Source organism: Podarcis vaucheri (genome assembly GCF_965113315.1).
Source record: "Podarcis vaucheri genome assembly, chromosome: 2".
In the NCBI taxonomy this organism is placed as follows: domain Eukaryota; kingdom Metazoa; phylum Chordata; class Lepidosauria; order Squamata; family Lacertidae; genus Podarcis; species Podarcis vaucheri.
In genome coordinates, this window is record NC_138760.1 from 124,854,542 (window position 1) to 124,983,238 (window position 128,697).

The following is a 128,697-nucleotide window of genomic DNA, read 5'->3' on the forward strand; positions in this document are numbered from 1 at the left end:
ACATTGTTGGCAAGAAGCGGAAGGAGCTGGAACGAGACTGCAGGTCCTGTCTGAGGCAGACTTTGGAAGCTGGGATGTTCTGGACCACAAATCCCACCAGGAATTGTGGTCCAGAAGATCTGGAAGGGGCCAGGGTTGGCAACGAGAAGCCCCCTTCTCCAGTTCTGCCCCAGAGAGATTTAACCCAGCAACGCTCCCACCCCTGTTCCTAATTCCCTCCCGCCAAGTCGCAGGCCGCTCACAGCTTCGCCTTGCTCTTGGTGTGGATCTGCTCATGCTTCTCTCGCTGCCACTTGCGGTCGAAGCCCTCCCCGCAGAAGGGGCACTCGTGGGGCTTCTTCCCGGTGTGCTGGCACTCGTGCCGGACCAGATCCGAGCGCCAGCAGAAGCCCTTGCCGCAGAAGCAGCACTCGTAGCGCTTCTCCCCAGTGTGGAGCATATGGTGGCGGTTGAAGGTCGCCAAGCCGTTGAAGCCCCGGCCGCATTCGGGGCACATCTTGATCTGGCTCTTGGGGGCGGCGTCTGGAGGGGGGGAGGGCTTCTTGAGCTTGGGCTTGATATCCCGAGGAGGAGGAGGAGATGGAGGAGGAGGAGGAGGCGGTGAGGGAGGCGCCTCGGCCACGTTCGGCAACTGGGCTCGCTTCAGCCTATCCGAGCGGCGCTGCTCCTGCGTGCCTCCGGCCTGCTTCCAGCGGGAAGGGAGGACTGCATTTGCTCTTCCGGGAAACCGGGCTCGCAGCTTCACTTCCCCGTAGCGGCCCCACTGGAAGGTCTTCTTCTTCCTTGCCACGCCGGCCTGCCCATAACCTACCAGAAAGACAAAGTGTAGAATCATACAGTTGTGGAGTTGGAAGGGAACCCGCGAGTCATCTAGTCTTACCCCTGCAATGCAGGAACCTCAGCAAGCAATAAAGAAATTAAAACAATTTATTGCTTATACCAAGCATCCCCAAACACGGCCCTCCAGTTGTTTTGGGACTACAATTCCCATCATCCCTGACCACTGGTCCTGTTAGCTAGGAATGATGGAAGTTGTAAAAAAAAAAAAAAAAGGAATGATGGAAGTTGTAGTCCCAAAACATCTGGAGGGCCGTGTTTGGGGGTGCCTGACGTATACCACTCCCAGTCACCAGTCCAGCTGCCGCATTCTGGATTAATGGTAGTTTCCGGGTCAGCAGCCCCACGTAGAGCGCATTGCAGCATCCATGACAGATGGCCATCCAACCTCTGCTTAAAAACCTCCAAGGAAGGAGAGTCCACCATCTCCTGAGGCGGACCGTTCTACTGTCAAATGGCTCTTCCTGTCAAAAAGATTTTCCGTATGTTTAGTCGGAATCTCCTTTTTTGGAAGGGTGCAGAGTTGGAGAAGAGCGGCAAAAAGGTGAGAGTCCTATTAAGCCTTTCATTCAGAACTAGAGAACTAGGACTTTCTTTTAGGTAGGGATGGGGAGCCCTTTACAGCCCCGGGGGCCGCATTGCCTTATGGGCAACCATTTGAGGGCCAAATATGAGTAGTGGTTAGGGCCGGAGCCAAAAGCTTTTTATTTAGAGCATTTTTAACCCACTCAAAAATACTCCCAGAGTGCCTTGCATACAACCAATTGCGACATGACCATCCCTGCCCACAAGCATACAATCTGAAATGACAGGGCACAAAAGGAAAAAAAGGGATGAGGGGAGAAGAGGGGGGGAAACTAAACACAAGCATCAATAAACAGTAGTTTTTATAAAGATCAGGTGGTTGTCTCTAGCTCATTTCCTGTCAAAAATGTTATGTGTTAACTACACACACCAATCAATATACAGTGGTGCCTCGCAAGACGAATGCCTCGCAAGACGAAAAACTCACCAGACGAAAGAGTTTTTCGTTTTTTGAGTTGCTTCGCAAGACGAATTTCCCTATGGGCTTGCTTCGCAAGATGAAAACGCCTTGCAAGTTTGTTTCCTTTTTCTTAAAACCGTTAATACCCAGGGTGCATTGCTTGAAGAGGTGCAGTTGCGACTTGACTTCGAGGAGCAACTCATAGCACGCGGTGTGGTAGCCTTTTTTGAGGTTTTTGAAGACTTTGGTGATTTTTGAAGCTTTTCCAAAACTTCTTTTGCAGCCATTTGGTAAGTTAAACTTTGAAAACTTTTTGGGGGGTTTTTGGATTTTGGGTTGGGGTGTTTGGAATTCAAGGACTTGGTGTTGGGGAGGGGTTTGCAAGAATCTGGAAGCTTGTGTGTGTGTTTTCTGCATTTTTATGATTTTTTGTGACCATTGGGGCACTCTGCTGTTGTTAAAAAAAAAGATTTCTGGGTTTGGATTTCTGTGTGGTGGGTGGCTGGGGGGGGTCAGGGAATTGTTGAGAAGGGGTTTGCAAGAATCTGGAAGCTTGTGTGTTTTCTGGGAGGTTTGGTGCTTTTGAATTTTTTGGATGTGAAGCACTGTTGTTTTTTTTTGGGGGGGGGTTGCGAAGGTAGGAGCTGTGCTGCCATGGGGCCCAAGAAGACTGCTGCTGCAGAGGCCGGCGAGAGGAAGAAGGAGAAGGTTACGCTGGAAATGAAGAAGGAGATCATCCGGAAGCACGACGGTGGAATGCGTGTGACAGACCTCGCCAGGGAGTACGGGAGGAATCCATCGACCATCGGGACCATCCTGAAGATGAGGGAGAAGATCCTTGCGACTGATGCAGCCAAGGGAGTCACCAGGATCGTGAAGAACCGCCCAGCTGTTCTGGAGGAGGTGGAGAAGTTGCTGCTCATCTGGTTAGAAGAGAAGCAGCGTGCAAGGGACACAGTGACTGAGGCCGTCATTTGTGAGAAGGCCAAGGCCTTGCACGCAGACCTCGTCCGGCAACAGCCAGGAACCTCAGGCGAGCCAGAAGTCTTCAAGGCAAGCAGAGGCTGGTTTGACCGGTTCAAGACGAGATCTGGAATCCACAGCGTGGTCAGGCATGGAGAGGCTGCCAGTTCTGATGTTCCTGCGGCTGAAGACTTTGCAGCGGAGTTCCTGGAGGTTGTGACGACGGAGGGCTACGTTCCACAGCAGGTCTTCAACTGCGACGAGACCGGGCTGTTTTGGAAGAGGATGCCCAAAAGGACTTTCATAACTCAGGAGGAGGCCGAGTTGCCTGGCCACAAGCCCATGAAGGACCGTCTGACCCTGCTCTTCTGTGCCAACGCAAGTGGCGACCTGAAGATCAAGCCCCTGCTGGTGTACCACTCGGAGAACCCACGGGCCTTCAAGAAACACAAGGTCGACAAGGAGCGGCTGAGTGTCATGTGGCGATCCAACAGTAAGGCTTGGGTCACACGTGTGCTGTTTGTGGACTGGGTCAATCTTGCTTTTGGCCCTGCTGTCAAACAGTACCTGCTGGACAACGACCTGCCGCTGAAGGCTTTGCTTCTGATGGACAATGCTCATCCTAAAGGCCTTGAGGAGGACTTGTTGGAGGAGTTCAGCTTCATCAACATCATGTTCCTGCCGCCTAACATGACGCCACTGCTCCAGCCGATGGATCAGCAGCTCATCGGCAATTTCAAAAAACTCTACACCAAGGAGCTTTTCAGGCGATGCTTCGAGGTGACTGATTGCACTAACATCACCCTGCGGGAATTCTGGAAGGACCACTTCGACATCGTCACCTGCTTGAAGATGATCACCACGGCCTGGGACGGGTTCAGCCAGAGAAATTTGAACTGCGTTTGGCGCAGCCTGTGGCCGGACTGTGTGGCACCAAGTGACTCTGATGCACCAGAGTCAACAGTGGTGCAGGACATTGTTGCCTTGGGGAGGACCATGGGCCTGGAGGTCACAGAGGAGGACATCAGTGAGCTGGTGGAGGAGCACGACCACGAGCTGACCACCCAGGAGCTGGTAGAACTGCAGGCAGAGGTTGCGCAGGAGCAGGCCTCGCTGGAAGAGGAGGAAGCAACTGAGGAACGGCTGTCCTCCAAAGAACTGAGGGACATTTGCCAGAAGTGGAAAGATGTGCAGGCTTTTGCACAGCGGCACCACCCTGAGAAGCACGTGGCACGTGACCTTGTGAACACTTTTGATACGAGGGTCATGTCGTCTTTCAGGGAGGTGCTGAAAAGGCAGATGAAGCAGCAGACCATGGACAGGTTCTTCAGCAAGAAGCAAAGAGTGGAAGAGGAACCTTCTTCGAGTTGTCCCCCAGAGTCTTAGAAAATGTATGTACAGTACACTTTGGTGATTTTTAAATGCTTTTCTGTCATGTTTAGAAACTTAAATTATTGTTCCTTCAATTTTTGAAATGCTCTTTACAGTATGTGTGACTTTAAAGAGCACTTAATAAACTCTTTTTGTACCAAATTTGGCTTTGTTTGGACTTTTTTTGACCACAGGAACGCATTAATTGATTTTCAATGCATTCCTATGCGAAACCGTGTTTCGCAAGACGAAAAATTCGCAAGACGAAAAAACTCGCAGAACGAATTAATTTCGTCTTGCGAGGCACCACTGTACTCCTCTTTATTTGAAACTGAAAATTTTAACACAAGCTGGCTGCAACATAAGCCTCACAGCTGGTTGATAGAATTTAAAATTTTGTTTGTGTGCGGGTGTTTCCTCTATCCTTTTTTTTTATTTTGCTCTCTATTGGCTTTGTTTGGCTTTTATTGTAGCGTATGTTGAAAACCTTGAATAAAATTGATTAAAACAACATCAACACTGCTCCACACTGGATCTCCTCTTCCTACCGCTAATTCCAGGCAAAACTAAGAGCCCTGCTTACCTGTGTAAGTCTTGCGTGATGATGAACTGGGCTCCCCTTGGACCTCCCTCGTAGCCAAAGTTTGCAGCGGCACTGTTTCCAGCGGAACTTCCTGCTTCTTGCGAAGATCTGCAGGCTCTTCCTGCTCCTGGGGAAAAATAAAGAGCAGAAAAAAGGGAGACCACTGAGGAGTGGAGGAAAAGGAACAGAAGGCAAAGTGCTCAAGTCACCAGTGTGGTGCAATGGTTAGAGCTCTGGATTATGACCTGAGAGATCAGGGTTCGAATCCCTACTCTGCCATGAAACACACCAGGAGACCTTGGGCGCAGTCACCATTCTCTCTAGCCTGAGCTACCTCACAGGGCTGTTGTCAGGGTAAAGAGGAGAAACATGTAATAATAATAAACTAGAAGCAGCTCTTTAGGTAAGGCACTGAATGTATTCAATTTTGGCTTCTTGTTTCCGGTGCTCCTTGAATGGAGTTTCTCCCAACACTGCGTAAGAGAGACAGATGGAGATAATCAGATAATGATGGGGGAATTTCATTATCTGTTTTCCTCTTTGGTTGGAAGAGGGACCAAGCTCTCACCCGCAGTTTGCCTGGCGGTCTGGCACTTGCTTCCCATTGGAATGCAAGGGCAGGCAAAGGCACTGGGTTTATGGAGTATTCTGGAAGCCACAAAACCCCCTCCCCCATCCCGTTCCTGGAAGCACAGGTTATCCTGTTAATTGGGCTTTAATTGGAGCAAACTACAGGCCAGAGACAATGAGATAAGAAACTGAAAACAACCCAGCTACAAAGATGTAAAAGGTTTGGACTGAGAGCAGATTTCTGAGAGCAAAGGGCCTTCTCGGCAGTGGTGCCTGCCCTGTGGAACTCCCTCCCAGCAGATGTCAAGGCAATAAACAACTATTTTACTTTTAAAAGACAACTGAAGGCAGCCCTGTTTAGGGAAGTTTTTAATGTCTGATGCTGTATTGTTTTTAATATTTGGTTGGAAGCTGCCCAGAGTCAAACCCGGCCAGATGAGCGGGGCATAAATAATAAATTATTATTATTATTATTATTATTATTATTATTATTATTAGGCCCCAGAGGCTCGCTCAGCTTGAACTGGAAATTGGGGGTTGGACAAAAAAATAATCCTGCATTGCACAGGGTTCAGCGAGATGACCCTAGTGCGTCCTTCTATTTCGCCAAAAAAAGCAAAAGCGAAGTTGAAGGCATTGGCTTTGGTTGCTTGCACTGCTGGGATATTTGACTTTTGCAACCATTTGCTGGCTAGGAGCTGCTTGCAAGCCTGGGGGAAAAAAGGAATGCAAGCTTCTTACTGGTTCTTCCCCCCTTTCGGCCGCTTGCAACCTCCTCAGGAAATCTTCCGCCAGTGCCACGGCCTGCAAGCAGCTCTCCGGCACACGCTCCTTGACCCAGTGGTACATTTCCTTCGGCAGGACGTTGAGGAACTGCTCCAGGAGCAAGGCCTCCAAGATCTGCTCCTTGCTGCTCCTCTCCGTGTTCAGCCACTGTTGGCACAGCTCCTGGAGCCGTGCAAGGACTTCCCGGGGCCCGTTGGCCTCCTGGTAGCAAAAGCGGCGGAACTCCTGGTGCTTCTTCTCACGTGCCAGGGCCTCGCGCTTCAAGATGGCCGCCTTGACCTTCTGGAAGTCTCCACGGTCCTGGGGGTCCAGGCTGATGAAGGCCTTCTCCGCTTCCTCGCCCAGGGCCGGCAGCAGCCGGGTCACCCACTCCCTCCTGGGCCAGTGGCAGGCCACGGCCACCTGCTCAAAGGAGGCCAGGAAGCCCCGGGTGTCAGCCCGCAAGGCCAGCTCCTCCGGGGTCTGCTCCTCCCAGACGGAACCTTCCAGAAACTCCTGGAACTCGGTCTCCCACTGATAGTGACCGCTGCTCCCTAGTCTCGGCTGGCTCTCTTGGCGCACCACGTATCCCCCGGCGTCTGCCGAACGGCTTGCCGAGGGGCTTTCGGGGGTTCCTGCCTCGCCGGCCCCCGATTTGAGACCTTTGGGGTCCTCCCGGAGCCGGGTGCGCTCAGCTTCGGCTCTCCAGCGGCGTGTGGCGGCCATTTTAGCTCTGCCGGCTGGAAGTATTGAAGCGCGCAGCAAAAGAATGGCAAAAAATGGCAACTTCCGTGCAGCTGCTCCCAACTCCCCGGGCAAGACTTGAAAAGCCGTGCAAGGGTTTCGCGGCCTGCAGTTTTGTCGCTGAAGAACCGGGACAGCTTGCAAGCAACTTTTTTGTTTTGTTTTCAAAGGCTTCTTTCCTGAAAGAGAACACAAAACAGGGATGTCAGAAGGAACAGAAACCCACATGCCAACAGCCACTTCCCAGGTCTTCTGAGCACTAGGAAATTTCGCACTGCACCTTGCTGACAGATCTGGAAAAGGCAAAACTTGCAAGACACACAGAGAGAGAGACAGATAGAGAATCTCCTCTCGCTCTCTTTGCAAAGTCTTTTGCTACGCTTTTGCTGCTAAACCTCACACTGGGCTGGGCCAGGAGATGCACAACATTCATGCTCAATTGCTACAAATTAAAAACTTCTGCAGGGAATACAAGAAGCTGTCTTTCTTACTCCTTTGCTCTTCCTTGGAGGTTTTATTTTTTTTAAAAAAGATATTTATTAAAGATTTTAAACATTCAATTCACCAAACATATATAAAACCATCACCCAAATACAACAAACAAAGAAAAACAGAAAAAAGCAAAAAGAGTAACATATAATAGAAAACATACAACAAGATCAAATATCCAACAACCATGTTTTCTTAACTTTTTGGACTTCCTCACATCTCCCATTCCTGCGTTCCCAATTATAAAATTATCAACAGCAATTTATCACCTTGCTTCAACTCCTATTCTGTGATTTTCAAATATTATGTCTCCGACTTTAAATATTTTTATCAAATACTTAAATACTTAATTTAGACATAATGTTATTCCAAAATTTATCTTTTTCTCAGATATCACTTATTCTCATATTTCTTTGAACTAAATTGCTGGTGCCGTGTTGTTTCCAGTCCTTGGAGGTTTTAAAGCGGTGGTTGGAAGCCTTAGCCATGGATTCCTTAGCTGAGATTCATGTTGAGTCATGTGCGGATGCCTGATGATTCTGGGTTGGACAAGATGACCTTTGGGTCCCTTCCAACTCTACAATTTTATGACCTAGGTCATAGGCTGTAACCTCAATGGTAGAGCACCTGCTCTGCATCCTGCTGTTCCCAGGTTCAATTCCAGGATGGGCTAGGAAAAGCCCCTGCCTAAAGTACTGCCAACCAGGGTAGACAGAACTGAACTAGACTGACTAAAGCTGATTTGGGATAAGGCAGCTTCTGGAGACGGGACTGAGCTCAGCAACAGAGCAGCTGCTCTGCAGGCCTAAGATCCCGGGTTCAATCCTGGCATCCAGGGCTGGGAATTTCCCCTGCTTGACACTTTGAGGGGCCACTGCCAGTCAGTGTAGGCCAGTGCTTCCAAAATTTAGGTCTCCCGCTGTTTTTGGACTACAGTTCCCATCATCCATGACTTCTGGTCTTGCTAGCTAGGGATGATAGGAGCTGTAGTCCCCCTCCAAAAAACAGCAGGAGCCCCAAGTTTGGAAAACCCTGGTGTAGACAAGAATGTGGTGTCTCAGTATGAGGCAACTTCCTATATTGCTCAGCCTAGGGACCAAATGTGGCCCTCCAAGCCCCTCTACACGGCCCTTGGGAAACTTTCCCCAAGCCTGCATACCCTCTAACATTTCTCTGATGAAAACTGGGACCCTGTTAAAGCATCTTTGCTGGAATTAACCTGCTATACTGAGGGGGAAAACGGACACACCAGTGACTTTGTCAGCTGTGGCCCCTGGCCCCGTCTATGTGGCCCCCAGCAGGTTGCAGTTCAGCCAACAAGGTGCAGAGGGCCAGAGGTGTTCCCACTCCTTGCCCCTAGACCTTGCTTCCAAATCCCCTTCCCAGGATTCTTCCGGCTAAACCTGGTTTTCAAACTTCCACATTTAAACAAATACGCCATCGAGCCTCAAACATTTAGGCCCCATTTGCACCACACTGGGGGGGGGGGCAATATGAATGAAATATTGGGAGGCCGGTTAAGGCTCACCCCACACAATCAATCACATGACATGGTGCACGCACACCATTCTCATGGCAATGCCCATCAACTTTTGGGAGAGGCTGGCCCCCTCAAATATTCCACTGGGGGGAGGCCGGAGCCCCCAAAACTCCTAGGAGTTGGCTCCTAGGCACTGCGCATTCGAAACAGCATCATTCCACTTTAAACAGTCCAGGTTTCCCCGACATAACACTGGGAGTTGTAGTATGTGAAGGGTGCCGAGAGATGTCAGGAGACCCCCGTTCCCCTCAATTCCCAGAGTTCTCTGGGAAGAGGGATTTGTTGTTAAACCACTGTGGGAATTATAGCTCTCCGAGAGGAATGGGTGCATGTGTCTCCTAGCAGCGCTCAGCACTCTTACCAAAATGCAGTTCTCCAGGATTTATTTATTTTTTTGGGGGGGAGAGGGAACTATGAGGGTTTAAAGTGGTATGATACTGCTTTAAATGTTACAGATAGGTAGCCGTGTTGGTATGCCATAGTCAAAATAAAAAAATTCCTTCCGGTAGCACCTTAAAGACCAACTAAGTTAGTTCTTGGAATGAGCTTTCGTGTGCATGCACACGAAAGCTCATTCCAAGAACTAACTTAGTTGGTCTTTAAGGTGCTACTGGAAGGAATTTTTTTATTTTGCTTTAAATGTGTAGGGCAGTGGACCTAATCCAGGAATTTGATTTTATACACACACACACACACACACACACACACACTTGTTTTTTATATATATATATAATTAAATTTCCACAAACTCACATAAAATTCAAATACATATTTTTTTCCTTTTGTTTTATTTACTTCCCACCCCACTTTCCACGGGTACCCCCCCAACTTTAAGAACCATTAAGGCTAGTGCCCCCCCCTTCTCAGACTTCCTGTGTTGTTTTTAAGACAGATGTTGGCTAGCCAAAGATTGAGAAAAGCTGTTCTGAGCCCTTTCAGGAATGGAAGGTGCCTCCAGGGCAGAGATGGGCAAATCCCATTTTATCACTTTGCTTTAAATAGATTTGGGAGGGCAATCTTTTGTCTCAAGTACACTGCCATTGTCCCCGCCAGGACTGACACAAAGCCAGTCTGAATGCTTTTGCAAGAGGTCTCTTCAGGACAGGTGTTGACATGGAAATGGCTGTAGTAGCACAGGTGAGGAATTTTTCTAAAAAGGAAAAAAAATCCCTGCTGCCTTTACATCTTACAACTTAACTGATTTTTAAAAATAAATTTGAAGAGTGAAAAGCTTTAAAAAAGCAACAGCGCTGTTCTAATCATACGGTGAGATCTTTCGATGAAGAGTGGTATATATATTTATTACTGCTTTGAGGGTTGTTTTTTTTACAATGACGCAGTGTGCAATTTATTTACTAAATAAAAAAAAATCTGTATCAGATCCATGTTGCTAAGCACACGTTTATCATGTAAGCATGCTGCTTTTCAAAACACATTACAAAACAACAACAACATCCTATGCCCTTTTAAAATGTGTTTTTTTTGTGGGGGGGGTTTGGGTTGCTGTTTTTATTTTTATTAGATGTTTTCTGGTTTTATATCTTGATTTTATTCAGTGAACCGCCCTGAGACCCCGGGGTATAGGGCGGTATATAAATTCAATTAATCAATAAACAAACGAAACATTTTTGTGACTAATTTTTCCCTGGTTTAATATTTGCTTTGCACACCGCCTTGAGTTCATTGGACGAAAGGTGGGACTCAAGTATAATAATAATAATAATAATAATAATAATAATAATAATAATAATAATAATAATAAATAAAACAAAATAGTTGATACCCCCAGCTCGGCCTAACCTACCAAACAGGGCTGTGGCAAGCAGAATTAGGTTGGAGGGAGACCTCTCTTTAACCCCCACCCCACCCCAAATATCTGTGAGCACAAAGGAAGGATACAAACAGTATATAAATGCAATAAATAATTTTTTAACCCTGTTTTATTTGCTCTTATGTGTTTTTATATCCCCGCTTCTCCAAGCCAGAATTAAGATTGCTGGAAGAAATATCAACAACCACAGATATGCAGATGACACAACCTTGATGGCAGAAAGTGAGGAGGAATTAAAGAACCTTTTAATGAGGGTGAAAGAGGAGAGCGCAAAATATGGTCTGAAGCTCAACATTAAAAAAACGAAGATCATGGCCACTGGGCCCATCACCTCCTGGCAAATAGAAGGGGAAGAAATGGAGGCAGTGAGAGATTTTTCTTTATTGGGCTCCATGATCACTGCAGATGGTGACAGCAGCCACGAAATTAAAAGACGCCTGCTTCTTGGGAGAAAAGGAATGACAAACCTAGACAGCATCTTAAAAAGCAGAGACATCACCTTGCCAACAAAGGTCCGTATAGTTAAAGCTATGATTTTCCCAGTAGAGTGGCTGGGGAAATTAATTATTATTATTATTATTATTATTGTAGTGATGTATGGAAGTGAGAGCTGGACCATAAAGAAGGCTGATTGCCGAAGAATGGATGCTTTTGAATTCTGGTGCTGGAGGAGACTCTTGAGAGTCCCATGGACTGCAAGAAGATCAAACCTCTCCATTCTGAAGGAAATCAGCCCTGAGTGTTCACTGGAAGGACAGACCCTGAAGCTGAGGCTCCAATACTTTGGCCACCTTATGAGAAGAGAAGACTCCCTGGAAAAGACCCTGATGTTGGGAAAGATGGAGGGCACAAGGAGAAGGGGACGACAGAGGACGAGATGGTTGGACAGAGTTCTCGAAGCCACCAGCATGAGTTTGACCAAACTGCGGGAGGCAGTGGAAGATGGGAGGGCCTGGCGTGCTCTGGTCCAGGGGGTCACGAAGAGTTGGACGCAACTAAACAACAATTCTCTAGTTGTAGGCCACCTTTCCATAACTAACAGCTTGCAACATGAAAAAAAATCTACCCAAACATAGCAAAAGTGGTAATAGATAGCAAATAAAAACATCTCAATAGAGTGAAGTCCCAGACTAGGGAGAAAAAGGCTTTTTAATAGGCCTTTTGAGATCTTTCCCAGTCTGCATCTGTATTGGAATCATTTGGGAGATGTTTTTGGTTTTTTATTTTAAAGATGTTTTATTACTGGGCTGCTCTGGGAGGAAGGGCAAAAGATAAACTTAAATATTCACCAACTGTACACCAATTAAGAGATTTTTGAAATATTAAGCAGGACACACATATAGGATTTTAACCTAACAAATTTTAATATAGGATCCACTCTATTTTTGCAATTGTAAGATGTTTTAAATCGTTTTTAATATTGATTTTTAGTTGTAACCCTACCTGGGACTTTACGGTGAAGGTCGGGCAATTATTAATAACGATTCAAGCCATCAAATCATTACTAAATTTACACCCCACTTTTCCATATGGTTTTCACAGCTGCTGTCCAAAGCGTTACTTTAAAAAAAGCATTTAACTATTAATAGAAAACTTTAAAATATATATTTTTTAAAATAAGAAAATGAAAGCAACAGGAATTAAAAATTCAGCTGAAGAGAACAGAGAGGATTACAGGACTGATGGATAAGAATAAGGATTATCATTTGGGGTCGGACTAAAAGGAGGGGAAACCCAGGACAAGATTCAGTGCCAGTCCTACTCAAGAGTAGACCCATTTGAGTGTATAGCCATGTTTCATTCCTTGTCCACTTAATCACCGATCCTTTGGATAACAGCACAGTTATCAACAAGGGCCATTGCACCATTGGTTTCTCTGTTAATGTTTGTTTTTGAAACTCTTCACAGAAATACAAAAAAAAAAAAACCCCACCAAAACCCTCCAACCTAGGTCAATTCATTTCAATAGGCCTACTCTTGAGTAGGACTAGCACTGAAAACAACCCGCAAGCCACCTCATCCAGGAATGCAATTTCTTCTCCGGAGGGAGGAATAAGAGGCAGTAGTTACAGATAGGTAGCCGTGTTGGTCTGCCATAGTCAAAATAAAAAAATACACACGTGTATCTGAAGAAGTGTGCATGCACACGAAAGCTCATACCAAGAACTAACTTAGTTGGTCTTTAAGGTGCTACTGGAAGGAATGTTTTATTTTTTTTTTACCTTTCTTTCTAGAAACTGGTATTTAGAAGGTAGACTGCATCTGGCAATAAGAGGCCCGCTCTATTCAACCATTGCCACCTTGTCTAGGGATCTGACCTCACACACAACACATGCCAAGCTGGTTTTTACTTGTAAAAGGCACAATTTACAACACCTTTCCCCATCTGGCGACTTCCAGTTGCTTTGGGCTGGAGGAATGCGCCATGGCATAGCGACAGAAGAGCTGCTTTGCATGCAGAAGGTCTACGCAACATTGGGCTAGGCAGAGCCATGGTCTGAGTCAGAGCAAAGCACCTTTAGAAATCACAGAATTGCAAAGTTGGGAAAGGGACCCGAGGGTCATCTAGTCCAACCCCCCTGAAAGGCAGGACTCCAGCGTGGGGCCCGAGCCCACAATCCTTCTTTGGGTTCCAAGAGGGGCTGGGGGAAACCTAGCCAGATGGGCGGGGTATAAATAATAAATTGTTATTGTTATATTATTCCTTTGTTACAGTTTAAACTGCCTTTCATTTGGAACCCTGAGGACTAGAAACTTAAAAAGGCAGTCACAGCTCAGTGCTGGAGCGTCTGCTCCGCACGCAAAAGGGTCCCAGCATCTCCAAGGAGGAGAGCTGCTGCCAGCCCGTGTAGGCAAAGCGGAGCTCAAATGGGCCAATGCTCCGACTCAGCATCTTATGGACTCCATCCAACCCCCAGGGCTTGTGTGGCCAGCCCCCTCCACCCAAACCTGGCGAACTTATAAGATGCGTTGGGCTTAGCCAGCACAGTTAAGCATCAAGGAGAGTTGTAGTTGCAGCAACAACAGCAAAAATCCCCATTTGGAAGGAACCAGGTTGGGGAAGGTTGATCTCAAGGATGGAGCCTGTATATAGAGATATATAGATGTATATATATAGTGGCAGGGCGTTCCAATGGCCCAGCTTCCACCCAGTCCCAGATAATGGGTTCAAACTCACCACCGCTTCCAGCCGCCCTCCAACACCCAGTTTGCTGGAATGAATGGAATAGACTGCGACCAGACAGGGAGGGGCTCCTTCAGCAGGTTGGTCCCTCCCACCAGCCCCGCCCGCTTTTCACAATTTTTTTTTTTTTTTAAACCTGGGGAAATTTTGGGGAAGGGCATCTCTCAGATTTAACCCTTTGTAGGACCTCCCAGAGAGGGGGGGGGGAGGATTAAGGAAAGAGGGACTCTTATCTGTTCAACAAGATTTGTATACCGCTTGTTCATAAAGCAAAGGATTTACATTCAGTGGTTTACATACAGCCAATGTGAAATATTCCTATATATCAACCTTGAAAAGCAGCAGCTTTGATAAATAAAAATGCTCTCCAAAAATGCGGCTGGAGTTTTTTAAGGAACCAGAGACCCCGGTGTGTGACCCTGGCAAAGCTGCTGAAAGGAAATGGGAGCTGGCTCGCATGATAATAGGAGAGACAAAGTACTGTAAAGGATTTAGGAAATATTCTGCAGATTTTCCCCCTCTGGCGGGGCTCCTGTGGTTTTAACAGGACAGCATTCAACAGGTTTAATACTCTCCCCACCCCACCCCAACCGCCAATAATTTTTATTTTAACACATTACAAAAATAATCACTATATTTATATCCTGCTTTTCTTCCAAGGGGTTCAAGACTTGTTCCTCCGCTCCCGCCCTGCTGCCTTAATCCTCACAACAGCCCTGGAAAGTAGACTAGGATGAGAGTGAGTGAGTTTCGTGTCAGAGGAAAGATCTGGGTGAAAGCTGGCCCTGTTGAATTTCTGAATGTTAAAGGTAAAGGGACCCCTGACCATTAGGTCCAGTCGTGGCCGACTCTGGGGTTGCGGCGCTCATCTCGCTTTATTGGCCGAGGGAGCCGGCGTACAGCTTCCGGGTTATGTGGCCAGCATGACTAAGCCGCTTCTGGCGAACCAGAGCAGCGCACGGAAACGCCGTTTACCTTCCCGCCGGAGCGGTACCTATTTATCTACTTGCACTTTGATGTGCTTTCGAACTACTAGGTTGGCAGGAGCAGGGACCCAGCAACAGGAGCTCACCCCGTCACAGGGATTCGAACCGCCAACCTTCTGATTGGCAAGTCCTAGGCTCTGTGGTTTAACCCACAGCGCCACTCGTGTGGGCTGCTGTAAAAGGCACCTGATGTGGGGTGATATTAATATACTTCTACACCTGGTGCGTATGCATGTTAATTGTTTTTAGAACAGTTTTTGATGTTGCAGTTTAGTTTGTTTAAAAAAATAATTGCTTTTATGTATGTGCATGCAGTGGTTTTAACTGTTTTTATATTCCTAGAATCATGAAATCCTAGAACTGGAAGGGTTCAAGTTGGGCAAAAGATCCCTGCCTTGCAGGGGGTTGGACTAGATGACCCTGGGATCCCTTCTAACTCTACAATTCTAGGATTGTGTATTCTAGGAACACCACGCAGGTCAAACATCTCAACACAAGCATTCATGACAGGCGGCCATCCAACCTCTGCTTAAAATCCTCCACCTTCTGAGGCACTCTATTCCACAGACGCTTTTATTATACAGTGGTACCTCGGGTTACATATGCTTCAGGTTACAGACTCCGCTAACCCGGAAATAGTGCTTCAGGTTAAGAACTTTGCTTCAGGATGAGAACAGAAATCTTGCTCCGGCAGCACGGCAGCAACAGGAGGCCCCATTAGCTAAAGTGGTGCTTCAGGTTAAGAACAGTTTCAGGTTACGAACAGACCTCCGGAACGAATTAAGTACTTAACCCGAGGTACCACTGTATTGTGGATTGCTTTGGGGCACCTCATGGGAAGAGAGTAATAAATGAAATTTAACACACCTCAAATTGCAATCCTGAGCATTTCTGTTCAGATAACTTGAGTCAGGTCCCTTAACTTCTTTTTTTCCGCCAATTATTTTTATTGATACTCCAGAATTTTTAACAAATTGTCACCAAATTAATACAAATTCAATATGTACAAATTTGAAAGTTGACTTCCCACCCCCCGCCCGCCCGATGTCCCTATTTTTCTCTCTCATTTGCTGCTCCCAATAAAATAATGTTTCACAGCTATCATTTCAAAATACATTCATCCCTTCTCCCTACACATCACCTGCTCAATTACCAATTTCTGCTATGGCTTTTATACATCTTTTATACATCGTTATAACTTGTCCTCCAAATAGTCGAGTAGAGCACCGGTAAATCCTCTTCCGTCTATCTATAAGAGTTGTTCATCGATTTTCAGGTCCCTTAACTTCAGTGGGTCTACTCTGAGTTAGGACTAGCATTTGCTCCAGAGTAGACATAGAGAGGTTTTCCTCTCTCTTTCCTAATACAGTACCAGAAATTTGGTATTAACCCAGTGAGGCTGAACGGTGAAGGACTTCTTCACGCAGCACAGTTAAACTGCAGAACTTTAAAAGAGGATTGGACAAATTCATGGAAGATGAAGGAGTTCTCTTTTAAAGCACATTCAAAGCATTTAAATAAACATTTGCAATTTTATTTACAAAAAACAAGAAACCTAACAGTATGACAATATAGGAGTATATATAAACACCGTTTATGGAATCTTTTGAGGAGTTGGAGATGGCTTTTATAAGTGGTCCATATTTCACAAGCATATAGTAAGGTTGGTAGTACAATAGCTTTGTAAACAAGCATTTTGGTTGCCCTGCGAATGTCCCAAAATTTTTTACACATCATTTGGGAAGACAGGTGAACTAATATCGGTGTACTGGAAGAAGCAAAGATCACCAGAGTCGAAGCAATGATTCTTCAACATCAACTTTGTTGGACCAGTCATGTGCGGATGCCTGATGATCATCTTCCAAAGCAACTACTCTATTCCATACTTAAAAATGGAAAGCATAATGCTGGTGGTCAACGAAAGAGGTTTAAAGACTGTCTCAAGACAAATCTAAAAAAATGTAGTATAAACACTGACAATTGGGAAACACTGGCCTGCGAGAGCTCTAGTTGGAGAATAGCCTTTACCAAAGGTGTCATGGGCTTTGAAGACACTCGAACTCAGGACGCAAGGGAGAAACGTGCTAAGAGGAAGGCACGCTTGGCAAACCCTCACCGGGATCAATTCCCATCCAGAAACCTATGTCCCCGCTGTGGAAGGATGTGTGGATCCAGAATTGGCCTCCACAGTCACTTACAGACTCATTGTTAAAACCGTTTCAATGGAGGACAATCTTACTCGGCTATATATGTAATGTAATGATTATAGATAATGTTACGGGGGGGAAATCAATAAAAAATATTTTTTAAAAAATAAAATAAAGCACATTCTTTCCCTCAAAGAATTCTGGGCGCTGTAGTCTGCGAAGGGATTCTCAGAACTGTCACTCCGCAACAGATAAACTACAGGCCCCAGAATTCTTTGAGGGAAAGAATGTGCTCCAAATGTCTTTTAGATCTATAGTGTGTAACACAGCTTTAAACTACAATCCTGGGAACTGTAGTTTCTTGAGGGGCTGGAACTGTAAACTCTGTTGAGAGGTAAACTACAGAGACCAGAATTCTTTGAGGGAAATCAAGTACTTCATATAGTGTATGTAGGCAGCCAAGGATTGCGGCTTAAGTTATTCAGCACCAAAGCCTTACTCTGTAAAGTCCTGGGTGCCTTTTGTACATGTGTTTTTTGGAAAGCTGATCTAAAAAATGTGCCCGGCAGCAGACAACCAAACATAATTTGTAAGAAGTAAATTTAGAATTGAATTCTTTTTTTATATAAAATTTTTATTGGTTTTTCACAATTTTTATAACCACAAACATTACACAATACAAACAAACAAACACAGAAACAAACATGTATGATTTCAAATCCTTATTTCTTAAACCTTACTTCATCGACTTCCCCATACCTCCCCTTTCTGCATCCCAATTTCCAAATTTGTTTCAGCAAATTCTACCCCTTGGTTTTATCCAATTCTCCCTTATTCTTTTCTTTTACTTAGTCTTTTACAGCTGTAATCCTCTTTTTTCTAAAACTTCAACATTTTATCATTCATTAATTTTACAATGTTTCTTAAGATAAATTCTAAATTTCTTCCAGTCTTCATCCGCCGTCTCTTTCCCCTGGTCGCGGATTCTGCCGGTCATTTCAGCCAGTCCCATATAGTCTATCACCTTCATCTGCCATTCTTCCAGAGTGGGTAGATCTTGAGTCTTCCAATGCTTTGCGATGAGTACTCTTGCTGCTGTTGTAGCATACATAAAAAAGGTTCTATCTTTCTTTGACACCAATTGGCCGACAATGCCCAAGAGAAAGGCCTCTGGTTTCTTAGGGAAAGTACATTTAAGTACCTTTTTCATTTCATTATATATCCTTTCCCAGAAGGCCTTAATCTTCGGGCAGAATTCTTGACTAAGAATTGAATTCTTTTATTGATTCATCACTTCTGTACGTGTCAAGCCAGAAGTAAGCCACAGTGAGTTTAATGGGACTTACTCCCAGGTAAAGGCTGCAGCCTTAAATGACCTTTTTTTTTTTAAAGTGTTCCAGTTCTCCAGGTAAACAGGGTATTTCTGTATGCCTACTGGCAATACAGATTTGATTGATAGATTGATTGTTAAATTTATATACTGAACTTCCTCCAAGGATCACAAGTTTTTGAACGTCTGATGTAGATTTTTTCAATTTTGTTGTTCTGTATGGGACAATAAAGATTATTGTATCGTACGTTACGATCCTAGTCTGTACCTGTGCTCAGTTTGACATTGTTCTGCCAAACAGAATTGTTAGTAATTGTTGTATATATGGCATTGTGTTTACATCAGGAGTTGTTTCTACATTTCTTCATTTATTAATGGCCTTTGACATAAATGCCTCAAAGCGATTTAGACATATAGAAATATTTTTAAAAGCAGTTAAAAAAAAACAAAACACACACACACCTGAAAATAGGTTTCAAAACCATTCAAATAATGAACATCAAAGGCAAGAGACTTTCATCCAGTTGGAGAAGCTTGTGGAAAGAAACAAACAAACAAAAATTGTCTAAGGGGCAGAGCTTGAATGACCTGATGGGATTTTTGCTTTTTGACATATGGCATGATTTTATTTATCCCCCGCCCCCGATTTTATTAAATCTTTTTCATACTACAATAAAATACTGTACAAATATTGAGGCGTATGGTCGAATTTTTACCAACATGCAAATATCTGGCTCATTCAAGACTATACGGAACCTGTGAGGGAACTCACGACTGGAGAATCCTTTTATTTATATAAATCTTTATTATTTGCAAAGGGAACCTCTCCCTTTAGAGGCTATTATTATTCCTTTAGAGCTGTGCTGCATCTTTGCACTTTTTTCCTTCCAGGCTGCGATGCTTTGCGGCTTAAATATTCCGCGCTTCGTTTTCTTTCTTTTTGTTACTTTTCTTGCCTGTAGCGAAGAAAATGAAAATAATGTAGAAAGGGAAAGGAACAAAAAATGTCTTCATTTTTTCTTCTTCTTCTTCTGGAAAACACAGCACTCTGAAAAAGGAATGCAAGTCCGCAGCATGGAATTGCTTTTGATTGTTGATGTTGATATTTTTTTTTCTCTTCCAAAAATGTGGTTATTTATTCCCTTATAATGTGAAACTCTGCTCTTCTTTCTTTTTTCTTTCTTTCTGAAATTTCTTTTTATTTTATTTCTAACATAAAATACATCAAAAAAAGAAAAACCACAAACAGTCCAAAAAGGATAAAAAAGAAGAAGATGTTTTTAGGAGGAAACGGAATTTTTATTTTTTTTAAGCAGCACCTGTTGAATTTCTGCCTGCTTCGTACAAGACCTGCCGGATAGCAGCCTGGTCTACTGGGGCGGCAGCTGCAGGCGTTTCAAGAGCTCCTCCTGCTTCTCTTTGAATTTTGAATTTGAATTTACCCAATAAGGGTTAACCCAATAGATCCGGTGACAGCTGCTAGAGAGGCCGCAGACATCTGGGAGGAGGGAGAAATGCAAAAAAAAGAAAGACCAGGGAGTCCCTTCCTTTCCTGTTCCGCCTTCACCCTCCATTCCTTCCCAACCTTTTGCACAAAGTAGCTTCATCTCCCTCTTTGAATTCCTCCTCCAGTTCTGGGGTGGTTGCATTGAAGGCACCTGAGAGGCTGGGGCTGCTGAAGTGAGTACAAAAATAAATGCAAATATTCCTATTATTATTTTTTTGTTCATCTTTGTGCAATGCAAGGGAGAGGGAAGGGAGCCAAGCAAGGAGGCGAGGGAGGCAGTGCAGCTGCTCTGAATGCAGAAGGCCCCAAGCATCCTCATTTAGGGCTGGGAATGCTCCTTTCCCAAGAGCTGCTGCCGACCAGGGTAGGCGATGCTGAGTTGAGCAGCCTGGAGGGTTGGTCAAATGTGTTGGGTAACAGACTCTCCAACGGACAGATCTCACTCCTCTGTGACTGTAAAAGTGGATCTATAGAATCCTTATATCATATAATCTTCTGTTGTCCATCACATTCGGCTTCACGGTCCAAGTTTCTGGCCCCATATTTATCGAGAATTGCTGACAGACCTCAGGAAGCCCAAATAATATGCTTATTAAACGACGAAGACTCAAGTAGATCCCTTGCAGTCGCTAGATACCTGATTAATGTCTTATTTCCTAAGAGGAGAAATGGATCACTGTATGACTCTGACAGCTTAGCCAAACTTAAGAACCATCAATCAGTGCCAGAACTAAGACGCATATCCCCCAAAATCCGAGGGATTTGAATTGCGGTTGACATAGAGGGAGCTTATTGTATATAGTGTTTACTTAATTGAAGTAAAATTGGTTTTATATGGGTGTTTTAACTTGGAACTGTTTAAATTGTTTGTTTATGGATAAATCTTGATGTATTGTTTTAGATATGGGCCAATGGCCGTAATAAATCAAATCAATCAATCAAGCCTGGAGGGTCAGTCGGTAGAGCACGAGACCCTGCCATCTCAGGGCCGTGAGTTTGAGCCTCACCGTTGGGCAAAAGATTATTGCATTGCAGGGGGCTGGGACCAGATCGCCCCCCGGGATCCGATTCTGCAATGCCGTGATTCTATGACTCTCTTTACGGCAGCTTCCCATTTAAACAGCTCTTCAATTAGGGCCGTGAGGACTGGAATCTTCACTCTGCCTTTAAGGAAAGAGATAGAGCGCCTGCTTGGGTTCAATCCCGGACATCTCCAGGCAGGGACTGGGAGAAACCATGGAGAGCTGCTGCCAGTCAGTGCAGACACTACTGGGTTAGATGGGTACTTTGGCTTTTTATTGCCATAGCTCATGCAGAAGGTCGTGGGTTTGATCCCTACTGGCTTCTCCAGGGATGGGAGAGACCCCCTGCCTGAGCTGCTGCCAGTCAGTGTAGATGTAGAATCATAAAGCTGGAAGGGACCTCGAGGGTCATCTAGACCAACCCTGGAATCTTTTGCTCTGCATGGGCCTCGAACTCACAACCCTGAGATGTGTGAGAGTCTCATGCTCTGCCAACTGAGCCAACTCTATCAGTTCCGTGGTTGGTGGACCTACGGATTGACTTAGAATAAGGCAGCTTCCTAGTCTCAGTCTGGGGTCGCCAACCTGGTGCCCACAGACACACAGGCCGAGTCTTGCATGCCGCTCCTGAGAGGACTTTTCTTTCCCTCCTACCAATCAGACAGGCATGAAGAAGGCTGTGCCTTGTAGCTGATAGAAAGACGGGTGTTTTATTTATATATATATATTTTTGCTCCACCTTTTCCCCCTGACAAGGACTCAAAGCAGTCTACAGATAAAAATTGCAGATGTCCCTGGCCTGGCCTGGCCTTGAAAACAGGAAAAAGTCATGGAAGTAGTGTGACACATTCACACCACCCATTAAAAGCCCTGTCAGTGAGTTTAACCATTCATAGAGTTGGAAGGCACCCCGACAGTCATCTAGTCCAACCCCCTGCGATGGAGGAATCTTTTGCTCAATGTGGGATTCGAACCCATGACCCTGAAATTACTAGTCTCATTCTCTACCAACTGAGCTACCATGCCGCTTTAGACAGGTGTGGCTTCTTCCCTCAAAGAATTCTGGGAATTGCAGTTTGTTAAGGGAGTTGGTAGGAGACCGAGAAGGCCCTCTGCCTGGTTCCCTGTAACTTGGCTTCTCCCAGCAAGGGAACCGCCAAAGGTCCTCAGCTCTGGACCTCAGTGTCCGGGCAGAACGATGGGGGTGGAGACGCTCCTTCAGGTATACTGGACCGAGGCCTACAAAAAAAAATTCTGTTTTTTTTTTTTTTTGCACAAAGGTTATCTTAAACATTTTTTTTCAATTCATTATCTCCTCCATTCTTTCCTTTCTTTCCCCACCGCTACAATTTTGTGCTTTGTGACCTGTACTCAACAGGACCACTTGCAAATGACGGCTGGCTGAAGGATCCCTTAGTCAAACGGCAGCATCTCCATCGTCCCACACGCCTTAGAATCACAGAACGGACGACGGAGCCAAGGAACCTTCCTCTCTCCCTCCCTCTCTCTCCCTCTCTCTCTCTCTCTCTCTCTCTCTCTCTTTCTTTCTCTCTCTCCCACGGCAGTTGGTGTCCAGGCCAACGGCCGCCACTGGAGCTCAGGCAGGCCTGAGATGGGATAAGGCCCCTACCGATGGCCTCCAGGAAAGCCGTTCCGAAAGAAGGGGGTTCGCCGCCAGCCCTGCGCCTCCAGACTGTTCGAGAGCCCCGGGTGAAAATGGAGGAGAAGAGCCTGGCCTGCGGCGCCAAGCCAGCTGAGGGGGCGAGGAAAGGCCCTCGTTCGGCACCCGCCGCTGGCACCCGGGAGTTCCTGCGGCGGGTGACGCCGCAGCAGATCAAACAGGAGCCGGACGAGGGCTTGGCCCAGCGCTGGGAAGCCCAGTGGCAGGAGTTCCTGAAGGTGGTCCAGTCCCCTCACGCCGGGTGGGGCAGCCCGCCGCTGCCGGAGTTGGTGGCCTTCAAGGACCCCAAGGGCTTCCCGGCCTCGGGAGGGGCAGCCCCACAGGGCTTCGTGCGGGGGGGCGGCTGGAAGGTCAAGGAAGAGGTCCTAGAGGAAGATGCGGCGAGCGCTGAAGCCCAGCGCCACCGGTTCCGGCACTTCAGCTACCAGGAGGCCGAGGGGCCGCGGGACGTCTGTGGGCGGCTCCGGGAGCTGTGTCACCAGTGGCTGAAGCCGGAGAGGCACACCAAGGAGCAGATCCTGGAGGCGCTGGTCCTAGAGCAGTTCCTGGCCATCCTGCCGTCGGAGATCCAAGGCTGCGTCAGGGAGCGCGGGCCGGAGACCTGCGCCCAGGCGGTGGCCCTGGCTGAGGGTTTCTTGCTGAGGCAGCAGGAGGCGGAGAGACCCCAACAGCTGGTGAGAGGAAAAGTGGGGAGGAAATGAACAAAAAAATCCCTTCTTGGGTCACATTCATGCCATATTTATTTATTTATTTATTGAATTTATGTACCGCTCTATGGCTCTGTGGGTTAAACCACAGAGCCTAGGACTTGCCATTCAGAAGGTCGGCGGTTTGAATCCCCTTGACGGGGTGAGCTCCCGCTGCTCGGTCCCTCCTTCTGCCAACTTAGCAGTTCGAAAGCACGTTAAAGTGCAAGTAGATAAATAGGTACCGCTCTGGCGGGAAGGTAAATGGCGTTTCCGTGTGCTGCTCTGGTTCGCCAGAAGCGGCTTAGTCATGCTGGCCACAAGACCTGGAAGCTGTACGCCGGCTCCCTTGGCCAGTAAAGCGAGATGAGCGCCGCAACCCCAAAGTTGGCCACGACTGGACCTAACTGTCAGGGGTCCCTTTACCTTTACTGCTCTATACCCAGAGGTCTCAGGGCGGTTCACAGAAAAGATATCAATATATAAAATTCAAATAAAAACAATTAACTCAGTATCACCCCCCCAAAAAAGGGCCACATTTTAAATAGGATGTCAATCAGGTCAACCAAACACCTGGTTAAAAAGGAATGTTTTTGCCTGGCACCTAAAGATGTGTAATGAAGGCGCCAGGCGACCTTCCCTGGGGAGAGCATTCCACAGATGGGGAGCCGCTGCAGAAAAGGCCCTGTTCTTGCGTTGCCACCCTCCAGACCCCTTGAGGAGGAGGCACGCGAAGAAGGGCCTCAGAAGATGACCTCAGGGCCTGGGCAGTTTCTTATGGAAAGAGTCGGTCCATGAGGTATTGCGGTCCTGAGCCGTTTAAGGCTTTATAGGTCAAAACCGGCACTTTGAATTGGGCCCGGAAACTAACTGGTAACCAGTGCAGTCAGACCAGGATTGGTGTAATATGCTCAGACCTTCTTGCTGAGGTGAGCAACTTGGCCGCTGAATTCTGCACTAGCTGAAGTTTCCGAACCGTCTTCAGAGGCAGCCCTACGTATAACACATTGCAGTAATCTAGCCATATGTTTAAAGCACTGTGATACCACTTTAAACAATCATGGCTTCCTTCCCAAAGAATCCTGGGAGATGTAGCTGAGAGAGTGCTGAGAGTTGTTTCTGACAGTAAGCTGTTTGATAGTGGAATGGGAGGTTGTGGACTCTACTTATTAGAGAACTGGGCCAAAACAAACAAGATGAATTTTAACAGGGAGTAATGTAAAGTATTGCACTTGGGCAAAAAAAATGAGAGGCACAAATACAAGATGGGTGACACCTGGCTTGAGAGCAGTACATGTGAAAAGGATCTAGGAGTCTTGGTTGACCACAAACTTGACATGAGCCAACAGTGTGACGCGGCAGCTAAAAAAGCCAATGCAATTCTGGGATGCATCAATAGGAGTATAGCATCTAGATCAAGGGAGTAATAGTGCCACTGTATTCTGCTCTGGTCAGACCTCACATGGAGTACTGTGTCCAGTTCTGGGCACCACAGTTCAAGAAGGACACTGACAAACTGGAACATGTCCAGAGGAGGGCAACCAAAATGGTCAAAGGCCTGGAAACGATGCCTTATGAGGAACGGCTAAGGGAGCTGGGCATGTTTAGCCTGCAGAAGAGGAGGTTAAGGGGTGATATGATAGCCATGTTCAAATATATAAAAGGATGTCACATAGAGGAGGGAGAAAGGTTGTTTTCTGCTGCTCCAGAGAAGCGGACACGGAGCAATGGATCCAAACTACAAGAAAGAAGATTCCTCCTAAACATTAGGAAGAACTTCCTGACAGTAAGAGCTGTTCGACAGTGGAATTTGCTGCCAAGGAGTGTGGTGGAGTCTCCTACTTTGGAGGTCTTTAAGCAGAGGCTTGACAACCATATGTCAGGAGTGCTCTGATGGTGTTTCCTGCTTGGCAGGGGCTTGGACTCGATGGCCCTTGTGGTCTCTTCCAACTCTATGATTCTGTGATTCTATGATCCTTGGAGGTTATTAAGCAGAGGTTGGGTGGTCATACATCTGATCCATCCCAGAAAACATGCGCAACCCCCAGGGATGATGGGAGTTCTACTTCAAGAGCAGCTGGCGCTCCAAAGGTCCCCCAAGCAGTGTTTGAAATTAGCCAGGCGCCAAGCGCATTTTGCACTTCCCCATTGACCATTTGTGACCAATTGCATTCCTGGGAATCATTTCATCTGGAATGTTTTCACCCACTAGAAACACATCCTGGAGAATTCTTATCTGTTCTATTTTATCTGCACCATCAGAGTGAGTTTCAGGAACCAAAATGCTTTTTCTGTGCCGCCTGAGCAGGAGCAGTCACCATTAAGAAAAAGAGGATTAAGTCCATTAGGATATGCAGAGGATATTAGAAATAAATTTAAGGAACCGCAGAAAGAGGAGGAAGGAAGTCAATTTTTGAAATGTCAAAAATGATTGTGAAATCAGTGAAATGTATAAATCTGAAAAGTACAAATAAAAATTTGAAATCAGAAAAAGAGGTCAGAAGAGGCCTATATATATATATATATATATATGCAGGTTTTGGTGTCTTCGGGTGTCTTCCCGTGTAAGAGTCGGGGTGTCTGTGCGACGTTTCGACGAGGTCTCACTCGTCATCTTCAGGCTGGTGCTTTCGGCTTCTTGTTACTGGAACAGAGCAGAGTCTGGTGTTTGAGTTCCTATAAATACTGTTGAGGGGTGTGGTGTATAGCCTCCAACGTTCTGGGCAGAGAGGAAGTTCCTAGATTAGTGTGCCTTTTCTTCTTTTGTTCCTTAATTACTTGAGGGATATCTTGGGTGATTTCATGAGTGATATTCTGAATATCACTGGGTGGGTCATTAAGTGTAGATTAGTTGCTAAAGCTTTCGTGTCTTGACCTCTTGAGCTTGTGAAGAGTTTTTCTGAGAAGATGGCTGTGCTGCATTTAGTTGTGCTCTGGCTTGGCTTCGTGTATAGGGGCGAGCTATGGTTTTGTGCCTTGTGCCAGCCAGATCTGTGTAGGGATTGCAGGGGGGTGCAGCATCCGGAGGTGCCACTATAGTTTGGTTACTGGATGGAGTCTGTAATATGTCTGTGGAGAGGGTCTGGGTTTGGGTCTGGTGTGGTTGATTGGTGACGGCGTTCTGTGTGCCTCTGGTTCTGGTGTCGGTTTTTGTGGGGAGGGCTAATTTCCAGATGTCTGGCAGGCGGGACGTGTCGTCACGCTTGTTCATGTTGTGAGGGTGTTTCTCTATCTCGATGGCTTCCATGATTATTCTCTTGTGGTGATGTTCCATGTTAAAGAGCAATTTGGAATCTGCAAAATTAATTTCGTGTCCTATTTCTTTCATGTGTTGGAAAAGAGAGGAAGTTTTTTCTTCTTTTTTGACGGCATTCTTGTGTTCTGCGATACGTGCATTTATTCGTCTGTTTGTTTGTCCAATGTACGTGGCTGGGCAGACTTTGCAGGGTATTTCATAGACCCCTTGGTTTTCCAGCTGGATTTTGTCTTTTGGGTTTCTGAGGATATTGGCTATTTTTTGGTTGGTGCAGAAGGCTGTTTTGATATTGTGTTTATGGAGGATTTTGCTGATTTTGTCTGTAGTGCCCTTGATATAAGGAAGGAGGGCCATGCCATTGTTTTCTTCTGTGTCTTGGTTTTTGGGGGGTGTTTCTTTTTGGATTAGCTTCGTAACCCTGTTTTTCTGGTATCCATTGGCGATTAACACATTTGAGAGATTCTGTAACTCAGTTGTCAAGTGGTCTTTGTCAGCCAGGCGTTTGGTTCTGGAGATGAGGGTCTTGGCTACGGAGTTTATTTGTGCAGGGTGGTGGTGTGATTGTGCATGTAAGTAGCGGTTGGTATGTGTTTTTTTCCGGTAGATAGTGTGTCCTAGGGAGCCATCAGGTTTTTTGTAGATTAGGACGTCAAGAAAGGGGAGTTGGTTGTTGTCTTCTATTTCCATAGTGAATTGTATTTTGGGGTGTAGGCTGTTGAGATGTGTGAGGAAGCTATCTAGTTTTTCTTTCCCGTGTGGCCAAATTACAAAGGTGTCGTCAACATATCTGAGCCAAAGTTTGGGTTTGTGTTCTGACTTGTCTAAAGCATTGGTTTCAAAGTGTTCCATGTACAAATTTGCGATGACCGGTGAGAGGGGTGATCCCATAGGTGCTCCTTCTATCTGTTTGTATCTTTGTCCATTGTGGATGAAGTACGTGTTGGTTAGGCAGTGGTTGGTCAGGTCCAGGATGTATTTGGGGGGGTTGTATTTGTTTTGAATGGCTGTCAAGGCTTCATTAATGGGCACTTGAGTGAAGAGAGATACAACATCGAAGCTCACAAGTAGGTCATCGGGATGTAGGTATTGTTTCTTTATTGTTTCAATGAACTGGAAGGAGTTAGTAACGTGTGAAGCGATGGATTCTGCATAGGGCTGAAGTTGCTTAGCGAGAAATTTAGCGAGATTTTGTAGAGGTGAGCCTATGGAGCTGACTATTGGTCTGAGTGGTGTTCCTTCTTTGTGTATCTTGGGGAGACCGTAGAGTTTGGGGCATCTGGATGATTTTTCTCTGGGGATGATTCTTAGCTGGATTTCTTCACTGATAGGAGAGGCTTTTATTTTGGATTTGGTGGTTTTTTCCAGATAGGTGGTGGGATCTGTTTTTATAGGTTGGTAGGTAGGGTCTTGGAGTAGATTTGATAGTTTTGCTTGGTAGTCCGATGTGTTCATTACAACAGTGGCGTTGCCTTTGTCTGCTGGGAGAATGATTATGATTACGGAAAACATCATATGCGGAGTCGAAGCTAGCCTGACCAAAATCGACCCAGATGAAGCCAATAAAATCAGACTTGAAGTCACCAACATCCTCTGCTCCAGCAAACCACCCAGAAGCAATTTACACAAAGAAGAACAGAAAGCACTCACCAACCTGAGGAAAGACAACAACATAATCATTCTCCCAGCAGACAAAGGCAACGCCACTGTTGTAATGAACACATCGGACTACCAAGCAAAACTATCAAATCTACTCCAAGACCCTACCTACCAACCTATAAAAACAGATCCCACCACCTATCTGGAAAAAACCACCAAATCCAAAATAAAAGCCTCTCCTATCAGTGAAGAAATCCAGCTAAGAATCATCCCCAGAGAAAAATCATCCAGATGCCCCAAACTCTACGGTCTCCCCAAGATACACAAAGAAGGAACACCACTCAGACCAATAGTCAGCTCCATAGGCTCACCTCTACAAAATCTCGCTAAATTTCTCGCTAAGCAACTTCAGCCCTATGCAGAATCCATCGCTTCACACGTTACTAACTCCTTCCAGTTCATTGAAACAATAAAGAAACAATACCTACATCCCGATGACCTACTTGTGAGCTTCGATGTTGTATCTCTCTTCACTCAAGTGCCCATTAATGAAGCCTTGACAGCCATTCAAAACAAATACAACCCCCCCAAATACATCCTGGACCTGACCAACCACTGCCTAACCAACACGTACTTCATCCACAATGGACAAAGATACAAACAGATAGAAGGAGCACCTATGGGATCACCCCTCTCACCGGTCATCGCAAATTTGTACATGGAACACTTTGAAACCAATGCTTTAGACAAGTCAGAACACAAACCCAAACTTTGGCTCAGATATGTTGACGACACCTTTGTAATTTGGCCACACGGGAAAGAAAAACTAGATAGCTTCCTCACACATCTCAACAGCCTACACCCCAAAATACAATTCACTATGGAAATAGAAGACAACAACCAACTCCCCTTTCTTGACGTCCTAATCTACAAAAAACCTGATGGCTCCCTAGGACACACTATCTACCGGAAAAAAACACATACCAACCGCTACTTACATGCACAATCACACCACCACCCTGCACAAATAAACTCCGTAGCCAAGACCCTCATCTCCAGAACCAAACGCCTGGCTGACAAAGACCACTTGACAACTGAGTTACAGAATCTCTCAAATGTGTTAATCGCCAATGGATACCAGAAAAACAGGGTTACGAAGCTAATCCAAAAAGAAACACCCCCCAAAAACCAAGACACAGAAGAAAACAATGGCATGGCCCTCCTTCCTTATATCAAGGGCACTACAGACAAAATCAGCAAAATCCTCCATAAACACAATATCAAAACAGCCTTCTGCACCAACCAAAAAATAGCCAATATCCTCAGAAACCCAAAAGACAAAATCCAGCTGGAAAACCAAGGGGTCTATGAAATACCCTGCAAAGTCTGCCCAGCCACGTACATTGGACAAACAAACAGACGAATAAATGCACGTATCGCAGAACACAAGAATGCCGTCAAAAAAGAAGAAAAAACTTCCTCTCTTTTCCAACACATGAAAGAAACAGGACACGAAATTAATTTTGCAGATTCCAAATTGCTCTTTAACATGGAACATCACCACAAGAGAATAATCATGGAAGCCATCGAGATAGAGAAACACCCTCACAACATGAACAAGCGTGACGACACGTCCCGCCTGCCAGACATCTGGAAATTAGCCCTCCCCACAAAAACCGACACCAGAACCAGAGGCACACAGAACGCCGTCACCAATCAACCACACCAGACCCAAACCCAGACCCTCTCCACAGACATATTACAGACTCCATCCAGTAACCAAACTATAGTGGCACCTCCGGATGCTGCACCCCCCTGCAATCCCTACACAGATCTGGCTGGCACAAGGCACAAAACCATAGCTCGCCCCTATACACGAAGCCAAGCCAGAGCACAACTAAATGCAGCACAGCCATCTTCTCAGAAAAACTCTTCACAAGCTCAAGAGGTCAAGACACGAAAGCTTTAGCAACTAATCTACACTTAATGACCCACCCAGTGATATTCAGAATATCACTCATGAAATCACCCAAGATATCCCTCAAGTAATTAAGGAACAAAAGAAGAAAAGGCACACTAATCTAGGAACTTCCTCTCTGCCCAGAATGTTGGAGGCTATACACCACACCCCTCAACAGTATTTATAGGAACTCAAACACCAGACTCTGCTCTGTTCCAGTAACAAGAAGCCGAAAGCACCAGCCTGAAGATGACGAGTGAGACCTCGTCGAAACGTCGCACAGACACCCCGACTCTTACACGGGAAGACACCCGAAGACACCAAAACCTGCATTCCTGTACCCGTGAAAATCTACGAAAGCATATATATATATATATATATATATGATAATGATAATAATAAATTTTATTTATACCCCTCCCTCGGGGCGGCTAACCCCAGTAAAATTACAATAAAAACATAATGGGGGGGAACCAATTTAAAATACAGGTTAAAATGCAATTTAAAATGCGGCCTCATTTTAAAAGTAGCCCGTAGACTGAGCGTCAGACTGAGTCCAAGCCAAAGGCCAGGCAGAACAGCTGTGTCTTGCAGGCCCTGCGGAAAGATGTCAAATCCTGAAGGGCCCTAGTCTCTTGTGACAGAGCGTTCCACCAAGTCGGGGCCAGTACTGAAAAGGCCCTGGCCCTAGTTGCACTGTCCTTGGCTCAAGTGACTTTTCTTGTTTTAAGTTCTCAAGTCCTTAACATAGCTCAAAGCTAACCTAGCCTAAACTAGTCAGAAAATCACAGTCAGTCCATCATTTGAAAAATAAGACTTTAGAGCTGTCTTGCCCCCAAATAGTGACTGTAACCTTGGTTGGGCTTGCTGGGAGTTATAGTTCAGTACCCAGAGGGCCTGAGGTCCCCTACAAGCAGATCTGTTGCTCCGGCGAAGGTGGCTGGGTTTGTCCAAATCTCTTTGTGCTTCACTTTTAACCAGCGCCCCTTGTTCGCAGGTTCTAGATTCCTTTGAAGAAGTGACGGTGAATTTCCCGAGGGTGCAGCAAGTTTGCCTGGGAGCTTCTCGGAAACAAGGTAAGAATGGGGGTGCCCGGCTTGTTTCTTCGTTCCAGGTGGGGTGGCCGTGTCAGCGGCAAAAAGGACATAGGGGGATGGACTGGGCAGCAAGGGCATTAAAATACAGAAGGCTAAAGAGGTATAAAAGAGAATTGCTGAACAGCAATTAAACAACAACAACAACAACAATTTATTATTTATACCCCGCCCATCTGGCTGGGTTTCCCCGGCCACTACAATAGAATTAAAGCAAGATAAAAACGGATTTATTTTTTATTTATAGCTAAAAAAACAGCACAGTGCTATTTAAAAAGCCCATTCACTTGAAAAATTTGGTCAATCTGCAAAAGCCTGTTGGGCTACAACAATCTTCTCTTGCCAGTGGAAAGACGACAAGGAGAGCCAGTCTGTTTGATCGTTTCCTTCCTTTCTTAATTAAATTGGTAAGGTTCACAGGCTGGGAAGGACTTGCCCAAAAAATTATTGACAGCTGCACGAGTTGTTATAGCTAGGAAGTGGAAGGGGCAAGGTGAATATCAAATGGAAGAATGGTATAAAGAGGTGTGGGATGTGGCCACTGATGATAATATGCGCGATTAAGGTAAGACGGGGAATACGCAGGAGAAATGATTCTGAGGAGATAGGGAAGGTGTTTGTAGAATTTGTACTGTTAAAATGGAAAGGGGTCAAACCATCGCAAGAGGTGTTGAAATTTTGGGAAGTTGGATGGTTACGATGGAATGGTCTCAGTGGTGGGGTGCACATATTTATTTCATTTCTTATTTATTATTATTACTTTGCCAAAATAATAAATATAATTATTTTTTTAATAATATAAAATAAAATGGCAAATTATTATTATTATTAAGCTGCAGAATATAACTCCAAAGAGAGCCAATGTGGTACCCTCAGCCTATGCACAATTTCTATCAACTGTAGTCTCCATATTCTCCACTCCTAAACCACATTATCCTACACAGCAGTTCTGAAGTTGAGCAGGGGATAGACTAGATGGCATCTAAGGGCCTTCTTCAAACTCTTGTGATTTAATTTTTTAATTCATTTGCATTCCTTTAACCCCCACCACAACCATGCAAGTCCGGGTTAGGCTGAGAGACAGGGATTGTGAGCTTCGTGGCTCAGCGGGGATTTGAACCCTGCTCTCCCAGATCTTACTCCGGCACTCTTAATTGCTGGCTTACCGATTTATAATTTTGCGGTTTCCCTCCACTCTTTTTTTTAAATAAAAAATATATATCGTTATTAATTTAAAATAAATACATTTATGAAAAACAGACGTACAAACAAGTAAACAAACATACAACGAAACAAACAAATAACAGAAAAATCAAACAAACCACCACACTATAAGATAGTAGAGGTAAAGGAACCCCTGACTATTAGGTCCAGTCGTGACCGACTCTGGGGTTGCGGCGCTCATCTCGCTTTATTGGCTGAGGGAGCCAGCATACAGCTTCCGGGTCATGTGGCCAACATGACTAAGCCGCTTCTTGCGAACCAGAGCAGCGCACAGAAACACCGTTTACCTTCCCGCCGGAGTGGTACTTATTTATCTACTTGCACTTTGATGTGCTTTTGAACTGCTAGGTTGGCAGGAGCTGGGACCGAGCAACGGGAGCTCACTACTTTGCTGGGATTCGAACCGCCGACCTTCTAATCGGCAAGTCCTAGGCTCTGTGGTTTAACCCACAGCGCCACCTGCGTCAAACAAACATGCAATCAAACAAACAAATAACAGAAAAATCAAACAAACCACCACACTATAAGAAAAAAGAAGATTAATATAATTATCATAATATATACTTCTGGTATTGAACACAATTACCGTATTTTTCGCTCTATAAGATGCACCAGACCACAAGACGCACCTAATTTTTGGAGGAGGAAAACAAGAAAAAAAATATTCTGAATCTCAGAAGCCAGAACAGCTAGAGGGATCGCTACGCAGTGAAAGCGGCAATCCCTCTTGCTGTTCTGGCTTCTGGGATAGCTGCGCAGCCTGCATTCGCTCCATAAGACGCACACACATTTCCCCTTTTTAGGAGGGAAAAAGTGAGTCTTTTAGAGCAAAAAATACGGTATAAAATTTATAGAAATTTAAAACTGACTTCCAATTAACCTCACTGTACTTTGTCTCTCCATTACTTTATACCTCCACTTTATATCTCCACTCTTTTCTTTGGTTCCAGCGGGGAGCAGGCTGCTCAGCGAACAGGAGAGGGAGGTCCTTCTGCAACAGCGGGAATATCTCGAACGGGAGAACCCTGGCGGGGCGTTGGCGCCAAAGCCACGCGGGAGCCTCTCTCAGCACCGCGAGCTGGAGAAGGCCTCTGAGAACCAGCTGCGGGTGGAGAGGCACCTGGCCAAGCGCCCGCCGGAGGCCGTCCCATGCCGGGTGGGCTACAAGGACCTCGGCGAGATCCTCTTCCAGGAGAACCAGCGGCAGAAGCGGTGCGTGGTCCTGCGCCGGAGAATCCACACCGAGGAGCGCCTGTACAAGTGCCAGGACTGCCGGAAGAGCTTCGACCACCGCTCGCACTTCATCCGCCACAAGAAGATCCACACGGGCGAGAAGCCCTTCCAGTGCGCCGACTGCGGCAAGAGCTTCAACCGCAACTCCAACCTCACCACCCACATGAGGACCCACACGGGGGAGAAGCCCTACAAGTGCGCCGACTGCGGCAAGAGCTTCCGCTGGAGCTCGGACTTCATCGTCCACGAGAGGACCCACACGGGCGAGAAGCCCTACAGCTGCGCCGACTGCGGCAAGGCTTTCCGGCGCAGCTCCAACCTCACCGCTCACGAGAGGACGCACCGGGGAGAGAAACCCTACAAGTGCTTGGACTGCGGGAAGAGCTTCACGCGGGGCCTCTACCTCATTGCGCACAAGAAGACGCACATGGGCGAGTGAGGGGCGTGGTTTCTCCGGGGGTGGGTGGGGTGTTTCGGCATGACCCACATTTTGGGTGGGGTAGGGGGCCGGCTCCGGGCTGCACCCATCTAGCAAGGCAGCGATACAGGAGGGCTGTTTCTTCAATACCCTGCGCGGCAGCTTCCTGGAAGCATCCGATTGGCTGGGAACCCGGATGCCAGACTTGGACCATTTGGTCAGATCCAGTGAGCTCTCCTTGCGTTTTCTTCGTGTGAAGATAAAACCAGGCAGCTGCGTCTTCGAACTGCAAATGGCCGGGCCTGCTTTTGGACAGTTGGCAACCTTCCCCTGCTCTAGGCAGTTGCCTCATACCAGGTCGTGCTATAAGTTGGTCTAGTTCGGTATCTTCCACTCCAGAGAGGGGAAACAGATGAGGCTGGACTCCCAGATCAGCCCCAGGCAGCCTGGTTCAATGGTCAGGGGCGACCAGAGTTGTTATTACAGCGGAACCTCGGTTTTCGAGCATCTCAGAAGCCGAACAATTCGGAACCCGAACGCCGAAAACCCAGGAGTGATTGCTTCCGTTTTCGAACACGCCTTGGAAGTTAAACGGCTTCCAAGGCGCGTCTTTTCATTTCTTCCCATTGACTTTGCAGCCAGCCCATTGATCCTCTGTTTTGGAACGTTTTGGGAGCCCAACGGTCTTCCAGAACGGATTACGTTCAAAAACCGAGGTACCACTGCATTATTATCGTTCCAAATTGTATCGCCTTCCACGCATGCAATGTACGAAATTCAAGGAGAGCAGCAGAGAGGTGGTTTAAAAAGACACAGACCAGAACATGAATTTAAAAACCCCAAACCACACACTTGCTACTTCAGGGAGCGTGCAGCCCCGTTCAGGGCAGGCAACGTAGCAGCTTCCTGGACCGGAGAACCTCTCACTTTATTAACCCTCCTCCTCCCTCCCACCGCATCCAGGCCCCAGTCCTGGGCCTTCCTGGCCATTCCCGATTCAGATGTTTCAGAGAGACAGAGTTAGGCATGCAAGCATGGATGCTTTCGTTTCGATGCCTGTGTTGTGGGGCGGTTGGACTAGATGGGGTCCCTTCCAATTCTGTGATTCTATGACAGCTGTCATAGTCCACGCTGTTGTAGTCCGATGGCGTCAGGAGGGCCATGCGCCCATCAATGCCAGCTCTGACCAGCAGAAGCTCTCCAGGCAGAACATCTTCCCTATCACTGACTCCTGGAGCCGGGAACCTTTGGCCCTCCAGGTGCCACAGAACTACAACTCCCATCAGCCCCAGGTGTCACTGTCCAATGGCCAGGGGTGGTGGGAGCCGTAGTCCGGCGAGACTTTGAGGGCGCCAGGTTGAACGCCGGACCTTCTGTGTGCAAAGGAGTCCAGCTAAAATTCCTTTGCTAGACCGTGGCAAATCTCCTTCACCCGCCATTTTGGGGGAGGCATCAAATTCAGCTTTCATTTTAAAGAGAAAACTTGTGTGACAAAAAGCAAAGTGTGTTAAGGGTTTAAAAGTTTGTGGGCAAAGTCTGGAGAAGCCTCATTAGCTAGAAAAGGGAGTCCGTAGGGTTTCTAGCGGCTGTCTGTCATGTGGCCGAGAAGTGGGATAAATTTCTGCCGTGTATGCGAATATATGCAAAGGAACTTCCACTTTTTGGCTACTGAGGCTTAACGTTAGCTTCTTGCTTTTAAAAAATACGACACTGCCCTGATTTGGCTGAAACGACTGGGCTTACGCAGGAGGAAGCTAATCTGCCCCAAACAATGTGCCGCTAAAAGCCAATTTCAGCCCCCAGATTTATTACTATTTATTTATACAGTGCAATCAAAAGTACACCACGGTTTACAAAACTCAGGCAGGTTTTTGGCAACTGGTTGTAGCTAATGCTCCTGGTGGTTAGGAATAGAAGCTGAACACCAGATTTTTTTTGGGGGGGGGTGGGAATGGAGGAAAGACAAGGTGAGTGGGCTGTTGCCTTTTTTTGTTGCCTCTGGGGTTCTTGGAGATGTCATAACTGGCTACTCTGGGAAACGGATGCTGGACTTAAGGCCTTTGTCCTGATCCAGCCTAAAATTTTGAGAAGTGAAGATGACCAGTTGAGGTGGGTGGGAGCCAGGGAAAGTGATGGAAAACGTGGACACCACAGCGCCCCCTTTCCCCCCTCCACCTGTGAAATGGGTCTAAAAAGCGAAGCAGCCCGAGAGGGTCGGAATTGCATCTCACCCCCAGAACTCGGCACGTGAGAGAATCTCTCTGGACCTTAAAGGACGTGGGCTAGGCCCCTTCCGTTGCATCCCGAGATAGTCCCACTTATATCCAAAACCAATGTAGTCAATATTTATGCCTTGTATTTTCAAACACTTGCTCTTTCTTCTTCTGCCCCCTCCCCCTTTCTCCTTACCTGAGAATTTCCCTCAGGTTTTCAACCTTTGATTCCCAGGCAATGTTAACTTCCCTTAGGTGGTCTTGTAATAAATTCTTCCCTCTTTATGGCGACATATATTTATCTCTGTATATCTATATACTTGAAAAATGATGGCTGAGTGTATCTCCTACCTTCGTTTGTTTGATTTTTTTAAAAAAGACAACTAATAATAACAACAACAGCAAGTCGAGATTAAACATTCTTTTTTCAGTCTGCTTCTGCGCCTGGGGTGTTAACCGCGGGAAAACTGGGTAGTGATAAAGTGGGATATCAAATCCAAACTCTTCTTCTTCATCATCTTCTTCACATCTGAATCTTCTTCATCTTCTTCACATCTGGCTCTGATGTTATCTCAGCTGGAGCAAAGTTGCATCTCTCTCCCAGCGATTTGGCCACGCTCTCCCCATCGGACTTGGGCAGATCCACAAGCACAGCACTGCCTTCCTGTTGCACCCGCCGCTCTGCCATGGAGCCCCACCGGTCAGCAGGCCTACCATTCCCTTCAGGCTCCTCGACGCCGCCGCCATGTTTCTCCCCGGAGGCGCCCCCCCCCACCGCATAGTTAAACTATGGAACTCAGTTTATACTGCTTCACAATTCCTTCGGAGGCTAAGCGTAGGGCCTTTACCTGTGCCCGTCTCAACTGTTTTCCTACAGCAGTTCTCTTGGGTCGTTATTCCAGAGTTCTCATCGCAAATAGAACATGCTCTTGTAATGACACGGCCCCGGAGACTATGGAACATGTAATGCTCTTCTGTCCCAACTGGACAGATGAAAGATCTTGGTTTTTAACTCCCCTCGTGAACAAGTTCCATCTCCCAATCCAGCCTTGGATAGTGTCCCTTTTTTTGCAGGATTCTGATTGCTGGATTACCGAGATGACAGCTAACTTCCTGCTTAGTGTGATGAAGAGGAAAGCGGCACTAACTTCTTCCTTAACACCACAGCTGCAGTCGACACGCCGCACAATCGAACGAAATTCCAAGTAGCCTTATTGTACAAGGACAATCGAGTTAGGACAAATCTGAGGAGCTGAAGGACCCTTTAACGGTCCTCCTCCAGCCTCAGCAGTTTTTTTTTTTTTTTACCTTTACCTCCCCACCCCCATTTTATGTTGTTATTTTAATGTATATCATGCTATGGCCACATGGCTAATGCAATATATAAATAAATACTATTCAAATTAAAAAAACAACTCAGTTCTGCAGGAGGCAGTCACAACCACCAAGGTGCTATTTTCAATTAGAGAAAAAGCTGAGTTAAGGAGACACGATTGAAGTTTTTTAAACCTATGCATGGAGAAAGCAGGTGGATTTTTCTCCCTCATAACACTAGAAATCATGGGCATCCAATGAAGCTGAGGGACACTCTGCCTATCTTCAAGGACCCTTCGCTTTGACAGACTGGCCCCCCGCCATGGCAAAGGTGGGCCAAAGACCAAAAATATAGTGAGGCCAGGTTGAAGTTAAGGCCGACCACAGAGGTGGAGGGACTGCATGCCTAACTGGGGCAGTAGGAATGGAATGGAGTATCCCTGAGGGAGAAGCGGAATGGAGTATCTTGGACGGCATGGCAGGCATACTAAGAAGCACAGCACACACTGCAATGTTTTCTTGCAGGGGAGCCCGTCATTCCACAAAACTGGCATTTCTATTTATAATTCTCCTGACACAGAGGCAGCTAGCTCCACTTAAATGTAGGGGCTGTTACTTTGGGTGCACTGGAGAATGTCTGGACACCATGGCAGCTCAGAGAAAATCTCCCTGTTCAGAGGTAAAGGTAAAGGGACCCCTGACCATTAGGTCTAGTCGTGACCGACTCTGGGGTTGCGGCGCTCATCTTGCTCTATAGGCTGAGGGAGCCGGCGTACAGCTTCCGGGTCATGTGGCCAGCATGACTAAGCCGCTTCTGGCAAATCACGGCAGCGCACGGAAACGCCATTTACCTTCCCGCCAGAGCAGTACCTATTTATCCACCTGCACTTTGACATGCTTTTGAACTGCTAGGTTGGCAGGAGCAGGGACCGAACAACGGGAGCTCACCCCGTCACGGGGATTCGAACTGCCGACCTTCTGATCGGCAAGTCCTAGGCTCTGTGGTTTAACCCACAGTGCCACCCACATACCTCTGTTCAGAGGTACTATACCTTTAAGGGGCAAACATCAAGCATCAACTTGCTGCGTTTGCTAGAGGAATTGTATGGATTGGAGCAGGGGTCAGCAACCTTTTTCACCTGGGGGGCGGTCCACCATCCCTCAGACCATGTGGTGGGACGGACTATATTTTGGGGGGAAAATGAACGGATTCCTATGCCCCACAAATAACCCAGAGATGCATTTTAAATAAAACCACACATTCTACTCATATAAAAACACGCCGATTCCCGGACCATCCGCAGGCCGGATTGAGAAGGTAATTGTCTAGATCAGTGTTTCCCAACCTTTTTTGGGCAAAGGCACACTTGTTTGATGAAAAAAATCTCGAGGCACACCACCATTACAGCCCCGTGACGTCAGCGCGCAGCGTCACGCCGGGAGGGACGCACGAAAGTGTAAGTTTCAATTTTTCCCCCTCCCCCTTGCTGGGGAACCTCCAAGCTTTGGGGGTGGGGGGGGAGGAGGCAGCAAAGCGAGGCAGGAAGGAGAGCGCGGCTTGGCTGGGTGAGCTTTGGCAGGGGCAGGGAATGAGAGCCGCGAGGCGGGCGCTGCGGACGGAGGCGCTGCCCACCGAGCTCGCAGGCAGCCAGGCAGGCAGACGGCGAGAGCCCCGCGCTGGGCGGCCTCTCCTCGCCGCCGCCGCCTCTCGCCGCCCGCCTCCCTCCAGGCAACATCTCGCGGCACACCAGGCAACATCTCGCGGCACACTAGTGCGCCGCGGAACAGTGGTTGAAAAACACTGGTCTAGATGACATCCAGGAAAGTAACCGGACTTGGAACATTGTGTAGAGTTCTGGTCATCTTGCCTTTAAAAAATATATTGTGTAAAAGGCTCAGAAAACGACAACCAAAGTGATCGAGTGAGATGCAACAATTCCCATGTGTGGAAAGGTTACATTTGGGATTTAGGACAAAAGAAAGTACTTCACACAGCAGTGCTAAACTTTGGAACTTGCTGCCACAGGGAACAGCAATAGCCGCTGATGTACGAGGATTAAACAGATTAATGGAGGATTAAGCTCTCCAGTCAGAGGAAGTACGGTATGTGGCTTTGAATAAGAGTTGGTGGGAAATGAAGGCGAGGAGAAGCCATATTACTGCATTATTTCAGAAGTTTATTTGGGATAATTGTCCACCTCGTATATCACACAAGTTGCCTCACCGGCAGAGGTGGCTCTGGGTTCTAGACATGTCAAAGAAAGGAAGGAGCTAGGCCACTTATTTCACAGCCTCATTAGCTGCGAACCCTGAAATTTTGGGTCCTGTTGGGATTTTTGGGTGTTAATTATGAACCCTTGTTGGCTGCTTCAGCTACTCAGGTTTGGGGCAGCCCTACAAAATGCAGGGGTTCAGTTAACGAAGCTCCTGCGAAATTGACTTTATGGGGTCACCCTGATGTGAAGATGTGGTTCGCATGTGGGATTTTGTACACAAGATCAGCTGATGGGAACAGAGGGAGAATTTTTTTACAAATAGCCTTTACTGAGGGCAAGATGCTATTTACCAATGGCCGCCCAATGGCAATATTCTCAATTACAATACCTGTCTGTGTCCATTTATGCTCCCAGGCCACCTGAGAGATCGTATCTCCCTATATGAACCTGCTCATGCACTAAGACAGTGAGCCCCTTCCCAGCTCAGACAGCAGAGCATAAGAATCTCAGGGTCATGGGTTTGAGTCACACGCTGGGCAAAAGATCCGGGCTACTCTCAGGGCAAACTATGTTTTAATTGCAGGTTCTAAATGTGTTCTGCTGTATTTCAGCTTTTGTTCTTAACCAGTTTGCTTTTATTACATTATTGCATTTTATAATGCTTTTAAACGTCGGAAGCTGCCTTGAATTCCACACGGGGAGAAAGGTAGGAGATGAAAACATTTAATGGTAATACTAAATTGCTGGGGGAGCGGGGGAGTAATTGGATCGTAACAAAACACCAGACATAGTTGCTGTTGTTTCTCAATATTTATTGGAAGCTTGTAAAGTAGGAGATCAGCACCTTAAGGAGCAGAACAGACAAATAAAGAGTGCGTCAGAAAATGCATTTTACAAAGAATAAATTGTACTAGGGGAAACATATGCAGCGGCGGCAAAGCAGGTTAACTCCAATCAAAGTCACAGAAACACTAACTCTATGTACGCCAACCTCGTTTGGTGACGGATTTGAACATTTGGAGCACGTATTATCAATGTATGTGTAAATTAAGATGGATGCACTGATGTTTATTGTGCTGTGCATGTGAGCTAATCATTTGGCTCCCTCCCTCCTTCCCTCTCTCTTTTCTTTAAACAAATTTGTATATAAAAAAGGTGTGAGTTTTTGGATCTGAGTTTTTTTTCTACTCTAACAGTTTGATAGCCCATATAAGTATTGGTAACTATGTCCCTTAAGAAACTGGGTTCTTACACTGTGTAATTAGCATTTCCATATTCATTAATTTCCATATTAGCCTGCGTTTCATGACGGGGGGGGGGGTTGTCCCAAAATGAAGAATTTGGTGTATATTATACCAGGAGTGCCTGATATTTTATTTTTTTAATTGTTGGCCGGATTTTAATTATGAAGGTATTTATTATGCTAGATATAGTTCCTTTCTCAATTGACAGATTGATGACACTTATAGAAAGAGAGGATGATAAATGCTTGGGATGAATTAAGTGTCCACACATTCAGTTTTTCAATCCAAAATTTAAAGGTACATTTTAGGAAAGGGTCGTAAATTCTCTAGTGGAGATAAATGAATTTGCTCTAATTTTGTTTAAAGGTATTCAGTTGTTTTTCCATTTCAATCCATTGTTTTTTGTCGTCATCACCGCAACTGATAATTTTGAAAGGCCTTACAAATGCTGTAGATAACTTTGGCTGTAAATCTTGATTCCCTCCCCCCCACCCCCCATATACATGAATTGAATAAATTCTGCCACAAGTTTAGCTTTCGGAATCTCAGTGAGCAGAACTTTAAATTGATATGAATTTGGGTCTAACAATTTTATGGCAGCTACTCTTCCTAGCCGTGCCATACTGAAAAAAAATTCCCACCACCACTCCCAACATTACTTAACATTTATTTAAAAAGGATTTAAAAAATCATTTTGAGACGTTTTTAGGGATAAGCACTCCTATGACACTGTTGTTTACTGAAAGTGGTACCAAATGAGTTACTTTTTTGTTGTTCTCTGGAAAGTCCAAAACATTGCTGATTTTTCAATAATTTGCTTAACCACATTGTTAGCATATAATCACGGCACCACACCTAAGAATTTCCCTCTCATATTTTGATGCTTTGAAAGTTACAAATTTGTTATCAAAAGCTTACTCTAGAGAGAGAGGGAATTTTATGTTACTTTATGTAACAGACTAAATTCAACGTTTATGGATTGGGTCAGAAACCGACCTGTCCTTAATAAAACCTACCAGGTCTAAATGAATACATTTTGGAACTATATTACAGTCTTTTTACCAATAGGCTAGTAAACAAGTTGGCATTTTGTCTGATTAAACTAAACAAATCGAAATGAGCCAGGAGATTTGGAAGTCAGCAGTGGGGGGGGGGAGGCCTTTTCTGTGGTGATCCCCCCCCTGTTAAGTTGCTCAGACTCACTCTCGAAGGCCTACAATTCAGAGTGAGACGTCTTGTGTTTCGCAAGGCTGGCCCTGCAAAAAAAACTCTCCTCACATTCGGAGCATTTGTAAAACTTCTTTCCCATCCAGATTTTCTGGTGTCTTGCGAGGCGTGAGACTCGATCAAAGCCTTTCCCGCAGTCGGGGCATTTGTGCCTCTTCTCTCCCGTGTGGATTCTCTGGTGACTTGCGAGGTGCAACTCTTGACCAAAACATTTCCTGCAGTCGGGGCATTTGTGCTGCTTCTCTGTGTGGATTCTCTGGTGTCTCATGAGGTGCGACGCTCGACCAAAACTTTTCCCGCAGTCGGCGCAGCTGTGGCGGCTCTTCTCTGTGTGGATCTCTTGACGTCTCATTAGGTGGGACGTCTTGCTGAATGTTTGCCCATGCTCAGGTTGTGGGGAGGCCCCCCCTTGCACATCGGGGACCAATTTCATTCCCCCATGACAGTTTCTCCTATGCCAAGCAAGATACGAATTCCATCTGAAACACTTTCCACAATCGGGGCACTTGAAGGGTTTCTCTCCAGTGTGGGTGCGCTGATGTCTTATTAGTTGCGATATCCACCTGCACTCTAGCCCACACTCGGGACACGGGCATGATTTCCCTTGTCCGCTGGATACTTTGTGCGAAAGGGGGACCACTTTCTGTCCCTGGTGAGCCTTCTGCCTATGACGGGAAAGAGAAGAACCCCACATGAAACACTCCCCGCAATCGGCACACTGATAGGGTTTCTCTCCAGTGTGAATCCGCTGATGTGCTTTTAGCACTGATGAGTGGGAGCATATTTTCCCGCACTCCGGGCACGGGTGACCTTTCTCCTGCCCACCAGATATGTTGTTCTGGAGGGGGGAAGATTTCATTTCCTGATGCATCTCCTTTCTGTGACTGGCAAGACAGGAGCTCCGTGAGAAACACTTGCCACAGTCAGCACATTTGTAGATCCCCTCTCCAGTGCGGAGGCAATGTCTTAGGAGGTGCGAAGCCTTGCTGAACCTTCTTCCACACTCACAGCATCGGGAGGGTCGCGTGCTGGGCAGTTTTTTCAGAAGAGGGACCAGTCTCTTTCCCTGGTGAATCCGTTTTCTATGACAGTCAAGAGATGAGCTTTGGGTGAGGCACATCCCACAATCAGCACGTTTATAAGGTTTCTCTCCAGTGTGAACAACTTGGTGTCTTATTAGGCGCGATGGCCTGTCAAACGTTTTCACACTCTCAGGGCACGGGTAGGATCTCCCTTGTCCACTAGATTCTTTTGGCAGGGGGAGGGTCAATTTCTTTCGCTGGCAACACACCTTCCCATGGCGAATATAACTTGACTGCCACATAAAACACTCTCCGCAATCCATACACCGATAGGGTTTCTCTCCAGAGTGGAGACGTTTATGTATTTTCAGCTGTGATGGCTTGAAGAACATTTTCCCGCAGTCGGGGCATGTGTGGTAGCCCTTCTGCCCACCAAATACATTTTTCCGCAGGGTGGCAGATTTCATTTCCTGATGCACCTCCTTTCTGTGGCTGTCAAGAGATGAGCTCTGTGAGAAACTCTCTCCGCAATCTGTGCATTTATAGGGTTCCTCTCCAGTGTGGTCTCTTCCGAGATTTTTAAGGGGCTTCTCAGCCGAATGCACTATCAGGTGTTTTCTCAGGTGCGTTGGGCAACTAAAGGTTTTCTCACAGTGGGAACATTTGTGCAGTTTTCCCCGAGTGCGTGAGGCCTTCCCACTTCTCTTGCCATTGATGGTTCCCTGGTAGATCACAGTTACACTTGCTTCCCTGCCAACCTTCTCACAAAGAACAGATCTTTGCTCATCTTTCCTCAGGTAGATCACCTGCTGCCGTTCCGCTCTGTGACTATTCTCCAAGACGTCTCCCTCCTTCCAATACTGGGGACTGTTGTCCTTTGCTTTCTCTGCCGACACACCCCATGGCCCCATCTCAGGTAGATGGTTCTCTTGCCCATTCTCTTCAGGCAGATAATTCTCGCTTCCATCTTCCTGCACTGTCCCAAGATCTGTTGAAATGACAAAGAGTTCTCCTGTTAAGCGTTTACATGGACCAAGAGAATGATGAAGGACATTTTCTGTCTACCTAAGTGTCAGGGGCTCAGGAGCAGAGGCACAGGAGAGAGAGGAGATGGAGAGCGAAGAGAAAGGATCTGAGGGCAGTGTAGGGGAGTATGGCAGTGAACCGAGAGATTCCATGAGCTTCTCCAGCGAATCAGAAGATTCCCAGAAGGAGGCGCCGATGGTCAGGGCAAGGGGGGTCCCAGGGGGGACACACCAAAAACGGGGGGCCAGCGGGGACTCCCAAAGCAGCAGCTGGAGATCAGGACCAGCTTCCCCACCAGAGCATAGTGGGGGGGCGGTAGAGTCCCAGGCGTCAGGGGCAGCGTCTCCTCCAGCAGGGAGAGATGAGTCGGGACTGACCACGCCTCTGTCGGAGAGTGGGGGAACGGAGGGGAGGTCAGGTCCAGCTAGCCTCCCCAAAGGGGGAAGCAGTGACAGAAGCAGTGTAACGGTCAGGAGGAAGGTTGCCGGCTGGGCGCGCGCGCCAAGTTCAAATGTACAGGCGCGCAGGACAGCAGAAAACCCGGATGGGGAACCAGGTCCTAAAGCCCGCCGGAGGCAGGGGGAGGAATCAGGGGACTCAGCGTCAGAAGAGTCTAGGAAGGGCGAGACCCCAGCTGACAGGCGGACCCAGAGGAGGAAAGAGCAAAGGAAGAGGTGGAGCAAGGCTAGAGTTTTAAACTGGTGTCTGGGGGGAGGAGACTCAGATGGAGCTTCGGCGGTCTAGAGTTTCAGACGTAGAGCTGCACGCTGCTGATGTGAAAGACAAACTGAACTTCAATAAAGACTTTTGTATATAACAACGAACTGGCGTTGGTCCTTTGTGAGCTGGGACCTCGGGCAGCTCTGACACTAAGTCTTGCCAGAAACAACAACAACAACAATAATAATACTAAATTATTATTTATACCCCGCCCATCTGGCTGGGCTTCCCCAGCCACTCTGGGCAGCTTCCCAAAAAAATATTTAAACACTGCAATACATCAAACGTTAAAAGCTTCCCTAAACAGGGCTGCCTTCAGATGTCTTCTAAAAGTCTGGTAGTTGTTTTTCTCTTTGACATCTGGTGGGAGGGCATTCCACAGGGAGGGCACCACTACCGAGAAGGCCCTCTGCCTGGTTCCCTGTAACTTGGCTCGTCGCAGCAAGGGAACTGCCAGAAGGCCCTCGGTGCTGGACCTCAGTGTCTGGGTAGAATGATGGGGGTGGAGACGCTCCTTCAGATATACTGGACCGAGGCCGTTTAGGGCTTTAAAGGTCAGCACCAACACTTTGAATTGTGCTCGGAAACGTACTGGGAGCCAATGTAGGTAACAGTAAATACCGTATTTTTCACTCTATAACACGCACCCGACCATAACACGCACATAGTTTTTAGAGGAGGAAAATCTGTAGGCATGCCACCCATAGGCATTCCCTCCATAACACGCACAGACATTTCCCCTTACTTTTTAGGAGGAAAAAAGTGAGTGTTATGGTGCAAAAAATACGGTAATTACTAACTCTCATCTTTGTAGTTTTATCTACAGTCATACCTCTTGTTACGTTTGCTTCAGGTTAAATCTTTTCAGGTTGCGTTCTGTGGCGACCTGGAAGTACTGGAAAGGGTTACTTCTGTGTTTTGCCACTCGCGCATGCACAGACGCTCAAAATGACATCACGCGCATGCGCAGAAGCGGCAAATCGCGACCCATGCAGACGCAGGTTGCGTTCTGCTCATGTTGCGAATGGGCCTCCGGAACAGATCCCGTTCGCAACCAGAGGTACCACTGTATTTTGACTATTGGCCTTTGACAAATTTCACGGTTACGTTTTGATTCTATAAGGATTTTCTTCAAGCTTTGACCTGAATAGAAAGGTCAGATTGTTATTGTACTTTCTTTGCAACAGGGTAGATTTGATTTAAATCATTAGTCAGTAAGACTTAATGTAAATCTTTTTTTTCCTTCTCTTTTTTTACAGAAAGACTCATTCTTGCTGGTATAATCTTAATATTTACAACCAGATGAAGGTTTCATTTTTGGAATAATAAATTTTCAGAGTAGTTTCTACAGTTATATAAAAAATTACAGATTTGGTTATACTATTAGAAATACATAGACAGATAATTATGAAATTATATTGAGGTTTAATAAGTTAACTGTTTATATTTGGACAACTTTTCTGCTGTGCTTTACAGGAAGGAGAAAAACAATCATTTCCTTAATAACAATTTAAACAATTTATTTAACTATAGCAATAACATTATAGCATATGTATCCATGTTTGTTAACTGATGTGGTTAAACATATTTTTAAAAACAAAACCTTAAGACTGAGTTTTAGCACACATGAAAAATTTAAAACAAACCCTTATTTCCTGAAGAATAGCCTTTGGACTATAATGTAACTTAAATAGAAAACTATCTTTAGAAAGATGTTTCCTCCAAAAGCATTTTATTTTAAAAATCCGATTTAAATTTTAAAAATCCTATTCTTTTATTTTTATGCATGACGCTTTGCAATTTTATCTGTTTTGAATGTATCTTTACACCGGATCAAAACTGTATTTCATCTACTTAAGATATTTAGAAGTGTTTCAGATTTTTTTAAAAAAGATTCTTACCCAACTTAGTTTGATTTTGTTGGCTGGTGGATAGCATTATCCAGGTTGTGCCTGCTAACCTCTGTAACCATTTCCTTCTATTTCTAACGATCAGGCTGAGCGTGCCATTCCGCTGCGTCCAAAACAGCCACATACTAAGAGGAACGTATCCACAGCCTTGTGGGGGAAAGCCCAAACGCTTGCAGAAAGAAACTCTGGTTGAAGGAATTCTTACCAACGTCAGTGTCATCCTCCCATGATTCACTCTCTGTCTCCTGAAGATTCACAGATCCTTCCTCTGGGAGCGCAGCCACCTACAAGAATAATGCAAAACCCATCAACCATTCCCTTTGATCATTTAGCACCTATTAGAGATATTTGCACAGTATGGAAATGTAACATGGTTCATTTTCAGTGGAGGAAACTGAAATGTAAAAGTCGCTTAAATAAACCTGCTAAATCACCAATTTAGGATTTTTTCCTGGGGAATCCAGCGGAAGTTTTCTGGAAAATCTACATGACTTTTCTGTTTTGGCAGGCTGACATGTGATTTGGTTCCATCTTTTTGTTGTTGTTGTTGTACACCAGCTTTACATTTGTGTGTGTGTTGCTGTTTTTAGATGTTTTAAACAGGTATTTTAATCTTGCTGCTTTAACACAGCTGTGTTTGCTACCCTGAGCACTTCTGGGAGGAAGCGCAGGCCGCAGGATATAAACTTTTGTGGAAATTGGGGTAAAAATGTATGAGATTTTTAAAAAGTCATCTCCAGTGATGTGGATTTGCTGGGGAAAAATCTGCTGCCCTGTGGGTTCAATTTAGCAAATTTATTTAAGTTACCTTTAAATTTTAGCTTTGTTCACTAATCAAAAATACATCGGGGAGGTCCACCCTCACCACAATGCACTGATCCAATGTTCTCCCTGTCACAACCCTGTGAGAGAGAACAGGCTACAAGAGAGCAAGACGGCAACGGAGCTAAACGGGAATTTGAACTCAGGTCTTCTCACTCCCACGCTAACCACACTGTCTCTCTGACATTTTTTTAAGCTGACTGAACCAGCACCAGGTGAGATCATTCCATTTTTTTTATAAAATATTTATTGCAAATTTTAAACATAAGAACAACAAACCAACAAACATATAAAATACCATCACCATACACCATAACAAAGAAAACAGAAAGAATTTAGAGAATAAACATAACATGAAAAGAAAAAAGTACAAAAAAATCAATTTATCCTTAAATCTTATTTTCATAATCTTTGGACTTCCTCACATCACCCTTTCCTGCGTTCTCAGTCATATAGTTATAAGCAGCAAATTATTACCTTATTTCAAATCTTATTTTATAGTTCTCAGATATTATGTCCCAAATTTTCAATATTTTATCATGTACTGAACTGCTTAACTTAAACATAATATTACTTCAAATTTCATCCTTCTCTTAATCATCACTTATTCATACATCTTACAACTAAATTACTGATGCCATGTTGTTTCCTATCATGCATTCTCTTAGCATTCATACAGCTTATAATGTTTTTGTAAATTCCAAAGGCAGGTCCCAGCACCAAGGTGCAGCTTCAGGATACATTCGCACCTTGGTTCTCGAGCGGAATCCATTCCGGAAGTCCGTTCGATTTCCAAAATGTTTGAAAACCAAGGTGCAGCTTCCAATAGGCTGCAGGAAGCTCCTGCAGCCAATCATAAGCCGCGGAAGACGTTTGGCTTCCACAAATACAGGCATGCCTCATGTTACGTTTGCTTCAGGTTGAGTGTTTTCAGGTTGCGTCCTGGGGCGACCCGGAAGTATCAGAAAGGGTTACTTCCTGCTTTCGCCGCTCACGCATGTGAAGACCCGCAAAATGATGTCACGTGCATGCGCAGAAGCGGCGAATCGCGACCCACGCGGACACGGGTTGCGTTCCTTTCAGGTGGCGAACGGGCCTCCGGAATGGATCCCGTTCGCAACCAGAGGTACCACTGTAGTTCGCAACCTGCAACACTCACTTCAAGGTTTGCGGCGCTTGGGAGCCAAAATGTTTGAGAACTGAGCTGTTCAAAAACCAAGGTGCGATTGTACAACAAAGGCTGTAGAGCGAAAGTGCCCATTCCCAGACCACCACCCCCCAAATTCTGAGGGTGGTGGAGCTACCAAGAGGGCCTTCTCTCCTTATCTTAACACCTGGGGAGGTCTGTAGGAAAAGAGGTGGTCTTTCAAATATTTGAGACCCGAGTTATTTCTATCCCCTCCATGATATTCTTTATTAGTTTTTTAATTACATACTATATATACACATATTACATTTATACTTGCTCCTAAGAGCTGACTTCCCTCCTTCCTGCTTTTTTATATCGTCTCTAACTTTTTCGCATTGTCTTTACCCATTTTGTATATCGTTCTTCTTCTTCCATCTTTATCCATACAGTGTCTGTATACAAATAAATCTTTCTCTATGTACAAAACTTGTTGCCTGTCTATGTTCATTTACAAATACTGTTAATTACCTTGTTTACATTTTATGTTTTAGTTCATATTATCATTAATGTCCAATAAAATTTCTTTTTATTTTCCCATTATGAGGTTTATTTCCACTCTACTGGCTTCACTATTTCACCTTATCCTATATATGCCATAAATTTTTCCCATTCTTTTTGAAATGTTTCATTGCCCTGCTGTTGAATTTTCCCCATTTGGCTATTTCTGCATATTCCATGACCTTGTATTGCCACTCTTCTACTGTTGACATTTGTTGCTGTTTCCACACCTGAGCCAGCAGTAACCTCGCTGCTGCCGCCGCATATAAGAACAATTTCTGGTCCTTCTTATCAATGTCCTCTCCCACCATCCCCAACAAGAATGCCTCTGGTTTTTCCAAAAATGTATACCAAAATCTCTTCTTTAATTCATTATAGATACTTTCCCAATAAGTTTTCACCTTGTCGCATGACCACCACATGTGAAAGAAGCTACCTTCTTTCACCCCACACTTCCAGCAATTCTTTTCTCCTGTTTTATACATCTTTGTCACTTTAATTGGTGTGTGGTACCATCTATACATCATTTTTAACAGATTTTCTTTTAACAAGATCCGAGTTACCGTATTTTTCGCTCGATAACACGCACCCGGCCATAACACGCATGTAGTTTTTAGAGGAGGAAAACAAGAAAAAAAATATTCTAAACGAAACAGTGGATGTATGATTTTTGTGGTTCATGCTATGGCCACAGACATGTGATCTGACAGTGAGTTTGGGGTAGCCCAATGCAAAAATCCTGAGGATCCATGTTTGTAACCATGTTTTTGCACCACTGCAGCCCCAGGTAACAGTGGGTGCGTGATTTTTTTGGTACAAACTGTAGCCATGGACATGCTATGTGATCTGATAGTGAATTTGGGGTGACCCAGTGCAAAAATCCTGAGGATCCATGTGGATCTGTGCTTTGTAACCATGTTTTAAGTGGGGAGGGAAGGAAAAGCACTCAAGGGACAAGGAGCACGCATGGAGCAGGCTCTGCTCTCCCCCCCCCCCCTTAGCAAGCTGAAAAACTTTGCTGAAGGGACAGAGAGCCTGCTTGCTTTAAAGGAGCCTACCGGACAGGAGCTGCTTACACGAGTGTAAGCGGCTCCTGTCCGGTAGGCTCCTTTAAAGCAAGCAGGTTCTGCTTCTCTCCCTCCCCCTCCCTTAAGAGCTTAAAAGCAAAGCGGGAGGAGACTGAAAATCTTGCCTGCTATTTCCAGCAAAGCGGGAGGAGAGAGATACAGAGAGCCAGCTTGCTTTAAAGGAGCCAACCGGACAGGAGTGTAAGCGGCTCCTCTCCCACTTTGCTCCTTTAAAGCAAGCAGGCTCTGCTTCTCTCTCTCTCTCTCCCCCCCCCTTAGCGAGCTGAAAATCTTTCCTGCTATTTCCAGCAAAGCGGGAGAAGAGCTGCTGAGTGGGGAGGAGGGAGAGAAGCAGAACCTGCTTGCTTTAAAGGAGCCAACCGGACAGGAGCTGCTTACACTCATGTAAGCGGCTCCTCTCCCCTCCCGCTTTGCTCCTTTAAAGAAGCAGGCACTCTGTCCCTCTCTCCTCCCCATTCAGCGGCTCTTCTCCCGCTGGAAACCACGGAGGAGGGAAGCATTCGCTCCGTAACACACACAGACATTTCCCCTTACTTTCTAGGAGGAAAAAAACGCGTGTTATGGAGCGAAAACTACGGTATTTCTAAGCGCTATGGAAATTGTCCACTTGGGAGTTAAGGCCCGTTTTAAAGGCAGAGACCGATTTTGTCCTTGATTCAGCTCTCTCTTACCTGCTCTTCTCTTCTCTCGGGCACCAGGTGCCTGATCAGGAAATCCTCGGCCAGGGACACGGCATGGGTGCTGCTCTCGAGGGAGTGCTCCTTCATCCAGCTCTGCATCTCTGGCGGCAGAACAGCCAGGAACTGCTCCAGGATCAGCAGCTCCAGAATCTCCTCCTTGGAGTGCCTCTCAACTTTCAGCCACCGGTAGCAAAGCTCCTGCAGCCGGGTGTAGGCCCCTCTGGGCCCTTCGGCCTCCTGGTAGCTGAAACACCGGAAGTGCTGGCGGTGCTTCTCCCTGCTCATGGTGTCTCCTTGCAAAATGGCGGCCTTTACCTTCCCATAATCCTCTCTGTCTGGGCCCTCCAGGCTTTTAAAGGCCTGCTCGGCTTCGCCACCCAGCGCAGGCAGGAGCCGGGCTGCCCACTCTTCCTTGGGCCACCGGTAGGCTTCAGCCACTTGCTCGAAGGAGGCCAGGAAGGTCGGAGCATCGTCCCACGGGGTGGGTTCCTGCGGGGCTCCCGAGGGAGGAAGCTCCACTGTATTCAAGTACTGTTGCCACTGTGTTTCCCATAGCTGGGTTGAATTCTCTTGAGGTTCCTCCTTCACATCAAGCCAATCTCCCGAGCTTCCGAGGGAATACAATGCTTCAAAAGACTGACTTCCTCCTCCATCATCCATCATCGGCTTGCAATCCGCGCCCTCTTGTTCAACCATCATTGGATCTAAGAAAATAAACACAGCAGCACCAATGAGATCCATCCACCATCTCAAATCCCAGAGTGGCATTTCAGATGCCACAGGGAGGGCAACACCAGTGCCAGAAACTCAGATATATAAGCTAGGTGTCAAATGGCTCCTCAAACGAAGGTTACAAAAAACTTGAGATTTTTTGGTTTTTTTAAACAGTTAAACATTTTTTCCCCCAATAGATGTACAGTGGTACCTCCGTAACGTAATTTTGGGTTGCGAACGCGGCAAACACTTCCAGGTTTCTCTGCGTGCGCATCTGCAAAAACACTCTGCGCACTGCATGTATGCTCAGAAACGCTCTATTGTGCTATACACGTGCGCAGAAGCGGCGCCTCTGGATACGGACTTTTCAGGGTAAGTATGGACCCCTGGGGCGAATTAAGTTCGTATCCAGATGGTGCACTGTATTTATTTGTAAACAGCAGATCAACAACTCAGCATGGCAGTTAGAACTTGCTATTTGGGTAAAACTAAAGTTTCAACTAGTCGCCACTAAACTTTGTTGTTTTTTAAAAATACAGTGGTACCTCGGGTTAAGAACTTAATTCGTTCTGGAGGTCCATTCTTAACCTGAAACTGTTCTTAACCTGAAGCACCACTTTAACTAATGGGGCCTCATGCTGCCGCCATGCAATTTCTGTTCTCATCCTGAAGCAAAGTTCTTAACCCAAGGTACTATTTCTGGGTTAGCGGAGTCTGTAACCTGAGGCGTCTGTAACCCGAGGTACCACTGTAATTTTTATTGAGTTTTACATTTTTATCAATGACACATTCTTATATAAAAAAGAAAATAATAATAATAATAATACAATGTTTAAACATTTTTGAGTTTGAGTATCATAGGCAAGTAACAAAATTTTAGTGGCGATTAAATGTTTGCTTTCACGGGGACTGAAAATTCTAAACACAGAAAGATTAAATCTAAACCCAACGAGATAAGAAATTGCTTTGTGAGCTATTTCAAAAAACTTTATTCTCAAGGATTACAAAATGAAGAGGACATAGATAAATTCCTTAATAAATTTGGATTACAGAAAATCTCTCATCAAAGCAAGATGGATCTAAACCAGAGAATTACAGAACAAGAGATAGAGGGTGCCATTCAGGACATGCAATTGGGCAAATCTCCAGGGCCAGACGGACTGACTTCCAGATATTACAAATCTTTAAAGGAATGGCTGATACAACCGTTAAAGGACGTCTGCAACGAGATCTTAGAGGGAAAAAGGGCACCCGAATCGTGGAAAGAAGCATATATTTCACTCATACCAAAGACAGAGACTGAAAAGACTCAACTAAAGAACTACCGCCCAATTTCGTTACTCAATGTGGATTACAAAATTTTTGCAGACATTTTAGCAAAAAGATTTAAAAGAGTACTGATGGAGAAGATTCACAGAGACCAAGCAGGCTTTCTCCCAAAGAGACACCTCTCAGACAATGTTAGGAATATAATAGACATTTTGGAAAAGTTAGAGGTGAACATAAATACTAAAGCAGTCTTGATATTTGTGGATGCGGAGAAAGCCTTTGACAATATTTCGTGGAGTTTTATGAAAAAGAATCTTCATGGGATGGGGGTAGGACAAGGATTTGAGAATGGTGTGGGTGCAATATATTCCGAACAAAAAGCTAAGTTGATTGTAAACAATGTAATAACTGAGGAACTTAAGATAGAAAAAGGAACACGACAGGGGTGCCCAATTTCTCCATTGCTTTTTATTTCGGTCCTGGAGGTGCTGCTGAACATGATTAGAGAGGACCAGCAAGTTAAAGGTGTAAAGGTCGGAGCCAAACATTATAAGTTGAGAGCGTTTGCAGATGACCTTGTATTGACCTTGCAAGAGCCAAACACTAGTACAAAAAGAGTGTTGGAAATAATCCAACAATTTGGACAGGTAGCTGGATTTAAATTGAATAAACAAAAAACTAAAGTCTTAGGGAAAAACCTAACAGACATGGACAAGAATAAGTTTCAAGAAGAGACAGGTTTGATGGTAGTTAAAAAGGTGAAATATCTAGGGGTTAATTTAACATCTAAAAACTTGAATTTGTATAAGGACAACTATGAAAAATGTTGGTCAGAAATTAAAAAGGATCTAGAAATATGGTCAAATTTGAGATTGTCAATGTTAGGCCGAATTGCAGTGATTAAGATGAATGTATTGCCTAGAATGTTATTTTTATTTCAAACTTTGCAGATTATTGACAAGATGGACTGTTTCAAGAGGTGGCAGAAAGACATTGCGAAATTTGTCTGGCAGGGCAAAAAGCCCAGAATAAAATATAAAATATTAACAGATGCAAAAGAAAGAGGGGGATTTGCCCTGCCGGACTTAAAATTGTACTATGAAGCAGCAGCATTCTGCTGGCTGAAAGAGTGGATGCTCCTCGAGAATACAGATATCTTGGATTTAGAAGGTTTCAATAATGCATTTGGCTGGCATGCATATCTATGGTATGACAAAATCAAAGTGCATAGTGCCTTTAAAAATCATATTGTAAGGAAAGCGTTGTTTAATGTTTGGATGAGATATAAAGATCTGTTGGAAAACAAAACCCCTAGATGGTTGTCACCCTTAGAGGCTAAGGCCCACAAGAAAGTCAATATGGAGGTCGGATGGCCAAAGTATTGTGAGATTTTAGAACAGGATGGAGAGAAATTGAAATTAAAGAGCCATGAAAAACTAAAACCCAAAGTACAAGATTGGCTCCACTATTATCAAATAATGGAGGTTTTTAAACAAGACAGGAAAATTGGCTTCCAGGTGGAAAAATCAAAACTTGAGACAGAATTGTTAGAACCCAATACTAAGAATTTGTCAAGAATGTATAACCTGCTGTTGAAATGGAATACACAAGACGAAACAGTTAAATCAGCTATGATTAAGTGGGCACAGGACATTGGTCATAATATTATGTCTGCTGACTGGGAAAGGTTGTGGAACACCGGTATTAAATTTACGGCATGTAATGCTTTAAAGGAAAATGTGATGAAAATGATCTATAGGTGGTACATGACCCCAGTTAAGCTAGCAAAAATTTACCATTTGCCTGATAACAAATGTTGGAAATGTAAGGAAACTGAAGGTACTTTTTATCATCTTTGGTGGACATGCCCGAAGATTAAGGCTTTCTGGGAAATGATATATAATGAAATGAAAAAGGTATTTAAATATACCTTCCTTAAGAAACCAGAGGCCTTTCTCTTGGGCATTGTCGGCCAATTGGTGCCAAAAAAGGATAGAACTTTTTTCATGTATGCAACAACAGCAGCAAGAATACTGATCGCAAAGTATTGGAAGACACAAGATTTACCCACCTTGGAAGAATGGCAGATGAAAGTGATTGACTATATGACATTGGCGGAAATGACGAGCAGAATTCGTGACCAGGGAAAGGAGACTGCGGAAGAAGACTGGAAGAAATTTAAGATTTATCTTAAGGACTATTATAAACTTGATGAAGCTTAGAATGTCGAGATTTTATAGAGAGAAAGGGTTGCAGTAATATAAGATTAGATTAAGAAAGGACTATGATGAATTAGGACGGGAAAAAACATTTACAAGTTGCTATAAAATTTGGACATGAGGATGCAGAAAGGGGAGGTATGGGGAAGTCCGAGGAAAGAAGTTTATGAAAGGACATTATGAAATTATATTTGTTTGTTTGTCTGTTTTCTTTATGTTTGTTTGTTATAAAAACTTTTGTAAAACCAATAAAAATTTTATAAAAAAAAAATGAAAATTCTAAACACATAGCCCCACTAAACTCAACAAGATTAATTCAATTAATAATAATATAAATAATAAAAACAAAAACTGCCAAGTATACACTGAATTGTAGATACAGGAATATGCCAAGGAATCTTGTTTTTTTTGGGGGGGTGAATGCGCTTTTAGAACAGCCCCCCACCAACTGAACACCCTCCAGATAGGCAACTTAATAGACATGACTAACTTAATGGGCCCACCCTGAGTAGGACTTACTATGATTTATTATTACCTGCCCTCCACTCCAAGGTCACAGGACAGGTTACAACAATTACAACAGAACGGAAAAAACAGTTTAAAATAAGTTAAAAATCACAGAGAGAGGAGACTTAAAAAATCTACATGCCAGGATGCGAGCTAACATTAACGTGGGACGCTTCCCAGCTCCTTTGGGAAATAGAAAACACGACATCCCAAATCTAGACCCAATCGATTTAGGAAACCAGAAAGGGGGATCCTTTTAGGATCAGTTTAGGAATAGAGATCTCCCCAGTCGATATGGCGGGCGGTAAACACCCCCCCAGTTTCTAAATTTAGAGCCCAATTCTCTACATGTCCGCCCAGAGGCGACCCCCACAAAGTTCAATGGGGGGCTTATTCCCAGAGAAGCGGGTACAGGATTATAACCTGCAACCCTTACTTGGGAAGGATCCTCATTGAATCCCACGGGGCCTTACTTCTGGGTAAACACGTGGCAGCAATCCTAAGCAGCCTCTCTAGGGAGCCAGCCCCGTTGAATTCAGTGGGGCTTTGCTGGCAAACAGGATCAGATACCTGCTCATCTCTCTCTTATTCTTATTATTGCCAGAAATTCTTATTTTTATTGCTGTTATTAATTATTATTATTATTATTATTATTACGGAACTATCCTCTCTGCAACTCACCTACCGGGTCGCAACCGCTCTTCCCGCGCGCTCTGCAACTGGCAATATCGCTCCCGGAAACGGAACTCAACGCTCTGCCCCGGCACGAAACCGGAAACCGGAAAAGTGAGCAACCCCCAACTCTATGACCTTTATGGTTTGGGGCCACTCTAGGACTCTGCTGATTGCAAGTTGCCCGCTTTTTTCCTCCCATCTCTGTCTGTAAAGCAGCAAATCGCCTTTTTTTCCTCTCCTCCTGACTGTTTCTGTTTCCTTTTTCAATCTTACTTATGCATTTCTTTCTAGAGTCTTGTGGAACTGAACAGTCGGAGGATCATTTATTATAGCATGAGCTTTTTTTTGGGGGGGGGGGACAAGTGAGGATAGTGGGGCTGAGAGCTTGTGCCGGGGGAAATAGATGCCACAATATTCTGAATTTGCTGCGAGAGAGAACATGACACCCCTCTGGAAATTGTTTTTATTTTATTTTTGTTTGTTTGTTTGCATATTTATTTATTTATTTATTATCATTACAGTGGTGCCTTGGGTTACATACGCTTCAGGTTACATACACTTCAGGTTACAGACTCTGCTAACCCAGAAATATTACCTCAGGTTAAGAACTTTGCTTCAGGATGAGAACAGAAATCATGCGGTGGCGGCAGCGGGAGGCCCCATTAGCTAAAGTGGTGCTTCAGGTTAAGAACATTTTCAGGTTAAGAATGGACCTCTGGAATGAATTAAGTACTTAACCCGAGGTACCACTGTATTACTATTATTATGAATTTATTTGTTGTTTAGTCGTTTAGTCATGTCCTACTCTTTGTGACCCCGTGGACCAGAAGCACACCGGGCACTCCTGTCTTCCATTGCCTCCTGCAGTTTGGTCAGACTCATGTCCAGGCTGAATGATGGGTGTGGAGACGCTCCTTCAGGTATACAGGGCCGAGGCCGTTGAGGGCTTTTAAGGTCAGCACCAACACTTGGAATTGTGCTTGGAAACATGCTGGGAGCCAATGTAGGTCTTTCAGGACCAGTATCTACAAATAAGTCTACAAATGGCAGCAACTGAGCTTTAATTTACACATTACAAAGCATTGTGTGGGTGATGTTTCAAGGCCCTGCCCTCTTCTAAAAGACAGGTCCTTTTAACGGGTTCCAAGATTTCAGTGGAAAGTTATTGTTCTGTTGAAAACTTCAGCAAATAAAGCTTTTTTTTAAAAAAAAGTCATCTTTATTAAGCACACCAGAAATCTTGATTCAACGTACAAAATTTTGCTAGGAAACAGAGCAAACCACAGACTACTGTGGACCCCTCCTTGAAGAAATATACCCCGCTTGTCACGCAAAAAAGACTGCTCACTGTATAGTCGCATGCCCTTTTCTATGGGCATTTTCCTGGTTTCAGCAATTCCTCCCGGTGCAGAGTCTCTGGTGACTAGCAACCTGCAATCGCCCGCTAAACGTTCTCCCGCAGGCCACGCATTTGTAGGATTTGTCTCCTGTGTGGGTTTTCTGATGCCTAGTAAGGTCTGAACTGGCGCTAAAGCTCCTCCCACAATCAGGGCAAATGTAGGGCTTCTCCCCTGTGTGGATTCTCTGATGTCTTACAAGGTCCGACCGCCAACCAAAGCTCTTCCCGCACGCCAGACACTTGTAGGGCTTCTCTCCTGTGTGGACCCTTTCGTGGGATATAAGGTGCGAGCTCTGATTGAAGCGTTTCCCGCAGTCTGTGCAGGCGAACGGCTTCTCCCCGGTGTGCGTCCTTTCATGCTTGATGAGATCCGAGCCGTACAGAAAGCTTTTCCCGCACTCCGGGCACTTGTACGGCTTCTCTCCTGCGCGGGTTCTCCCTCTGCTTTTGAGGAATTCCCCCGCATGGCTCTGGATCTGCACAGCGTTGATTTGAGCTTCCCACAAAGAGCTCTCAATGGGTTCTGGTTGCCTTAGCTTTTCTGCACAATTCTTCTCTGGCTTTTCTTCGGGGTCAACACCTGCAACGTATTTTTTAAAGGGTGAAATGAGTAACAGACTGGACAGGAGTAGACAAACTGAAACTCAGCCTAGTGAGGATGATGAGGATGATGATAATAATAATAATAATAATAATAATAATAATAATAATAATAATAATTTAAAGGTCAGCACCAACACTTTGTGTGTTTTTTATTGTATTTTTTTATTAAAATAATTCAACATTAATACAGTGGTACCTCGGGTTAAGTACTTAATTCGTTCCGGAGGTCCACTCTTAACCTGAAACTGTTCTTAACCTGAAGCACCACTTTAGCTAATGGGGCCTCCTGCTGCCACCGCACTGCTGCCGTGCGATTTCTGTTCTCATCCTGAGGCAAAGTTCTTAACCCAAGGTACTATTTCTGAGTTAGCGGAGTCTATAACCTGAAGCGTCTGTAACCTGAAGCGTATGTAACCCGAGGTACCACTGTACATACATATTACGAATATACAAACAAACATACATTTCATACAGTCCTTAAAACTATTCATACATACCCACACTCAATTCCACACATTTTCCCACCACCATCCCTCACCCCACCCTTGTGTTAAGACTTCCAATCTACTCAATTGCAATTTCTTTCCACTTCTATTACTTCTTTCCCCACCCAGATAGGCTGGGGCAAGGCAGTCAGATGGGTTGGGTACAAATAAAATTATTAATAATAATAGTGCCTGACCTTGTTGCATGCTGACCTCGGTACACTCCTGCGTGACTTCCCCAAAGAGGCGTCCTTTTTGCTCAAGGCACGGCAGGACCTCCTCCTTCTCGGGGAAGTCCACCACGACTTCCTTGTAGGGCTCCAGTTTCTGAAAGAGCAGAGAGGGTCTCTTTTGCTTATTTAGTTCATAAAATCCATATGCCGCTTACAAAAGCAGCAAAATCAAGAAAAAATTACAACCCTGCTTTAAAACATACTTAAAACACCGAGAAGGCCCTCTGCCTGGGTCGAGGCCATTTAGGGCTTTAAAGGTCAGCACCAACACTTTGAATTGTGCTTGGAAATATATTGGGAGCCAATGTAGATCTTTTAGGAGCAGTGTTATATGGTCTCAGCGGCCGCTCCCAGTCACCAATCTGGCAGCCGCATTCTGGATTAGTTGTCGTTTCTGGGTCACCTTCAAAGGTAGCCCCATGTAGAGCGCATTGCAGTAATCCAAGCGGGAGATAACCAGAGCATACATTCTTTCCCATGGGTGTTGGGGTAAACAGCAAGACAGGCTGTGCAATCTTCGCGGTGCTTATTTGCAGAACAATTTGCTGTAAGCTACGGAACTCAGTCTCACAGGAGACATTAATAGTCACCAACTTGGATGGCTTTAAAAAGGATTAGACAGATTCATGGAGGAGAAAGCTATCAGTGGCCACTAGCCGCAATGGCTATGCTCTGCAATCCCTCCTGCAAAGCAAATTCAAGTAAGTTTTGAGGGGGTTTTAAAAGAGGAAATACTGTCATTTTACACTAAGCGATGTTTCCTGGCAGAATATTACGAACTTCTTTTCTGGAACAGTTTTGCTGATTACTGTTCACAATTGTCAAACGATTAGATACAACATACCGAAGAAAGAAGAAACAGATGTAAAGGTGAATTAGATAACCAAGAGCCGTGTGGTGAATGTGGTGGAAGTCTTTTATAATATTTTAACTAGGATTTATATATTGTAATGTTTGAAGTATGAATTTGGAATTATTATGAAAAGTATTTTTTCTCTTCATTCTTTTTTTCTTTTCTTTCTTTCCTTTATTTTTCATCTTTCTTCTTTTCTAGTCTGCATTCCGGAAAATTATGTATGTTTTTATGTATGGTTATGTATTGTTTCTATTTCCTTTTTTTCTTTTCCATTTTTTGGGTAACATCTAATAAAATTTAGAGGAACGCGGGTGGCGCTGTGTGTTAAACCACAGAGCCTAGGACTTGCCGATGGGAAGGTTGGTGATTCAAATCCCCGCGACGGGGTGAGCTCCCGTTGCTCGATCCCAGCTCCTGCCAACCTAGCAGTTCAAAAGCACACCAAAAGTGCAAGTAGATAAATAGGTACCGCTCCGGCGGGAAGGTAAACAGCGTTTCCGTGTGCTGCACATGACCCGGAAGCTGTACGCCGGCTCCCTCGGCCAATAAAGCGAGATGAGCACCGCAATCCCAGAGTTGACCACAACTGGATCTAATGGTCAGGGGTCCCTTTACCTTTACCTATGTATTGTTTCTATTTCCTTTTTTTCTTTTCCTTTTTTTGGTAACATCTAATAAAAAAATTTAAAAAGAGAGAAAGAAAGAAGAAACAGGACATTAAGCTTATCCTCTGGCTCCTCACCTGTCGCTCCAGCCTCTCAGCGTTGAGCTGCCTCCTCAAGAAATCCTCCGCCAGCCCTGCTGCTTGGGAGCTGCTCACTGGTTCCTCTCTGCAGACCCAGCCCTGCATCTCCTGGGGGAGGATGCTCAGAAACTGCTCCAGGACCACCAGCTCCAGGACCTGCTCCTTGGACCGTCTCTCTGGCTCCAGCCACAGACGGCACAGCTGCCGGAGTCGCCCGCATGCCTCCTGCGGCCCCGCGGCCTCCTCATAGAGGAAGCGCCTGAACCGCTGGCGCTTGGCCTCTGTCCTGGCAAAATCCCCCTCGTCCCGTTGGCCACTGGCCGCCATTTGAACGCAGGCCGGATGGGCTTTTCCGCCGGGCCTTAGCAAGAGCCACCTCCCTCTCTCCTCCAGAAGCCACGGGCTGCGCCCAGCAGTGCCCACCAACACCTTGCCATTGTCCACCTGAAGGGTGGATTCCCCCAGCTGTGGCTCCATCTGTCCACAGCGAGGGAACTGCACAGCCTTCAGGAAGTCCTGCCACTGGGCATCCCAGCAAACCGGCTCCCGCTTCATCTGCTGCGGAGCAGCCCACCAAAGGAACTCCTTCAGACTCTTGGCCTCAACGGCGTGAGGGATTCCTCCTGCTCCTTCTCGTTGGCCAGGGCCTGCCAAGTCCAGCTTCTCCATTTTGATTCCTGGGACCTTGACACTTGGGCAGACGAGCCGCGATCTCCGTTCCTCCATGGCCATTTCTCCTGCTCAAGTCGGAGAGCAATAAAATAGGTTACAGATCAGTAAGAAGTTTCCTGATGAATTGTTTGGGAGTCATTTTGGACTCCCAGCTGTCCATGGAGGAGCAGGTTAATTCTGTGTCCAGGGTGGCTGTCTACCAGCTCCATCTGGTACGCAGGCTGAGACCCTACCTGCCCATGGACTGTCTTGCCAGAATGATGCATATGCTCTAGTTATCTCCCGCTTGGACTACTTGCAATGCGCTCTCCGTGGGGCTACCTTTGAAGGTGACCCGGAAACTGCAACTAATCCAGAATGCGGCAGCTAGACTGGTGACTGGGAGTGGCTGCCGGGACTATATAACACCAGTCCTGAGAGATCTGCATTGGCTCCCAGTACGTTTCTGAGCACAATTCAAACCATTGGTGCTGACCTTTAAAGCTCTAAACAGCCTCGGTCCTGTATACCTGAAGGAGTGTCTCCACCCCCATCGTTCAGCCCAGACACTGAGATCCATTGCCGAGGGCCTTCTGGTGGTTCCCTCATTGCCAGAAGTGAGGTTACAGGGAACCAGGCAGAGGGCCTTCTCGGTAGTGGCGCCCGCCCTGTGGAACGCCCTCCCACCGGATGCGAAGGAAATAAGCAGCTATCTTATCTTTAAAAGACATCTGAAGGCAGCCCTGTTTAGGGAAGTTTTTAATATTTAATGCTGTATTGTTTTTAACACTTGATTGGAAGCCCCCAGAGTGGCTGGGGAAACTCAGCCAGATGGGCAGGGTATAAATAATAAATTATTATAATAAATTATTATCATTTGCCTCCTACGCAGTAGAGGTTACTGACATTTTTAGATCTGTGGCCACTGGGACTTTTTATTTTTATTTTTGTCCTTTAATGATAGTACAGTAACTCAAATTTATTCAAAATCGCCTTGTTTTAATTTGCGCTAATTTTTCAAGTATTTTCAGGTATTGCAATCTCTCTCAAATCACTCTGGGATTTTTGAGCAAGTGCCATTTTGAGTATCCCAGGTCATCTGCCCACAGCCCCTGTCGAGACTCAGAAAAAGAAATGTGCATCCTCACATTTCATTTTTCCAAATGATTCTAGAGAAAGGTTGGCTCTGGTAGAACGAATCTGAGCCCGGCTACTATTTTTAAATGGTTTCCCCTCCCTATTTTGCATTGCATCGCATGAATTAATTCCCTTCCACCACGCCACTATGAATGATTCCAGCTTTCAGCTTATGGCTTCAATCACCCACCTGTCTGTCTTCTGCAGGAGTCTAATGCCAGGAGGAGGGCGGGGCTTAGACCCAGGAAGTTGTCCTCATTGTTTACTTCCCCCATCCAAATTTCCTGGGCCGCTCTAAGAAACGGAGCTCGGTGGATTTAACCCTTTGAAGGAGCAAAGACCGGACCCAGAAGCTAACAGAACAATTTGCAGTAGGGCCAGCAGCCTCCCAAGAAGCGAGCTATTTTTGCAATGGTTTTTATTGCTGCAGGAGAGCAGCAAGGGGCATAGATCAGTCACAGAGCGTCTGCTTTGCATGTAACCCCGGCATCTCTAGGTAGGGCTGCAAAACTACGGAGCTGCTGCCAGTCCGTGCTGGCAATATAGGTAGATGGCTGGTTAATGGTTAAATCAACAGCCGCGGCTCAATTCCGAGCGAGGCAAGAAAAAAATGTGAGGGGAGGAGTGGGGCGGGACAGAGGACAGCCTTCCATGCCTTTCCTTGCCCGGCTTTGCAGCTAAAATGCTGCCTGGCTGAGATTTATTTTTTGCATTCCCAGGAGGTTGGTGCATGGAGTGCAATGAATGAGGTGTGTGTTCAGAAAGTGCTGCCTAGTGGGTAGAACATGTGCAGAAAATTCCCATGTTCAATCGCCAGGGCTGGGAGAGAGACTCCCTGCCTGAAACGCTGGACAGCTGCTGCCAGTCAGAGTTGACAGTAATAAGCCAGTAGCCCGACTCGGTATAAGGCAGCTTCCGAAGTTCCTGAGAGTAGCAGGCACCCCCTCTTTCTGAATTGTATCAGCAAGGAGTCTCCGTCCCCCCTGCATAGAATTCAGAGAATTGTAGAGTTGGAAAGGACCCCGAGGGTCATCTAGTCCAACCCAACTCGAACCCATGACCCTGAGATCAAGAGTCATGCCTTGGAATGTGGGTGACCCCTTTCCAAGTTCACGGTGAGCTCCGGCCCCTCTTTTTCTAGAAAAATAGCTCTGGGTGCAAGGCCAGGGTCAGACCCATCGTCCTCATCTGCCCCCTGCCCCACCGCACACTAGTGAGGGAAAGAGCTGTGTTCGAATCCTCCCTGCAAGCGGAAATGGCTCTAGCAGGAGTCGGCGAACCCTCAGCCTCCTGCCTTCAGTTCCCAGCTGCGTTAGAGCAGTGGCTTCAGATGGGCTTGACCCCTGAGAGCGAGGAAGGCGGCCAAGCGGGCGCCATGGGGCAGTTTCTGAGGTGGACCGTGGAACAGATGAAGCAGGGACCGACCCAGGGGGTGTTGTCTCGGCACTGGGAAGCCCAGTGGCAGGCGTTCCTGAAGGCCTCGCGGTTCCCTGGGTCGGACGGGGGAGACCCACAGACTGTGCTGTGGGGTGGCGGCAAAATCTTCCTTCCCCATCGGTCCATCGGCAGGCAGATTATGGCAGAGGAAGGGGGTGGTTCTGCAACTGCCCTCGGTGCAGAGACCCAGCGCCAGAGCTTCCGCCGGTTCCGCTACCAGGAGGCCGAGGGCCCCCATGAGGTCTGCAGCCGCCTCTGGTACCTGTGCCACCGGTGGCTGAAGCCAGAGAGGCACACCAAGGAGCAGATCCTGGAGCTGGTGATCCTGGAGCAGTTCCTGGCCGTCCTGCCACCGGAGATGCTGAGCTGGGTCCAGGAAGGAGGCCCGGAGACCTGTTCCCAGGCGGTGGCCCTGGCTGAGGAGCTCCTTCTGGGGCAAAGAGAGGCGGAGGAAGAACAGGTGAGGGAGGGTGTGCTCACCTGGGCCCTGTGGACCAGGTGACCTGAACAGCTTGGGATAGCTCTGCTGGTAGAGCACCAGACTGTTGATATCAGGGTTGTGGGTTCGAGTTCCACCGGGGCAACCGATTCTTGCATTGCAGGGGGTTGGACTAGATGACCCTCGGGTTTCCTTCCAACTCTACAATCCTATGAAAAGCTATACATATAGGGTGGAATTCAACTTAGCGCTAAGTGGGATGTGCATGTACGGAACAAAGTCTGTTCACACAGCAGAACTCCCCCCCCCATTCTCCTACAAGTTTAGGGGGTTCCCTCAACCCTCCAGAGCAGATTTGGGGGGTGAAATAGACTCGGAGTCGAGTGTGGATTTCATGCTCTTTATTCAGCTCATAGCAGTGAGGAGGAATGGAAGTTCCTCCGAAATGTCTGCTTTATAGACATTATTTACACAATGGGCTGCACGTGATTGGCTAATTCCAGGATTCTCCTGTGGGCCAATCAGGTTGCGGATTCACTTCCACCTGGAGTTGGATTGGGTGGCTTCTGCGGACCAATCAGACTGCTGCATTCTGGATCCTATTGTTCTTGGACCAATCAGACTGCTGCATTCTGGATCCTATTGTTCTAGGACCAATCAGACTGCTGCATCCTGGATCCTATTGTTCTAGGACCAATCAGACTGCTGCAGTTTGGATCCTATTCAACTCAGTACACAACACCGGGCTTGTGGGGGGCAGGGGCAGGGGCAGCCCTGTTGTGTGAGTGGACCTTGTTCTATATGCACAACTTACTTGAATTTCCTCCCAGACATTTATCGTTGTATTATTTATTTTTTGTATTGTAATATGTACTTCTACAAATCAATTGTTTAACGCAGGCTTCATCAACCTCGGCCCGCCAGATGTTTTTGGCCTACAACTCCCATGATCCCTAGCTAGCAGGACCAGTGGTCAGGGATGATGTCTCAAAACATCTGGAGGGCCAAGGTTGAGGAAGCCTGGTTTAATGGTTTAATTGTCTTTTTCTTAGCTGCCTTGGGTGGTGTTATGTACTGAGTTGAATAGGATCCAAATTGCAGCAGTCTGATTGGTCCTAGAACAATAGGATCAAGAATGCAGCAGTCTTATTGATCCGCAGGAACCACCCAATCCAACTCCATTTGGAAGTGAATCCACAACCTGATTGGCCTACAGGAGAATCCCGGAATTAGCCAATCACGTGGGGCCCATTTTGCAAATAATGTATATAAAGCAGACAGTTCGGGGAAACTGCCATTCCTCACTAAAGGGTAAAGGTAAAGCGACCCCTGACCATTAGGTCCAGTCACGGACGACTCTGGGGTTGCGGCACTCATCTCGCTTTACTGGCCGAGGGAGCTGGCGTACAGCTTCCAGGTCATGTGGCCAGCATGACTAAGCCGCTTCTGGCGAACCAGAGGAGCACACGGAAACGCCATTTTCCTTCCCGCCGGAGCGGTACCTATTTATTTACTTGCACTTTGAGGTGCTTTCAAACTGCTAGGTTGGCAGGAGCTGGGACTGAGCAACGGGAGCTCACCCCGTCGCGGGGATTCGAACCACCGACCTTCTGATCGGCAAGTCCTAGGCTTTGTGGTTTAACCCACAGCCCCACCCGCGTCCCTCACTTCCATCCCTCACTACTATGAGCTGAATAAAGAGCATGAAATCCACACTCGACTCCGAGTATATTTCAGGGAGCCTCTGCCCTGAAAGCTGGCAGAATAAGTTTTTTTAAATTCAGTGAAGAAGCATAGACTGAGTTCTCTTAACCGGCAGAGACCTTTGCAAAACAAACTGAAAACGGTGACTGCTATTTCAGGTGTCGGGCCTGTCCCAAGTCCTGAAATTTCCTGATGATGAAGAGGAACAGGCGTCATCTGAGTCTGGACAGGGGCTCCTCCATGGGGAGATCAAACAGGAGAGCGGGGATTATGCCATTTCTCTGGGTCAGCATCTGTAGTGTGGTATTTCAAATATTTATTTCCTTTACCTGAAGGATGTTTACCTTTCTCTTCAGCAAAAAAGGGTCCCCAGAGTGGCTTACAGAGATCTGTAATGGGAGAATCTGAAAGACAGTGCACAAAAGGAAGAGGGATTGGGAGGGAGGAGGAGATTGAGATTCCTAGTTGAGATTCCTGTATTGCAGGGGTTGGACTAAATGACCCACAAGGTCCCTTCCAACTCTTAAGATTCTACGAATCTATGAAAAAAAAACGATAGGCAGCCAAGCACGCCTGCATGATTACAAAGGTTGCCAGAGTGTCCTACAAAGATCATTAACATTGCAGCCCCTGCCCTCAGGCTTACAGTCTGAAAGACATGGCACAAAAGGAAGAGGGTTTAGGAGGGAAGAGGACAACTTAGTTACAAAGCTGTTTTTAAGACCAGCTGGAAGGGGCCATAAGGTGCTGATGTCGCAGCTGACCCAATGGGATTCCCTTCCCTTCCCTTTTCTTTTTTTAGATTTTTATTTATATTTTTCAAATTTATACATTTCATTAGTTTTACAATCAATTTAACATTCAAAATTTCAAAATTGGATTTCCTTCTACCTCTTTCTTTCTGCATATATTTTTTTCTGCATATCCAAGTTCATTTAACTTTCTCCTTTAATTATCTACTGTAAATATATACTCTTATAAAACTGCAGGTTATTACAATAATCCTGCTAATAGTTTTATCTGTTCACAATTTATCTGGAAATATTCAATAAACCATTTCCATTCTTTCATAAAAAATTTGTCAGCTTGATTTTTTTTATTCTTCCACTAAGTTTCACCATTTTTGCATATTCCATGTTTTTTTTGTTTTTTTATATACATTTTTTATTTTTTAAATATATCAGTTCCAACAGTCATACAACATATCTTCTCATCTTATACAATGTTTTTGACTTCCGTCGACACCTCTGATGATTTTCCATTCTTTATCATTTATTCTGCATTCCTTAATTTTTATATTGCATTTAATTATCCTTAACCAATAACTCTTTTCGTAGTCTTTATTGTAATATTTCGAATACTCCACCTCACAAAACATATTGCAATCCTAATAGCGTAATCTGTTCATCACAATTACTTTTCAAATAGTTCCTATATTTACTCCAGTCCTCTAAGAATCTCTGATTCCTCAGGTTTCGAATCCTTCCTGTTAATTTACCTGATTCTGCATAGTCCATCAGCTTCATCCTCCATTCTTCTTTCGGCATATTCCATAAGTTTAAGTATCCATTCTCCCTTTACTGGGACTTCTACTGTAGGTGGTTGGAATGGCTGTTGCCAGGAGAGACCAGGGGTTCTTTAGCTGTGACTCCTGAATCATAGGGGGTTGGACTAGATGACCATTGGGTCCCTTCCGGCTCTACAATTCTGTGGCTCTGAACATATGCGCACGCACACCTGTACATACTCCTTTTATTCTTATTCCAACAGATGATGCTTGGGGGACTGAGAAGGATTGGGAATCGCATGAGGTGTGGTCGGGAGGAATTAAGAGCGGAGTGGAGGAAGCTGACACTGAGAACCGAGAAGACATCCTCGAGGGGGTGAATCGAATGGAGATGTGGGACCAGAGACCCGTAGGCAGCCAGCTAAGCCAGTTTGGAGCGTTCTACGAGCTCTCGGCCCATCAGAAACCGCGGCTGGAGAGGAAGCAGAGCACCTGCGGTGTTTGCGGAAAAGGCTTCAGCCGCAAGTCAAACCTTCTCCGACATCAGAGAATCCACATGGGAGAGGAGCCCTACAAGTGCCCGGATTGTGGGAAGAGGTTCCGCTGGAGCACAAGCCTCATTGCGCACCAGAAGATCCACACGGGGGGAAAGCCCCACGAGCACGGAAAGAGCTTTGACCACAGCCAGAACTTTGCACGGCACCAGAGGCTCCACCGTGGGAAGAAGCCACACAAGTGTGTCGATTGTGGGAAAAGTTTCAGGCGGAGCTCGAATCTGGCTACTCATCAGACGATCCATGCAGGGAAAGAAGCTTTCAAGTGTGTGGACTGTGGGAAAAGCTTCAGCTACAAGTCAAGTCTCAGCTGGCACCAGAGGGTCCATGCAAGGGACGAAAAATTCAAGTGTCTGCTCTGCTGGGCAAGCTTTGCTTTCGAATCCAGCCTCACTAGACATCAGAAAATCCACTGCGGGAAAAGTTTCAGCGACGGGCAGGACCTTCTTGCACATCAGATCATTCCCGCCAGCACATAAGCAGCCAGACTCCGTTCTAAGAGGCTGGAGTAAAATATAATATTTTTGCCTTAAGGGTGGCGGAAATGTTTTGGGGTTTTTGTTTTTTTAAATTGATGTTCACATTTATCACATAAAAAAAGAAAGAAAAAGGAAGGAAAACATTACAACACACAAAAACAACATAGAAAAGACACACAAAAAAGAATTTTTTACTTCCAAATCCTAATTTCGTTTCATTGATAACTGACTTCCTCGAATCCCCTCTAACTGAATTTCATTATATCTCCTGTTTAGCAGTTCTCCAAATTGATATTTCTAATAATATTATCTTCTTACATTTACTAACTTCTTCTCCTTTATTAAAATTTTAATCCTTAATGTTTATTAACAACATATTCTTATTCTATCCCTAAGCCTAATTCTTACTTCCAAGAAATTTCTCTTAATCTTACGTTAGAATATTTAGCCAAATATTCTTTAAAATTCTTCCAGTCCTCTTGTGTCTCCTCTTCTTTCTGATCACAAATTCTTCCAGTCGGGTTGGCCAGCTCCAAAAAGTCCATCATCTTTATCTGCCAATCTTCTATTGTTGTTATCTCTTGCGATTTCCAATTTTTGGCTAATAAAAGTCTTGCCGCTGTAGTGGCAAACAAAAACAGTCTGACATCTTTTTTGGGCAATTCCAATCCTTGGGTGGTGGAAATGGTTTTGATACGCTAAGCCACATATTCTCCCTTTGTGACCCGAATGCAAAAAGAAGGCAGAACACAAGTGCGCACACAAATTTGTATTGTGAAGTGCGGGATCCTATCCCTCTTTGTTTTCTCCCAGGCAAGCAGCATTGCCTTGCCCTATTAGGGCCACTCTGCTCTCTTTATTTAGGAAAGACAACAAATATTGAGCAGACAAACAAGCAAGCTAACAAGCAAGCAAGCAAACAAACAAACAAACAGTGCAAGGAATCTTCCATTCTACACCTAGAAAAGCTGTAAATTAAAACAACTTGCAAACATTTATACATCAAACTGCCTGTTTCAGATTAAAGGAGATCATGTCTTCACTCTTCCAGTTCATCAATATCAGCCTCTTGACTACCATTAGAGCGCATAAAATCCATTTTTGTTAACTTCCATATAGTAGATATACAGTTCAGAAGAATATTCTCTGCTGAATTTTAAAGTGTCCCCCCCCCCCCCCAACAGTCATAGTCATACAATCCAGCAGTGCACGATCGTTTGTTGAGGGTGCTGGGAACTGTAGCTCTGCGAGGAGCAAACTACAATTCCCGGGATTCCTGGGCAGGCGGAGCTGCGTGGGAATGTGCTTCAAACGCGTGGTGTGTACGAGAGGAAAACACCCGTGCAAAAGAATATTCACGCGTTTCTGAGTGTCAAGGGAATCTTTCGCAATCAACAAGAGAGAGGCACGTGTAAGGATCAACTGAGAGCGGAGGAGTCTCGATCCCCTGGGCACGATCCTTTCATTCAAAACCAAATAAATAAATAAATGCAAAAGAGACCAGGATGTGAACCTAGCATAGCACAGCCCCCTTCCTGGTCTGGCTCCACCCTTGCCCGGAAACTGCCTTTTCAAAATACATGCACGGTCCCCCCCCTAACACCCCCAAAATCCTCCAGCAATATAAAGATTTAGGGTACCCCATCTGCACTGAGGAAGGATCTGGAGCGATCTGGTGAGTTGAAGGAGAGCTGGCTGGGAGGGAGCCACTGATCCAAGGGGAATCGTCGCGTTGTCAAAAACAGGTTAAGAATGAGGCGTAATTATTATAATAACACTGAAAAGCAAGGAGGATGGAACATTAGAAGCCACCTTAGACGGAGTCTGTCTAGCGCAGTGCTGCCGACACTGGCTGGCAGCCGCTCTCCTGGATTTCAGGCTTGGGACCTGGAGATGCTGGGGATCGAACTTGAGACCTCCCGCTGAGGATCCTGACCCCATCGCTTAATAATTTCCCCCCACCCTGCCTGTTGTAGCAATTGTAATGTGCTGGGCTAGATGTCGTATGATTTTCCATCCAGTTTTTAATCCCTCTTATTTCTTACACATTGCATTTTATTGCACTGCCGTTTGGATTCCACAGGATCTCAGTTCTAGCCCTGCAGAAGAAATAAAAAAAGCAATAAAAAATAAAATTGGGGTGGGGAGAAGAGTATTTAATGCAATGCAAAGAATAAGCTGCAGACCACTTGGTTGAGGCTTGTCTCCAGACCGCAGAAAAAGCGCTCGTGTACCAGAGCCCATTTAGTTCAATGGACGTGCTCTGAGCATGGCAAAGATTGCGTGCCACCCAATAGGATTTACTGGGTCCATCCAGTTCCTTAAACTGCATTTAAGCAGCACAGGAGGGATTTTGGCTGCACCTTCTAAGGCCCCATCGGCTCTACATTATAGCTTAGCACAAAGAATCCTAGTTTTTAAAGGGTGCTGCTGACGGTTGTTTGGAGACCCCTATCCCCCCCCAGAACTACAATTCCCAGAGTTTCCTAGGAAGAGGAATTGATTATTAAACCACTCTGGGAATTGTAATTCTGCGAAGGGAATAGGGGTCTCTTCATAGCCCTCAACACCCTTAGCAAACTACAGCTCCCAGGGTTCTTTGGGCCGAAGCCAGGACTGTTTAAAGTTCTGTGATACTGCTTTAAATGTAAACTTGCAGTTGAGGCCAATGGTATTTCAGTAACACCCACCCCAGCCCCAAAATTCCCACCATGGGTCATGGAGACAATGCCCTTGCAGCGGGAGGGAGTTGGACTAGACTTCCTTTGACATGCCTATATAATTCCAAATTTTATTTATGCATTACATTTATTTTATTTCTTAAATGTATATTCTGCCATTATTATTATTATTAGTATTATTATTTATTGAATTTATATGCCAGGGCAGTTCACAGAATAAAATCAAGATATAAAACAAAATACATAATAAAAATAAAAAAACAACACATTAGCCCCCCTGCTCCCAAAGGAGCATATATGGGGGAGAGACGTATTGCTTCAAATTTGCATGTATTACATAATTTACATATTTTCTGCATATATTTAGCATAGGTAAAGGGACCCCTGAATTAGGTCCAGTCGTGGCCGACTCTGGGGTTGCAGCGCTCATCTCCCTTTACTGGCTGAGGGAGCCGGCGTACAGCTTCCGGGTCATGTGGCCAGCATGACTAAGCCACTTCTGGTGAATCAGAGCAGTGCACGGAAATGCCGTTTACCTTCCCGCTAGAGCGGTACCTATTTATCTACTTGCACTTTGACGTGCTTTCGAACTGCTAGGTTGGCAGGAGCAGGGACTGAGCAACAGGAGCTCACCCCGTCGCGGGGATTCGAACCGCCCACCTTCTGATTGGCAAGCCCTAGACTCTGTGGTTTAACCCACAGCGCCACCTGCCTCCCTCGTATTTAGCGTATGTGGCCGTTATTTCTAGGAACAGTGCAGAGGTGGGGAACCTCAGGCCAGGAGGGTAAATGTGGCCCTCCAAACTTCTCTTTCCAGCCCTTTAATGTCTCCCCAGCTCTCACCCCTCATTGCCCTGCCTCATACCCTCCCTGAGTGGTTTTGCCTGACCGGACTGTGCCCTTGAACTCAGGCCTCTCGCCTGTTTGGATGGAGAGGGGTGTGTGTAGATACTAGCTGACCATACGAGGGCAAAATCTACATTTGCCGCTCCAACCCCTGATGCCTCTGGGCCTGCTCAACACTCGCATGCGGCCCTCGGAAAGTTGCCCAGAAAGGAATGCGGTCCCCGACTTGAAACAGTGACTCCTGTGGGATCATTCACTCTCCCATCCTCTTCTTTCCCGCTCCAGGGAGGAAACTCGACGTGACTATTTAGAATCTGCGCTCGCCCTTCTTCCTTCTAGAACTTCCTTCCCTGCGGTGCCCTCTTTGTGAGATCAGCCCGGGATGAAAATGGAGGAGCAAGACCCGGCGGGCGAGGGGGCGAGGAGGAACGACCCCTGGGCACTCCAGCCCGAGACTGTCGGGGAGTTCCTTCCGAGAACACCGGGAGACGAGATTAAGCAGGAACCGGACGAGGGGTCCCTGCAGCAGTGGGAGGCCCAGTGGCAAGAGTTCCTGAAGACGGTGGAATCCCCCCCGTCAGGACGGGCATCCCCAAATTTGCCGGAAGAGGCCTGGGACGACACCAAGGCCTTCCTGGCCTCCTTCGAGCAAGTGGCCAGAGCCTGCCGCTGGCCCAAGGCAGAGTGGGCAGCCCGGCTCCTGCCGGCCCTCAGCGGAGAGGCCGAGCATGCCTTTGGCAACTTGGAGGCTGCAGACAGAGAGGATTATGGGAAAGTGAAGGCGGCCATCTTGCGAGGGGACGCCATGCGGCAGGAGGAGCAGCGCCAGCACTTCCGGCGCTTCCGCTACCAGGAGGCCGGGGGTCCCGGAGGGGCTCACAGCCGCCTCCGGGAGCTCTGCCGGCAGTGGCTGAGAGTCGAGAGCCGCACCAAGGAGGAGATCTTGGAGCTGCTGATCCTGGAGCAGTTCCTGGCCGTCCTGCCGCCCGAGATGCAGAGCTGGGTCAGGCCGCGCGGCCCGGAGACCTGCTCCCAGGCGGTGGCCCTGGCGGACGACTTCCTGCTGAGGCTGCGGGGGGCCAAGAAGCCGTCCAAGCAGGTGAAGCATGCTCGCTGCCGGGCTTGCGGTGCAGCGGCGTAACCGCGGGCCCATTCAGCAAAGCTAAGCAGGGTCTGGTGAGGTTTCGAATTGGATGGGGGACCGCATGTTGAGATGGGGGTTGGACAAGATGACTCTTGAGGTCCCTTCCAACTCCGTGCTGGAGCAGGGGTTGAGAAGGGAAGCTGCTGGCCATGGTATATTATTATTATTATTGTTATTGTTATTGTTATTATGTTTTGCTGTTTGATGAGAGTTTGCCTAAGAACCCCATGAATGCTAACCTCCAGTTCCGTGATGAAGGAAAGGCAGGCTATTGGTGTATGTAGGGGCAGCCATTATTATTAGTAGTAGTATTAGTATTATTGAGGTACAGTGGTGCCTTGCAAGACGAAAAGAATCCGTTCTGTGATTCTCCTCGTCTAGCGGTTTTTTCGTCTTGCGAAGCAAGCCCATTGAAGGATTAGCGGATTAGCGCTATTAGCGCTATTAGTGGCTTTTAGCGGCTTATCTGCTGATCGGATCAGCTGATAAGTGGCTTAGCAGGTTAGAAAAAGGGGGGGGAGGGGAAAAAACCAGCAGGAACTCGCAAGACATTGTCGTCTTGCGAAGCAAGCCCATAGGAAATTTGTTTTGCGAAGAACCTCCAAAACGGAAAACTCTTTCGTCTAGCGAGTTTTCCGTCTTCCGAGGCATTCGTCTTGCGGGGCACCACTGTATTGAGGTCCTGAGCTATGTTAGTGACTGATTTGTTTTTGGGAGGTGCACATATATGTGTACATGCAATTAAGAAGAAAGAAAGAAATTCATCCTTCCTTTTCTTCTCCCCACAAATTATAAAGGAGCAACCATGTACTGGGTGTGAAAGAGGATTAGGACGATGCTTTTATTTCTCCTCTGAATGGGTTTCACTCTGCTGTTACAGGCGGCATTTGAGGAGACGGATACAAGCCGAGCCTTGTCTGATATTGAGCAGAAGCAACTGTGTGTGGAGGCAAAGCAGGAAGATGACAACAGGGAGGCAAGCCTGTTGGGTAAGGAGGGGATGATTTCTGGAACCTTCTGGAATGTTCTGGAACATTCTTAACCTCAGACCCCTAAGACTCTTCCCAGACCACATGCCCCTCTACCTGAGGTCACACCTGTCGTTATCATCATCATCATCATTATTTATTGAATTTATATACCGCCTTATACCCAAAGGTCTCAGGGTGGTTCACAAAGAAGCCATTAGCCTGGCTCCACATCTGCCTTGAATATTTTTGCCTACAATTCCCACAGTTCCCTGAGAGGCGGCATCGGGTTGTTGTTTTGAATACTTAAATGTATTTTATTCCATCATACATATGATACACACACACAAACGTAAAAAATACAGAAATATCAGAAAGAGGCCCATGTGTCCCTTCTCTTAATCTGCCAACAAAATTGGAAGGTGTGAGAAGACGTTTGTGAGCAGAAACATTAAGAGGTCCATTATTTCCCATATTGGTAGTGCCAAAGAATCCTGGAGGTTGTTATTGGTGGAAATGATATTGTACACGCAATATTAAAATGTTCCGTATCTTCTTGGCCTCGGAAACCAATATATTGTGGGTTATATTTTCTGTCATCTCCTGGTTCCATACATTTTTACACACCAGAGATATCTGCAGGCCTTCCAGAATCTTCCGTTTTTGTCCTCCTCTGCCAGCAGCCACGTTGCCAGTTCTTTAGGTTGCAGTCTTTATATGGAAGCTGCAAGGTCATTTGTCCAGTATTTCTTTAAGGTAATAGATACCTCCTGATATGCATTGGACCAGAATTTTTTTTTACCAGTGAGCACTCGCAAAATAAGTGGGGGGAAATATTCCTCATGCTCAACATCCCCACCAGCAAAGATATGTCATTCTTGAAGGAATTCATTGTTCAACCACTCTGGGAATTGTAGCTCTGTGGGGGGAATAGGTGGTCCCCTGGCAACTCTCAGCAGCCTCAACAAACTACGTTTCCCACAATTCTTTGGTATAGTACTGCTTTAAATGTATAATACGGAGTGGGGCCTCTGAGTCAGCCCTAACCAAACCTCAGAGCAGCAGAGCAACATTTATTTGTTTTATGGCATTGCATTTATAGCCCACTTTTTTTGTCCACGGAGCCCAAGATGGCATAATTTAATCCCCACCTGCTGAGAGGCAGTGACTGGCTCAAGGTCTCCCAGTTAGCTTCATGACCCAAGGAGGGATTTGAACTCTGGTCTCCCAGGTCCTAGTCCAGAATTTTCACCACGACACCATGCTGGCTTATGTGGTAGGTCAACATTTTCTCAGCATCTTTGAGGTCCCCACGTTCCTCCCCCTGCCTTAGAAGACCGGTTTGAGAGATTTAGTTTTCTCTGTTGGGCCCTTTATTGAGTTCCTCCTCTTAATTTCAACAGGCGATGAATGGAAAAGCAAGAGCGAAGGGGAGCTGTGTGGGGATTTCTCAGGAAGAGCCAAGTACGAAGAGCTGAAAGAGAATTTCTGGAGCCAAGAGAGACCTGCGTCCATCCCTCGCCAGGGTGGAGAGTTCCACGAAACCCTGGTCCAAAAGGAAAACCAAACAGAAAAAAGAGGGAGCGGTTTTCCCAGTGATCACTGGGGAATCCACACAGAGGAGAAGCAAAATAAGACCGCAATGTTTGGGAGGGACTTTATTGAGAGCAGACAGCTTACCAAATGTGCAACACTCCAGAAGGAGGAAAACACTTATATATATCTGGATGGTGGAGAGAGTTTCAGTCACGGTTCAGATCTTAGATCACATCAGGATGCCCCCAGAGTTGACGAACAGTATAAATGCTCGGACACAAACAAGAGCTTCTGTGATCAGTCTGACCTTCCTAAACATCCGAGAATCCCCAAAGGGGAGAAGCAGTACAAATGCTTGGAGTGCGGGAAGTGCTTCGGTCGGAGCGCGCACCTCACTTCGCACCAGATAATCCACACCGGGGAGAAACCGTACCGGTGCCTGGAGTGCGGGAAGAGCTTCGTACAGAGCGCGCACCTCACTTCGCACCAGATAATCCACACCGGGGAGAAACCGTACCAGTGCCTGGAGTGCGGGAAGAGCTTCAACAAGAGCACAAACTTCCTCAGGCACCAGAAGCTCCACAAAGGAGAGAAACCGCACCGGTGCACGGACTGCAGCAAGAGTTTCTCGGACAAGCCCAGCCTCATCCAACACCAGCGAGTCCACACCGGTGAGAAGCCCTACAAATGCTTGGAGTGCGGGAAGAGTTTCAGCCACAGGGGGAGCCTTAGTGCACACCAGAGAATGCACACAGGGGAGAGGCCATATATCTGCTCCGACTGTGGCAAAAGTTTCCGTGACCAGTCGAGCCTCATTAGGCACAAGAGGATCCACACCGGGGAGAAACCGTATACGTGCTCCGAGTGCGGGAAGAGCTTCAGCCAGAGCACCAACCTCACTTTACATCAGAGAATCCACGCGGAAGGGAAGATGCCCTCCGAACCTGCCCACATGCTTAACGCGGGAATGGCCGTCTTAGTATTTCCCACGAATCCTGCCAACGGCCTGGTGGCATCGTAGAAGTCAACATGGTTATTGCAGCATGTTATTATGCCACGGACTAGAATTCCCTTAATCACATGTACGTTTTGGGACAACAGATGGATCCGTTCCTTTCGGAGTCACACCCATCCTTGCTTTCTGAAGCTAGGAAGGTAGTTAGAAGCAACAGAGTCTTAACAGTAGTTGTTTTTAATGTTCTCCCTGGAACTTTTCCCGTTGTTTTGTTGGTGCGTTTTGGTGGGCAGGCATGAATCACTTCATGGTAATTAATTTTTATGTAAACAGAATAAAATAAGGATAAAACTGTGTAACTATTTGGAGTGAAATGGGTTCCGGACAAAACACGTTTCTAAAATTCACATGAAAGTACCCATGTGGGGAAAATGAGTGAGATCTGCAACAAAGTGTTGCATCACGGAGCGCCTCCTGTTCAGGGTGCCAGCCTGCCAGCCATGCCCTTTTGCAAGATACTCCGTTCTAACCCTCTCCAACAGTCAACATTCTGTGGTCCTTGAGCATTCCCAGTTTCCACTGAGATGTTTTGGGTCATCTCCTCCCCGGCCCCCTCAGGTTTTTTTCTTGTTTTTTTCTGGTTTTACATTTTATTTTCTGCTACATGCTCTTCCAAGTCCTCCTAGTATTCCCACTGGAGAGACCAGGGTGGGTCCCACGCCTGCATATGTTTGCTCCACAGCTGCCTCTCCCATTCCCTTGGGGGTTTGTTTTGGTCTCTGGGCTGCCGCCGCCTTCTTTCCCAGGGCAGAGGAGTTCCTCTCTCACTTAGCTTCTTGTTCTTTCGCCCACTGCTCTGGCGTTAGCGTTCTCTGCTCAAAGGTGTGAATGTGCTTCAACTCCTCCACTAAGACTTCATTGACCAGCCGATGCCGCTGCAACAGGGCTTTTCCTCAGAATCGTGGGGAAACTACCAGGACTTTGAAGCTTGTGGCACAGCGTCCAGGGGTTGTGTCTTCCACTTCCACATGCTCGGCCTCGAGCCCCTGGAGCAGCCACTCCCGCAAGGCCTCCATGCTGAGAGCGCCAGACGCCTCCATCCTGCCCAGGGAGACCCCCCCCCCCGCCCCCTCAGTTAAGAGATTTTTCTCCTCTAAAGATACTTTGCACTTCTGCAGAATTTAGGATTCCCTGAGCTTGCTTGTGCCTCCCTGTTGTGTGGTGAACCTTTGGCCCTCCAGATGTTGCTGTTTGGCTGCGGAACAGACTCCCTCATGATGTGGTGGACCGTGGAGGTTTCTAAGCTGAGGTTGGATGGCCATCTGTCATGAATGATCTAGTTGAGATTCCAGCATTGCAGGGGCTGGACTAGATGACCCTGGGGTCCCTTTCCTTCCAACACTGCAATTCTAGGAGCAGAGCGGGTGACAAATGTTCATAAGTGGCCTTAGTCCAGACCTATTTCTCATTCAAGCCTAGGACTTCCGCCTCTAGAGTGACAATGGAAGCTGGTCCGTGAAAGCCAATGGGGCACTGGCTCACCAACCTCAGTCTGCCCACAACTAGCCCACAAAAACCTGTCATCCTGTCCAGAAGGTGGCCCTGGCAGTCACCTTCCTTTTCCTCACTGAGTGTTGCCCCTTAATGAACTCAACAGGGAAGCAGAAGATGGAGAGAAAACTAGAATTAGGTGCCGTTGCCTCTGGTGCCACCTACTGCAACAGACTTTATGTGGGGCTACCTTTGAAGGTGACCCGGAAACTACAATTAATCCAGTATGCGGCAGCTAGACTGGTGACTGGGAGTACGTTTCCGAGCGCAATTCAAAGTGTTGGTGCTGACCTGTAAAGCCCTAAACAGCCTCAGCCCAGTATACCTGAAGGAGCGTCTTCACCCTCATTGTTCTGCCCAGACACTGAGGTCCAGCTCTGAGGGCCTTCTGGTGGTTCCCTCACTGCGAGAAGAGAAGTTACAGTGGTGCCCCGCAAGACGAATGCCTCGCAAGACGGAAAACTCGCTAGACAAAAGAGTTTTCCGTTTTGGAGGTGCTTCGCAAAACGAATCTCCTATGGGCTTGCTTCGCAAGACGACAATGTCTTGCGATTTCCTGCTGTTTTTTTTCCTCCTCCCCCTTTTTCTAAGCCGCTAAGCCGCTTATCAGCTGATCCGATCAGCAGATAAGCTACTAAAAGCCTCTAATAGCGCTAATCCGCTAATCCTTCAATGGGCTTGCTTCGCAAGACGAAAAAAACCGCTAGACGAAGAGAATCACAGAACGGATTATTTTCGTCTTGCGAGGCACCACTGTACAGGGAACCAGGCAGAGGGCCTTCTCAGTAATGGCACCCGCCCTGTGGAATACCCTCCCATCAGATGTCAAGGAAATAAACAAGTGTCTGACTTTTTGAAGACATCTGAAGGCAGCCCTGTTTAGGGAAATGTTATGGGGAGTTTTTAATTGTTTATGTTTTATCGCTTTATTATTATTATTATTATTATTAGTATTAGTATTAGTATTCTGTTGGGAGCTGCCCAGGGTGGCTGGGGAGGCCCAGCCAGATGGGCGGGGTATAAATAAATTATTATTATTACTACTACTACTGTTGGGCTACCTGTTTTCTACCCTATCAACCCCAAAGGACACCAATCACCAGGGCTGAGAAGGGGCATTCTGCTGCAGAACTTGTGACTCTGGGTGGCCACATTCATCCCATACGCTTAAAGTGCTATCATACCACTTTAAAGAGTGATAGCATCCCCTCCAAGAATTCTGGGAACTGTATGCTAAGGGTGCTGAGAATTGTGAGGAGTCCCCCAAGTGCTTCAATTATTCATTCCTCTTTCCAGGGAACTCTGGGAATTGTAGCTCTGTGTGGGGAACAGGATGTCTTTCCTAACAACTCCCAGCACCCTTAACAAACCACATCTCCCAGAATTCTTTGTGGGCAACTGTGATAATGCGGTATCTTAGCGCTTTAAGGGGCGTATGGGGTGTTGGGGGGGGCATACCTCTGGTGGAGGTCATGTCCTGCTCCTTTTGGGGTTGTTTGTCCATTTTTGGTCCCCACCTGCACTCAGCTCTCACCTGTGGCTCCTAGAAGCCGTCAGCACGCGACAGCGGCCACGATCTCAGGGAACGTGTCCAGAGGAGGGCAACCAAAATGGTCAAAGGCCTGGAAACGATGCCTTATGAGGAACGGCTAAGGGAGCTGGGCATGTTTAGCCTGGAGAAGAGGAGGTTAAGGGGTGATATGATAGCCATGTTCAAATATATAAAAGGATGTCATATAGAGGAGGGAGAAAGGTTGTTTTCTGCTGCTCCAGAGAAGCGGACACGGAGCAATGGATCCAAACTGCAAGAAAGAAGATTCCACCTAAACATTAGGAAGAACTTCCTGACAGTAAGAGCTGTTCGACAGTGGAGTTTGCTGCCAAGGAGTGTGGTGGAGTCTCCTACTTTGGAGGTCTTTAAGCAGAGGCTTGACAACCATATGTCAGGAGTGCTCTGATGGTGTTTCCTGCTTGGCAGGGGGTTGGACTCGATGGCCCTTGTGGTCTCTTCCAATTCTATGATTCTATGAATGGCTTCGAATAGCCATCTAAACCAGGTGAGGGCAGCCGATGGGTCTCAAACCCTCAGTGAGTTAGGGACTTCCCCTGCATGCAAAGACAGACTGTGGCAGATGGAGCAGGTGAGATCAGTAGTGAATCTCACAATCAAGAAGATGGTTTCTGCATGTGCTGCAGGTAGCCCATCTAGGAGAAGGAAAACTCTGATCCTAAACCTCTGCTGCCTCACAGGACGCCTTCAGGAATAGAAAAGGCTAAGGAGAAAACCCTTTCACAAATCCAGAGCGGAGTCCCTAAGGTGGTTGGATGGTGCCTCGTTTGCCTCCTTCCAAGTTGGTGCCAAACATCTCACTCTGCTTTCGGTTGGACCACATCAGTGAGGTGTGTGTGTGTGTGTGTGTGTGTGGTGGTGGGGTCACTGCCCAGGCTTGTGACCCGGGGAGGTCACCTTCGTGCTGTTAACGAAGCAGTTTTGCTTCACCCCCGGAGGCGCACTCCATTGTCCCTGGAGACAAACACAAGCCAACATAGAGCCTTAAACCCATGGTGTAAATGAGGCCCAAGGCTTTCTCTCTTCCCCTTGCTACCCCATCCGTTTACAATGAAGATGGACGTTCGAGAAGTCAGATAGAGAGAACTTTCTCCCACCTTTTTGTAGCACTGGAACTTGCGGACATACCATAATGCTGAAGGTTGGAAGATTCAGGACAGATAAAAGAAAGGACTTCTCACGGTGCACAGTTGAGCTATAACAACAACAACAACAACAACAACAACAACAACAACAACAACAATTATTTATTTATACCCCACCCATCTCGCTGGGTCTCCCCAGCCACTCTGGGCGGCTTCCAACACAATATTAAACTACAGTGGTACATCAGATTACATACACTTCAGGTTACAGACTCTGCTAACCCAGAAATATTACCTCGGGTTAAGAACTTTGCTTCAGGATGAGAACAGAAATCGTGTGGCAGCAGCAGGAGGCCCCATTAGCTAAAGTGGTGCTTCCGGTTAAGAACGGACCTCGGAACGAATTAAGTACTTAATCCGAGGTATAATGCCTCAAATATTAAAAGCTTTCCTAAACAGGGCTGCCTTCAGATGTCATCTTAAAGTCGGGTAGTTGTTGTTCTCTTTGACATCTGGTGGGAGGGCGTTCCACAGGGCGGGTGCCACCACCAAGAAGGCCCTCTGCCTGCTTCCCTGTAACTTGGCTTCTCACAGTTAGGGAACCGCCAGAAGTCCCTCGGCGCTGGACCTCAGTGTCCAGGCAGAACAATGGGGGTGGAGACGCTCCTTCAAATATACTGGACCGAGGGACTCCCACAAGAGTCCTGTTAACGGAAAATCAAGGGTCCTCTTGGGCAAATGAAGACACCGACCAGAGCAAGTCAGAGCAAAACAGCAGCCAGTAGGCTCGGTCTTTATTCAAGAAAGACTGTCGCGACAGGACTCCCACCGCCCACGATGTGAAGCAAGATGGAAGCCCCGAACAAAGGGAGACCCTAACTTTTATTAGTTGCTAATCCCCTTAGCTACGCCCTCAGAATTACATCATATTTACATCATGATTATATTAAAAATAGGAGGGGTTGGGGAGGAGCTGCACAGGTAACTCGAGTGTCCTGACACCTGGCCGGAGCCTCCTTCCCCCTCCCTACATGAGTCATATTCAAGAACAAAGGGAAAAGGGCGAAGTTTCCTGCCCCCTGAGGGGAATCTGGTCACAGTCCTTTGTAAGAGTCCGCGCGGAATACACTATGATATGCAGTTCATTATGTCCCTGATGGCCTTCTGTCTGAGCCCATCACCGATGGCTATCAAGGTTGTCACGTACACTAGGAAAGAACACAGAGTACGTGACCGCTCGGTGAAGGGATTATGGCCGCTTGATATCAGGCCACCCCCCTTTGATAGTCCTTGTAGTATGTAGTAGAATAAAAGTGGTCCGGTGAAAATCCGAAGTACGGTTGATTTTTAGTGGATTTATAAGGAATATTGTCCTTGAAGTTCAAAGCACTTTCGCCTCCAGGAAGTGGCTTGCTACATTTTGATTAAATCAGTCACGGTCAATTGAACCCGGAAACTTTGTATCAAGAGCTGTCAAAGGTAGGGAAGAGAGCGGCAGTAGCCTGCAGTACCTGCGTGGCCGCCGCAAGGGGCGCTGTTCGGTAACACTGATTGGCTGAGGCGGCCGCCGATTGACAGCAGAACTCGGTCGGCCGGTCTACTCGTAATAAAAATAGGGCTATGTGGAGCGCTATGGTGGGAAGCTGTCAAGCCAGCGCTTCCTTATTTACGGAAGGCTTTAGGGGATGGCCCTCTAGAAGAGACATACCCAGGGTCAGGGAGGGGAGTTGCGTGCGTGTGTGAGTGTGGTGCTTGTGTAACACGTGTCAGTGAGTTGGGGGGGGGGGTTTTCCGGCGACAGTTCCCCCCTTCGGAGATAAGATTGCGAAGGTAGGGAAACTGCGCAATCCTTTTCTCCGCATAATCAATAGAGGCTTGACATGTCATACCTAGAGTCCAGGGTCCGGAGGTGGTGCAAGGGTCCCATCTCGATGGGGGTTGACTGGATTTCTGATGTCGGTGGTCGGTAGATGGCGGTCGATCGGGGACGTAGGATAGGGAGACAAGAGCCGCAGGTTTGACAGCACATCGGGAAACAGTGGATCATGCAGCAGAAGAAAACAACGCAGATGGCAACAGTGATCAATATTAAGAGGCCGTTCCCCAGAAGTTGTTTTATCCAAGTCGATCCAGGCAGCCAGTTCCAGAATTGAGTGTCCGACAGACCTTCATGTTGGATATCCCTAAGTTTATCGGTCAGTTTGTAGATGTTATTAAGGTGTCCTGTGATGTTCAAGGTCTGGTCAGTGACGTGCGTGCAGCATTCGGTTCCTATGAGGGCACAAACCCCTCCAGTTGAGGCGAGTACGTAGTCCAAAGCAAGGCGGTTCTGGATCGAATTCTGCCTGACCTCCGTTAATTCAGTTAAGATGGATTGGGTAGCTGCGTTGGATTCTTCCATAAAGTTTAGCAGTATGTCGGTCAGCTTGAGGATATCGACGTGGTTGGAGCCGGCCCCATATGCGGGAAAGAGGGCCCGGCCGTAGGTTTCCCCGTTGGCTGCAACATCGGAGAGTTCTGCCAAACTTTTCGCTCTCTTGTTGCGCCTCTTTCCGGGGGGGAGTTCTTGGGTAACGCGGACCCCAGGTAAAATTAGTCCAAGGTAACAGGTGCCACGGGAGTGGGGGCTGGCCCATGTATAGCCGCGGTGGCCGCAAATCCAGAACAGCCCCTGCAGGCACGAGTCTATGCGCCCAGTATGGAAGGTGCGGAAGAAACACTGGGAAATCGGGGAAGGGTCCCAGGGGTCAGGCAAGTTCATCACACGTTTCCATGCGGACAATAGGGTAGGGTGGGTGGAGGGTTTGCCTTGGTGCCATAGGGTAATCCTGCCGCTTAAGGTAATATCAAGGGTGTACTTACAGGTGCTCTCGCCGATAACTTTGTCGTTGCCACTGAATTTCCGGCAGAGGTCGCCTGTTGTGGGTCCGGTCAGGTAGATGTACTGGTGGGTTAAGTTCACAGCGGTCAGGTTCCAGGACCGTACATCAGCGGAAAGGTGTTGCTCTAAAGTGAGGGGCACTCCAAGGAATGGTATGCCACTGTGGAGGTGTGAAGGAGCGTTGGCGCAGATCCAGCATTCGTTGGTGGTTGTTCGTTTTGCAATTTGGGAGATCAGTTTTACATAGGTGTTGGAATGCCAGGTGGACAAGAGGTAGTTGTTGTTGGAGTCTTGGGACGTTGACAGTTCCCCCCTTTGTCTAGGTGCAGTGCCCGCCGGATGAAGGGGGTCTTGGCGCAACAGGTAGGTTAAGTTTGTGGCAAGGCCTCCACATCTCTGGGGGCCGGTGGTGTCCCATTTTGTTGTTGGAGGTACGGAATAATGCCATCCTTCTAGGTATGCCTTGCCGTCCCAATTGGAGGCTAATCCAATATCCCAGACGCAGCAGTACCTTCGGAGGCAGATGCCTTGTAAAATGGTTTGGCGGGGGGTGGTATCTACCCTTTGGCAGTAAAATCCGTGGATCAACCGATCCGTGGGGTGGTTCTGGTCAGTATAAACTGACTCTCCGCCACCGTTGTCGAGGGCAGTCCAGTTCAGTGCTTGTTGAGGTGTACCGTCAGAAAAAAGCACGTAAGAGCCATTGAGGCAATTAGCACGGTTCCAGGGGCCGTCTCTGGTGAGGACGAGTTTCCCTAGAGGTGTGAAAGATGGTGAGCGAACAAAAAGTTCCCAGGTTTGGTGTGTGGCGAGGATAGGCGAGATGGAGTGTCGAAGGAGCACGCGGGTCTCTGGCAGGCAGAATTCAAAATCTCCAAGGCGGTCTAATGTTCCTTGTTTCACCATGTCGACAATCCCATAGTCTAGGTGTTTGTATTCAGTTTGTAATCCAGGGCAATAGGAATGTGTGATCGTAGCGTTCTGGGAAAATACGGCGGTGAGTTGAAGGAGGAGCAGGGTCGGTACGGCGGTGGCCATCGTTCAATGGGGAGTGATGAGGTGGTGTGGAGCTGTCAAACTGCAGAGCTGTCAAATGGGGAGCGATGAGATGGTGTGGAGCTGTCAAACCGCAGAGCTGTCAAATGGGGAGCGATGAGATGGTGTGGAGCTGTCAAACTGCAGAGCTGTCAGATGGGGAGCGATGAGATGACGTGGAGTTGTCAAACCGCAGAGCTGTCAAATGGGGAGCGATGAGATGGTGTGAAGCTGTCAAACTGCAGAGCTGTCAGATGGGGAGCGATGAGATGATGTGGAGCTGTCAAACCGCAGAGCTGTCAAATGGGGAGCGATGAGATGGTGTGGAGCTGTCAAACTGCAGAGCTGTCAGATGGGGAGCGATGAGATGATGTGGAGCTGTCAAACCGCAGAGCTGTCAAATGGGGAGCGATGAGATGGTGTGGAGCTGTCAAACTGCAGAGCTGTCAGATGGGGAGCGATGAGATGATGTGGAGCTGTCAAACCGCAGAGCTGTCAAATGGGGAGCGATGAGATGGTGTGAAGCTGTCAAACTGCAGAGCTGTCAAATGGGGAGCGATGAGATGGTGTTGCTTTCCGGAGTTTCAGACGGATGGGGGGTTGACCTTTTGGAGTTGTTGCAGTGATGAGTTCGGAGGACCAAAGCGTTGACGTGTGAGGTGAGTCCGGTCCGGTCTGTTGGGCCCGATTCGTGCCCCGATCTGGTCCGGTCTGTTGGGCTCGATTCGTGCCCCGATCTGGTCCGGTCTGTTGTTTCTGGTCGTCGTAGCTGTCGTCGTCTGCTGGTTGGCGTGGGACGTGGTAGGGTGACTCGTCTGGTGTGGGTTCGGGTGGTAAAGCCGGCTTGCAGCGGGTATGATGCAACCAGGCAGTCTTTTCCGCTACCTTAACAGAAGTTGGAGTGGTTAAAAGTACTTGGTAGGGGCCCTCCCAGGTGGGCTGCAGGGGTACCTTGTGATAAGTTTTTGCTAATATCCAGTCCCCTGGTTGGTACGAGTGAATGTTTTCATCTAGAGGGATGTTTTGGCTTGAGGCAGCATATCTGTGGAGATGAATGAGTTGCCTCTGTAGGTGTATCACATATTGTGTCAATTCTGATTCGCCTACCTCTAATTCGGAAGTTGGAAATTGGGTATTATATACCGGGGAGGGTCTACCAAAGAGTATTTCATAGGGGGATAGGTTTAAGTTTCCCCGGGGACAAGCCCTGAGATTATGTAGAACTAAGGGGAGAGCGTTAATCCACTTGATTCCGGTATCTTTACAGAGCTTCCCTAGTTGTGACTTCAGCTGTTGATTCATTCTTTCAACCTGGCCTGAGGATGGGGGGTGGTATGGGGTGTGCAGCTTCCATTTGATCCCTAGGGCTTTGGCGACTTGCTGAACTATCTCTGAGGTGAAGTGGGAGCCCCTGTCGCTGTCTATATGTCTCGGTACCCCGAAGCGTGGTATTATTTCGTGCAATAGAGTCTTTGCAACTGTTTGGGCATTAGCTCGGCGAGCTGGGAGGCATTCTACCCATCCGGTCAATTGATCAATGATGACAAGGGCATACTTGTAACCTTGACAGGGGGGCAAGTCTATGAAATCCACTTGAAGACTTTCAAAAGGTACAAAAGCCCATGGTCTGGCCCCGGGTGGGCTTCTGGCAGTATGCTTGGGATTAAATGTTTGACAAGTGTGACAGTTTTTAACTGCCGTCTTCGCGGCAAGGGCTAGTCCAGGGGCATACCAGCAGCGCTGTACTGAGTCTATAAGCTTGTCCCTTCCCCAGTGGGTGCACCGGTGCAAAATTCTTACGTGTTTGGGCACCCATAATCTGGGCATTATAAGTCTCTTGTCGGGAAGGTACCAGATGCCATTCTCAAGGACGGCTCCGTGCTCTTCCCACCCTTTCCTTTCTTCGGGGGTGGCGGTTTTATACATCAGGTCAAAATCTACGTCAGATGGAACTTGGGGCCCCTGGAATTCATTATCTGAAGACAGTGGTTGGAGGGCTGCTTCCTGTGCCATGCGATCTGCGCATCGGTTCCCTGTGGATATTGGGTCTTTCCCCTTGGTGTGAGCTTTACAGTGGACTACCGCTATTTCCTCAGGGAGGTGTATGGAGTCCATTAGGCGCTGTACTAGGGGTGCATGGGCGATCTTAGTGCCCGCAGCAGTTAGAAAGCCTCTCTGCAGCCAGATTTGTCCCGTGGCATGAACTAAACCGAAGCAGTATTTGGAGTCTGTGTAGATTGTGACTCTTTTTCCTGCCGCTAACTCGCATGCTCGAATTAAAGCGATGAGTTCGGCTGCTTGTGCACTATACTTGGCGTGAACAGGACGCGCTTCCAAGATATCTTTGTCACTAACAACTGCATATCCGCTCTTTCGCTCTCCTCCTACTATTTTTGAACTTCCGTCCGTGTACAGTACTAAGTGGGGGTTATCTAAAGGGACATAGTCGAGGTCTTCTCGTGGTTTCTCTGCATGTCGTACTACTTGGCTACAGTCATGGTGTGGGGTGCCGTCATCAGGGAGGGGAAGGAGGGTTGCGGGATTTAAGGAATTCACCCTCTTTATGGTAACATTAGACGGACTGAGGAGGATGGCTTCGTATTTGTTGAGTCTTTGTATCGTGAAGCGTTGGCACCCTTGCAAGCTGAGAAGGGTAGCGACAGCGTGGGGGACGTTTAAGGTTAACTCATGTCCAAGTACAGTTTCTTGAGCCTTTTCTAGGAGGAGTGCTGCAGCTGCTACTGCTCTAAGGCATCCAACAGTCCCCATGATGGTGGTGTCTAGTTGAAGGCTGTAGTACGCCACGGGTCTATTCTTTCCTTGAAAAGGTTGTGTAAGGACGCCTGAGGCTACCCCTTTATTTTCGTGGACAAATAAAGAGAAGGGCAGCCTATAGTCTGGGAGTCCAAGAGCGGGCGAAGACCTTAATTCCCGTTTGATGCATTCAAAGGCTTCGAGTGCCTCTGCAGTCCATTGCAATTGATCTGGGGCGCTATCATGCGTCATTGCAGTGAGGGGCCGAGTGAACTCGCCATAACGGGGGATCCATGCTCGGCAAAATCCACTCATTCCAATGAAACCCCTGAGTTGTCTCTTGGTTTTTGGAAGGGGCAATCTTGTTATGGCCTCGATCCTATCGGTAGTGAGGGCACGGGTACCTTGTCCGAGGATGTGACCAAGATATTTTACCTCCTTTTGGCAGTATTGTATCTTCTTCGGGGATACTTTGTGACCTTTATGTGCTAATATTGTCAGGAGAGTTATAGTATCTGATTTACAGGATTCCAAATCTCGCCCGCAGAGTAAGATATCATCTACGTAAAGTCTGATGGCGGAGCCACCCGGAAGGTTCACATCAAGGAGATCTTGGTGTAATATGGAGGAGAAAATCGCTGGGGACTCTACATATCCTTGGGGTAACCGGGTCCACGTTAATTGGCCTGTTTGCCAGGTAAAAGCGAAGAGAAACTGACTTTCTGGATCCACGGGGATACTGAAGAAAGCGGAGCACAGGTCTATTACGGAATAAACTACAGTTCCCTCCGGGATGGTGCTTAAAAGGTGGTGTGGGTTCGCCACCACGGCGTGCCTGGGAATAACGAAGGAATTAATCAATCGAAGGTCTTGCACCAAGCGCCATTTTATGGGATTGGTATTCGGCTTCTTGACTGGAAGTAGGGGGGTATTACATGGTGAGGCACAGGGAACTAGAACTCCCATTTTTAGAAATTCATCGATCATCGGAGTGAGACCGTCGATTGCTTCGGGAGGTAGGGGATATTGTTTAGTACAGGGAAAGGGCAGGTCTTTCCTATAGTTTACTTTTACTGGGGTTGCAGACTTTAGAAGTCCAACGGAGGTCGATTCAGTTCCCCATAGCCAAGAAGGGACACTATTCAGAAGTTCAGGAGGAAGATCAATGGGTGTGTTGTTAGCTTCTTGCAGGACTCCTTGGAAGTTGAATATGGAATCATTTGGCATATGTAAGTAAATTCCTTCCTGGCCGCATTGAATAGTAGCATTTAGTTTACATAGCAGATCCCTACCGAGAAGGTTGACCGGGCTGGAGGTCAATAGGAAAGTATGTTTAACTGATAACGGTCCGACGGAGACCTTTGCAGGTTTGGATAAAGGGCAATTTCGGGGGATCCCATCGAGCCCCATTACGGTTTTGGTTTCCTCTCCTGGGGTTAAATGGCTGTTTGTGAGGGTGGAGTAAGTGGCCCCAGTGTCCAAGAGACAGTCATAGGACTGTCCATCGATTTGCATAGTGCATATGGGGTCTGTTGAGGATAATTGCAAAACTGGGCAGAGAAATGAGAAAGAGGCGGGATCTGCTTTTAATTGTCAATGTTCTTGATATTCTTCCATCACCATTTCGTGGGTTGGGTTTGTAGGATGGTTCCCTTGGCTAAAGGGGTTGGTGGCGCCGTAGGGTAGGTTTCGGGGCCGCGGTTGCGGAGGTACCGCACGGGGTTGCATTTGGGTTGGGGGTCGGTTCGCATCGTAGGAAGAGATAGGTTCCCTACTCCTAGGATATGCACCTTCTTTGTATTCTGGCCTGTATGGTTTAGTATTTTTATATTCAGACCTCTTGGTCAGAAGGGGACAGTATCTTTTTATGTGTCCAACTTCCTCGCAGTGGAAACAGACGCGTTCGTCCTGTAATTCCGGTACGCCTGATTTAAATTTTTCTTTCAAGGTGGGAACGGCGGCCGCATAAGCTAATACTCGGGGAGTGTCTGGTTTCTGGTCTTTCTTCTTCCTCTCATCCCTCGAGTTAAAAATGGACTTTGCGATGGAAAGAATTTCGTTTACGGTTTTACCATCGTATCCGAGATGTGAATTTAGTGCCTTTCGGATGTCGGCGGTGGCTTGATCTTTGAAAAAACCTTTGACTATCACTTCGTGCTGTGGGCTCTCCGGGTCTATTCCACCCCAGGTCTTAATAGCGGAGACTAGCCGTGAATAGTAGTCAGAGGGATGTTCGTCAGGTCCCTGAAGGACCGCTTGGACTTTGGTCCAGTTTACAGTTCGCTGTCCTGCAGCTTTAATACCATCTAGGATGGCCTTCTTGAAAATTTTTAGACCCCATTGGCCATCGGTAGTGTTATAGTTCCAGTCAGGGTCGTTAAGTAACGTCTGAGTGGTCAGTGGGGTCATTGAGGCGGGACAGTTTGGCTGGTATCCTTCCCGGTTGAGGGCTTCTCCCGCCTTTGCTAAGATCTCCCTCTTCTCTGCCTCATTAAAGAGGGCTCCCAACAACATGTGCACATCCGCCCATGTGGGGTTGTGGGTGGAGAAGATGGTAGCCACTTGGCGGTGGCATTTGTCTGGGTCGTCTCGTAGAGAGGGCATCTTATCGGACCAGTTCATTAGGTCAGAGGTAAGGAAGGGCTGGTGGGTAAAAACCATACGGGGAGGGTCTCCTGCTCTGACGGGAGGTATAGGTAATGCACGTAGTGGAAAGGCACCTTCTATTTCTCCGTTTAGCAGATTGTCCCTGTTTCTGGTTCTACTGGAAACAGGTCCCTCTCTTCCTTCAGTTAGGAGCTGCCCACTGAGCAAAGGCCCAAGGTCCACGTCTGCCTGGTTCTCTGCCGAGTTCGATGCGCTTGAGGAAGGATCGGACGGCAGTGTGTTAGGTGTGCTTGGGGGAGGGGCAGTGGCTGTGGCTGGTGGGTTCGTTACATTCTCCCTTGGTCCTGCGCCTGGTGGGTTTGCTGTGTCCCCCCTTGGTCCTGCGCCTGGTGGGTTTGCTGTGCCTCCCCCTCCGGCTCCTGTCCTGCCTCCTGCACCGGGCCCTGGCTGTCGGGGTGCTTCGGGTTCAGGGTAGTAGAAGGGGACGAGGGTTCGATCCAATTGTTCCTCCTGAGCTCTAATCTCATCGTATGGGGGGGGTCCATTTGTTTTTAAAACAGCCATTTGGCGGACAATTTGGGCTTGCTGCCGTTGAAATAATTCGCGGGCTTCGGCAAAGGCGTTTAGGTAGTACAGTTGTCGGGGCCTCTCGTCAGCCAGGTAAGTTTTAAGTGCTTGCATTTTTTGAAGATTGAAAGAGCCGTGGCATGGCCATCTAGAAGCTGGCTCTAGGTGGTGGGTAAAGGCAACCCACGAGATGTTACAAAGGTCCCTCAGCTTGGACTTTGAGAGCCCCTTTCTCCCTTTCAGTTCCTTCCAGTTTAAGAGGACGAATTGAAGAGGGGTATCAGAGTCCTCCCTGTGGCGGAAAGGCTCCGCGGAAGCCTTGTCGCCGGGAGGAGTCCAGTCTGGGTGTTTGGAAGCTTGGGCTCCCATTCTCTCTTCTCTATCAGGTTGTTGTTTCACTAGCGAAGAACGCTAAAGGCAGAAAGGGATGAACGTACACACACAAGGGAAGAGGGAAGAGGGTTTGGGTAGAAAGGGGTAGAAAGAGATCCTTTCAGTATTTTGGAATGTCCTTATCTTAGTGGAATATCTACTTATTTCTGAACCACGAACTATTTGATTAAAACCTCGAGCCTGAACGGAAATTTAAACCACGGGTCGCTGCCCGGAAACCTAAACCACGGGTCTCTGCCCGGAAACCTAAACCACGGGTCGCTGCCCGGAAACCTAAACCACGGGTCTCTGCCCGGAAACCTAAACCACGGGTCTCTGCCCGGAAACCTAAACCACGGGTCGCTGCCCGGAAACCTAAACCACGGGTCGCTGCCCGGAAACCTAAACCACGGGTCGCTGCCCGGAAACCTAAACCACGGGTCTCTGCCCGGAAACCTAAACCACGGGTCTCTGCCCGGAAACCTAAACCACGGGTCTCTGCCCGGAAACCTAAACCACAGTACTGCTTCAATGCTAATCCTAGTGTGGGGCCCCAGTTGTGAACCTCCCCTCTATCCTCCACAACAGCCCCCTGCCTAGCCTTTAAACTAAATTCGGCTTCCCTACTGGACGCCTGCGCAGTGCAGTGCCAGATCGGGTTCCGAGAAAAACAAAGGTTTGAAAGGAAGCAAATGACCTTGCGTTCTCACGTACCCGGGTCATCCCTAACAAAGGTCGCCGGGCAGGAGGGGCGGCTTCATTTGCACAGGCAGATAAGGTGGGGAGAGATTTGTAAGGACACCTCTGGACGACTCCGAAAGGGGTGTCAGAGAAATAACAGGCACCGCGCTTCCCTGGCCACACTTCCGAAAGGGAAAACGGGGGAGAAAAGGAGAGGGAGAGATTTGTAAAGGACGCCTTTGGCCGACTCCGAAAAAGGACGTCAGAGAAACAATAAGTACCACGTTTTCCTGGCCATACTTCCGAAAGGGAAAACGGGGAGAAAAAGGGAAAGGAGGTTCAAGATTTGCAGATGCAACGTTGGAAATAAAGGAGAAAGATTTGGCTGTTGTGGAGACGTTACTTTCCACCCTCCTCCCAATGTACTTTCTTCAGAACCATACTCACGTCCGTTGATGTCCCTCGCAGATCCCGGGATCTTTCCTTAGCCGGCTTTACCTCGCCTTTGCTCTCTCTGGTTGGGCTTCTGGTGACGGTTGATTACCGCCCGCAAAGAGGAGGCAGGGAGAGGAAGAAAAGGATCCCCGGGCTAAAGTGGCCGGTGGCGCCCGATCCCCTCTATCTCCCCTCTCACCTTTACAGGAGAACCAAGTGTCCCTGAGTCGCGGTCGCCAACTGTTAACGGAAAATCAAGGGTCCTCTTGGGCAAATGAAGACACCGACCAGAGCAAGTCAGAGCAAAACAGCAGCCAGTAGGCTCGGTCTTTATTCAAGAAAGACTGTCGCGACAGGACTCCCACCGCCCACGATGTGAAGCAAGATGGAAGCCCCGAACAAAGGGAGACCCTAACTTTTATTAGTTGCTAATCCCCTTAGCTACGCCCTCAGAATTACATCATATTTACATCATGATTATATTAAAAATAGGAGGGGTTGGGGAGGAGCTGCACAGGTAACTCGAGTGTCCTGACACCTGGCCGGAGCCTCCTTCCCCCTCCCTACATGAGTCATATTCAAGAACAAAGGGAAAAGGGCGAAGTTTCCTGCCCCCTGAGGGGAATCTGGTCACAGTCCTTTGTAAGAGTCCGCGCGGAATACACTATGATATGCAGTTCATTATGTCCCTGATGGCCTTCTGTCTGAGCCCATCACCGATGGCTATCAAGGTTGTCACGTACACTAGGAAAGAACACAGAGTACGTGACCGCTCGGTGAAGGGATTATGGCCGCTTGATATCAGGCCACCCCCCTTTGATAGTCCTTGTAGTATGTAGTAGAATAAAAGTGGTCCGGTGAAAATCCGAAGTACGGTTGATTTTTAGTGGATTTATAAGGAATATTGTCCTTGAAGTTCAAAGCACTTTCGCCTCCAGGAAGTGGCTTGCTACATTTTGATTAAATCAGTCACGGTCAATTGAACCCGGAAACTTTGTATCAAGAGCTGTCAAAGGTAGGGAAGAGAGCGGCAGTAGCCTGCAGTACCTGCGTGGCCGCCGCAAGGGGCGCTGTTCGGTAACACTGATTGGCTGAGGCGGCCGCCGATTGACAGCAGAACTCGGTCGGCCGGTCTACTCGTAATAAAAATAGGGCTATGTGGAGCGCTATGGTGGGAAGCTGTCAAGCCAGCGCTTCCTTATTTACGGAAGGCTTTAGGGGATGGCCCTCTAGAAGAGACATACCCAGGGTCAGGGAGGGGAGTTGCGTGCGTGTGTGAGTGTGGTGCTTGTGTAACACGTGTCAGTGAGTTGGGGGGGGGGTTTTCCGGCGACAGTCCCAACTTAGATAGCTTTAAGAGAGGATTAGATTAGACAAATACCTGGAGGACAAGGGCTATTGATGGCAACTAGCCACAGCTGGAGGTCGTAATGCTTGCTGGAAACTGCCGGAAGGGAGAGAGATGTCAGCAACAGTAGCCAGAATGCTGACACGCATAGCTTCACTATCATGAGGACTAGCGACGAAAAACCAAAACCGAAAAGAAACTTTGATTCACAGGGAGATGCACGTATTTCCCCCAGTATTCATCGTTCTTATGTAGTGCGCACGGTGACATTTGCAATACATTGGCTTGATCCAGCAGAAAAATCTTAAGGTGCTGGGGATTGAATTACTGCCTGGAAAATGCAGATCCTTTGAAAACTGCCACACTCCCTTCTCCTTCCTGCAGTCTGCAGCCTTGCAGCCCTGACAGGGCTTTCCTTCAAAGGTTACAGATAGGTAGCCGTGTTGGTCTGCCATAGTCAAAATAAAAAAATTCCTTCCAGTAGCACCTTAAAGACCAACTAAGTTAGTTCTTGGTATGAGCTTTCGTGTGCATGCACACTTCTTCAGATACTTCTTCAGATACTTCTTCTTCAGATACTTCTTCAGACACTTCTTCTTCTTCAGGTATCTCATACCAAGAACTAACTTAGTTGGTCTTTAAGGTGCTGCTGGAAGGAATTTTTTTATTTTTCCTTCAAAGGGTTAAGCTGACAGAGCGTTGCTTTCCTAGAAAGAGCAGGAAAGGGATGCCAAGGAGCATTAAGGAAGGGGGTGGGAAGAGGAGGGTGTTGTTGCTACACCCCTGGCCTCCTTTGCAGCTGCAGGAGAGAGTGGAGGGCAGGAAAAATATCCTGAATTTTGGAAGGTGCATGGACAGCTGACCGGGTAAAAAGGATGGGGAGAAGCTGGTTCCAATAAAGGGGGTGGGAAGCAGAAAAGGGGGGGTCCCCAAGGATCCCCAAACTCATCACACATCCGATTCCCTTCTCTTTTTTTTGCATCCCAGCGTCAGGGGTCTTAGGGCAGGTGGAAGGGTACTTTGTTTCAGCCCATGGGGTGCCACCCCATTGCGGCTGCCTCCTAGGGGCCACTGACAAGGTTGACGGGCAGGACCAGAGGGAAAGTACGGTAGATGTGATTTTTTTTTTATCTTTGTGTATAAGGGGAGGGGTGGTACCTCTGGTGGTGGGGCATGCCATGCTCCTGGGGCAGTTTGCCCACCTTTGCACTCAGCTCTCACCTGTGGCTCCTAGAAGCTGTCAGCGTGCATATATTTCATTCCAAAATTGTTTAAAAGATATGATGAAATATATGAAGAAATCAAAAAGATGTTTAAAATATCTTTTAGTAAAAAAACCGGAGGCGTTCCTTTTAGGTATAATCACAAACGGTATTCCTGACAATCATAGGAAAGTATTCCTCTACGCGACAACAGCTGCCAGGATGCTCATAGCAAAAAATTGGAAAGGGAGAAAAAAAATCCATCAATGAAAGAATGGCAAATTAAATTTTGTGAATATATAAACCTGGCAAGACTCACAGCATTCATAAGGGGACAATCGGACCAAAAATTATTAAAAGAGTGGGGATGTGCTAAAGAGTATATGAAAAAACATTGTTCTGGAGTAAGCGTATCGGTATGTAATGAATGGTGCTTTGCAGGGGTAAGGAAAGAGAAAAATGGTGTAAAAAGTATAAAGATAGAGGTAATCTGTATTAGACACAACAACCTAGAAAGAGTAAAAATTTTGAGGTCTTAGAACAAAGGAAGGACGTCAATATGTGTATACTGTATGTATGTAATGACTAGATTAGAATGATATCGTTTTGTAGATGTGTTTTTTTGTTGTTGTTCTTTTTTCTCTGTGTTTTGTTTTGTTTTTCTTGTTTGTACTGTTTTATTTTGGATTCAATGTTTGTAATTTTTGTTGTAATTTTGCACTGAAAATAATAATAATAAAATTTTTAAAAAGCTGTCAGCATGCAACAGCAGCCACAGACCTGGGAAATGCATTTGACTGGCCGACTAAACCAGGTGAGCGTAGCCGATGGGTCTCAAACCCTCCGTGAGTTAGGGGCTTCTCCTGCAAGTAAAGACAAGCTCCGTGGAACAGATGAGACCAAGAATGGGCCCAACAGTCAAGAAGGTGGTTTCTGCACGTGCTGTAGGGGGAAGTGAGGGGCAGGTGGGGCTCCCCCACCTGGGAAGGCAGCCCATCTGGGAGAAGGAAAGCTCTGATCCTAAACCTCCGCTGCCTTGGGGGAAATCTGTTGTAGGGATAAAAGAAAGAGAGGGGGAGGCTCATAAGCCCCCTTGCTTCTTCCTGACTCTTTAAAAGTTCTGGGATCCGATGAAGACAATCTTACGTCAGGCGCTGACAGTTCACCTTGTGCTCATTCTCCTTTTCCTTTCTCGTTGATCCCTTCCCCCATTTTTGTAGGTCGACGCACCTCTTTTGCGCGAGGGATGGAAATGGAGGAGCAAGAACTTTCAGGTGCCACCTCAGCGGAAGGAAGAGGAAAAGCCCTTCCCGTCCTCCAGGCTAGGGGTGTCGGGGAATTCCTGCAGAGGAGACCCCGGGGAGCCGTGAAGCAGGAACCGGCTGAGGACTCCCTCCATCACTGGGAAGCCCAGTGGCGGGAGTTCCTGAGGACGGTGGAGACCCCCAAAGAAGTGTGCTGGGCATCCCCTCCGCCACCAGAAGAGCCCAGCCCCTGGAACGACGCCAAGGCCTTCCTGGCCTCCTTCGAGCAAGTGGCCAAAGCCTGCCGCTGGCCCACGGAGGACTGGACGGCCCACCTCCTGCCGGCCATCAGCGGAGAGGCCGAGCGGGCCTTTATCGGCTTGGAGGCCAGAGACAGGGAGGATTATGGGAAAGTGAAGGCGGCCATCTTGCGAGGGGACGCCATGAAGCGGGAGAAGAACCGGCAGCGCTTCCGGCGCTTCTGCTACCAGGAGGCCGAGGAGCCGAGAGGGGCTTACAGGCGGCTCCAGGAACTCTGCCGCCGGTGGTTGAGATTCGAAAGGCACTCCAAGGAGCAGATCCTGGAGTTGTTGATCCTGGAGCAGTTCCTGGCCATCCTGCCACCAGAGATCCAGGGCTGGGTGAGGGAGTGCGGCCCGGAGAGCTGCTGCCAAGCTGTCACCCTGGCGGAGGATTTCCTGCTGAGGCAGCGAGAGGCCAAGAGGCAGGTAAGCCAGGTGAGGCCACTTGGCAGAACTCGTTGCCAGGTTGCAGGTGAGACATACTGAAGCTGGTGGTGCTGAAAGTGCAACGGCAGTGTGGGGCGACCTATGCTCCGGGTGAGGCACAAACTCACAACCTCGGAGAGCTAGTGTGCCGTAAGGGTTAGAGCAGGGGTCAGCAGTGGCGTAGCGTGGGGGGTGCAGGGGGGCCCGGCCACACCATCTGGGGGTTAGGGTTAGGGGGCGCAAATCCACAGGTTAGGGGGCACAAATTACTTGCCTTGCCCCGGGTGCTGACAACCCACGCTACGCCACTGGGGGTCAGCAAACTTTTTCAGCAGGGGGCCGGTCCACTGTCCCTCAGACTTTGTGGGGGGCCGGACTATATTTTGGAAAAGAAAATATTAACGAATTCCTATGCCCCACAAATAACCCAGAGATGCATTTTAAATAAAAGCACACATTCTACTCATGTAAAAACACGCTGATTCCCGGACCATCCGCGGGCCGGATTTAGAAGGCGATTGGGCCGGATCCGGCCCCCAGGCCTTAGTTTGCCTACCCATGGGTTAGAGTGTCAGAGTAGGACCTGCGAGACCAGGGTTCAAACCCCCACTCGGCCATGATGAAGTTCGCTGGGCAACCTTTAAAATTCCTAATAGAAAAGCCTTTGGTTATTTTAAACATTTTTTTCAATTCATTATATATCATTTCCCAGAATGCTTTTATTACCTTACACGTCCACCACATATGATAAAAGGTGCCTTCTTTTTCTTTACATTTCCAACAGATATTTGTACCTGATATTTGTTAAGTTACTTAGTGTTCAATACCAACAGTACATCATTTTCATATAATTTTCCTTCAACGTACAGCATGCCGTGAATTCACAGCAAGTTTTCTGGGTACCCTCGGGCCAGTCACTGTCTCTCACCCTAACCTACCACCTCATAGGGTTGTTGTGGGGGTTAAATGAGATGGGGAAGACCCATTTACGCCACCTCGAGCCCCTTGGAGGAAAAGGTGCAATAAATAAAAAACATAAATTTTGAATGCAAGTACTCCATTAGGTTTTCCTCCATAAGGAGTTCTGTTTTCTAGGGAAACTCAATCCTAATTTGTCCTTCAATATTTTTTTTTTTGGGGGGGGAAATAATTAACCCCTTATTACTCACCTTCCTGACCCTGTTGCTTGCTTGTTTTTATTTAAGCCATTTATATGCTGCTTAAATGCAGTAGTCTCTAAGTGGTTTTCTAAGATACAGTACAGGAAAGGTAAACATCAGTTAAAAGTATAAAATCAGACTTAAACTGCCTGCTGGAATTTTTAAAAAAATGTCTTCAGGGAACACTGGAAGTTCAACAGGGAATATGTGCTGGCAGTAGTCTGTCCCCATCAACTGTCCACATTTTCAGTTAAAAGTATAAAATCAGACTTAAACTGCCTGCTGGAATTTTTAAAAAAATGTCTTCAGGGAGCACTGGAAGTTCAACAGGGAATATGTGCTGGCAGTAGTCTGTCCCCATCAACTAGTCCACATCTAGACTAGGCCCAAGAATGTCCCCACATGGAGCACATTGAAATAATTGTGTTTGGAGGCTATCAACACTTGGATCACTGTGGTCAGACTACCCCTGTCCAAGAACGGCTGCAGTTGGCTTCCTGACCATAGCTGGTAAAAAGACACTGCTAGCCACAGAGGCCACCCCAGCTTCCAGTTCTCTAAATCAGCCTTTCTCAACCTGTGGGTCCCCAGATGTTGTTGAACTACAACTCCCATCACCCCTAGCTAGCAAGGCCAGAGCTCAGGGATGATGGGAGTTGTAGTCCAACAACATCTGGGGACCCACAGGTTGAGAAACGCTGCTCTAAATGCTCGGGGAGGATGGGACTTTTAGTCTAGCAAAAACCAGAGGTTCACAGGTTCCTCATCCCTGATATAGGAGACTGAGAGGATATGCGATAGCCACCTTCAAACATCTGAGGGTCTGCCCCATGGAAGATGGAGCAAGCTTGTTTTCTCCTGCCCCGGAGCGCAGGGTCAGAACCAATGGATTCAAGTTACAGTGGTGCCCCGCAAGACGAATGCCTCGCAAGACGGAAAACTCGCTAGATGAAAGGGTTTTCCGTTTTGGAGGTGCTTCGCAAAACAAATTTCCTATGGGCTTGCTTCGCAAGACGACAATGTCTTGCGAGTTCCTGCTGGTTTTTTTCCCCCTCCCCCCCCCTCTTTCTAAGCCGCTAAGCCTCTTATCAGCTGATCCGATCAGCAGATAAGCCGCTAATAGCGCTAATAGCGCTAATCCACTAATCCTTCAATGGGCTTGCTTCGCAAGACGAAAAAACCGCTAGACGAAGAGAATCACAGAACGGATTCTTTTCGTCTTGCGAGGCACCACTGTACAAGGAAGCAGATTCCGATGAAACATCAAGAATAACTTTCTGACAATAAGAGCTGTTTGACAGTGGAAGGGACTCCCTCAGGAGGTTGTGGACTCTCCTTCCTTGGAGGTTTTTAAGCAGAGGTTGGGTGGGCACCAGCTTTATCTGAGTTTCCTACATTGCGTGGGGTTGGAGACCCTTCCAACTCTACAATTCTATGATCTCAAAAAGGTTCTTCTCTGCTGTTTCAGGTGGTCTTTGAGAAGGCAGCTCTGAGTTCCTCTGAGGCAGGCCAGGCCCCACCTGAGGTTGAGCAGAGACAGCTGTGCAGGGAGGCCAAGAAAGAATATGACAATGACATTGACGAGGCCGGCCTGCTGGGTAAGGAGGGATAAGCCTTGCTTGCACCCAAGTTCTTCAGCGTTCTGTAGTTGCTCCCTTGGTTGACCTCTGCATTGCAGAGGGCTGGGCTAGATGCTACAACAGGCAGGAAATTCATAAAGTGGTCAGCCAAGACCCGATCTTCAAGGGCTTCACAGGACAAGACGTTTGGGGAGTCACCCCTGCTTTATTGCTTTGTAGATCAGAATTGTGGAACAGATGTTGCTGGACTATAACTCCCACCAGACCTGACCACTGGCTGTGCTTGCTGGGAGCTGTAGTTCACCAGTGTAGGGCTTTTCCATTCCTCACCTATTTACTAATGATCACTTCTACTAATTAGAGTCTCTTGGTTTGAACTCTTGATAGTTCTTTGCCTTTTTTATATACATTTTAATTATTTTTTAAAAAAATATTAATTCCAACATTCATACAGCTTAACTTCTCATCTTATACAATATTTTTGGACTTCCGTCAACGCCTCTGGTGATTTTCCGTTCTTTGTCACTTATTATGCGTTTCTTAATTTCATATTACCTTTAATTATCCTCAACTAATAATTCACCTCATTGTCTTCTTTGCAATATTTCAAATAATTCAGCTTACAAAACTTCTTGCAAACCTACTAGCGTGATCTGTTCATCACAATTACTTTTCAAATAGTCCACAAATTTACTCCAGTCTTCTGAGAATCTCTGGTCCTGCAGGTTTTGAATCCTTCCAGTTAGTTTATCTAATTCTGCATAGTCCATCAGTTTCATCCCCCATTCTTCTTCCGTCAGTAGTTCTTCTTGCTTCCATTTTTGTGCCAGCGATATTCTTGCTGCTGTCATTAAAAACAACTTACAGTCCTTTCTGTTTATATCGTCTCCTACAATGCCAAGTAAAAATGCTTCTGGTTTCTTAATAAATGTATATTTCAACATCTTTTTCATCACATTATATATCATTTCCCAGAAGTTTTTCACTTTTTTACATTCCCACCACATGTGATAAAATGTTCTTCTTTTGCTAGTTCTTTGCCTTTATCCCAGCAGGAGCAGCGTGGGACGGCGAGATCGAGGTGGAGCCAGACGCAGCATCTTCAGAAACACTTCTGCCTCAGGAGGTGGAAGAGCACTCTGAAGATCGAAGCAGGCCAAACAGGCAGCCGAGAAGGAATCTGGAACCAAACGTGAAGAGGAGGAATAAGTCAGTCGCCATTCAGGTCGGCAACTTCCACGAATTCCTCAGCCAGCAGAAGGGAAAGAGGCCGAACAAGTGCCTTGTGTGCGGCAAAAGCTTCAGCTGCAAATCGAGCCTGAAAGCCCACCAGAGAGTCCACACGGGCGAGAAGCCGTACAAGTGCTCCGAGTGCGGAAAGAGCTTCATCCAAGTCTCAAACCTTACCGCACACAAAAGAACCCACACAGGGGAGAAGCCCTACAGCTGCTCGGAGTGCGGAAAGAGCTTCAGCCGGAGCGACCACCTGACTTTACATCAGAGGACGCACACGGGGGAGAAGCCGTACATGTGCGCCGCGTGCGGGAAGAGCTTCAGTCAGAGCACGGACCTCACCTCACACCAGAGAATCCACACCGGAGAGAAGCCTTACAAATGCTTGGTGTGCGGGAAGAATTTCAGCCGGAGTTACCGTCTCACTATTCACCAGAGGATGCACACAGGGGAGAAGCCGTATAAATGCCTGGAGTGTGGCAAGAGCTTCGGTCGGAGCGACCATCTCACTTCGCATAAGAAAATGCACCCGGGGGAGAAATCATAAAAACGAAGCTTTCCCCACACATAGAACAGTCACGACTACCCTGTCTGAGAACCCTCTCACAGTGGAGAAACTGTATAAATACTCAGAGTTTAGCAAAAAAAAAAAAAAAAAAACCAGTTACAGTGGAACCTTGTTTTTGAATGTAATCTGTTCCGGAAGACTGTTCGACTTCCAAAACGTTCGAAAACCAAGGCACAAAGGGCGGTCTGCAATTTGAACGGAGAAAATGGAAAATACCTCAGCAGAAGCCGTTCAACTTCCAAGGCGCGTTCTAAAACTGAAACGTTCGGCTTCCGAGACGCTAGAAAACCAAGGTTCCATTGTACTTTAAATAAAGTCTGGCGATGCATCTTGGAAGTTGGACGGTGTGTGGGAGGTGGGGTTTCAAAAATTGGAATCGAAGCAGAACAGATCCTGAGGACAGTAAACATTTGAAAATATCCTGTCAGTTCTCCAGCAAACAATTAAATTGCCAAAGGAGGCAGTATTCCAGCTGCTTTCCAGATATATAAAAGTTTTGTGTTCAGCACTCACCTTATGCAAAAACTACATAAAAAGAGAGTTTTCCTTGATTTTTTCTTTAAAAAGCATTATGTACTGTTATATTCACCTCGTATTTATTTAAGCAGGCAGCAAACTGTCCTTTACAGATCATTCTCCTCTGGATAGATTTGCATGCTGATATGTTAGTGTGTTCAGGGTTGGTTTTAAGCAACAACAACAATAAAAAAATTCCTTCCAGTAGCACCTTAAAGACCAACTAAGTTAGTTCTTGGTATGAGCTTTCGTGTGCATGCACACTTCTTCAGATACACTGAAACAGAAGTTGCCAGATCCTTCTATATAATGAGAAGGTGGGGAGGGGTATTACTCAGAAGGGTGGTGGGAATGGGAGATTGGCAGATAGCTGAGATGAGCCTGTTGACGACTCTTAATGACTGTAATAGGTCTTACAGGAAAGGGCAAGGGGTGAGAAGGTGAGAAATGGCTTAGTCATGTATAATGGGATAAGAATCCAATGTCTTTGTTCAAACCAGGTCTCTCCATGGTTTTAAGTTTGGTAATGAGTTGCAATTCAGCAGCTTCTCTTTCCAGTCTATTTCTGAAATTCCTTTGTAGTAAAACAGCTACTTTGAGATCTTGTATAGAATGTCCTGGGAGATTGAAGTGTTCTCCTACTGGTTTCTCTGTTTTGTGATTCTTGATGTCAGATTTATGTCCGTTTATTCTTTGGCGTAAGGTTTGGCCTGTTTGTCCAATATAGAGAGCTGAAGGACACTGTTGGCATTTGATGGCATACACAGTGTTAGACGATGAGCAATTGAATAGTCCCGAGATGGTATGTGTATTGGACAAACAGGCCAAAACGTTCGAGAACTAGGCTGTTTGAAAACCAAGGTACGACTGTAGTTTGCAAGAACACCTTTACAGAATATTGGATAAAGGAATATACCTACAAGGGGAATGAAGGATAAATGAAAGGATACTATAATATTGTTATGATATAAGAGATTAAAGGGTGCAGGAAAGGGGGAGAAAATAAAACCAACCATGGAAAACAGGATGGGAAGTTGGAAAAACAAAACAAAATTATGTTTTGAAGAGTATATGTGGATTTTTTTCTTTTCCCCTTGAAATCTAATTTTTTAAATAAAAATAAAAATAGTGTAATAGGTATGAGTTACTCGTGCGTAAACTGGTGCCTTTCTCGGTTAATTTGCTTTGTTAAACCTTTCTGACTGCACAGCCCCTTCTCATCGTGGCTGTCTCAGTCACTGGCAGAATCCGTCAGTGGGCGTTTCTTGAACCTCTTCCAACATAAAAGTTGTTTGACACCCAGTCTCCTCCTCCTCTCACTGCTCGGGAGTCTTCTGCGCAGGGAAGTCGTGGGTAGCGGAGGACCTGGGCTCTCCTCACTGATGTCCAGTGAAGAGTCCTGGAGCCCTCTCTCCAATTCCCCCGTCTGCCCCCCTTTATCCCTGGTGTTGCGCTGATCGGCTTCCCCCTCTACTGAGCTGTTTCTCCCCCTGCTGCTGGGTCCTTCGCCAGCATCATCTGGGAGCCTCCCCTTCGCCTCTCGCTCCGATGTCAGTTCCCTGACAAATAGGGACCATTGCCATTTAAAAAGAAACAGCTGGAGGGTGCCAAAGGCTGTTATCAAGTGTCCAGCCTTACACTAGGTACTGTACAAGCTGGGTGACTTACAAAGGATGTCTAGAATATAGATCAGTATTAATGAGCTGTAGCAGGCCTAATGGATCTTCTAGATGTCCCAAACAAAATAGGTTCATCCTGGAAGACACAAGATTTGCCCACACTGGAAGAGTGGCAGACGCAACTGATAGACTATATGGAGTTGGCCGAAATGACTGGCAGAATCCGAGATTTGGGAGAAGAGACAATGGAAGAGGACTGGAAAAAATTTAAAGACTATCTACAAAAACAGTATAAGCTGTATGAATGTTAAGAAACTGCATGATAGAAAAGAACATGGTACCAGCAACTTAGCAGAAAGATATATGAGACTAAGTGATGTTTAAGAAAAAGAAGGAATTTGAAGTAATATTATGTTTGAATTATACCGATAAGTATTGGACAGAAATTATTTGAAGATCGAGACATAATATTTGAGAAGTGCAAATTAAGAACTGAAATAAGGTAATAAATTGCTGTCTATAACTTTAATATTGAGAATGCAGGGAAGGGAGATGTGAGGAAGTCCAGTAGGTATGGAAAAATGTGAATAGTCATGATGTTTTTTATGCTAAATTTATGTTTTTGTTTATGTATGTCTTTGTTTGTTATCTGTTTGGTGAAGGGATTGTATATGTTTGGTGATTTTTCTTTATTTGAAATTTGCAATAAAAAATATTAAAAAACAAAACAAAACAAAATAGGTTCATCCTTCCTTTTTTGGATACGGGCAAGTCACTGGTGAAAGCCGCTTTTCAGAGAATGAGCATTCATGCAATTGCAATTCCATGGTTCTATAAGATCCATCTTGATCCCAGAAGTTCTCTTTCAATGCCTCCTGCTGGCCTGCTGGATCTTGCTAAAGACCCATCAGGTTTCCCACATCCAGGGGCCACTCAGTTTGGAAGCAGGACCTGAATACAACAGGCCCGGAGCAGAACAGTGGGCTCACCTGGGTCCAGCCCTCTGTTCTCAGTGTGCTCAACCAAATGCCCCACCATTACAAGACCTGAACGCACCAGCATGACTCTCCCCGTTTGTGACTCCCAGCGACTGGCATTCAGAGGCATATAGAGCTTCTGGCAGTGAAGGGAGAACACCAGCCATTCCATTGCAGCTAGTAGCCAGTCACCAGTCTCGAAGCAATGGTTCTTCAACATCAACTTCGTTGGACCGAGCATGTTGTGTGGATGCCTGATGGTCGTCTTCCAAAGCAACTGCTCTATTCCACACTTAAAAATGGAAAGCGTAATGCTGGTGGTCAACAAAAGAGGTTTAAAGACTCTCTCAAGGGCATCAGCAATTTAGTTGAAAGATATTATGAGAATAAGTGATGTTTAAGAAAAAGATGAAATTTGAAGCAATATTATGTTTACACTAAGCAGCTAAGCACTTGACAAAAATCTTTAAAGTTTGAGACATAATATTCGAGAATTACAAAATAAGAATTGAAACAAGGCAACAAATTGCTGTTTATAACTTTATTATTGAGAATGCAGGAAAGGGAGATATGAGGAAGTCCAAAAGTTATGGAAATATGATTTATGGATAGTGGTTTTCGTTGTATTTTTTCTATTCTATGTTTATTTTCTTGTTTTTCTCTGTTTTCTTTTGATTGTTATTTCTTGGTGATGGTATTTTATATGTTTGGTGATTTTTTTGTTAAAAATTTGCAATAAATATCTTTAAAAAAAATAATAAAGACTCTCTCAAGGCAAATCTTTAAAAAATGTAGTATAAACACCGACAATTGGGAAACACTGGCCTTTGAGCATTCCAGTTGGAGAACAGCCTTTACCAAAGGTGTCATGGGCTTTGAAGACACTCGAACTCAGGACGAAAGGGAGAAAAATGCTAAGAGGAAGGCACGCTTGGCAAACCCTCACCATGATCAACTCCTGCCTGGAAACGTATGTCCCCACTGTGGAAGGATGTGTGGATCCAGAATCGGCCTCCACAGTCACTTATGGACTCACTGTTAAAACCGTGTTCTTGGAAGACAATATTACTCAGCTATGAGGGATCGCCAAAGAAGGCACTGATAGCCTTAACCTCCACTGATTTCTCCAGCTCCCTCTGCAAAACCAGATGCTGCCATTTCTTGTGTATGTCAGATGAAGATGTCCTGCCTTTTGTCTTTCCTGGATCTCCCACCATTCAGCTTCGCTGGACGTTAGTGTTATGGGCAGGAAAGAAGAACTTCCACGTTCTTCACAAAGCCAGCCAAGCTGGTGGCCCTCATTGCCTTCTGTGGGAGGGAGTTCTGTAGTTTAACTGTGCGCACTGAGTGAAAAAGTACCTTATTTTGCCTGTCCTGACTCTTCTGACATTTGGCTTCATTGGGTGTCCACAAGTTCTAGTCACCTTTGAAGGTGACTCGGAAACTGCAATTAATCCAGAATGCGGCAGCTAGACTGGTGACTGGGCGTGGCCGCCGGGACCATATAACACCGGTCCTGAAAGATCTTCATTGGCTCCCAGTATGTTTCCGAGCACAATTCAAAGTGTTGGTGCTGACCTTTAAAGCCCTAAACGGCCTCGGCTGAGTATACCTGAAGGAGTGTCTCCACCCCCATCGTTCTGCCCAGACACTGAGGTCCAGCGCCAAGGGCCTTCTGGTGGTTCCCTCGCTGCGAGAAGTGAGGTTACAGGGAACCAGGCAGAGGGCCTTCTCAGTAGTGGCGCCTGCCCTATGGAACGCCCTCCCAAGCCAATAAACAACTATTTTACTTTTAAAAGACAACTGAAGGCGGCCCTGTTTAGGGAAGTTTTTAATGTCTGGCGCTGTATTGTTTTTAATATTCGGTTGGAAGCTGCCCAGAGTGGCTGGGGAGACCCAGCCAGATGGGCGGGGTATAAATAATAGATTATTATTATTATTATTATTATTTTATAAGAGAGGGTGAAAAACCTCTTTCTTGAAAACCTGCAAAATATTATACCCCTCTATCATCACGTTCCTCACTTTTTATTCTTCTATGCTAAAAATCCCTAAAGGGTGTAACCTTTCCTTCAAGGAGAGTTGCTCTGGCCCCTTGATTGTTTTTTGGTTGTGTGTGCGTAGACAATTGCTCAAAAAATAAATAAATAAATAAATAATCAAAATAGCCGTGGAAGGAATGGAGAATATTCTTTATTGTGTTAGCAACCAAATGCTCCTGCATTACACAATGTCTAAACACAGGACATTTTTGCGACTGAAGTTTAGCCCGGGTGAGCAATCCACTCAATCACTCATTGGCAGTACTGATCTCCTGCATCTCACCCTGCAGCCATGGAAAAATAACCCCCCTGCAGTCCATGCCATCTTTACAGCTTAGCGCGCAGTGTGGATTCTCTGATGTCTATTAAGGCAAGTGTTGCGAGAGAACCTTTTTCCGCACACCGGGCACTCGTGGGGCTTTTCCCCCGTATGAATCCTGCGGTGCGTGTTAAGGTTAGCTTTCTGGCTAAAGCTTTTCCCGCACCGCGAGCACTCGTAGGGTCTTTCCCCCGTGTGGATTCTCTGGTGAGTGTTAAGGTAGGAGCTGCGAGAGAACCTTTTCCCGCAGGTGGGGCACTTGTGAGGCCTCTCACTCTCGCATCTCTTGCGGTGCCCGAGAAGGTGGAACTTCTGGCCAAACCGCTTCCCGCAGTCGGAGCACTTGAATGGCTTTTCTCCCGAGTGGATGTTCTCGTGCTTAAGGAGGTTCGCGCTCTGGCCGAACCTCTTCCTATATGTGGTGCAGACGCTTGGTCTCTTACCAGTGTGACTCCTCCGCTGGTGTGCATCCTCCTTCAGATCCTGGAATGTGCCCCCAAACGGGACAGACACACCGACTTCTCGCCCCAAGTCTGCTTCCTGGTGCCCACCCCGAGCGCTTCCCTGCTCGCGGAAACAGGAAACATCCTCTCCTGCTCCCCAAACCGACGTCCCACGTGGTGACAGATGCTCGCGATCTTCCGGGGCGTACCTCTCCGCTTCGTTGAGCTTTGTCCACCCTTTAGCTCCTGAACGGGAAAATAAAATTTCAGATAAGAGGTTGAGGGTATGTTTTTTCATATGTGGTGGACTTGTAAAAGGGTAAAAGAGTACTGAGAAATAATTGTATAATGAACTGAAAAAAATGTTTAAAAGTACTTAAAAACAACAACAACCAGTGTCCTTTTTGTTGGCGATACTTCAGACGGAAATTCCCAGGTGTCAAAAAACGGTTATTTATGTATGCAACAACTGTGGCCCGTGTTTTGTTAGCTCAAAAATGGAAAACGAGCGAGGTCCCAACCAAAGAAGAATGGCAACTTAAACTGATGGGATATAAGCAGCTTGCGGATTTAACATATAGAATAAAAGAACAAGAAGAACACAGGTTTAAAGATTGGAAAATGTTTATTGGATATATATATTATTAAATTTTCTGTTTTACACTTTTGAATATTCATTTAAACATCCTTAAAATATCAGTGACTTCCCTTCTTCACTTTCCATGGTTCATTTTGCATATCATAAATCCCTGCATATTTTACATAAACTAAACCATTCAGTATTCCATTATTCCTTCCATCAAAGCTTATTTGCAATGCTGAATTTATCTTAATGTTGCTAACATTTTCAAGTGTACATAATTTCCCCCCATATATTCAATAAACATTTCCCAATCTTTTCTAAACGTATGTTCTTCTTGTTCTCTTATTCTATATGTTAAGCCTGCAAGCTGTGCATATTCCATCAGCTTAAGTTGCCATTCTTCTTTAGTCGGGACCTCACTCGTTTTCCATTTCTGGGCTAACCAAACACGGGCTGCAGTAAGGTAGACGGTTTGAAGCCCTGCGACGCAGTGAGCTCCCGTTGCTCTGTCCCAGCTCCTGCCAACCTAGCAGTTTGAAAGCATGCTAGTGCAAGTAGATAAATAGGTACCACTGTGGCGGGAAGGTAAACGGCGTTTCCGTGCATTCTGGCTTCCGTCAGTGTCCCGTTGAATCAGAAGCGGTTTAGCCACGCTGGCCACATGACCTGGAAAGCTGTCTGTGGACAAACGCCGGCTCCCTCGGCCTGAAAGCGAGATGAGCGCCGCAACCCCATAGTCGCCATTGACTGGACTTAACCTTCCGGGGTCCTTTTACCTTACATAAATAACCTTTCGTTGTCATATTGTCAATCTATTGACTAAAGGGGATGTGATCCCCTTCTCTGCCCATGAACTTGTCTCATCCTCTTTCAAAGGCACCCAGGTTTGGGGGCCAACACTGCCTCCTGGGAACGAGGCAGCTTAACTATGAGCTTAAGTGAAGAAGGACATCCTTTCGGTGGTCCTGAACCTTCCAACCTATTCCAAGCGCCTTAAGACACACCTTTGCCATCCTCACCTGTCAAGAGGGCCTCTCCGTGGTCAGCTTCCTGCTTGGTCTCCCGGCGCATCTGCCGGTGGACGGGGTCAGAAGGAACCAGTTCCGGCTCGCAGAAGCTCAGGACCACCTCCTCAAACGGCACGCTTACCTGAAATAGCAGAGGAGATTCTCTAAGGACAGGACTTAGGGCACGGGTGGGAGGGGGAACCCCCTGACCCGCAAGTTGCATGCGGCCCTCTGCCAGACTTCCTCTGGCCCTTTGAGTTCCCCTCCAGCCCATCAGCTTTTCAGCAAGGGATCACATGAACAACAGAGGAAAGGTTTGCAATTATGGATGGGAGATGTTGTCCTTTATTATTCTCACCTTCTCAGTCTTTCAAGTTCCTTTCTCCGCATTTTTACATAGGTTCACTGGTTCTTCTTATTTTAAATATATCTATATATTGGGTTTTGATCAAGATGATGATTGGTGGAATGATCTCTCTAGGGAGGCACCTTCATTATACAGCTTTAGGCGTATAACGTTCCTCTTCCACCAGGGCTTTGGCTGATTAACATCCTATAATCCTATGTTTTTGGGAGGGGGAGAGCGAGGATTCTTGGTTTGTTTTGGTCTTGTTCATGTTTTTATTACGTATTTTGTGTTTTTAGAATGTACAGTAGTATCTCAGGTTAAGTACTTAATTCGTTCCGGAGGTCCGTACTTAACCTGAAACTGTTCTTAACCTGAAGCACCACTTTAGCTAATGGGGCCTCCTGTTGCTGCCACGCCGCCGGAGCACGATTTCTGTTCTCATCCTGAAGCAAAGTTCTTAACCCGAGGTGCTATTTCTGGGTTAGCGGAGTCTGTAATCTGAAGCGTATGTAACCTGAAGCATATGTAACCTGAGGTACCACTGTATTTTTATGCTGTGAACCCCTCTGAGATCTACAGATAAGGGGTGATATATTTAACAAATAAATAATAATGATAATAAACAGTAACAATTTTTGAACCTGTTATTTGGTTGTGGAAATGCACTGCAACATTTGGAGAATCGACCATTTTGATGGATGGCTGTGTTTTAGTTGGACAGCGCTTGGAAATGTGTCAGCTACCTAATGGCCAACCAAATCAAGTCAAGTCATTTTATTATGGTCAATGACAAGTATCCAAACGAAACACCAATTACAAAATTTCCCGCCCATCTGATTCACTTTATCTGCAGCCTTTACAGCCCCAGGCATTTGGCGAATTAAACAATCAAAGGCCTTTTACCCTACGGGTTTTTAAAAATTGTTTTGCTTGTTATTATGTTTGCTTGTTATGATGTTATGTATTTTTTATTATTATATTATAAACAGCCCTGTGATCCTTGGATGAAGGGTGGTATAGAAATTTAATGAATAATAAAAAAATTAAAAACCTGCCCCCCTTCCCCAGGTTACTGGCTGCTCATCTGTTCCCAACTTGGGTAAAGCAAAGAACACAAGGAGCTCACCTGAGGTTTTGGCTGCTCTGCTTCCTGCTGCCTCTGCAGGAAGTCCTCAGCCAGGGCCACTGCCTGGAAGCAGGTCTCTGGCCCCCGTTCCCTGACCCAGCTCTGGATCTCTGGAGGCAGGATGGTCAGGAATTGTTCCAGGATCAGCAGCTCCAGGATCTGCTCCTTGGAGTGCTTCTCCACCTTCAGCCACCGCCGGCAGAGCTCCTGGAGGCGGCTGTAGGCCCCTCTCGGCCCCTCGGCTTCCCGGTAGCAGAAGCGCCGGAAGTACTGGCGGTTCTTCTCCCTGCTGATGGCGTCCCCGCGCAAGATGGCCGCCTTCACTTTCCCATAATCCTCTCTGTCCTGGCCCTCCAGCCTGCGGAAGGCCCGCTCGGCTTCTCCGCTGAGGGCCGGCGAGAGCCGAGCTGCCCACTCCTCCCGGGGCCACCGGCAGGCTTCGGCCACTTGCTCGAAGGAGGCGAAGAAGGCCTTGGTGTCGTCCCAGGGGGTGGGCTCCTCTGGCGGCTGCAGGACCCCCCAACCCACGTGAGGGGACTCCACTTCCTTCAGGAACTCCTGCCACTGGACCTCCCAGCGCTGAAGGATCCCTTCCCCTCCTTCCTCTTTCACTTGGTGCTGGGATGGCATCTTTTGCAGGAATTCTCGGATGCAGCCCCTCTGGTGGGGCTTCCTCACACTCTCTGCTCCCTCCACCGGTTTGGGGGCTGCTTGACTTGGCTCCTCCATTTTCATCCCGGGCGCAAGCCTCTCGTGCAAGATCACAGAGGGGGCTGAACAGGACGTCCTGGCTCCCTGGGTAAAAGAGGCATTTATATCATTATTAATATTATTTACTAAATTTATATGCTGCCCTATAGACGCAGGTCTTAGAGAAATGTGAGTGATTTATTTGAAATGTTAGCAAAGACACTCAAGCAAGGCAGACAAGAGTCTGGAGAGAGGTCCTGCAACAACACTTTACTGAGAAAACTGAACAAAATAAGCCCACAGGAATGAAAACACACTACAGTGTATGATCTGAGGAGAAAAAACATAGAGAAGACCCCAATGTACAATTGCCAACTGTCCAGAAAAATACAACCTGGCCTGCCCCTCTTCCTTTAAGACAGTTCTGATCCCCAGAAATCAGACAGCACAGCTTTTCATGGCTTCAAAATACAGTGGTGCCCCGCAAGACGAAAAACCCGCTAGACGAAAGTGTTTTCCGTTTTTGAGCTGCTTCGCAAGACGATTTTCCCTATGGGCTTGCTTTGCAAGATGAAAACGTCTTGCGAGTGTTCTGATTTTTTTCCGCTTTCCCCCCCTTTTTCTAAGCCGCTAAACCGCTAACAGCCTTTTAGCCGCTAATCCGCTAATCCTTTAATAGCCACTAAGCCTTTAATAGCTGCTAAACCGCTAATAGCGCTAATCCGCTAAGCAGCTAATAGGGTTGCTTTGCAAGATGAGAAAACCGCTAGACGAAGAGACTCGCGGAACGGATTAATTTCGTCTTGCGAGGCACCACTGTAAACATCATAAGGATCACCTGACACATCTTATACCTGCTGTTCCTCCAAGGGGCTACATTACAAAATGGAAGACAATGGCCACTGCTGTCTTTTCCATAGCTGTCAACCTTCCATTTTTTTGTGGGAAATCCCCTTATTCCAGTGCCGTTTCCCGCTGCTTTCTGGATTGTTAGATATCCTGTAGACCATGGGTGTCAAACACAAGGCCCGCGGGCCGAATCCGGCCCGCCAGACCTTGTCATGTGGCCCGTATAGCCGCCCGCCGCCAGCCTTCACCATTTATTCTCGCTTTTTTTTCTTTTTGACACAAGAAAGCCGCCTCTTCAGCGCATGTGCGGCAGCCTACAAGCCAGAGAACGTCTGCCTTCTAGTGGCGCCGGCCGTTCTACACAGGAAACCTCCACTTTACATGCATTCCTACAGATACAACCGGCCCTTTGAGGGTGACCAAACTGCTGATGCGGCCCCCGGTGAATTTGAGTTTGACACCCCTGCTGTAGACTGTCCCCAGGACAGGTGAGGCTGCTGATCCCTTATTTTCGAGGCTGCTGATCCCTTATTTTCAAATCCGAAAGTTGACAGCTATGTTTCAGCCCAATCCGGCAGCAAGCCTTGTCTCATGTTCTCATGTTAGCGGCAGCCCTGGGAGATAGGCTGGGCCAAGAGAAAGCCACCAGCCCAAGGGAGGAGGGCTGGAACCTGGCTCCCTATTATCCTTGTCTGACTTTCGCAAGAGCCCTCAGGATCAGCCCTCTAAGTCCTGTTCTCACAGTGGCCAACTTGTGGGAAAGCAGGAGCTGAGGGGAACAGCACTTTCTCCCCCTCCTGCTGTGGTTTCCAGCAACTGGGATTTCTATGCACTGGAACCCAGGAAGCTGCACAGAGTCAGACCCCCTGGGTCCATGTGCATTGTCGTCAATGACAGCCAGTGGCTTGCCAGGGTTGCGGGGTGTGTGTGTGTGTGTTGAGTGGGCATCGCTTGCCCTAACCTAGAGATTCTGGGGGCTGCAAATGTTGCAAGGCACCTGCTCATTGCAACCTTGGCTGTTCGTTTCTTTCCAGCCACCGAAGGAATCGCTCTCGCTTCTTAACTTCTTGCATCTCTCCTCCCCCTTAAAAAAGCAAGCAAAAGCACAATCTGCGATTTGAAGCAATTTCCAACAACTCACCCCCAAATCACACACACACTCTCTCTCTATAAGAGCCTCCAACCAGCTGGAGAGGAAGAAATGGCACACAGGAAGTGAAATTGTGACTTTTCACGTCCTGCCTCGCCTGCCTCTCTCTCTCTCTCTTGCACATCCCCACAAACCAAAACATGCACATCCACACTTCCGCATTTCCACCCTAGGAAGCCTAAACACACCTCCCAGAACCCCTCTAGGACTCGCAAGGAGCTCGCTGGTTTTAACTCTTCGAACACTTTGAGTGGGTTGCGGGTGTTTGCCCTCGCGTGGCTGTGAGGCTTAGTGGGTAGAGCACAAGCTGGGAAATGTGCATTTTATCTATTCTATACATTGATTGATTGATTGATTGATTGATTGATTGATTGCGTTTAAATCATTCTAAACACTTCGTGCTGGTTCCTTTTGGTTTTTGGTTTTAAATAGGAAATGTTTTTTGAGAATAGGAAATGTTGAAGAATTATAGAAGCATAGACTATCTGACTTTTAGAAGACATCTGAAGGCAGCCCTGTTTAGTGAGGTTTTTAATGTTTGATTTTTTGTCCTGTTTTTAATATTCTGCTGGGAACCACCCAGAGTGGCTGGGGAAACCCAGCCAAATGAGCAGGGAATGAATGAATGAATGATAATTATTATTATCCCAGAATTTCAGATCCCCTGGAAGAGGATCCCCGAGGATCTTCTAGTCCAACTCTCTGCAGTGCAGCTGTCCCATACGGGGATCGAACCTGCAACCTTGGCGTTGTCAGCACCTGCTCTAACCTACTGAGCCTGCCACACACAGAGAGACAGTGTGGTGTAGTGGTTACTGCAATGGGCTATGATCAAATCCCCATTCTGCCATGAAGCTTGCTGCCACCAACTCTCAGTCTAACCTGCTTCCCAGGGTTGTTGCAAGGATCAAATAGAGAGGGAGAGAACTACATAGACCACCTTGAGCTCCGTGGAGGAAGTAACGCTTCTGAATACCAGGAGGGGAAAGATGCTTTTGTGCTCGGATCCTGCTCACGGGTTTCGCTTTGAGGGCATGTGGTTGGTCACCGCGAGAACAGGATGCTGGGCTCAATGGGCCCACTTTGGCCTGATCCAGAAACCAGGCTCTTCTCATGTTCATATGTATATATGCGTGGGTTTGTATAATTTTATTACATTTAAATATATTCTATTCGTAGAAACATCAAAGCGGTTTACAACAGAAATACATTGAAACATTAAAAAGTAAAAAAAAAGCAGGTATCCGTTGTGGAAGGACGTATTCCAAATTACTGGCATGGATCTAGTGGTATTTTAGTGTTTTGTTGGAAGCTGCCCAGAGTGGGCCAGATGGGCGGGGTAAAAATAATAAATTATTATTATTGTAATGATGAAGCAGAAGACGTTTGCTGAATCTCTATTGGCAGAATATTCCTCAATAAGGTAAAAAGGTAAAGGACCCCGGACGGTTAAAGTCCAGTCAAAGGCGACTATAGGGTTGCGGCGCTCATCTCACTTTCAGGCCAAGGGAGCTGGCGTTTGTCCACAGCTTTCTGGGTCATGTGGCCAGGATGATTAAACCACTTCTGGTGCAACAGAACACCATGACGGAAACCAGAGCGCACAGAAACGCCATTTACCTTCCTGCCACAGTGGTACCTATTTATCTACTTGCACTGGTATGCTTTTGAACTCCTAGGTTGGCAGGAGCAGGGACCGAGCAATGCGATCTCAATCCGTTGTGGGAATTCGAACCACCAACCTTCTGATCAGCAAACCCAAGAGGCTCAGTGGTTCAGACCACAGTGCCACCCTCAATACTGGGCCGATGACACTATAGGCTCAGTTCCTTGTTGCCGTCAAATGAGCCTCATTAGCTCAGGGAACTGCCAACGATGCTCCTGTGTATGATCTCAGTGATGCAGCCAGGATCTAAGGCAGGCATAGGCAAACTCAGCCCTCCAGATGTTTTGGGACTACAACTCCCATCATCCATAGCTAACAGGATCAGCAGTCAGGGATGATGGGAATTGTAGTCTGGAAAAATATCTGAAGGGCCAAGTTTTTCTATAACTGATCTAAGGGTTCAGGCGGTCCCCGAGGTGCCCTGGACCTAAGTTGGGTTTTCTAAATTAAGACAAGGACCTTTAACCTTCATCAGTAGCCAATGGGCGCCCAGTACAGAAACCTAAACCACGGTGCCACATGGTATCAGGCAGATGCCCCCATCAGCAGCCTGGCTGCCACTTTCTACACCTGGACCTGGTGCAGGGAAGATGGGCAGGTGTGGATGGGCCGAGGGCAGGCTGAGTTTGGGGGAGCAGTGACTCATTCTCCCTCATGGACCAGCCTCTCCTTCTGGGTGGTCCTTCTATTCCTCTGAGGAAGCCCCCTCAGTTTCCAGGTCTGGTCTCCAGACACAGACCCTCCCAGGAGCTTGTGACTGACGCCTGTCTTTCAACCTCTTTGCCTTGGGTTTTGAAACTTAAGAAGTATATTTTCAGAACCCACCTTATTTGTCTGATTTTAATGTGCTTGAAACATCACGGTTTAATTGCTGCAACTCGCCCTTCACCCTTAAAACTGAAAAATCATATATTTATTCTACAGGTGTGGTTTAAGATTTTTCTTATTTATTAAAATTTGTATATAGTCGTACCTCGGAAGTCGAACGGAATCCATTCTGGAAGTCCTTTCGACTTCCAAAACGTTTGGAAACCAAAGCACAGCTTCTGATTGGCTGCAGGAAGCTCTTGCAGCCAATCGGAAGCTGCGGAAACCCCGTCAGGCTTCCAAAAGAACGTTCGAAAGCCGGAACAGTCACTACCGGGTTTGGGGCGTTCGGGAGCCAAAACGTCCGAGTACCAAGGCGTATGAGATCCAAGTTATGACTGTACTGCCCTATATCCACAAGTCTTAGGGCGGTTCACAAGAGTGTGTGTGTATGTAAAAGAGAAAAAATGAAAATGAGCAATGAACACAAACAAAATTCCCAAGGCAATTTTTTTTTTTTGTTCAAGTACAGGTTCACAACAGCACACACGCGTGCAAAATACATTATCACAGTTATTTACTTATTTGGTTTCTCACTTGCCCTTTGCCACAAGGGTGGGATCCAACCATATAAAAATACAAGGTTAAAAAGGCCCTGTCTAAGGCTGCCACCCCCCCAAACGTCTGATGGCAGAGGGACTTCCCAGAGCAGGGTCCCCTCTGCCCATTTTAACACTCCAGAGAGTCTGTAGGGAAGAAGGTGGTCTCCCCGATATTTAGGGGTACCCCTGGGCTTACTTTTAATCTTGTTTTTAAGTTGTATTCATTCAACTTGTTTTATCATTGGTTGTTAGCCGCCCTGAGCCCGGCCTAGGCTAGGGAGGGTGGGGTATAAATAAAAATTATTATTATTATTATTATTATTACAGTGGTGCCCCGCAAGACAAATGCCTCGCAAGACGAAAAACTCGCTAGACGAAAGGGTTTTGTGGTTTTTGAGTTGCTTCGCAAGACGAATTTCCCTATGGGCTTGCTTCGCAAGACGAAAACGTCGTGCAAGTTTGTTTCCTTTTTCTTAACACCGTTAATACAGTTGCGACTTGACTTCGAGGAGCAACTCATAGAATGCGGCGTGGTAGCCTTTTTTGAGGTTTTTGGTGATTTTTGAAGCTTTTCCAAAACTTTTCCGACACCGTGCTTTGCAAGACGAAAAATTCGCTAAACGAAAAAACTCGCGGAACGAATTAATTTTGTCTTGCGAGGCACCACTGTATTATTATTATTATGTATTGAAGTTCTCACACTGGCCACCAGGAGTATGGTGTAGAGTTTTCACTCAGGTCCACGTCAGTTATTTTAGGCGGGAAACCCTGGGTTGTTGTTGCTACAATGTTGATAGCCGGCTGCCTATAAAAGCAGGCTGGCTGAGCTGTTTGCTGTCCAGTTCTGTTCCAGCTTACAAATAAAGAGCTGCTTTGGAGAAATTGATGCGTTGTCTGCTATGTCTACCCACTATTCAACAATTACTTCTATGTGGCTCCCCCCTTGTGAATTCTTTCATGCCTAGCCAGAGTGGTGTGAGTGTTGAAGCTCTTCCCACAGGCCGAGCAATGGTATCGCTTGGCCCCCGCGTGTGCGGTCCGCTCGTGGAGTATGAGCTGCTGCCACAGGCCAAAGCTCTCCGCGCAATGGGAGCACTTGTGCGCCAGCTTCTCTCCCGCGTGGCTCTTCTTATGGCGGATGAGGCCCGGGCGGGAATGGAAGCGCTTCCCGCAGTGCGGGCAGGCGTGGGGCTTTTCGCCCGTGTGGACCGTCATGTGCGCCAGCAGCACCGACTGGTAGCTGAACCTCTTGCCGCAGGTGGCGCACTGGTGCGGCTTCTTCTCGCCCGTGTGGATCCGCTGGTGCACCAGGAGGTGCGAGTTGCAGCTGAAGCGCTTCTCGCAGAAGGAGCAGCCGTAGGGCCTCTCGCCCGTGTGGGTCCGCTCGTGGCGCGTCAGGTCGGAGATCTGGACAAAGGTCTTCCCGCACGACAGGCACATGAACGGCTTCTCGCCCGTGTGGATGCGTTCGTGCATGAGCAGGTTGGAGTTGCAGTTGAAGCGCTTCTCGCAGAAGGAGCAGCCGAACGGCTTCTCGCCCGTGTGGGTCCTCTCGTGGCGGGTCAGGTCGGAGACCTGGACGAAGCTTTTGGGGCAGTAGGCGCACTTGAAGGGCTTCTCCCCGGTGTGGGTTAGATTGTGCCTCAAGAGGTTCTGCTTGCGGTTGAAACTCTTCCCGCAGTCGCCACACCGGAAAGCCTCTTCTTGGAGCGGGGCCCTCTCGCGTCCGGGCCGAGAGACCCTCTCTGCTGCTGTTCCCGAGTGCTCGCCATCCTGCTGGTCCTCTGGACAGTCCAATCGGCCGTATTTCTCGTCACACTCCCTTGACTGGTCGTCATAACCTGTCGGAATAGGGGAAAAAACACCCAAAGCCGTTTTGTTAGTCTTCACTAAGGGGAAGACTCGCGGGGTCCGAACTGGCGGAAGGCCCCACCTAAAGAAGAACTGATGGAATATGTGTAGCTTGCGGGTCTAACATATAGAATAAGAGAGCAAGAAGAAGATACGTTTATAGAAGATTGGGAAATGTTTACTGAATATATGGGGGGAACTATCTACACTTGAAAATGTTGGCAGCATTAAAATACAGTGGTACCTTGGTTCTTGAACTTAATCTATTCCAGAAGTCCATTCGACTCCCAAAACAGTTTAAAAACCAAGGCGCCAATTCCGATTGGCTGCAGGAGTTTCCGGAACTCAAGCAGAAGCTGCGCCGGAAGTTCGGCTTCCAAAAAATGTTCACAAACCGGAACACTTGCTTCCAGGTTTGAGGCGTTTGGAAGCCGTTTTGTTAGGCAACTAAGCCGTTCAAAAACCAAGGTACGACTGTAAATTCTACAGTGTAAACAAATTTTAAGGTTGTTTAATGAATATTTCAAATTGTAACTTAGTAAAAATCATACATGAATTGGTGAAAAGTGAAAAGCTATTGCAAGAATACCAAAAAAATTACACACTACAGCGTAATAACCTAGGAAAGAAACATTTCCTGCCATTATTTATCAACGCAGGGGGCTGGATTAGATAACAATTGGGGATCCCTCCAACTGTACAATTCTATGAAAGAGTTACCCAAGGATGGGCTTTGTGACCTGTGATTTTTTACTAAAGTGTAAAGTGGTGCGTGTTGGGGCAAAAAAAAATCCAAATTTCATACCTGTCTATCTATGCACTTACTGGGTCTGAACTGGCGACGATGTACCATAAACAAGACCATGGGACTGCAGTGGATAGTTTGATTAAGATGTTTACCCAGTGCATGGGGGAAAAATAAAATAAAAAGGGGAAGTTCCATAAACAGTTCTGGCTCTGGCCTTGCCCACCTCTAGCTAAATTTTCTTAAATACAAGGTGTGACTGGAAAGTTGGGTGAATGGTCACAGAAATCGGACAGCGAGAAATATTGAAACATACAATTGTCATCGGAAACCCACGAAACGTTCACAATTGTGTACGGAGATGAAGCTGTAACTTGAAAGACAGTGTATGAGTGGTTTAAGGTTTCCGTGAAGGGCAGCAAACTATTGAAGTGACCCTCCGTCTGGATATTGATACGGGATCGGTGTTTGTCCATCCGAATGATGGCAGAAGAATTGCATATTCCACGTGAAATTGTTACTGAGGTTACTGAGTTGTCCCACCCTCCATATTCTCCCAATCTGGCCCCATTGGATTACTTCCTTTTTCCAAAACTGAAAGCTGAAAGGGCACAGATTTCCCAACATTTCACACGTCCAAGCTGCTGTGACGAGGGAACGGAAAGCAGTACAAAAAGAGGACTTGGAGATCCTGGGCCACAGGGAGGTTGGGCTGGCCTCAACCAGAGCCAGAGCTTTTTCAGCTGTGGCCCTGATCTGGTGGAACGCTCTGTCCCAAGAGACTAGGGCCCTGCGGGACTTGACATCTTTCTGCAGGGCCTTCAAGACCCAGCTGTTCCACCAGGCCTTTGGCCAAGGCACCAGGTCTTCTGTAATCCTCATAGAACTCTAGCCCAATGGTTGCCATTAATTTGACTCTGAATTCATTTTAGAATGAATTGATTTTAGAACGCATTTCAATTAATTGATTGTGATTTTATGTAAACTGTGTTGTTTTTACTGTTGTTAGCCGCTCTGAGCCCGGCTTCGGCTGGGGAAGGCGGGATATAAATAAATTTATTATTATTATTATTATCCAGAAGTTTCCAACAGTTCTACGAACGTTGTCAGCGGTGCAATGTATACTTTGAAGGCCTATAAGGCCTGTGTGTTCAAATATTTCTCGCCGTCCAATTTCTGTGACCATTCACCCAACTTTCCGGTTGCACCTTGCAGAATAAATCACTGGCTTCATCCCCCAAAAGATCACCCTTCGAGGGGATGTCGCTTTGACAAAAAAACAGTAGTTCCCTAACCCTTCATCCTGTCTCTTACCAGGGCGGGTTTGTTGCTGGGCAGCGATTTCTGTGTCGTCTCCTCCGCAAAGCAAGGTTTGTTCATTGCTCTCCAGACATGATTCCTGCTGCTCCTCTTGCCCAGGCTGACTTTCTGGGAGGCCTTCCTGCCTGTGACTCGGGGAAACATCCTCTTCCGTTGGCTCCGCAGATGATCCAGTTGGATCGGCCTCCTTCAAATCCTCTTCTGCACATTTCTCCTCCTTCCTTACATTCATCCAACCTTTCGTTGCTGGAGAAAAGAAGCAGGGAGGTCATTCGCTTGGGCGTAAATGGAAATGTGGAATTAAGAAATGAACAGTGGTGTAGAGTGGGGGGTGCAGGGGGGCCTGGCCGCACTGGGCGCAACATCTGGGGGTTAGGGTTAGGGGGTGCAAATCCACGGGTTAGGGGGCGCAAATCCATGGGTTAGGGGGCGCAAATCCATGGGTTAGGGGGCGCAAATTACTTGCCTTGCCCCGGGTGCTGACAACCCACGCTACGCCACTGGAAATGAAGACCAGGAAACTGCCATTGCTTGCCAGTTCATATCCGGGGCTAAGTGAAGGCGCTCACACTAGTGTTTAAAGCCTTGAATGACTTGGGACTTAGGCCCCAAATCTCTGGGAGAGTGTCTCCTTCCCTACTGACCCTCTCGGCTGTTTAGATCAGTTTAGATCTGTTGTTTGACGTCCCTAAGATGTTTGGGACAGGGGTCTGTGGCAGTTCCTGAGATTCCCTCCCCACAGAGGCTTGTCTGGCGCCTATTTCAATTTATTCTAAGAGGTCTACAAGAAACGTTAACATTGTCCATAAAAAGTTAAAATATTTAGAAGCGGTTCATTTTTAAAAAATGCATATAAAAAATAACAAACGCGATCCGAAAATGGGAGTAGAAATGCTGATTTGACGTTATTACATTTTTATTTCAGCTTCTATTTATGCTGTCATGACTCTTAGGGTGGATTAAAGATCTTCAGCAGAAGGCCATCTCTGCATGTCTCCTCCCTCTGGGGTGAGGCCAGCAGGGTCGGTGTCTTCACGGTAGTGGCTCCTCAGTTTCAGATCACTGTTCTGAGAGCGTTTATTATATATATTATAGAATAACACTTTGTTATACAGTGGTACCTTGGTTCCCAAACGGCTTAGTTGTCAAACAAATTGGCTCCCGAATGCCGCAAAACTGGAAGTGAGTGTTTTGGTTTGTGAACGTTTTTCAGAAGCCAAACGTCCGATGCGGCTTCCGCTTGGGTGCAGGAAGCTCCTGCAGCCAATCGGAAGCCCGCTTTGGTTTTCGAACCATTTCGTGAGTCAAATGGACTCCCGGAACGGATTAAGTTCAAGAACCAAGGTACCACTGTACTTTATAATAGAAGCCCAACTTTTCCTGGACCTCTTTGGACAAGGAGCAATGTTTATTAAATACAGCTCTTTTAAAATGCTTCCACTGTCTAATCTTCACCTTTCTCAAGAAACTACGAATGTGACTTCCAGGAGATACCGTACTTTTCCGTGTACAAGACTAGGTTTTTTTTATTTCAAAGTTATGTGGGAAACTGTGGGTCATCTTATACACGGGGCAATCCCCCCCCCCACTTCTCTTAACTTGGAGTCCCTAAAAATATGGGGCGTCTTATACACGGAAAAATACGGTATTTAAGAGTCTTCAAATTCCTGTAATGTAAATGTAGCAGCTCCGAGGTGTGTGTGTGTGTGTGAATGCAGCCATAGCTGAAGCCAAACCACAAACTTCCACAAGCCCAAAATCTAAACCCACAAGCAACCTTACCCAACAGCTCAGCATCCCTGCTGGCTTGCTCCTCTTTGGCCCGCTGGCCAAACACATTCCACCCGAGGTCAGACAAAGTCTGTTCCGCCTCAGAGGACTCTGTTGCCACCGCCTCTTCTTCCGGTGGATTCAGCCCCTGAAATTGCACCAAGGATATATGTGACGTTAACATATGAGAGTGCTGGAGGTGAAATAGTTAAACAGGTTACCCAATCAGAACCCAGGGGGTGGAGTCAGAGGGACTATAAAACCAGCTCTGGGAGGGGCGAAGGGAGGAGTTTGTTGGGAGTTGGGTGGTTGGTTGGAGTGGGAGTGAATTGGGATGGAGTCTGTCGGTAGGTTGAGTTAGTATAGCGAACTAAGCTGAGTCAGGAACAGTTAGGAGCTAGGAAGACAAGTAAATATCTGAGAGGTGGTTTAGTGAGTGAGAGCAGGTAGCAGAAGTTATAGGTCTGGATAGGCACCCCATGATTGCAATTGACCGATACCGTTTATGAAACCACACGCTTGTTAAACTGCAATAAATAAACAGAAGTTTATGTTCCAATTTAACCCTGACTGGACTCAGTATTGTCCCAGGTAGGGCCTGGCAGAGAGAAATAAAGTGGTGGCACAGGGATCAATAGATGGTGAAACGTCCGGGGACCCTGTGTGATCGCCACAATATCTTTTTAGGGCGGGGAAACAAGATGAGACAGAGGATGACTCCTATGCATGTCTCCAATGTCAGCTCAGAGCCACGGAAACCGAAGCGCTTACTTATTGGAGTAACAAATAAACCATGTTGAAAAATAAGGTTGAGGTGCAAGAATCAGAAAGGGACAAATCAACGTACAGTGGTACCTCAGGTTAAGTACTTAATTCGTTCCGGAGGTCCGTACTTAACCTGAAACGGTTCTTAACCTGAAGCACCGCTTTAGCTAATGGGGCCTCCTGCTGCTGCCACGCCGCCGGAGCACGGTTTCTGTTCTTATCCTGAAGCAAAGTACTTAACCCGAGGTAATATTTCTGAGTTAGCGGAGTCTGTAACCTGAAGCGTATGTAACCTGAGGTACCACTGTATGTGAAGGACGTGCAGCCATGCACGAGAATAGTGAAAGGTGATGATTGGAGCAATTACAGCAAGCTTCGGATTTTGCAAGGCGCTTCAAAAACTGATATATGCATACATTAAATGTACACAACATCAATCCTCCCATTCCAATATGCTGCAATATGCTAGGGTTGCCATACATCCGGAATTTCCAGGACATAGCCAGAGTACTGCAATCGGAAGCAGTGTCCGGGCGCAAATTGTTGAAAGGTCCGCAAAAATCCAGACATAGGGCAATCCAAGTCTAGAATTTTCTTAAAAATAGCTCAGCTTTGGCCAAAAAGAAAAAAGAAAAATAAAGCTCAAGAACTTTACCAAAAGTTTTTGAAACATGGCAGCCCTATAACATATAATGCTTCAGACGACACCTTATGAACTCATGGATATTTACATTGATGATTTCATGAGATTTGTTTCAGAACCTGGGAATCTTAAGGGAAAAAACAGCAACGTGGTTCCCTGGAAAATGTTCTGATGCCCGTTTTTTTCTACCACACCCTTCTCTCTGCCACCCTCTTTGTGGAAAAATACATTTTCAGAAATGGATAGGGGGACTTCCGGTAAGAAGATGGCGCCTGAAGCAAGTCTCCTGTGCGTCTCAGAAGAGTAGGAGTTTTAAAAAAATAATAAGGGGAAAAGATACACTCCCAGAAAACAAGCTTCTACGCCAGCCAGATAAGGACTCCGGGAGTCGCTGGACGGCATTTTAAACATCCTCTCTTCCTTTGAGGCGCTTCTAAAGCCCTTTGAAATCCCACTGAAGCCATCCAAAACAGCTGGACGGCAACTGTCGACACCTAAGATAGTCCCCTGCCTTTGGCCGCCGCCCCTGAAACCAAGCAAAAGCTATTCTTCTGCCTAGATAGGGAAAATGTCCCACCACAGAATGCCATCTGGACCTCTTCCCTTCTACATCAGGACAGGCGAAAATCTGCCCTGCCCTGATCCCGGGATGCTCAGGATCCCCCTCACTGCCCCACCTGTGGTCGCTGCCTCGCGGCCTCTGGCTGCCTCCGCAGGTAATCCTCGGCCAGGGCCACCGCCTGGGAGCAGGTCTCTGGGCTCCGTCCCTTGACCCAGCCCTGCACCTCCGCAGGCAGGACGGTCAGGAGTTGTTCGAGAAGGAGCAGCTCCAGGATCTGCTGCTTGGTGTGCTTCTCGACCCTTAGCCACCCGTCGCAAAGCTCCAGCAGCCGGCGGTGAGCCCCTCTCGGCCCCTCGGCCTCCTGGTAGCAGAAGCGCCTGAAGCGCTGGCGCCGAGTCTCCCTCCGGAAGCTGTCCCATTGCAAGATGGCCGCCTTCACTTTCCCATAATCCTCTCTGTCCCGGCCCTCCAGCCGGCTAACGGCCCGCTCGGCTTCTCCGCTGAGGGCCGGCAGGAGTCGGGCCGCCCACTCTTCCCGGGGCCACCGGCAGGCTTGGGCCACTTGCTCGAAGGAGGCCAGGAAGCCCTTGGCGTCGTCCCAGGGGGTGGGCTCCTCCGGCAACTGGGGGACCCCCCAGCCAGAGTGGGGAGACTCCAGGGTCCTCAGGAACTCCTGAAGCTGGGCATCCCAGTGCCGGTGCAGCCTGTCCTCTGGTTCCTGCTTAATCTGTTCTCCGGATCTCCGGTTTTGTCCTCTAGGGCCGGGGGCATGTCCTGCTCCTGCCACCCTTTCCCACACAGGCGGCACGACGTCCATTTCCTCGCCAGCCACTCTCTTGCAGTCTCTAGGTCAAATAAGAGAGGAATGGGGTCAGGCGCAACAGCGGCTGAGGCTGCCACAAGCCAAGGCACTTCTCCTGTGAGGGGAAAAACAGAAATGAGAGATGTTGTAAACAAGATCTGCCCTTCTTCCCTTATGGGGTATCCAAGAGCCCATATAGAGTCCTTAAGTGGGTTCCCTATCGGTAGGAGAAAATAACAGAAGCCAATCAAAGAATATTGAGAAGCAAAGCAGCTAGTAAGCCTGTCCGTTATTGAACTGTTGCAACAGGGTGCTCCCCTCACTCGCAGGAGGAGGAGGAGGACCCAGAACAAAGGTGTGCCCGCCCTTATATAGACATTTTAAATTGCCTGCCCTGGAGTCCAAGACCACCCCCAGAAACATCATACATAAATCACAGAAAAGGCGGTCTACAACAGAAATCTGAGTGCGTTGTTTATGTCCTGTCTGGCAGATTACCTGTTAATGGTCACTTGATTGGATTACCTGGGGAGCCTGGCCAGTCTTTTGCAATGACAAATACTTAGTTCCTGAGCCAGGTCACAGACTCACCCTATTCATACACAGACATACCCTTAAGACAGGCTTTGTGAACGAAAAGACAATGGGGAGGCTTTTCCATTTTCCTTTGACCTTCGGCCAAGTGTTTCCCAGTGTTATTACATTATAACAACATTAACTTACTTTGAATAAACATACACAAATTTATTGATTGTTAACATAATAGACAGATGATTTAAGGATCTTGATAATTTGATAATATGCAGAGAATAATAGGTGTTGAAAAATCAGAGAGAGGAACTGAGGGAAGTCTGGGGGGAGGGAGGGAGGGTTCCTTTTTGGGGAGGGGGGAGGGGAAAATGGGGGGAAATCATGAAGATATGTTTTGATATTTTGTTATGTTGAAATTCTCAATAAAAACAATTTAAAAAAAACAACAGTATTAACTTACAACTGTACTATAACTATTTACAAATGGCAGCCACACAAAATTGGATCTGCTGCAGGAAGCCCACATTTAACTGGTGCAAATTCAGCTTTACACACTTGGCAATTTTTATTTTTTATTTTGTAAAAGGGGTAGAAAGAGGCAGGCGTCCAGGAAAAAAAGACACTGGCAATCCTATTGAACCCAAAATGTTTTTGGCTATGCGCACTAGGGCAAAAGGAGTCTTGGTTGACCACAAACTTGACATGAGCCAACAGTGTGACGCGGCAGCTAAAAAAGCCAATGCAATTCTGGGCTGCATCAATAGGAGTATAGCATCTAGATCAAGGGAAGTAATAGTGCCACTGTATTCTGCTCTGGTCAGACCACACCTGGAGTACTGTGTCCAGTTCTGGGCACCCCAGTTCAAGAAGGACACTGACAAACTGGAACGTGTCCAGAGGAGGGCAACCAAAATGGTCAAAGGCCTGGAAACGATGCCTTATGAGGAACGGCTAAGGGAGCTGGGCATGTTTAGCCTGGAGAAGAGGAGGTTAAGGGGTGATATGATAGCCATGTTCAAATATATAAAAGGCTGTCACATAGAGGAGGGAGAAAGGTTGTTTTCTGCTGCTCCAGAGAAGCGGACATGGAGCAATGGATCCAATCTACAAGAAAGAAGATTCCACCTAAACATTAGGAAGAACTTCCTGACAGTAAGAACTGTTCGACAGTGGAATTTGCTGCCAAGGAGTGTGGTGGAGTCTCCTACTTTGGAGGTCTTTAAGCAGAGGCTTGGCAACCATATGTCAGGAGTGCTCTGATGGTGTTTCCTGCTTGGCAGGGGGTTGGACTCGATGGCCCTTGTGGTCTCTTCCAACTCTAGGATTCTATGATAAAATTCCGGCATTGCAGGGGGTTGAACTAGATGACCCTCATCCGCCATGGCCAGAATGGGAATAATGGGAGTTGAAGTCTAGCAATATACGCCCTGGACTAAATAATAGCACAGCTACTCCTTTGGAAACTTATTACGAAACCAACTGTTATGACACCCGCTCCTTTGCCTCCTCCTTCCTTGCCAGCCAGGGACCTCCTGCTTCTGCACTCCCACTCACCCCGTCCCTGTTCCTTCCACGGACTTCCCAAGCCCACAATTGAGTCCATTTAGTTCAATAGTGCCTACACTGGCGGGCAGCGGCTCTACAGATAAGCAGATCTGGCTTATCAGGAGACGCCGGGGATCGACCCTGAAACCTTCTGCATGCAGTGCAGATGCTCTACCCACTGAACCTCAACCCCCTTCCCAAGGAGCGCGCAGGAAGCCGCCTCCTAGGGAGATGCACCTTTAGGTCCGCCCAGCTCAGCACCGTCTGCACTGACCGGCAGCCGCTCCCCAATACAGCGGGCGGGGGAGGGAGGAAGGGCCCGCACCCAGCCTTACCTGGAGGCGGCGGGATTTGAACCCAGGACCTTCTGCATGCAAAGGTGTCCTCTGCGACCAACTCCCAGCTGGAGAGCGTAATTAAAATAAACCAGTTTCCGGAGGAGGGCTGGAAGGAGGAGGAGGAGGAAAGCTCAGCCCAGCTTTGCAAAGGGGGACGAATCAAAGCGGAGGCGCGCTTTGTTTCCATTGCACAACGCGCGGCTCACTCCGGAGTGAAGCCGGCATGGATGGCAGGCAGTTTTGCAGAGGGGCGTCCTTTCTAACCTCCAGATCGCCATTTCCAGGGAGGGAGGGAGGGAGGGAAAGGGATCCCCCTCCCCAAATCCTGGCTCTGCGCCCACCCCAAAAAAGCTCCCACTTTCTGCACCTGGTGCAAAAGCCTTTTTATTTCTCCACCTGCCAGGGGGGCTTTTGGGGGAGCAGCCCCTACTTCTGGCTCTCCGTTGAACAGGAAGGACAAGTGGGGGGAAAGCGGGTCTGATATTCTGTATGAAACACCCACCCATCCCTTTGGCCCCCTATTATGGCAGCGCAGGCACTTGGGAGCCGGAAGTGAGAACACCAAGCCGCCCGAATGTTTTCCCCTTTCCTCTTTGGCCAAGGAGCTGCTACTTTTCCTTGCGCGCAGGCGCATGCTCTCTATTGGTCCGCCTAGAGCAGTGTTGCCTGCACGGGCCGGCAGCGGCAGATCCAGACCGGCGACATCCTCACCTTTTGGAAATGCTGCGCATTGGTATATGGAGCACAGCAGGTTGCCCCGGTACTGAGCTAAACCATGGCATCCAACCGGGCTCAGTATTGCCCACACGGACTGGCAGCAACTTTCCCATGTTTCAGCCCTACCTGGAGGCGCCAAGGCAAAGCAGGAGGTCCTCTTCCTTTACAGGGATGTAGTCAAACCATTGGTCCACCTAGCTCAGTAGTGCTTGCACTGACTGGCAGGCGCTCACCAGGATTTCAAAGCAAGCTTCTGTCCCAGCCATACCTGAAGATGCCAGGTGTGCATGGAAAGCAGGGTCTTTTCCCCCTGGCCCTTCCCCAGACACTCACTCCCACCTTTTTCTCTGCTCCCAAATTCATGGTCATTTTGGGGGTTCCCTACCTTAAGAGGTTTCCCCCAGTGCTCTGTGTGTGAGTGGGATTTTTTCCAATGTATTTCTCTTGGTTTTCATGTACCTATGTGGGGTTTATGGCCTGTTTGCCAGTGCGGTTGCAAGATAAAGCAGTTAACATATTTATTAGATACATTGGTACCTCGGCTTACATACGCTTCAGGTTATATACGCTTCAGGTTACAGACTCCCCTAACCCCGAAATAGTACCTTGGGTTAAGAACTTTGCTTCAGGATAAGAACAGAAATTGCGCGGCAGCAGCGGGAGGCCCCATTAGCTAAAGTGGTACCTCAGGGTAAGAACAGTTTCAGGTTAAGAACAGACCTCCGGAACGAATTAAGTACTTAACCCGAGGTACCACTGTATAGGGTTGCCATATTTCAGAAAGTAAAAACCAGGACACCTTGAAAGTGACTGAACTTTTTGAGACAAACCCCAAAGTTTGTTGAGCT

General features: G+C 47.0%; 9 protein-coding genes and 1 pseudogene across 23 annotated transcripts; 5 read left to right on the top strand and 5 right to left on the bottom strand.

Moving 5' to 3' along the window:
* Window positions 1–214: 214 nt before the first annotated feature.
* LOC309524850 (uncharacterized protein) lies at window positions 215–13,947 on the bottom strand. Of its 2 annotated transcripts, XM_082209976.1 has the most exons (4): window positions 13,857–13,947; window positions 6,051–6,997; window positions 4,740–4,866; window positions 215–807 (listed from the first exon to the last, which is right to left on the bottom strand). In XM_082209976.1, exons 2-4 carry the CDS (start codon window positions 6,798–6,800, stop codon window positions 239–241), a joined length of 1,446 nt encoding a protein of 481 aa, XP_082066102.1. In that variant the 5' UTR covers window positions 6,801–6,997; window positions 13,857–13,947; the 3' UTR covers window positions 215–238. The 2 variants fall into 2 exon arrangements, with proteins under 2 accessions (XP_082066102.1, XP_082066101.1); XM_082209975.1 differs by lacking the exon at window positions 13,857–13,947 and having other exon boundaries at window positions 6,051–7,229.
* LOC309527538 (tigger transposable element-derived protein 1 pseudogene) lies at window positions 1,840–3,680 on the top strand (annotated as a pseudogene). The gene is made up of 3 exons (XR_014224677.1): window positions 1,840–2,112; window positions 2,460–3,515; window positions 3,667–3,680. The product of XR_014224677.1 is annotated as a tigger transposable element-derived protein 1 pseudogene (transcript).
* An 8,539-nt stretch (window positions 13,948–22,486) lies between the features above and the next one.
* On the top strand, window positions 22,487–36,648 carry LOC309524914 (uncharacterized protein; the record flags this gene model as incomplete). Its single annotated transcript, XM_082210146.1, has 3 exons — window positions 22,487–23,209; window positions 31,031–31,109; window positions 33,302–36,648. 3 exons carry the CDS (start codon window positions 22,487–22,489, stop codon window positions 34,021–34,023), a joined length of 1,524 nt encoding a protein of 507 aa, XP_082066272.1. The 3' UTR covers window positions 34,024–36,648.
* Window positions 36,649–40,542: 3,894 nt separating this feature from the next.
* LOC309524626 (uncharacterized protein) lies at window positions 40,543–56,639 on the bottom strand. Its single transcript, XM_082209407.1, has 4 exons — window positions 56,566–56,639; window positions 51,163–51,875; window positions 47,100–47,178; window positions 40,543–44,226 (listed from the first exon to the last, which is right to left on the bottom strand). The coding sequence occupies exons 2-4, from the start codon at window positions 51,868–51,870 to the stop codon at window positions 42,203–42,205; spliced, it is 2,811 nt and encodes a 936-aa protein (XP_082065533.1). The 5' UTR covers window positions 51,871–51,875; window positions 56,566–56,639; the 3' UTR covers window positions 40,543–42,202.
* Window positions 56,640–57,751: 1,112 nt separating this feature from the next.
* On the bottom strand, window positions 57,752–62,939 carry LOC309524905 (uncharacterized protein; the record flags this gene model as incomplete). Its single annotated transcript, XM_082210125.1, has 4 exons — window positions 57,752–58,534; window positions 59,240–59,369; window positions 60,874–61,613; window positions 62,855–62,939. The coding sequence occupies 4 exons, from the start codon at window positions 62,937–62,939 to the stop codon at window positions 57,945–57,947; spliced, it is 1,545 nt and encodes a 514-aa protein (XP_082066251.1). The 3' UTR covers window positions 57,752–57,944.
* A 980-nt stretch (window positions 62,940–63,919) lies between these two features.
* Window positions 63,920–69,424, top strand: LOC309524910 (uncharacterized protein; the record flags this gene model as incomplete). Of its 2 annotated transcripts, none has more annotated exons than XM_082210140.1 (3): window positions 63,920–64,562; window positions 66,425–66,529; window positions 68,015–69,424. In XM_082210140.1, the coding sequence occupies 3 exons, from the start codon at window positions 63,920–63,922 to the stop codon at window positions 68,782–68,784; spliced, it is 1,518 nt and encodes a 505-aa protein (XP_082066266.1). In that variant the 3' UTR covers window positions 68,785–69,424. The 2 variants fall into 2 exon arrangements, with proteins under 2 accessions (XP_082066266.1, XP_082066265.1); XM_082210139.1 differs by having other exon boundaries at window positions 63,920–64,561; window positions 66,403–66,529.
* An 892-nt stretch (window positions 69,425–70,316) lies between these two features.
* LOC309524754 (uncharacterized protein) lies at window positions 70,317–77,273 on the top strand. Of its 3 annotated transcripts, none has more exons than XM_082209745.1 (4): window positions 70,317–70,459; window positions 72,597–73,410; window positions 74,336–74,444; window positions 75,827–77,273. In XM_082209745.1, exons 2-4 carry the CDS (start codon window positions 72,694–72,696, stop codon window positions 76,978–76,980), a joined length of 1,980 nt encoding a protein of 659 aa, XP_082065871.1. In that variant the 5' UTR covers window positions 70,317–70,459; window positions 72,597–72,693; the 3' UTR covers window positions 76,981–77,273. The 3 variants fall into 3 exon arrangements, with proteins under 3 accessions (XP_082065871.1, XP_082065873.1, XP_082065872.1); XM_082209747.1 differs by having other exon boundaries at window positions 70,324–70,459; window positions 72,651–73,410; XM_082209746.1 differs by having other exon boundaries at window positions 70,340–70,529.
* Window positions 77,274–93,834: 16,561 nt separating this feature from the next.
* LOC309524800 (uncharacterized protein) lies at window positions 93,835–101,577 on the top strand. Of its 8 annotated transcripts, XM_082209857.1 has the most exons (6): window positions 93,835–94,223; window positions 94,482–94,646; window positions 95,755–95,816; window positions 96,223–96,983; window positions 99,603–99,732; window positions 100,767–101,577. In XM_082209857.1, the coding sequence occupies exons 2-6, from the start codon at window positions 94,528–94,530 to the stop codon at window positions 101,492–101,494; spliced, it is 1,800 nt and encodes a 599-aa protein (XP_082065983.1). In that variant the 5' UTR covers window positions 93,835–94,223; window positions 94,482–94,527; the 3' UTR covers window positions 101,495–101,577. The 8 variants fall into 8 exon arrangements, with proteins under 8 accessions (XP_082065983.1, XP_082065986.1, XP_082065985.1 ...); XM_082209860.1 differs by lacking the exon at window positions 93,835–94,223 and having other exon boundaries at window positions 94,519–94,666; XM_082209859.1 differs by lacking the exon at window positions 93,835–94,223 and having other exon boundaries at window positions 94,519–94,666; window positions 95,755–96,983.
* Window positions 101,578–106,802: 5,225 nt separating this feature from the next.
* Window positions 106,803–113,106, bottom strand: LOC309524908 (uncharacterized protein). The gene is made up of 4 exons (XM_082210136.1): window positions 113,033–113,106; window positions 110,497–111,291; window positions 109,034–109,163; window positions 106,803–107,677 (listed from the first exon to the last, which is right to left on the bottom strand). Exons 2-4 carry the CDS (start codon window positions 111,229–111,231, stop codon window positions 107,004–107,006), a joined length of 1,539 nt encoding a protein of 512 aa, XP_082066262.1. The 5' UTR covers window positions 111,232–111,291; window positions 113,033–113,106; the 3' UTR covers window positions 106,803–107,003.
* A 3,847-nt stretch (window positions 113,107–116,953) lies between these two features.
* On the bottom strand, window positions 116,954–127,471 carry LOC309524736 (uncharacterized protein). 3 transcript variants are annotated; one of them, XM_082209707.1, is made up of 5 exons: window positions 127,130–127,456; window positions 124,032–124,761; window positions 121,959–122,094; window positions 120,171–120,422; window positions 116,959–118,101 (listed from the first exon to the last, which is right to left on the bottom strand). In XM_082209707.1, exons 1-5 carry the CDS (start codon window positions 127,165–127,167, stop codon window positions 117,188–117,190), a joined length of 2,070 nt encoding a protein of 689 aa, XP_082065833.1. In that variant the 5' UTR covers window positions 127,168–127,456; the 3' UTR covers window positions 116,959–117,187. The 3 variants fall into 3 exon arrangements, with proteins under 3 accessions (XP_082065835.1, XP_082065833.1, XP_082065834.1); XM_082209708.1 differs by having other exon boundaries at window positions 124,032–124,833; window positions 127,130–127,453; XM_082209709.1 differs by lacking the exon at window positions 120,171–120,422 and having other exon boundaries at window positions 116,954–118,101; window positions 127,130–127,471.
* Window positions 127,472–128,697: the final 1,226 nt, after the last annotated feature.

Coding starts and splice junctions, on each gene's coding strand:
- LOC309524908 (XM_082210136.1), bottom strand. CDS start 111,231: ATGAAAATGGAGGAGCCAAGTCAAGCAGCCCCCAAACCGGTGGAGGGA. Junction 109,164..110,496: donor CAGAGCAGCCAAAACCTCAG/GTGAGCTCCTTG, acceptor CTGCTATTTCAG/GTAAGCGTGCCGTTTGAGGA. Junction 107,678..109,033: donor CGGAGAGGCCCTCTTGACAG/GTGAGGATGGCA, acceptor TTTCCCGTTCAG/GAGCTAAAGGGTGGACAAAG.
- LOC309524736 (XM_082209707.1), bottom strand. CDS start 127,167: ATGCAGAAGGTCCTGGGTTCAAATCCCGCCGCCTCCAG. Junction 124,762..127,129: donor TCAAATCCCGCCGCCTCCAG/GTAAGGCTGGGT, acceptor TATTTGACCTAG/AGACTGCAAGAGAGTGGCTG. Junction 122,095..124,031: donor CCGCGAGGCAGCGACCACAG/GTGGGGCAGTGA, acceptor GTGCAATTTCAG/GGGCTGAATCCACCGGAAGA.
- LOC309524626 (XM_082209407.1), bottom strand. CDS start 51,870: ATGATGGTTGAACAAGAGGGCGCGGATTGCAAGCCGATGATGGATGAT. Junction 47,179..51,162: donor CCGAGAGAAGAGAAGAGCAG/GTAAGAGAGAGC, acceptor TTATTCTTGTAG/GTGGCTGCGCTCCCAGAGGA. Junction 44,227..47,099: donor GGAGGATGACACTGACGTTG/GTAAGAATTCCT, acceptor TCATTTCAACAG/ATCTTGGGACAGTGCAGGAA.
- LOC309524754 (XM_082209745.1), top strand. CDS start 72,694: ATGAAAATGGAGGAGCAAGACCCGGCGGGCGAGGGGGCGAGGAGGAAC. Junction 73,411..74,335: donor CCAAGAAGCCGTCCAAGCAG/GTGAAGCATGCT, acceptor CTGCTGTTACAG/GCGGCATTTGAGGAGACGGA. Junction 74,445..75,826: donor CAGGGAGGCAAGCCTGTTGG/GTAAGGAGGGGA, acceptor TAATTTCAACAG/GCGATGAATGGAAAAGCAAG.
- LOC309524800 (XM_082209854.1), top strand. CDS start 95,615: ATGTGTTTTTTTGTTGTTGTTCTTTTTTCTCTGTGTTTTGTTTTGTTT. Junction 95,817..96,222: donor TGACTGGCCGACTAAACCAG/GTGAGCGTAGCC, acceptor CCATTTTTGTAG/GTCGACGCACCTCTTTTGCG. Junction 96,984..99,602: donor CCAAGAGGCAGGTAAGCCAG/GTGAGGCCACTT, acceptor CTGCTGTTTCAG/GTGGTCTTTGAGAAGGCAGC.
- LOC309524850 (XM_082209975.1), bottom strand. CDS start 7,046: ATGTGGGTTTCTGTTCCTTCTGACATCCCTGTTTTGTGTTCTCTTTCA. Junction 4,867..6,050: donor CCGAAAGGGGGGAAGAACCA/GTAAGAAGCTTG, acceptor ATTTTTCCCCAG/GAGCAGGAAGAGCCTGCAGA. Junction 808..4,739: donor ATCACGCAAGACTTACACAG/GTAAGCAGGGCT, acceptor TCTTTCTGGTAG/GTTATGGGCAGGCCGGCGTG.